This window comes from Rhinolophus sinicus, chromosome 14 (assembly GCF_057876585.1).
Source record: "Rhinolophus sinicus isolate RSI-liver-muscle chromosome 14, RSI-T2T, whole genome shotgun sequence".
In the NCBI taxonomy this organism is placed as follows: Eukaryota; Metazoa; Chordata; class Mammalia; order Chiroptera; family Rhinolophidae; genus Rhinolophus; species Rhinolophus sinicus.
This window is the reverse complement of record NC_142514.1, coordinates 47,606,308-47,738,951: the sequence shown is the minus strand read 5'-3', so window position 1 is coordinate 47,738,951 and position 132,644 is coordinate 47,606,308. Positions and strand designations below refer to the sequence as shown.

General features: G+C 41.2%; 1 protein-coding gene and 2 pseudogenes across 3 annotated transcripts; 1 reads left to right on the top strand and 2 right to left on the bottom strand.

The window, feature by feature from the left end:
• Positions 1-12,097: 12,097 nt before the first annotated feature.
• Positions 12,098-85,920, bottom strand: AK4 (adenylate kinase 4). Of its 3 annotated transcripts, none has more exons than XM_019731731.3 (6): positions 85,772-85,920; positions 85,011-85,284; positions 45,963-46,082; positions 20,310-20,482; positions 18,362-18,480; positions 12,098-17,243 (listed from the first exon to the last, which is right to left on the bottom strand). In XM_019731731.3, the coding sequence occupies exons 2-6, from the start codon at positions 85,153-85,155 to the stop codon at positions 17,129-17,131; spliced, it is 672 nt and encodes a 223-aa protein (XP_019587290.1). In that variant the 5' UTR covers positions 85,156-85,284; positions 85,772-85,920; the 3' UTR covers positions 12,098-17,128. The 3 variants fall into 3 exon arrangements, with proteins under 3 accessions (XP_019587290.1, XP_019587277.1, XP_019587298.1); XM_019731718.3 differs by having other exon boundaries at positions 85,623-85,837; XM_019731739.3 differs by lacking the exons at positions 85,011-85,284; positions 85,772-85,920 and adding an exon at positions 84,424-84,711.
• A 4,791-nt stretch (positions 85,921-90,711) lies between these two features.
• On the bottom strand, positions 90,712-90,775 carry LOC141572621 (U4 spliceosomal RNA; annotated as a pseudogene).
• A 14,579-nt stretch (positions 90,776-105,354) lies between these two features.
• Positions 105,355-105,759, top strand: LOC109447106 (gametocyte-specific factor 1 pseudogene; annotated as a pseudogene).
• Positions 105,760-132,644: the final 26,885 nt, after the last annotated feature.

The following is a 132,644-nucleotide window of genomic DNA, read 5'->3' as shown; positions in this document are numbered from 1 at the left end:
AATGGGAGAACAGGCACAGAAAGGGGGGCGATCATTCAAAGGCAAAATGATAACATCACAAGTCAAAACAATAGAAAACTTTTTTGAGCACTAACCTTCCTGAAACTAAACCTTCTGCCTCTCTCCCACTGAATGACATGAAAAGAGCACCAGGCTTAGCGTCAATGACTTGGATTGAGTCTAGTTTACTTGCCATGTTAATTAATGTGCTTGCACAAAAATCACTTAATTATCTTTCCTCATCTGTAAATCGGGAATAATATTTGCCTTACCCTGTTTACTACAGGGCGATTCCAGATACCCTGGAATGCGGGGAGATTCCAACAAAAGCACATGTGAAAGTACTCGGTTGACAATAATCCAATAAACTACAAGTACTTTATTAATAAATGAGGCACTGGCTTTTTAAAAATTATTTTTTTCGGTTACAGTTGACATTCAATATTATTTTATATTAGTTGCAGGTGTACAGCATAGTGGTTAGACGTTTGTATAATTATTGCAGGATGCACTGACTTTTAAGATCTCAGAACTTCAAAGGGAACAAAACCCCTGGACTTCACTTTCTGCCAAATTTGTGCCTGAAGCCAGCTGGTGGGGACGATGGGGGTGGATTCGATCCATCACCTGCAAGGCAGATTTGTCGTGGCAGGTGTCAGGTGCAAAGATGGGTGAGATGGGAAGATGAAAAGAAGTAGTGGAAAGCCACCCATGCAGTCTGTGTGCCTACTTCATGCATTAAAATGTGATTATAATGCACCTTGTTATGCTATTAATTCAGGCCTTCAAAAGTGTTGATTCATTTTTAAATTGACCTAAAAATGTAAAACATGTTTCTTGAGAGAGGCGGTATGGCATAGCTATTACAAGCCGATGCTGGTGCCACACTATTCCTGACTCTAAAAGTTTACAGGCACAGTAAACATTAGAAAGTTGCATTAACATCTCTGTAAATGGGGATAAGAAGTGCTCACTTCCTCTGACTGTTGGGAGGCCGGAGTTACGTGGAAACACTCAGAACAGCACCTGGCAATGAATAAGTGTGAGCTATTGTTTTGACAATACTCCCTGCTGTGCACTGTGCTAAGAACTGTACACACATGACTTATTTCTTGACAACACCCTGTGAACATCAACTAAGCACCGACCGTGTGTCAGCTACTATTGCAGGCTCTTGGGATGCATGAGGAATGAATCAGATACAGAGTCCTGTTCTGTGGCGCTCACATTCTATGGTGGGAGAGACACACAGTAAACAATAGGTCACAGAAATAAGCTGTGAAGTTTGACAGAAGCTCTAAGTGCTATGGATAAAGGAAAAAGTAGAGCAGGGCGAGGGGACAGGAATGCTGGTTAGGGGCGGAGGAAGAGGGGCAGGTTACAGTTTTAAATAGGGTGCTCATGGGAGACCTGGCTGAGAGAGAAAATTTGAGCAAAGACTTGAAAGAAGAGAAAGAAGTCAGCTCTACCCAAGGGAAGAGCATTGTAGACAGAAGGAAGAGTTGGATTCAAGGCCCTACATAGGGAGTGAGCCTGGTAGGAATGAGGAACAGCAGGGAGACAAGTGGATGGAACAGAGGGAGCCAGGAGGTCTGCTGTAGGAGAAGCAGTTGGGAGCTGGTGGTGTGGAGGGATTGAGGGAAGCCTAGGAGGCCACTGCTAGTCTGTAGCTTACCTGAATAAAATGGGAGCCACTGCTCAGTGAGGGGAACTATTACTGATCTGTTTACTAATGTAGAAACTGGGGCAGAGAGGTTAAGTAACCGCACAAAGTTATGTGACTAGTAAATGAATAGCTGGGATTCTTATCCTACATACGCTTTCCCTGTTTATGGGGCATAGAGGGATGATGTAAACAGGGGTGGGGAAAGTAAACATTGAGGAAAATGTGGTCTGCACATCCTCCTCTGTAAAATGAAGGGATTGCATCAATGATCTCAACGGTCTATACACAATGGTTTATTGTTCACTGGCCTCCAGAGAACAAGAAGACTAAACGTCATGCAAGACGTGAATGAGACGGCCACTCACGCTTCACTCTGTCATAGCTCTTTCCATATTATATTGGAAATAGGTGCTTAAAAGTCTCTTTCCTCCATAGATGAAAGCTCCCTGTTTTTGCATCTGACACCTGGCCTATTAATCACAGGATTCTCTGCACTGGGCACCGGACTTGGCAAAGAGGGGGCTCTCAATAAATATGGGCGGATTCTGTTTTCGTTTTAAAGTCAGAACAAAGGGCTTTCCTTTAGGGAAGTGGTGATCATGCGTTAGTCCAGGGAATAGCAACAATGGAAAGTCACTACCTCTCTAGGCTGGAAAGACAGAAGGAGGTGTTATAGCAGTCCAGGGGTTTGGGTCCAAGCAGAAGCTGGAGCCAAGGTGATGCTTCGGAGAAGAAACAGTCTCTGCCGGAGATGTTCAAGAAGTGGGGTCTGACCTGTATCAATGTGCAGCCCCACATAGCCCCAACACCCTCCCCTCAAGGAGCTTTTCCAGAAATCCTCCTTCCCCGTCTGCCATGTAATATCTGGATTTTAGAAGCCGTGGAGAAGAGTGATTACATGCACAGAATCAATCACTTCTTGGCAACCTTGGGCAAGTTACTAGCCTCTTTGTGCCTTAGTTTTCTCCTCTGTAAGCAGGGTTATCTGACATAAAGCAAATGTTCAAATTATACTAATCCTCACCCTCCTCTTTTAAATGACACAGAATGTGTTATAACAAAAGGTTTTTGTATTCAACTTTTGTCTATCAGAAAAGAACCTTTATGTGGATACTGGAAAATCTATCAAAGGGCAAGGGACATTTCTGGAAATTTTTATCCCGTGGCTCAGAGTGTAACTGTATGCCTTGGTGGGTGGGAAATGAAATACACGGTGAGTGATTATCTACAGACACTTAGCTGAGAGGGGCTTCAAGGTAGAGGACAAGTCTTGGGAATGGCGGGTGGAGGCTGAAGGAGGCTGAATTGGGGGTCCTCTTCTTTCTTCAATCTCCTTGTCAGAGACCTTTTTGAAAATAACCCAATTAAGTGATGATAAATGATTTTTTTTCTTCATGTTTCGTTTCTTTTTTTAGTTTTCTATGAATGAATCTTACATGTATAAAAAGAAAATTGTAAGTGTCAAATTTTAAGGCCCACTGAAAAAGACGACTCTATTGGGGGGGGGGGGTGATAGGTAGATGGAAATAAGGTGGGCTCTCCTGGGCACTGAGGGGCAGGGGCAGGGGATTACCTTGGCTGTTTCAAACCAGCCTCACTGGCTGGGTCTGCAATCCTCACACCTTTTGTCCTACTAAGGAGTGCCTTTGCAATAGTTAGGGTCATGGTATGATTCCTTCAGGGAAAGCCTGCATGCTTTTAAAACTTACAATGTGTACACACTCCCTTTCTTTGACTGAAGTATAATTATAGTTAAAATTGGAGTTTTAACCTCCCCTCTCTTCGCTGTGTGTCTTTGTTTTCATGGTACTAATTTGCTTTTGTGATAGAAATGCCTGGTGCTCAGCAATGACCATGTTTCTCTCCTTCGTGGGCGGACAGCTGACTACTTTCCCAGCCTAACTCGCAGTTTGGTCAGGGTCATGTGACTAAGGGAATGGAGGAAAATGATGTCCACAACTTAGAAGGCTGGCCTCTGAAACCTTTCCTATAACCCTCCAGTTCTCTTTCTTCACACGTCAGCTGGCTGGAGGCTGCAGGTCCAGTGGCCAACCTTGAAACCCTGAAGAATGGCAGAGCTACCAGAGGGAGGGAGCCGGGGGCCCTGAATGACCCTGTGAAACAAACCCCTCCGCCTTCTCCATCAATCACATTGGACTGCAGTGTGACCAAGAAACCCCTTGGCCATGCCAGGCTTTGAGATTCTGCAGTTGTTAGTTATAGCAGCTAGAATACTCTTTACTAATACACCTCTAGAGGCTTCATAGTAGGGGAGAAATATCTGACGGAGTGGTATCCTTGGTAACATGATGCCCAATGGACATTTCCAAGGGAAGATTAGCTGGAGCTGCATGTCAACTTCCCTCAAGGGGCCACAAAAAACAACTACGATCATTTGATGTGACTTCTGAGGACAGATTTCTCTGAATTACATTTGTTGCTTTACGTTTCCCTCTTCCATGATTAACTGCTTCTGCTTCTTATTATCAATTGTGGGTAATGGCGACGGAGAGAACTGAACAGGGTCAGATAGAGTGAAAGGTGTTACAACGTGGAGAAGGGTTTTGACAAGATGAATATTCGAGAGCTTGCTCCTGTGAACTTGGCTTGAAATATTAGGTTGCCTTCTCGTGATACTGATATGCACCATGAATCCTTTCTTTCATTAAACGACTACTTTGAACAGATACTGCACTAGTCCCTTAGGATACAGCTCTGAACAACTGAACAACGGTGGTTCCTTTATTTAAGGCGCTTGTAGTCTAATGGAGGAGAAAGACATAGAACAACCAAGCACCCAAACCGATAGTTATGCAAGTAGAATAGATGCTATGAAGGAAAAGCTCAGTGTACTAGCACTGTTAGAGCACATAATGGTGGTGGGAGAAATAACTAAGCTCACTGAGAGGGAAAAATCTCTCTGAAGAAATGACATTGATGTTGAGACCTGCAGAATGACCAGTTGTCCAAGAGGAAAATATTGAAGGTACAGGAAATGAGTCCTAAGTAGGTGGACTACTATTACTACTGCTAATAACCCACCAACACTTTTTATAATACTTAGTGTCAGGCAGTGAACAAAGTATTTTACATATATTTATGCATTTAATTCTTCCAGCAACACTATAAGGTAAGTAGTATTATTTTCATTTTACAAATGAAAAAACTGAGGCCCAAAAATGTTAGTAAGTTGCTAATAAATGGCAAGGGAAGAATTTGAACTCCAGTGATCTGGCCTCAGAGTTTGTACTTTTAATCACAATGATCTGGGATTAAGAATGCACACTTACTAGAGGGTAAGGGGGTAGCGGGTGTAGTGGAGGAGGGTAAAGGGGGTCAAGAGAACTGACTCTGGGTGGTGAGCACACAATGTGATCTATAGATGATGTATTACAGAACTGTACACTTGAAACCTATGTAACTTTACTAACCATTGTCAGTCCAATACATTTTAATAAAAAAAGAAAAAGAATGCACACTGGGACTAGGTGCATTCTCAGCAGGAACCAAGGAGACCTGCATGGCTGACGCTTGGTGAGCAATGAAGAAGGTGGCACAAGTGAAGCAGGAAAGAGGAATTTGGGATTCCTTTTATGAAGGGGTTGGGGTGAGCTATGGCATACACTAAGCCTTCTCGGGCTTTGTTTTCTCCACGTGAACTTGAGGACTCATGAACTTTGGAAGCGATGGCCACTGGGTAATAGGAAAGTGGTCCTGCCCTGGTAGCAGTTGGCACAGCTCCTCGGCCATGAGTTCTTCCCTAAGGAGTTGAGCAATTCCCCTCTGGCTGATCTGCCTGGAGGCCACTTGGGAATCCTCCCTGTCGATTCAAGGCTTCTCCTGCCCTGACAAGTGACTTGTGCTGATGCTGCCTGTGACCCCTCAGCCAGCCTGATGTACCTCCCAGATGAGCCCAGGGCAAGCCAAATACATCTACCTCTGTCCGTGCAGTCATAATCCTTGTGTCCCCTCTTAACACAATTCACCCTCCTTAAAGTCAAGTGCAGAAAATGTAAGGAAAATCAAAGCTTCTAGAGCTGCATTTTTCAATACAGTATCCACTAGACACATGGTTATTTAAATTTAATTAATACAGTTAAATAATTTAAAAATCAGTTCCTCAGTTGCACTAACTACATTTCACATGCTCACAGCCACATGTGGCAGTGGCCACTGTATTGGAAAGCATAGCTAAAGAATGTTTCTGTCATTGCAAAAAGTTCTATTGGACAGCACTGCTCTAAAAACATGCTTCATGCCTCTTGGGCTCCTCTCAAGATCTGTAACCATGGCAGAGTGCTGCGTGCATTTTATTCCAAATCCTATTCTTATTACATTATGCTTCATTCCCATTCATAGGTTATTCTTTCTCATTCAATAAATATATACTGAACATCTGTTGTTGGACTCTATGCTGGGTATTGAAATAGGCTGGACTATCATTGTGCTAAAAAGCCTTAAATGACTAGAGCGAAAAATGTTTGAAATATGGACTTACTGGACCATCCCTTTGTGGGTTTCTGGGTGGGCACTCAAACCTCAGGCAAATTACTTAAACTTGCTATTGTGTTGACAAGGATGTGAAGAAATTGGAACCCACATTCATTGCTGGTGGGAATGTAAAATGGTGCAACTACCTTGGAAAATAGTTTGGCTGTTCTTCAAAAAGTTAAACATAGGGTTACCATGAGACCCAATAATTTGACTCTCAGGTATATATCCAGGGGAATTAAAAACATGTCCACATAAAAACTTGTACACTAATGTGCACAGCAGCATGATTTATAATAGCCAAAAAGTGGAAACCCAAGTGTCCATCAATTGATGAACAAATAAACAAATTGCAGTACATCCATACAATAGAATATTATATAGCCAAAAAAGGGAAATATTGATCCACGCTACAACATGGATGAACCTTAAAAACATTATGCTAAGTGAAAAAGCAGAAGGCCACCTATATGATTCTATTTTTATAAAAAATTTATAATAAAACAGAAGGCCACCTATATGATTCTATTTATATAAAAAATTTCTATTCTGGAAATACCCAGAATAGGCAAATCTATAGACAGAAAGTAGATTAGTGGTTGCCAGGAATGGGAAGAAGGAAAAACTAAGGGATCAACAAGTAGTCAATACTTGTTTGAACTTAAAAAAAATTTTTCCCCAAAGTAGTATTTAGAAATCTTCCCATCTACAGAAAAGCTAAAAGAATACTAACCCTGGTGTTCTTCACCCAGAATCAGCAACTATAAACATATTTTTGCCACATTTGCTTAATAATTGAAGGTCAGCTTGGCTGGATATAAAAATCCTGGGTTTACACTTCCTTTTCATGAAAATGTTGTTTCATTGTTGTTTTGATTTGTACATTGAATTGCTTGGTCTTTTGCCTGGAGGCCCAAAGTTTTCTTGGACTTTTCTCAAGTCGACTTTTCTGAGTTAATTTTCACCATTTCACAGTGTATCCTTTCAACATGTAGATTCAGGATTTATTTTCTCTAAGTTTTTACTGCATTATAGCTTTTAACAGTGGTTTTGATTTAGTGTTTTGTTTTTCTTCTTTAGAGAATTCAGTTATAGGTGTGTTAGATCTTCTTTGTCTCCAATAGCTATTATTTTCTTTCTGAGGCTTTTGCTTTTCCTTTTAGTTTGCTTGTAAATTTTCAATTCACTCTTCCATATCTCCTCTGTACACTTCTTTGAATCTTCTTTAAGCATCTTGTAATATAATCCTATGTTTTGAGATCATTGTCTTTTCCTACACTTTCGTGTTCAGTCAATTCTTATTTCATGTACTTTTGTTTTGTGCCTGCTTCTCTTCTGTATTTGTGAATTTCTGATTTGTGGTGTTTTTTTCCATATCTGTCATTGCTTGTAAAACAATATTTGATTCACGCTGGAGTGTTTTGCTATAGTTTCTTCTGCTTCAAGGTCAGGTCTTGAGTGTTTTAGAGTCAGCTGAAGATGATTCTTATTTCCTTTTTAAAGTAACTTTGTTTGGATGTTGGCTTCCTTTTTGTTTATTTTCAAGACTTAGATTTTCCTGGTCCAGGTGTTTCTGCAGATGGGGTTGAAGGATTTGAGTGGTTTACTAGTTTCGTAGTTCAAGGTTGCCCTCTTCAGTTGTTACAGTGAAATGCAACTTCTTTAATGAATAGCATCTCTTGGGGGTGGAGGAGGAGGGTTAGAGTTCATAGAACTCTAATCTCTGTAGGAACTTTAATTTCCATCAACTTCTTTATTCTTCCCTCTTCATCACCAAATCTCCAAGAGATGTATATTCCTTCCAAGTTCCCTTGATCTCCCCCGAAAGCTGTGCCCTCAATACTTAACATGTTTAGATACATGTACTTTTAAGCCCCTTCCTTGCAATTCCCCATTAGCGAGTGCTGTAATCCAGCAAGGCTGTTGTCAGAATTTCCTCAGTGTGGAACTCTCTGAGATGCCATTGCACTTTCCTTTTCATAAATAATTCCTGCCTAATTCTGCACTTCTACATGGGCTTCATAGCTGATTTTAGATACTTATTTCCCCATTCAAATAAAATAGGGGTTTGCAGTACTCTATTTCCTGATTATGTGGCAGATATAATTGTGTTGTGTGGTGAGTTAATTGTGATTTTTATGAGCTGTCCTTGATTTGTATGGTTTTCCAAGATATGTAGAGAGATTCAGATTAGGCATCTGTCATCTTCAAAGAGTCCTCACTATCTAGCGTCAAGTGATAAATTACAAATTTTTAATAAGACTTTCATATGAGCATTACATAAGTGGGCTGTTTTATTGGCTTCATTGGGGGAAGCACAGCAGTTTTTTATATGGATAAAATATAAGATGGTTTATTCAGATCTCTAAGCAAATGTAGCCTACACTTCCTTCTCCCTGACCCTGTTAGACTGATAGAAACTATCCACATTGTGGCAGGTGACACATATGATCAATAAGTCCAGGGTAGTTGGTATATCCTGGTGGTCAGTATGTCCGGAGCTCTCTGAGATGGTCAGTGCACCCAGTATGGTTGATGTACAGGGTCGGACAATTAAGTTCACAAACTTTTTGCAATGATGTTTTTAACCTTTTTGGTATCAGAGGGATTATTCATTATGAATTTGTACAAACTGGACAGTTAACCAAGTTTACTATTTGGAGGTACTGAAAAAGCTGTGTGAAAAGTTAGACGACCTGAACTTTTCACCAACAATTTATGGTTCTTGCATCACGACAATGCACCAGCTCACACGGCAGTATCTGTGAGGGAGTTTTTAGCCAGTAAACAAATAACTGTATTGGAACACCGGCCCTACTCACCTGATCTGGCCCCCAATGACTTCTTTCTTTACCCGAAGATAAAGGAAATATTGAAAGGAGGACATATTGATGACATTCAGGACTTCAAGGGTAATATGACAGCTCTGATGGCCATTCCAGAAACAGAGTTCCCAAATTGCTTTGAAGGGTGGACTAGGCGCTGGCATTAGTGCATAGCTTCCCAAGGGCAGTACTTTGAAGGTGACCGTAGTGACATTCAGTAATGAGGTGCGTAGCACTTTCTCCAGGATGAGTTTGCGAACTTAACTGTCAGACCTTGTATATGACAGTGGATCCGGAGTGGTCAGTGCATGTGGGTCACTACTGTGAAGACACTGGCTGGTCTGTCCTGACTGATCCAGGTAGGGACCATTCATTTTTGTATCCTTGATTCTTCCTTGTCAGGAAATCGTTTCCTTTTCTCAGGGCATATGGTCCTTGAATGAGGGAGTGGAAGGCATCAAGGCCCAGTGAGACATGAGATCTAATCTCTCCACAGGCCTTCTAGGCTTGTTAGAGGAACTCGCCCGAGGATCCTGGATGGAAAGCTGGCCACAGGAGACTCAAAACTGCCAAGTCCTAATCACCTCCAAGTGACAGGGCTCCCCACCCCTTCTGCTCAGGGCCAAGGGTTATCTTGAGTGTAGCACTCTTACTTGTGGTCCCTCTAGGTCTGCGGGTAGTGAGAGGCAGCAGGAGAAAGGCCAGCGGACTAATCATGTAAGTGAGCGCTGACTGGAGGTGAGGTCTTCAGTCCACCACTTACTGGCCAGGTGTCTTGCACAAATAACTCAGTTTCTCTGAGTGGGAGTTTCTTCATCTGTAGCTGGTGTACAAATGCTGGCCTCTTGCCTGGCTCCACAGAGTGAAACGTCAATAAATTTTAAGTTGTTTTCTTTGACATATGCCTATATATACACACATATATAATTCTATTTACACACATTTATACATACACACACACACGTATGTATATAAAACACATACACACATACACATATAGTTTAGGTAGGTTTCCCTAAGTATGGGTATGGTTTTCATTTAATTATTATATCCTTACATATTAACTGGCTGAAATGAATATGGGAAAATTCCCACTCAGTTGAACTTGGGGTAAAAAACTCAAGTTGATTTATATGAATAGGTGGTATTCTCTGATAAAGCAGAATTCTATATAATTATGCATTTTTATTGTCTTTAAAGTTAAAAAAAACCTCCCTTCATACCCTTCTGCTCTTATATATCCTACCTCTTTACTTCATAGATAACTATCTAGCCATGAAGATCTTCATTCCTACCTCCTATGTCTCTAATCCAGAAATCCCAAATTCGCTTAAACAGATATGCTCTTTGGCCTGTGCAACATTTTATCAAAATTTAAATTGCAAATATTTAAACTTAAGATTTCACACGAGAACGGATTTCTGGATTCTCTTCACAAACAGAATGCCTGGGCAGCACTCCTAAGGTTGTAATAGTCGTTCCAGGCTGAGCCGGGACTCCCCGTTTAGGAAAAGCCATGCGCTCCACGTCCTCCCAGGCCCTGCTGCTTCCTACTGCCTCACACCCTCATTTTGCTCACTTTGTTCCTGACTTCTCCCCTGGAAGGATTTAATTCGTTTTCACTCCTGTTCCAACCATCCCTTCATGCTGACCTCTACCATATCTTAATCCAGACCTGTAGTACAATTACATCGGGCAAATCTGTGACTCACTTTCTGGCAGCCTGTACTGTCTACTGTGAATACAGTTAAGACCACGTCCATACAACTCTATCTTATTTCCCAGTCCTGCCTTACACCGCTCTGGCCTCCACCTGGCACACACATACCATGCCCTCTGCTTGGGTTCCCTTTTCTTTGTATCACTCAACTATTAGCTCTTCCTTGTTCTCTACTTGGTCAGACAAGAGTCACTCCCTGTAGGTTATCTCAAGTACAATCCAGTTATTAATTCCACCAGTTATGTAATCACCTGTCCATCCGCTCCAGGAGACTGTGAGGAAATGAAGGGCAAAAACCAGTCTTACTCATCTTTCTATCCCCAGCTTTCTATCTAATAGTGCTTGATAAAAGAATCAAAATTATAACTGGATGGCAGGATATATACTAGGCCCATTTCTATCAGGCAGCTTGGGCTAAATTATACTGTGGTACCCAACTCAGCCAAATCTCAGTGGCTTATAAAAGTTTTTTTTTTTTCATGCACGCTACTCATCCATCGTGGATTGGCTACATCCCTGCTCCACGTCTTCACTTTAGGATCCAGGTTGAAAGAAAAGCCCCATGAGACCAGCCTCATTACAGCGGGAGAGATTGGTCCCATACTCTGGCTCCTAAGGCTTAATGCTCAGAAGTGGCAGACTTCATTTCTTCTCACATTCCATTGGCTAAAGCAAATCATATGACCCAGCATGAAGCCAATGGGGCAGAGATGTAAAATCCTCCTAAAAGGCTTGAACTTTAATATAATTTACCACATTGCCATCGTACCCAGCTCACCTTTCGATGGGCACAGAAACCTGTAGAACATGTTTCTCAGGCTCTACTGTCAGCTGGCTTCTGGCTGGATTCAGCCAATGGGAAGCCCACATAGGAGACTGGAGAGTGTGACACTGGGAGAAGCCAGAGCATTTGCTCCGCTCCTTATCACAAGGGGCCTCTCCTGCAGAGGCTATGTTTCCTTCGTGGCTTGCTGGGTTTCTGCTTCTGCTGAGTAGTCCTGGATGCTCTGAATTTAGAATCACATACTCTGATCCATCTCCTAATCTGTAGTATGTGACCTGCTCACATGATCCAATTGTTTCACAAATAAAGACTGTCCATGAAAATATGTGCAGAATAAAGTGCTGAACAAATAAGCTGCTTCAGGGTACACAAAGTGAGACAACATGGTGTAGAAGAAAATGAGGCTGGGGATCCTAACTCTTGGGTTCAGGATCTTGCTCTGCCACCAACTGTCACCTTATCCAGGCAACACCACGTGCCCTATTTTCCTCGTCTGGAAATTGGAGATAACGCTGTCGGTGGTTGCAGAGTGGCACAAATAAGAATATCTGTGCAGATGTATATTGTCAAGTGGAAAAAGCTGTACAAATGGTAAATGAATTCACTAGTGATGAGCAGGAAAAAAACTTTATTTCTATCAAATTAAAAAGTATGAATAATCGTCAAGCAAGATAATCAAAATCATCAATAACACAGTTAACAGTTAGGAGAGCATTTACAGTTTAGGTTTAGATACTTTGAATTAATAAGCACATACACCCAAATCAAGAGAGCTGACGGACTTTCACACTGAAAAAAAGCACTGACTCATCGTAAACACACAACTTCTGGGCAAGTCGAGCTGACATTTCACAGGACAGTAAACCAAAGAGACAAGTTGTCATTAGGTTAGAAAATTGATTTGAGCTTGAGAGGAATCACAGTGAAATGCCATTGTAACTCAACAATTCCCCCAGAGAGCTAGCTGTTCATCTCAAAAACAAGAATATATAAAAATCAGTAGTACAAATTCTCATAAAACTAGACAAGCCCTCGCAGCCCTGACACCCTGGAGCTTACATGAAGACTGAATTTTCGTTTTTCTTCCCTTTTCTCTAAATTAAATACAAATCAGTTTTTGTTTAGTACATTTTTGACTCTGTGGCCAAAGTGTTCAAGTGAAGAAAAGAAAAGTTTAATGAAATGGAGTTAGACACACACTAACCCCAGGGAGCATCTAGGTGTACGGTTCCTTTGCCAAGTTTTCAACAGGAAATCTTGTCTTTCGACACTGTACTTCCTGAAATAGCCTGGTTATCACCAGGGAAGGAAGGAATAGCCATGCCATACAAGAGCTTTCTCCCTTTTGGAAATGTTTCACCATCTCCATCTCTTTTTCTTATACACACACTAATCAAATTGGGGACTTCCCTGAAGCATACAGATAATGGCATTTATTTTGGCAAGAATTGTGCAATTTGTTAAAAGAAAGATAAGGTATGGCATTTCTAAACAATTGTAATTATACTACGTCTCAACAGATGCAGGAAGCAGATTTTTCTTCATAGTTGAAATATGGCTTCATGATTTCCCGCCATCTGGGTCTTGCACAGTTGTCGTCTGGAAAACAGACTGGGTCAGTTATAAACGGAAAGGGATGATAACTGACCCCATGACCAGGCCACATTCCCATGCTAAAAGAAGTATCCATTCCTGGGTTCTTCTTCTGACACATCAAATAGACAAGGGAGTTACTAAAAATGGAGGGGAATGGAGAGAAAGCAATTCATACCGTGAACATGACTGCCTTATGAATTGTCTCTCTGGCATAATTAACTGTAGTGAGAAAACATACTGTCTGTTAAATGAAAGATAATAAATGAAATTCATCAGGTAGATACGGCTGCCTCCCGAGCTCCTGTCACCCAGCAGAGTACAGATGAGACATATGCCTTCTAGATATACAGTGTGCACCTACCACTAGAACCCACTGAGTGCCCATTTCCTGTCTCAGCATGAGAGCGCCAAAAGCAGATTCCAGGTGGGAGCAAATATATGGTTTTACCTGTTAATGAGAAGGGAGAGTCAAACTAAAGAAAGGAACCAAAAATGCCCTGTTGAATTTCCTGATTCATCCCTATGGGTACATGAAAACACAAGTTCACGTGAACAGGGTTATTTCAGTGTTTAAATACAAGGCGGCAAGATAATTGAATACTTATTACCTAGAGTAATTGTGGAAGATTTACACAATGCAGGTAACGAGCTTAGCATGAAGTTCCAATAAACAGTAACTAGGAAGAATGCATTTACTGTAACACATTTGGAAATTTGTAATCTTTATGATTTGAGCAAAGACACCCCCCCACCAGCAGGCTGGTAAACTGTTTAGACAAACAGCGAAAGTCAAATATTGAACTTAAACCCTATTTATGGGTTTGCACGGGCATCTTTCTATCTAACATTATCACGTCTCAACAGCATTTTAAGAGGCAGGAAAAGCCAGGGAAGCACCTCTCACCCATGGCTCTTCTTACCTTTTCCCTTCCCTACCAAAGAGAGGGGCACACTCTGAGTGAAGCTGGAACTCATCTGAGCTGGGCTGCCAGAGGGTGACGGGGAGTGACCCTGGGGAAGGAGAAGACAGGAAGCCAATCTCCTCTGGTTTTGCCAGGATTGTGCATGACAAGCAATGCCACCACGTCAGATGGTGGGCAAAGGTGTGAATGTGGCATTCAGAATATCACGTTAATGTGTAATATAATATAGGACGATGGTAGAAAGTCAAGGGTTACCCTGTGTTAGATGCTCAATCACATTGAGAATTCACCTGCTAGGACCTAGGAAGGATGAGTTTATTATCAGGGCCTGGATTGGGAGTGGGAGCAAGGGACTGATTTGTTCTGATCTCAGGCAAAAAAAGTGAGTAGTATCTGGCTAGCTCCCAGGAGCCCAGACCGATGTGCGAGCACCATGGTGGAGTGTGGCTCAAGGGTAAAGGTCCCTGGAGGGGCACAAGAACACAGACCCCAAAGGGTAGGTGAGGAACATGAGCTCACCTCCTCCACAGATTAGCCTGGACCCTACACCAGCCTACTTTGACAGCCTTTCATTTTATTTATAAACAAGTAGTTACAGAGGAGTATCAAGTGCTCAGACTTTCCACTAGCAGCTTCCTTTGCTTAAGCACGGGGGGGGGGGGGGGGGGGGGGGGGGGGGGGGCGCAAAGCAAAACAAACAGTCTTATTCACAGCTGAATGTCACCCTAGGGAACTCTGCTGTTTTAATGAGAGGCCACTCATAAATACAAGCAAAAGTACACAGGCCCACGCCCTGGGTTGCGTGGGACAGGACACAGCAGGTTAACTAACATTCAGGAGCGAGCTCAGGCTGCAGTCAGGAAAACCTGGGTGTGGTTTACTGACAGCAGGAGCGTGGGGAGGACACTGCCCATCTCTGACCTGGCCTTCCTTCTTTATACAAATGGAATCGTACCTAGCTCATTGGGATGCTTGAAAGATGAAATGAGATGTTTGCCAAGGTCCTGAAACTGCACATATCACTCAGTAGGCCTTTGATAAAGGGTACCTCTTTTGTGTTTGCCTTAGTGTGAAAGGGTATTAACACAGCCACGTTTTCAAGTTCTAAGAAAGTAGGAAGCCTGTCAGGAGAATGGAAAGCAAAATGAATTCAGAGCTGGTTGCAATCACAGATTGTGAGGACAGGTAGGGATCTTAGAGACCATCCAAACTACTCTTTCCATGTAAGAATGAAGGACCTATGCGTGTGGCAGTAGAAAGAAAACCAAGAAGAGCTGTCCCTTGAATTTTACGTTTGTCAAAATATTTTCAAGAAAACTTGAATTTTTTACAAAATCATTGAGGGACACATTGGTTTGTTGAAAAAAATCAGAAATCGATTTTTTCAGGCCACTGAGCATGAAACAAGCATCATCTTTCAAAGACCACAGAAAAGGTCTTTTATTGGTGTCACCTAGGAAAGGCTCTCTGTGCTGGGCCATCTCAGAAACAGCAAACGTGGTTGAGACATACCGAGTGACCTGATGCTGCTGTAACTGTCTATTTTGCTGGAAGGGAGAGAAAAGGCTGGAAGAATAGAGTATGGAACCACGGATCAGACCATTTTCCACTTCCTATAACCTCTCCCCAAAACTCCAAAGGCAATGACGACACTGAAGTCACTCCCAGGAATAGTAAAGGACCCTCCCTGGGGATAATCATGATGCATGAAGAGGGGTATTCATTTTTAAGGCAACAGGAATAGATTTCATTGTCCTTCCCAGAGGAGAGCAAGAATTATACAAGGTGGCCGCCAAGTCTGGAAACCAAGCAAATCCTTAATAAATGGTTTATTGATATTACATTACAAAGGGACAAAATAGTATTATCCATATTTCTAGACTTAATGGCCACCCTATAGAAAGAATCTTTGGAATAGGGAAAAAATAAAGGAAGATTTTGTTTTCTCATAATTGTAAAGCTGTCGTACTTAATCCAGGCACAGCTAGTGCAACATGTTTCCTCAACCTCCCAGGCTCCATGGCCTTCACCAGCTATTTATAATATGCTTGGGTCAGTCACAGGAGAAACACACTCTCAGCATCAACATTTAGCAGCACTTTCAAAATACAGTTTTTCTGTCTTGAATAAAAAGCTACACTATTCTTTTAGTCCAGTAATTCCCTATGGTCTTATTAAACCTATACATAAGATATTATCTTTTAACACTTCTGTAGGTGAACATTCCTTCTTTTTTTGGAGGATTTCCCAAAGACTCTGAGAATTTTATTTTTCCACAATAAAAGAAAGGAGCAGTGTCCACCCATGAGAGTCTGACCGGCACTTTACGTAGACGCTCTGCATAGGTCAGTTCCTGGTGCGTGAAGTGATTTAACATCGTCCTCTAACTCTCAGCTCTTAGAAAGGCATTTCAGAGGGATGAAAACAGTAACTATCCATATCACTTACTAGCCTAGGAAGAGAGAAAACAGATGTCAAAAAATACAGTTTAATAAAAATAGCAGAAGCCAAGTCTGTTCAATCCAGGATGTCTGAAAAGGAAAGTCTATGGAATGTGTTTGCAGAAAAGGTGTCACTGCAAACAGGAAAAGTGAATTGTGGACATAGTCCAAGTCAAAGAAGCGACCACTGAGAGCAACTGGCTTCAATCCCGTTGTCACCAAGGGGACACATCCCAGAGAACATGGGACAAAGCCCAGGCGACAGCCCTTGGCATTCTCAGGCCTGCTGGGGCTATGGTTCAACAGCCTTTAGGGAATGGAGAGAACCAGAGACCACCACCATCACTGTAAAAAGGCTACTATGGCAACAACAGGACTGTCAAAAATCAGCTAGAGCTGGGGTTAGACACCGCTGAAGTCCAGCCTGTACTTGCTTTCTTGTGAAGGGCTTGAGACAGGTGCAGAGACATCTTAAACGTGTGTAGGTAACCCTTCTTTTGAAAGGCAGAGAAGAGCCTCTTCATCAACTCTTTCTACTCATTAGTTTTCATATCAGTTCATCATTTAAACTAGAAAAGATGTTGCAAACTAGCTCCGCTAGCTTCTAATTGGGCACAGCACCAATACTACACATACAATTGAAAGAATGACCACATCTTCCTAGTTCTTCCACTGGGCGGGCTCAGTATGCTTCTTTGGACTGAATAGGTGTGATCTTGTTCGAGAAAAGCGTGTAAACATAAGGCCAGATTTTGTTAGTCTCCGTTCCAGAAAATTGGTGGAGCACTCCTCGGCTCCTGAAAAACAGAGTCCAACACAAAAGGCATTTTAGATTTCCTTTTAACATAATATCAGGGTGGATAAAGATCCTAGGTATAATGCAAGCATGATCTCATGGTCTCTATTACACAACGCTACGTGCCAAACAGTCCCTTCAAATGTATTAACACCCCCGCCGCCCCACTGGGGACAGCTAAATAAATCATAGCTTTTGCAATTCTGGCAAACTTGTCATGATGCCACCTTTTCTTCGACATCACTCTTTGGGGACAATCACAAATCTGCCTCACTACACACTTGAAAATCCAATCATTGACAAAATTTGGTGCTGTAAAACCTTTATGACTTGCCATGATCATGAAATACGGATGAATCATAATAATCTGATTAGGAACCTCTGATTGAAAGGCTTGCTCAACTATTTGGGGGCTACAGGTCAGCAAGTGGATCATAGCAGAGGCTGCAAACTGCTGTCCTGAGTGCCGTCTGCATGTGGGTTTGGTTTGGCTTGCATGCTGCTAAAAGTTTTTTAATTTGTTGCCAATATAAAAATTGGGATTTATTTTTTTTTTTTTTCCTGCACAGAGAGCCAGATTTCTGCTTCTCTTGAAAAACAGAGCTCACTGGTCATATTGTGCCTGACTGCCCTGTGTTGATAATTGACAGGAGCAGCAGAAGTGGTCATTTGCAACACCTACCTGGCCCTTCCCAGCCATCTGAATTTGCAATCTGCAGCTTACAGTGCTAGCTTTTGTTAAACTCCTAGACACATGTAGGCCAAAAAGTCCCTTCTAATATACTATCCAAATAAGACATGTGGGAAAATGTCAAAATGTAAACAATTATTTCGGCCACTTAAAAAGCAAAATGAAAGTAAGTCTAGGTGCAATTTACTACCAAACAGACAGAGACAATCAGGACTCAGAGCTTATAAGGTTTTAGCATGAAAGTATGGGGTCTTATCCCCTACAAACAACTGGAGCATTTCATCTGACCTCTGGGGCTGTGCTGGGCCTTTGGGGCTTATCTGGCTGACAGAAACACTACCTACCCTACGTCAGCCCAAGGCCCTGCCCATGAGTCTCCACACCTTGCTTGTGGGCCAGCTGCCATGAAAACGCTGACACACACTCACTTGTATAGTTCGATGACTGGCTTTGCCACATCCTTGTACTGTCGTAGCCTGGCGGCAACTGCTTCAGGTTTATCATCCTCCTGCTGGACTAATGGTTCACCCGTGACATCATCAATCCCCTACAAATACCAGAGAAACCAGTTAATACGGGCAACCGTTGGGCCACTCCACAGGTAAAAACGTTCCTGTGCAAAAGCACGTGTTCACCTTTGATTCCTACCACACAATGAGTTAGGCCTGGGTAACAATGGTGATGGTGAAGGTACTTGAAAAAAACATAGCACTCTTCACAGCATATTCACCTCATTTCACATGAACAGACATTAAACCTTTATGAACTTCTCGCGCCTTTCCAAACATGCTCCAGTGCTATTAATCAATGATACCTTCAACACACAGCTTCAGTCCCAATGCAGCCTCCCCCAACAAGCAACCTTTAAACGATGTCACTCTGGCCCTCGGCATATTTCTAAAACTGAAGCCTGAGTTCTTCATATAGAAAACAAAATGTCTCAAAGAACCAACTGGCATACTCAGGAAAACACTAATCTAGGAGAAGGTGTTTCAGTCCTGTCTCTGCTCAAATTCTATCATGTAGCTTTTCTGAGATTAATCTACTCAGGTTATTTTACTAAATCGAATAGTAAGTTATGTAAGGGTGAATTAAAAGAGGCATGAATCATAGATACACAATAATCAGGAACAAACAATCTGAGAACTGAAAAACTGCAATTGAAAAAAAAGACAAAACAGATTTTCAATGTATTTCAGTCTCCTCAGGAACCATACTTCTAAATAGCAAATTGGATGGATCAGAATTTTGCCTTCCATGTCCATGGTTATTACCGACCACAGGAGATAGTCAAGAGAAATAAATCTGTCAAAAGGCAGGCTAGAGCAGAACCAAAGTCCCAGTCAACTCAATTGAAAAATCAGAAACTGGCTATAAATTTGAAATGCACTAAAATTCCATTACAGCTCAGGGCTTTGGGTACATAACTTACACGTACGATTTATTGGTGAGCCACACAATTATCACATGTGCATCCCATGGCTGTTACCCTGACATAATAGGAGAGATGGGGATGAGAGAGGCTGTTCATCACCCACTCCCCTCTTTTATTTTACTTATGGCTGCAAAGCTCAGAAGCCATCTTCAGGACTTGAGAGGACCATCAAATACAGCTGCTTCCAGAAAGAGCAGAAGGATGCTAGGGCAAGAGCATCGTCTTTCCAGGGAGCTGGGCCACTGCGGCTGGTGGAGTTGGCCCAGACAAGCACTTTCACTGCTGCCTTTGGAAATAGCATAAGTAGCATTATAACTGCAGGTGTTTTTAGGAAACCCCCATCTTTGGAAACCAAGTCGGTGTTAAAGCTTCTCAAACTTTATGAGAATCTTTGCAAAAGCAGGTCTAGGCACACCACAATGTGAAGCATTTGTGCTGGACATCAGTGCATATGCAGAACTCTTTTTATCCCCATTCATTTTTTTTTTTCTTTTTTCCTGTACTAGCTTCTTGGGATGGAAAAGAGGAAAGATCTAATTAAAGGGACTCAAGAACCACTTACATTTTAAAAGGAAGACTTGAAAAGGCATTTAGTGCTCAGCCAAAATGAAAAAAACATTGAAACTTAACTGAACCTATGGCACCCAGGAGCTGGGAAGGCATCCTTAATGGTGGCTGCCAGGTTGCTTTTTAAAAAGACTTAATATTGCATATACATAATAAAGATGAGAGTACCATTTTTCCCAGATCCCAACCAGCAATCAATGTCATAAACTTTAATTTGCATTCCCTGACTACTAGTGAATGAAAATTTTAAATATTTGCTGGCTAAGTACATTTGCTTTTTTTTTTGAACAGTCTTCATATCTGTTACCCACTTGTCCATGGAAATATTTTGCCTCTTTCTGGTCAGTCTGTGAGAGTATGTTGTACATTCTTACTTGTACATGAGGCGGATTGAAGTCCAGGTTATAGACCCTCCCACTAGGCGGGTGGATCCAACGTCGGCTGAGCCGATCTTTGAGCGTTTCAAATGGAATGTTCAGAGTGATCACTAGATCCAGGTCACAGATTCTGTCCAGGGCTTCCGCCTGCACTAATGTCCTCGGAAAACCTAAATGCCAAAAATAAAACATATCAAATGCAACGCATTTCTCAGTTGCCATTAGTTGTTGAAATATTATCTACCTCCAAAATTGAATATTAGAAGAAAATATGCTACTTTATCATGTGGTTCCAGCATTTGTAATATTCAAAGAGTAAACAGTTACATAATAAAAGGAGAGTGCACGAACTAAAGATTGCTGGACTAGTCCCAGCTCCAGCCTCGGCTCTGCTCTTAACTACCTGTGCGACCTTGGGCAAGGGACAGCACCTCCATGTCCTCTTCTGTTCAAGAAGCAAAGGGTCAGAATTTGTGTCCTTTCTGCTCTAAAACTTTATATTATTCTTAGGTTACTACACGTACATGCAACACACACACACACACACACACACACACACGTAGGTCTGACAGTTAAGTTCGCAAACTTGTTGCAAGGATGTTGCTAACCTTTTTTGATATCAGAGGGATTATTCATTATGAATTTGTAAGAACTGGACAAACAGTTAACCAAGTTTACTATTTGGAAGTGCTGAAAACGCTACGTGAAAAAGTTAGATGACCTGAACTTTTCGCCAACAACTCATGGCTCTTGCATCACGACAGTGCACCAGCTCACACAGCACTGTCTATGAGGGAGTTTTTAGCCAGTAAACAAATAACTGTATTGGAACACCCTCCCTACTCACCTGATCTGGCCCCCAGTGACTTCTTTCTTTACCCGAAGATAAAGGAAATATTGAAAGGAAGACATTTTGATGACTTTCAGGACATCAAGTGTAATATGCCGACAGCGCTGATGGCCATTCCAGAAAAAGAGTTCCCAAATTGCTTTGAAGGGTGGACTAGGCACTGGAGTCAGTGCATAGCTTCCCAGGGGGAGTACTTTGAAGGTGACCATAGTGATATTCAGCAATGAGGTATGCAGCACTTTTTTCTAGGATGAGTTTGCAAACTTAATTGTCCAACCTCGTGTGTGTGTGTGTGTGTGTGTGTGTGTGTGTGTGTGTGTATTCTTTTTAAGAGTCAAAAATAAAGTAGTATCCTTCACTCAGGTTTCAGCTGAGCCTGCACCTTAAGGTGAGCAAAAGTCCACTCTCAAAAAGAAATGGTGCTTTTAAAACTATTTGAATACTGAAAAACTTACAAATTCAGCCTGGTTTTCTACATGTGGGAAAATAAGTATGAAAATTGAAATTTGTGTTCATAGGCATCACTTCCTTTTTTTCTTTAAGCACAAAATCTCAGTAACTTCAGGAGTTAGGTGACTCCAAATTAAAATATTTTCTCCCACGGATTGACCTGTTTTAAATGTATGTCCATGTGTGGCTGAAGCATCTTTTTCCTCAATAGATCACTTCAGGTTGCCTGCTGTTGAAAACCTTACTGTTTCTAATATCACTTTAAAAAAAAAAAAAAAAGTCCTTTAAATTTAGGTAAAAGAGCCAGGTGGATGGAGACCTGGGTGGAAAGTATAATAGAAAGTGCAACATTCAGAAGAGAAATTTTAAATCACTTTAGATAAGGACAACAGCCTATCTCCACCCCTCCATCATGGGAAGTATCAAGATGGCACTTAACATTTGAAGGATTCCTTTTCATACGGCAGGAAGCTCAGTTGTTCAAACATAAATGTCCATGACTGTGCTGCACTCTGTTGAAATCCTAAAGTGGTGTGAATGGCAAGTTGATTTCAGAGTGCTTGTTGAGTTAAATGTGACAAATGCACCCGCAGGTTGTCTCTAGGCCCCGCTTCAGGTACCAACTGCTACTGAAAACTCCCTCCAATACACCTTTAAAAGCCTTCCTTGTTGCCGATCCATGAGGCCAGGCCCCTCTCTCCAAACCCATCCCTCCCAGGCTCCTCATCTAGCATTTTTCCCCTAAAGAAACAGGCCTCCTTTGCCCTCCTCTCCACACAGCAGGACTCTGGGCTAAGACATGGATGAGATTCCTGATTTTCTTGGGTCCTATGTATTTCCCAGTTGCAACCCAACTCAACTGTTCCCACAGTTTCACCTTTTTCCTTATCTACACTTCCCTAATTTAGTCTTTTATCCAGTATCAACCGACATGAAGCCCAAAGATAACTTTGGCCACATCAACTTACTTTCAATTCGGCTCTCTGTAGGTCTCACTAACACTTCTGTCTTTGAATGTGTCAAAGATACCTCTACCCCAGGGCCTTTGCACTTGCTGTCCTCTGCCCAGAATGTTCTTCCTGCAGATCTCTGAATATCTGACTATTCATAATTTGGGATATGTACATATATGAAACTTCTCAGTGAGACTACTTGAACTAGTATGTTTAAAATAGCCCATTCTCCTCCCATTTTCTATCTTATTACTCTTTATTTTCCATTTATCACTATAAACAATTTATTAGTATTTATTTATTTTCTATCCCTACCTCACTCCCTGAGAAAAGAGACTTTTGGATGCAACCTTGCATCCAAGGTTGCAAGTCCATCAGAAATTATCCGTTCCCTACACCTTAGAAAATTCAACATGTGGTCTAAGGTACAGTGCAAATCTGGGTCACAGTTAAGCATAGAAACCAGAAAAAGCACTTAGGAATTGTATTGCAATGCCACAGAGTACTTTTAAGTCTGTTGAATCCAAAATTTGGGCTTGAATTTGGGTTTTTCCTTTTAATTTTTCTAATAATTTGTTTTTATTGAATCTGACAAAAGGATTGCTCTGCAATGGATTAGAAAAAATTAACACTGACTTTCAGTACAGATGGTTTGTTCTAGGCTTTCCTTGGAGCTTACTTTCTAATTTTTCCATTCAGGTAAACTAACCAATGGCCCTGGTGTGTAACTTTTGATGTTGTGTATTACAGAAGGGATACAAATTAAGTTGCATCTCTTCCCAAAGGGACCTGAGAAAAGAGAGAAGCAAACCTGGGGCACGTTTCAGCTCTATCCTTAAGACAAGATAGAACAAGTTCAAACAGATGTGGAGAAAGGCTTATCTTGCAGGTTATATCTCAGTTCGCTAGCTATCATGTGCCTAACCCAAGGTAGCACATGTGCCCACTAGGCAAAAGGATTGTTCCAACATTACAAGATAGCATCAGAAGAAACTGCTTTCATATTCTCCTAGGTGTCCTCTTGTGATCCATCTTGCATTCAGGCTGGTTTCAACAGAGAAATTGGTATTTCTGATCCTGCCCAGGCTCATGTGCCAACAGCCGCCCAGCCATCCGTCCTCCCACAATGGCTCTGACTAAGCGTCCTCTTCACAAAAAGGCACCCACATGTTGGGAAATTATGCTGGAAAGTATGTTCGTGGTGATTTTCTTTTGCAGTGAGAAGACAGGATTGTTTTCTGCTCTTCTACCATTTCTAATTCTTTTCTAATTGAGCATACAGGATTTTCAGAATGAAAACAAGTGTTGCCTTTAAATAAAGTATCGCTAACTACTCGATTTTTTTTTTTTCAAATCTCAACATAATTTCTGTTAGATCAGGTTATGCCTACTTGACATTTGGGGAAGTGAAAGGTCAAATTGTATTTGCCTGAGATCAAGTATACCATGGAAACCTTAGCCTTAGCCTTGGGGGGGAGCAATGCCTGGCACAGGGGGCAAACATTTAAGTGGAACACTAGGGTAGTTGTCTTCTAGTTTTCCATTCCATGACCATACTTATTTGATCCGTCTGCCTTATTTTAAAATCCCAATTTAATTCCATAAAATCATATGTCTCGGGACGGCCGGATGGCTCAGTTGGTTAGAGCACGAGCTCTGAACAACAGGGTTGCCAGTTCCGACATGGGCCAGTGAGCTGCGCCCTCCACAACTAGATTGAAGACAACAAGCTGCCACTGAGCTGCCAGAGGGGCAGCCGGATGGCTCAGTTGGTTAGAGCCCCGATTCTCAACAACAAGGTTGCTGGTTCAATTCCCACATGGGATGGTGGGCAACTAAAGACTGAAAACGGCGACTGGACTTGGAGCTGAGCTGCGCCCTCCACAACTAGACTGAAGGGTAAGTCTCTGGAGAAACACACTGTCCCCCAGTATTCCCCCAAATGAAAAAAAAAATTATATGACTCTTTTGAGCTCTGTAAACTCAATATGTAACCTTCCTTCTATTATGGAATGGTCTGATTGCTTTAATATCAATTTATTAAGCAACTTCTCTCTTGATTATTAAGTTCAAAAACAAACTGAATTTTAGAATTTGGGCTTTATAGCACCTGGGTGTATTCTTGAGCCCCAAAGATATGACAGCTACCAGACAGATAACAATGTGATGCTATCTGAGTCACCAAGGAGCAAGATTTGGTCCCTCAAGGCTCAATTCAATCTATGGCTACATAGAGTGAAGGGTGGGGAAGGAGTCTCAGAAGAGTTCAGATAAAACCATGCCTCCTTTATCTTTCCCATCAAATACCTTTTTAGTATTACACACACCCTCAACTGCTGTGTTTCCCCGAAAATAAGACCTAGCCAGCCAATCAGCTCTAATGCGTCTTTTGGAGCAAAAATTAATATATGACCCAGTATATTATATTACATTATATTATATTTCCGATCTTATATTACAGTAAAATAAGACCAGGTCTTATATTAATTTTTGCTCCAAAAGACGCAGTAGAGCTGATTATCCAGCTCAGTCTGATTTTCGGGGAAACAGGGTAGAACCTTTTCTCTGCCTCCCTTCCCCCAACAGATCACTATCGCTCAGACTGCGCAGGCTGGAGAACACAGTGAAGGCCTGGGCACTATGCTAAGTCTATTAGTCAACTTTAGTCTAACTTCCCCTACACTGTCCACTAGACCCTGGCCCTAATGAGCTTCTTGAAATGGAGATTTAAGACTTGTCTTACTCCTGTTTTTATCCTCTGGTACTATGCCTGGCACATTCTACCCTGAAATTCCAGCAATGAGAGGGCACTGAACCTTCCACATAAAGGCAATCTCTCTCACTGATTGCCAGGTCCTGCCTTTCCCTGTATAAACACACTCTTCACTAAAGCTACAAGACAACAACGGGAATTAGAAAGATGCCTGCAGCCAAAACAACCCCAAGATCAATCTCTATGCTCTTTCCCCAAGTCCCTGTCCAAAAAACGTCATTTTCTAAAGCAGCAGCTTCCAAAGTGACCCTCACTGGAGCACAGAAAGAAGATCATAGAACTGCTACTGTATTTTTTTGCTCATTCTTTTTAAGTTTCTATTTGAGGGCACATTTTATAAGGTATATACTAATAAAATTGTACAACACGTAATTTGTACATAAATATCTATATATTGAAGACGTGAACTAAACATTTTTACTGACAAGTGTACACAAAGACTTTTAGAGATCCCTGTTGTTAAAAGACCTGAGTTCTTAGCTACATCTCTGGCCTTGTATTCTAGCATCACTAGCCACTACCCTGACGAGAACACATTGTTCTGTATCCTTTGGCTAGAGGTTGAGAGCTGAGAACAGCAGTAGGAAAGAACAGGGACTCTAAAAGAGAACATAACAGTTCTTCCAACAAGTATTATAAAACCTCAAATCCTATTGGCTAATGTTTCCCTAACTGATGAGGCTACAAGCCAGTCTGGTCAGCTTCCCAGCTGATCCTGAATTCTGGGGCCATCTGGAGGAAAGGGTGGAAAATGCAACTGTGTACAAAATAAGCTGACCTCAGAAGGAACAGATTTCAAAAAGATATTGGGTTGTGCCTACCTATTGTGGGCTTACATTTAGATCTACTAACGACCACACAGAATAATTAATTCTGTTGGCTTAGAGGTCTTCTGTTAGGACAATGGCTCTTATCATGTCCTCCCAACCTCAAAATATGCTAAAGTTGAAAGAACCATGGAAAATACAGAAGTCTATGAGTAAATAAGGGAAGTTAAAATGGAAGAGTTTTATGATGTTAATATTATTGGAATGCAACCATTTCAATAGTTTTAGAAGCACCAACAGAAATGAGTCATTCCACAATTTCATGGGTTCCCCATCTGATGGGGTACATCAAAATTACCAGGGAAGATTTAAAAGGAGGGAAAACGGTTATGGGTGCCCAGATTTCCGCCCCCCCCCCACACACACAGGCTTCCTAAAATGGAACGTCTAGGATCAGGACTTGGGTATTTTTTTTTAATTACCCAGGTGATTTTATTATTTCCCCCTGATTAGGAGCCACCAAATTTCTCAGCAACGGTGGAAGTGTTATATTAAGTACCTGTTATCTGCCCATTTTGGGGATAAGTTCCACATACTTCCAAGCAGGTACAAACCACTTCGAAGAACGCCTCTCCATCATCTCTGTTCATGGGAGAACTGAGAAGGGACGTCCCAGAGGCCAATCTTCCATATTCACTGAACCCCTAACTCAAGTCACCTGTTTACACCATTCCTGTCCAGGATCTCACCTCTAAAGAAAAGTGTGGCAGGGGAGAAAGTACGAAATATTACTGAGAACAGTGGACCTGAAGTCAAAGATCTAGGTGCCAGGTGTGATTTCAAAAGTGAGGAGAAGCCGCCTTACGCCAAACAAACCCAGGACTCAGTATAACCTGTTCATTGTGGGCACAAGGTTTGGAATCAGACACAGATAGATTTCATTCCCAGGTCAATCCAGCCATCACTGTGAGAACTTCTGTAAGTTGTGTCATCTCTCTATCCTCAGTTTTCTCAGATGTAAAACAAGGGTATATTAATTTGCTAGGGCTCCCATAGCAAAGTACCACAGAACAGGTGGCTTAAAGAACAGAAATTTACTTTCTCACAGTCCTAGAGGCTGGAAATCTGAGATCAAGACGTTAGCAGGGTTAGTTTTTTCTGAGGCGTTTTCTCTTCGCCTTGCAGACGGCCATCTTCTCCCTTTGTCTTCATAGGGTCTTTCCTGTTTGTATCCAAATTTCCTCTTCTCATAAGGGTACCAGTCCTATTAACTATGTTCACACTCTGATGACTTTATTTACATTTAATTACCTCTTTAAAGACCATAAATCCCAATAGAGTCATATTCTGAGGTCCTAGGGGTTAAAATGCCAACACATGACTTTGGGGGAAACACAGCTCACCTCATAACAAATGGTAATGTCTACTGCATAGGGCAGTTGAGGATTGAAAGAGACAATCTCTATAAAATGTTTAAGATGCAAAGTGTTAAGCACATAGTGAGTGCTCAATAAATAGCTGTGGTTGCTCTTGGTAGAGGCTCCTAGAGCTCAGCTGGTTTCCCAGTTCACCTCAAAAGGCAGCTGGAAGGCGAGGCCCCAATCCACCTGCCCATACTGAATTACTTATCTGAGATTTTTAAGAACTTGGGAGTTGCTGGGGCTCTGTGCTCTCTGCCACAATTACAGCTCATCACTTCTGTCACAGACTCCACATTCTGGTCCCCACCCACTCGCAAGGGAGCTAAACACAGCTGAGACCCTGGGCACAGCACAGCTTCCCACTCTGTGGGTTATCTGCTTGCCTCTCCAGTCACCTACCTCATTGTTTAGGAGTAAAAGCTCCTTAAACCCACTTTCCTGTTCCAGTTCAATACCTTATCAGGACAAGCTTTAATTTGGGTTCAAGTTAAATAGACTTGTAAATCAGCACAGAAATTGAGGCAACAACGGGACACGCTTCCAAGGAGCTAATCCACACGCGGGCTTCCTTCACTGGAACACAGAATCCAAGTCAAGAAAGGCAGAGCCGTGCAGTCTTTTCTCCTCGTGAGCGCCCCCCCTCCTAGAAGCACTCACACAGACGAGGCAACTCCGCTTGGGACAAGCTGGACTAGATGGCTCCAAGTCCACGGTTCAACGATAATTCAGCAAACAGTCTTTATGCTTCATACATATTGGAGTTTACTATTTACAAAGCATTTATCTACTTTACTTATCTCTTCATCTTCAGTTCATCCCCATGGGCAAGGCAGGAATCACCACCCTCAGTTTAACAGATGAGTAAGTTTGGATTCAGTGAGGTTCAACGGCTGAACTTGGATTTAATATCAGTATCAGGTCTCTGGTGGTTTAAGTGCTCTTTCTATTCTCTGCTGCTGTTCCAGGGATATAAAAAAATAATTCAAAGAATCCAAAAGACCACTCCACCTTTCTTCTGCCGAAAGAGCAGAGTATCATGGTAGCATCCTCATCGTCACAGGTACTATTTGTTGAGCATCCCCAACGTGCCAGATGTATTATACGCAGAAGAAAAGCCAACCCTTGGCAGTGGCCTCTGAAGGCCTGCCTTGCTCCGGGAGCTCTCTCACCTCGGCTCCCTCTCCATCACTGCACCAGCCCCACCGACATCCTTGCTGTTTGAAATAGGCAGGCCCACTCCCACCTCGGACATTTGCAGTTCGTGTTCCCTCTGCTTGGAACACTCTTGCTCCAGATTTCCACGTATGCCCTCAGCTCCCAGGCATCATGGCTCAAACTGTGTCTCATCAGGGAGGACGTCTCTTAACATCCTGTTAAATGGAGCCTCCACCTTGCTCCCAGCACCCCTCTGGACTTTATTGTTGAGTGCTTCCATTCCCACCAGAATGTAAGCTGAATGAGGGCAGATCTTTTAAAGTTGTTTACAACTACTATCCTTAGTGCCTAGAACAGTGTTGGGCACAGAGTAGGCAGCAAATAAATATTTGTGAAATGAATTGATATTATCTCAAAAGTCACACTAATTCGGCAATGGTGGCATCATCCCCATTTTAAAGTTGTAAAAACTGAGGCTCAGAACAGTTAAGTGACTTGCCCAAGACCACACGTTTAATAACTTAGGAATCTAGATGTGAACCAAGTGTTATCTGACTCCAGAATCGCAAACCATGCTGTCTTCCTCCTGAGTAGAAAACTGAAGAATGCGAGAAGCAACTTCTCAGATGGGGAGAACTACCTGCCCCTGGTGACTACAGCAGTCAGCTTACAGAATGACCTGAGAAACCCCAATCCTAGTGGCTTCAGGGAGTCCACCTGAAGGCATGGACATGCCAGATTCTCTCCCCACAGATGCTCTGTACCTTGCTTTTTTCTTTTAATATATCTTGGAGATTTTTTCTGTACACAGTATATACTGCTTTCTCACTCTAATAACTGCAGAGTACTCTATGGTCTGGATGTACCATAATTTAACCAATCCCCTACTGATGGACATCTATGTTGTTTGCAATCAGACTATAATGAATATCATTGCACATGACTTGAAACAAATGACTAGGGAAAAATAGCTTAGCAGGTAGGAATACAAGAGATTCTAGAGGCAAACTGTCTGGATTTGAGGTCCAGCTATGCTGCTGACTCACTCTGTGACCCTGGGGACCCAACCACTGTGCATGTAAAATGAGGGCGATAATATCTAATCCAAAAAGTTGTTGTGAGGAATAAGCATATTACTACATGTAAATCCCAGAATGGTGGCTGGCACAGGGTAAACTGCAGGGTGAGAGGCTTGGCAAGACGAGCAAAGAGAGAAAGGAAGGCAACATGGGACTGGAGGTAAAAGGACAAATCGCAAGTCTGATCACAAAAACATGAAGGACAAAGATATGTTTGAGCTTTTATAAAAGTAGGAAAGAGAGTGGGGAGACAGAATCATGCCACCACCGTCACCCAATATGATGTTTTCATGTGGGAGAATGCGTCTCCTTGACAACAGAAGAGACGAGAAAGAAAGGAGCATCCTAAGGGGAGGACAGGTTTCCTTTAAGGCTGAAAAAGGTAGAGCATTCTGCAAAGGGCTAGAGTGTGTGGAAAGCAGGGTGGAGAAAAGTACAAGGAAAGAAGATTCCAGAGGGGACAGTGAAAAAGTCAAGAATAAGGGAGAAGGAGGGGGTAATCCGTAAGAGAGAAAGAGAAGAGGATAAAAAAGAAAAAAGGACATTGAGGGATGATTCACTTCCATTAATAACCAAGCATCACAGAGATGAAAGACACAGTTGAAAGTGATTAACTTGGAATAATATAATTTTCAGGGCAGATGTGGTGTCCTAATCTCTGGAGTGGCCACAAAGTCCCTGGGGATGGGCTAGGGATCCCACTGAAGTTTGGGGTGCAGTGTCACAGGCCTGGAGACAGGCTCTCTGTCATACGTGTTAGGCATATGGGCAAAGGCTCCCTAAAGTGAGTAGCAGTATTTATTTGTCTTCAAAACGCTCAAAATGTGGCTATTCTTTAGCCACCAGATCCTATCTTAAAGGCTTCAGGGCACACAATATGAAAGGGTGTCCTAAAAGGCAGGCATGGTAGCTCCAGCATCCCTTGAATTGAGTTACATCAGTGTCTCAAATTGGGTTGAGCAAATCACGAAAGTAATTCAGGTGTAATTTTCACATCAATCAGCTGCCAAGAGCAGAATGTGAGATAAGGTGCAATCTGACCAACGCATTTTACACCATTTTCAGCAGAGTGTCATTATCCAGCCATACATAGTTTTAAAAATGAACATACTGTCAGAGGAGCACAGTATGAAGACTCGTGGAAACCTATCAAGCAAGAACGTCTCTTTATCAGGACCTGAGATGTTCATAGTCACTCGGGGACAGGGATATGAGTAGTTTGCTCTCTAATACACTGAAGTTATCGTTTGCCACCCACTTATCCAAGTTCTCTTCTAGAGAACTACTCCTAGTATGAGACTGAATTCCTTGGTCCTTTGAGTTCCTAGGATATTGGGATTTGAAAGGAAACAACTAATTAGCAGATGCATGGAATGTTAAAATATGATCTGTGGAAATCTTCTAACAGAAAATCTGTGTCTAAATCAGAATGGCCATTTGGAACATGAAAGTATTCCAATGCATTTATAAAGTATTTAAATGTATTCTAAGAGATTATCTTCTCTTAGGTACGTGATTTAGACTAGGCAGGCTTTGATTACATTGGTGGGCCCAAGGAGAATTTGCCACTCTAGCTGGGGGTGTGTCTTCTTTACATACGCTTGCTTGTAGTCTCTATTAAAATGAGGAGCTCCTTGAGGGCTGGCGCTGTGTTTATTCCTGAAGTGCCCAGGATACAGGCTCCATGTGGACATTGGATTCCTGCTGGGCAGGGATTATTGACCAAGTGGGCCAGACGCACAACCAAATCCTGTCAACAGGTGGCAGCATTCCTAATTTTTCCTTTCAGAACTGTGACAAAGTTGTGGTATGCTTTCATTCTTACTAAAAGTAAGCCTCAAAGACATGCTTTCTAAATGACTAGCATAGTCCAGCTTCCTTCGATAGCGTATTCCAAGTGACTATATTCCATTAATTGTTGAGGAAACCAGAAAACCCAGAAGGCAAAGTAAAATGAAGATCTCATGTTAAGCAGAGAAACCTTGCTTTCCTCCCTTTAACTACACACGAGACTGTTCCGTCACAGGATTTCTCACCAGGTATATGGGAAACCTACCTCATACTTCCATACTAGGCTATCTTTATCCCTCGCCCCTAACCCAGCCCAGAAAAGCTGCTCTGTCCTGTTGAATCAAACAGCCAATACACATTGAAAACTAAAATTTTATGTAGTTTAACTTCTCCCCAAATCTGTCATGCTGTATCACTAATTATGGTGCCTGAGGTTGTTTTTTAGATTGCTCCCCCTCACCACCACCACCCCCACACACACACACATACAGATTCACCAGGTGCAGAGAGATGTCACTAAATTCCTGACTGGCATTGTGTACCCAGCAGCTCTGGCCACTGGGCCTTGGCACCTGCTCTTCTCAGCCATGCCAAGAGCCTCAGGGAGGTGAAGCAGCTGAAGCAAGAGGTGCCCCAGCAACAAGCTGCAGCAGTAGAGGGGGATAGGGAACTAGGTCACTTCTGTTTTTCTAATTTGGAGTGCATTCACTCCAAAGGAAGGGCGCAGAGCCAGAGTCCACCGCCACATTCCCAAGCAGAAAAGCAAGCCCTCCGTTTGATGGAAATAAAAGAGCAGTTCCGAAGGGCAACATCTGCCTATGATGGGCAGCCTGTGAAAAGGCAACACAACATCAAGTGTTCTTTCCACCTCCACTAAGAACTGGGGCCAACATGGAAGAGACCACGTCTCTTCTCAGTTTGTTGAGAAAGCAAGAACCAAATTACAAAGGCAAGCCATTGCTCATCACAATACATCACTGACTGATTAACTAAAGCCAAAGCAGGCACCTATTCTTCCACAGTCTTCCCTAACCCAGAGGCATTCAAACCATTCATGCCACCAACCAGAAACCTTAATAGCAAGTTAAAATTAATCACCATCAAAACCTGTTTCATGAAGGCCTTTTCTCATCTTATAATTACCTTATCTGTTTACATAAAATTTATTTGTACATGTATCTAAGACCTCCACATTCCACTTCATCTAGTTTTCATGAACAGATGGTGAAAAAAGAATGCAGCAGCAGCTGTGCTCCAGATGTCAGCAAATGGAGCTGAAGCTACATTGTATCACTTTGTGAGTTCCACATTTCCCATTGTGCTGAGAGCCCTAGGACCCATTTCCTGTTCCATGAAACCTTCCTGGGACACTTGGAACCCAGCAATTGTATATCCTAGAGTTTTACAATCCTAGAGACTTACAAGTGGGTCCTGCTCTGGAGAAACTTGTAGATTAGTAATAAATCATTTAAAAACCTAGATATGTTATAGTCACTCCTTCCTGATCCACTGATAAAGAGAAGATAGATATTCCAGAAAATTTGGTTTTAAACCGTAACTCTGCCTCTTCAAAGTGGCTTAGTGAAATAAAAGGTGAAACCCTATTAGGCAGGCATTCTTTGGGAAATTCCCAAATGGCACCAAGATCCCCCGGCATCAGCATGATGATTTTTCCTGTTTAAGGACACAGATAAATACTAGCTTATAACCTTTGTTTTTATACTAAAATCATTGAGCCCTTTCCCAGTAAAGGAGAAGGCATACTGAATTAAGGAATGATCTGTCATCTGCAAATTCCTTGCTTAAAAGCTCCTCTGTTTAAGAATTCTGCTTTTTTCTCTAAACAAATTAGAAGACTGCTCCCATTGTATCTCAATTAAGACAAAAGGAATTTATAAATAATTTCATCATAGGTCCATAGTCTCACCCCAAGGTAAAATACAGAGGCTGAGTATCCCCCCACATCGGTCCAGCGACAGTCTGCAGGACATATATTTATCAGCCTTTTCTACGTGTCCAACACAGTTGTAGGTAGTGGCAATAAAGCCATGAACAAAACAGACATAATCTGCTTTCTGAGGGCTACACTGGGGGGAGGGGGGGATGAGCATATAAGGAAGATGAGAAACATCAAATATGCAGATAAACGTGTAATGTCATGTGATTATAAGGTAAGACGAAAGAGCAACGTGAGTACACAGGATGGTACAGGAAGGATTCTCTCAGGAGGTACATTTGAGTAGAGATCTGAATGCAGCAATCCACGTGGACATCTGGAGACAGAGCATTACACAGAGCATAGTACGTGCAAAGGCTTTTCAGCAGGAGTGTACATGGTACATACAGGCAGAGAAATTACAAAGTAGTTACAGAACATAAGCAAAGCTGTGCACTCCCCTGCCTTCAATTAAAAGGTCTGAACATGTTTGAGGCCAAAAGGAAACACAGAAAAAAATTTAAACAAAATAGGACAAAGACAGAAAACGTTCAATCGAGTATCCAATATAACCGGAATTCTTGAAATAGAAAAACTGACAAATGGACGAAAAAGATGTAATACAGGTGATTTTCCCTAAAGGGAAAAAAATGAATTGCAGATCAAAAGAATACCCTACATAAAGATAGGGCGGAAAAAACCCAACCTTGAGATGTTCTATTTACGTCAAATATGAAGAAACAATTCTTCAGGAACTCTATATAGAAAAATAAATAGTCATGGGATACGGAGTATAACATAGGGAATAGAGTCAATGGAATTGTAATAGATATGTACGATGTCAGAGGGGCAAAAAAGATTGGGGAAGGGAGGTTATCACTTTGTGAGGGGGAGGGGGGATATCACTTTCACTAGTTTGAAATGTCAAACTAGGGCATTGTTTTGTACACGTGAAACTAATAAAAAAAGAAAGAAATTATTAGTATAGCTCTCAAGTTAGTTAGGCATTAAGCTCAGATCTTTTCAAAGTTACTATCCGTTCTCTATTTACAAAGGTTAATTATTACTTGGACAACAGCAAGGAGATGTTTCCCTATCAGCGACTTATTTGCCAAATTACTAACTCCAAGTTTGCTTTGGTGGCCAGCAGTTTGTTGATGTGGAGGAATTTTTCCAGGACCTAAAGACTTAAAATAAGTTGTACCTTTTTAAAATGTTTAAGTTTTCTTATATTAAATAGTAGCAATGCAATTTAAAAAAAATCATATTCAAAAGGGGTGGAAAGTCAGACTGGCCTTAGGCTTGTACAGAGCAATAATCTAGGCCAGAAGAAGACAAGAAGATAAGGCCTGCAAAATTCTGAAGGACACAGGACCGCTCCCAATCAGCTGAATTATTCAACAAGAAGGAGACATTCTCACACTTGGAAACTCATGTCCCACAGCACCCCAGGTGCCCTTCTGCAAGGAGGGAGAGAAGGAGGGAGAAAAGGGAGCAAGGAAAGAAGGAAGGAAAAACTAACAAAATCCAGTCAACCAAGTGATGAATGGAAAAGTCGTGTTAAAAAAACAGTGCATCTCATCGCTATGTTAGACACCTGAAACTAACATAATATCGTATGTCACCTGTAATTGAAAAATAATAAAACTTGTCAAAAAAAGAATACCTTATTAAAAGCAGGCTAGTAAGACATTATGATTATTGTTTTGCAATGGGTTAGAATACATGCTGGAATGTTTGAAAATCTTTTTTTAAAAAATGCACCTTCTTTACAAAATGCCAGAATTATTAATCAATGAGAAAAAAAAAATGGTTGCAGATCATTTGGCTGCTTTCACCGGCCTACATAACAATGTTTCTCTCATAAAAATTTGGAAAAAGTTATGAGCTGATGGGCATTCCATATAAGCAACAAACTATGAAGAATGAACATGTATGAATACTTTAGTTTCATTATCAAATAAAGCTCACAACCAGGTTAATCTAACACCTCCCCCCACCAAAAAAAGCAGTGCTTTATTCAGATATAATTCATATATCATATAACTCACACATTTAAAGTTTACAATCCAATGATTTATATAGTATATTCACCAAGATATTAATCAAAATAAAATGAACAGATAAGTCGTAGTGGGTTAAAAAAACCAGAGCACAGAATTCATCTAAATTTTTTAAATGTGAGACCAAAAAACGGGTAAAGATACAGAAGAAAATTTACAATAAATCTTAACAAAAGCCAATGAAAATTGGGAGGAAGGGGAGAAGAGGTAGGAGGAAGTATATTGAGTAAACATATAAGTAAGAGGTTACGGTTCACTGTCGAGAGACAATATCTGCTGTCTACATTTGAAATGTGAAGGTTTTTAGAAAAACAAAAAACAACAACAAAAAAAAATGTAAATCTCCTACCGGCTTTCATATCTTAAAGAGCTCCCATAGGAATTCATATCCCTGGTGATGACGAAAGGTTTATTTGAAATTCAGTTATAAGTCCTTCAGGGTCACTTTAGCTTTTGTTATTGTTAAATTTGAGGAAAATTAAATACTTTTAAAAAGTGTGTAAAGTATGATGCCATTCTTACACATTTCTATCTGTACATGTGCATGGAGAGGTGTCTAGAATGATGCTTTTCAATTGTTAACCCTGGTTATTTTTGGTTAGTTGGATTTTAGGTGATTTGCTGCTTTTCTTTTAATTTGTCCATATGGTTTGAATGTTTTATAATGATCCTGTATCACTTTTATAAAAACAGTGTAAAAAGATAAAAATTAAATTCTCTGCATTTTTTTCAACATCACATTCTACTTTTAACCCTAATTAACTTGTTCATCTTTCCAAAGTCTGGGTTTTCTTATTAGTGATAGGGCAATGAACAGAATTATATATATATATTGTTTTGTTTTTTTATATTATTAGGTAAGGTTTAAGGAAGATGAGTCGTTTTAGTTATGCATTTCCCAAGTATACTTAATGAGGGATGAATATGGTGATCCTTATTTATTAGAATGACATTTTTAAGTTCTCAGCAGTTTATTATTGAAACATTAAGTTCTAACATCTATATCAGTACGTACACACACACACACACACACACACACACACACTTCTATATACACAAGAGCTTAACATTGATAGTAACAACACATATCTACCATTTGACCACCTAGTATGTTTCAGAACTCCACTAAGAGTTTTACATTTGCATTTATTAGTCAATCCGTGCAAACTAATGCCATACATACTCCTATTTTATGGATGAGAAAAAAAGAATACAAGAACTTTGCTTCCCAAGACTATACAGCTAATAAATTATTCATGTCTGACTCATAAGTCCATGCTTTCCCTACCACATTACCGTTTTCTTAGTATGGTGCTTTCTGCATACTTAGTGCATAATCATTGTTTAATTTTAAACTAGCAAAGTATACCTCTGATGCTTTGGATGAAACTCTTCAATTTTCTTCCTTTACCCAATTCCCAAGATACCTGTTTCATAAATTGGGGAAGTAGGCTCTCCTAACATCTAAAATTAAGATTTGAAGACAGTTTCATCCTTTGCCTTACTTTATAGACTCACAATTAACTATTAATAGCAATAACAAATGCGCTAAGTGCATCTGAAAGTGTACGACGAGACATGCCACAAATACAGAGAAACCATAATTTAATGTCTAGTGTACCTAAATTTAAAAGTTTTTATATCTAGTTGTTTTTTTAAATGTTAGTTGGTAAGAAAGTTAAAAAAGTAGTCATTCACTCTTTCAAACTAGAAGTTTGAAAGTTTATTTTAACTTCCTTCTAGCCATTTTTAGTATTAACTTTGATGCTTACTCAATTCGCTGTTTTTGAATTTCATGCAGTGTTAAACTTTTGCCCTGACCCACTTTTCCAGCCTCATCTGCTCCTATTTTCAGCTCTAGGATTATCCAGTGACTTGTGGTTTCCAGAACACTCCATGTTGTTTCATGCCTCTGTACCATTTGCACATGATGTTCTTACCTCTCTGTCTAGAATGTGCTTTATTCCCACTTTCAAAATTCAGCTCTTGGTGTAATCTACTCCAGGAAGCCTTCCTAATAGCTGCCTCCCTCATCCCCAAAAGAGGGTCAGGCATTTTCTTCTCTGGGCTACCTCTCGACCTTTCACCCCCTTCACTTGGTACTCCCAAGATTCTATATTGCAATTGTTTATGCAGCGTTTGCTCCTCCTGGCCTATGAGGTCAGAAAGTGGGCTATTCCCTCCTCACATGAATCAATGCCAAGCACATCAGGACACACAAAAAATGTACACTTGATTCCTTCTTTCATCTCTGAACCAAATTTTTCTAGGGTGTGCTCAAATATCTGTATACATGTTTTCCAATGGCCCTTAATGCATACATATTAAAATCTAGTCATTTTGCTGAAAACTCAGGATGGCCTACTATATTAAGATTGTTCCTCATCCCAAGGCAGCAGTCAGATCAATCAGAAGAAAGCCACCCAGAAAAAGACATGAGGACAAGGTCTCAGGAGAGAATCCAACCAAATGAGGAAGAGACTCAAGACTACCGTTTTTCACTTAGATACTCTTGAGCTCATATTGACAAAACTGGTGAAAACCAACTTCTGATAGTTTGGATTTAAATCAAAGATGACCCTCACTGGCTAGGGTAGCACAAAGGCTGAATCAACACTAGGTTCAGATTCCAAGAGGGCTAGGTCCTGCCCACTCTTTTCGTTGCTCCACTGTGATGTCTGGGCAGTGACTTGCACAGAATTGGTGCTCAATAAATACTTAGCTGTAGGAAAAATTATGAATACTTAGAACCAAACGAAATTTGTACAATCACTTGTGACCATTAACAAGGGGTTGCAATAGCTTTAATGCAATCAACAGCTATATCTAAAATCTGAACAAACTATGCACTTTAGATAAGGTGTATCATAAGATGAAAAATGTCCAAAATTTCAAGTCAGGTGTCATCAGAATGACTTCATGACCCAACTCCACTGAGTAATTGTCTTTCCTGTGCAACTCAACCAATATTGTTCTGTTTAGAAAACTGTTATCTAGTCTTACTTAAAGTAGATACAGATACTATTTCTTCTTTTTGCCTACCTTCCCCTGAAGTCATGTGTCCTTCCTCAGCATACTATTTAACCTGAAATTAATTATGTGTCTACAAATCCTTTCATTTAAGAATACCCAAATACTTAATCATATTAGGAAATATAATCAAACACAGATCTAGGGTTTTATAATCCCTTCTTCTAAGAATATGACTAAAAATGACAAGTCTGTTTTAAAACACAAATGTAAAGATGCACAGTTTTGGAGAAGACTATTATTGCTTTATAGCTATAATAACCATTTTGAAATCAACCAAATCCAACAAACAGAGGTCAATGCTTCAAGAAACTCAAACATACAATAAACAGATACCTGATCAAACTCTACCTTCAAAGCACTAAAATAATAATTAAAAATGTGCCTACAGAAGGTAAAATGGAACAGCTACAATGGAAAACAGTGTGCAGGTTCTTCAATAAATTTGAAATAAAACCATCATGTGATCTAGCAATCCCACATCTGGGTATATATCCAAATTAATTGAAATCATATTTTCTCCTGTGTTTTCCTCTAGAAGTTTTTCATTGTAGCCCTTATAGTTAGGTCTCTCATCAATTTGGGGTTGATTTTTGTGTATGACACAAGGTGTCAAATTTCAGGGGTTGTTTTGCATATGTATACCCAAATAAAACTGTCAACTTATGAAAGACAAAAAATGTGTGCCCACAAAGAAAATGAGCAAAACAACATTCTTTTAAGGGCTACTGCCCAAATTGTCCCTCAAATGAGAATTTTGGATGCAGGAAAAAAACAAAAAACATTTGTCAGACATATTTACACTGTTTGGGGGCATAAATGGGTCTTCAGGAATGTGGCACTAAGACTAATTATACACACACCCATCTTTGTTCATGCTGTCGTTTTCACTGAGAATAGCATTCCTTATTCATCAAAATCTTTCCACTTCCTCCCAGAACACAGACGCCATTTCACCTGTACCATGGTGCACTGAATATATGTTTTCATCAGGAACTCCCTGACATGCTTACTCTACTTCTACTCTCTCTCTCCGGTGATTTTTTCTCCTTTTTTCTTTACTGCCATTATCCCAGTGCAAAGTCATACCTATACTTCATTCACTTTAGAAATACCCAGGATTACTGCAAGCAAAGAAGGAAGCCCCTGCCCTGCCCTCCCAAAGCGGAAACCAAAGCAGAGGACTTGAAGGCAAAGAAAGCTGAGTGAAAGGCGTCCACAGCCACAAAAAGATCCGCACGTCACCCACGTTCCAATGGCCCAAGACACTGCAGCTCCAAAGGCAGCCCAGTATCCTCAGAAAAGCAGCCCCAGGAGAAACAAGCTTGACCACTATGCCATCACCAACTTCCCCTAACTACTGAGTCGGCCATGAAGAAGAGAGAAGACAACCACATTGTTCATTGTAGATGTCAAGGCCAGCAAGCACCAGATCAAACAGGCTGTGAAGAGGCTCTGTGACACTGGCGTGGCCAAGGTCAACACCCTGATCAGGCCTGATGGAGAGATGCAGGCATATGTTCCACTGGCTCCTGACTAAGATGCTTTGGATGTTGCCAACAAAATTGGCATCACCTAAACTGAGTCCAGCTGGCTAGTTCTAAATATACAAATTTTTCACTGTAAAAAATAAAACGAAAAGAAATACCCAGGATCTAACAGGTATTTCAACCCATTTCGGTATGTACAACAAATGTCTGTTGAACAAACAGTTACAATGAGGGGCACGTCATGAGTATGTCAGGAAGGGTAAGCCTGATGAGGCACCAAGAATTTGATTCTTCGGTCTATGTTTGGCAGGCATAGTAACTGCCACAGTACCTTAGGAGCGTCCCATCCATTCCGACTATTCTCCATTCCTGAGGAACCATTCCCATTGCTTCAGATCTTCCATTCAAGGTATGAGAGTACGCATCTTCGCCTTAACAATGATCTAAGATACAAAGCTTATCTGATAATATTTTTCAGGACTGACTACGTATCTGAAGGTAAATGAGGAAGATAGTCTATTACCTTCTTACACATATATGCACACACAGAGTGAGAGAGAGAGAAAGTTTGATTCTTTTCTTTTTTTTTCCCAAAGAGAATGTCTTCGGTGACCTTCAAACAAACCTATTATACATTTTATTCTTGAAACATACCCTGTGTTCACAAGGGCAACAGAAAAACAAAATTGCCCTTGGCATTTCTTTAAAAATGTGATTCAGAAGATATGTGATTATTGGCTTTTTGCTGTAGACATATGTTGCCCAGTAGGATCTAACACTCTTCAGAGTGTCTGATTCAGAGAGAAAAATATGGAAGGGACAAGGTTAGAGCAGTTATGTACCAGTACAATGTGATAAACCATATCTGCAAAAGTAGGACAAAATATTCTAGTTCCAGCATCTGTAGCTTGGTTTCCCAGCATCTACCTTTTATTTGGAAACCAAGGGCTCTGGGCGAGCATGTACGCTGGAATACCCTGGTCTGAGATCATTTAACTCTCAGGGAAAACAAACATACACAAAACATTGCACACATTCAAGCAGCTCCCATTTCTGCTATAAAAAAATATACCAGAATTACCTACAGAAAGCACCAGTTCGTCAGTGTGCAGCACTGCTCAGAACGAAATAAATGAAACATACGACCATAGACCAAATGACGACTCTCATTCTACAAGTATCTTTATCTCCAATGAAAAGGCTTAAATTATATTGTACTTACAATTCCAAATCTTAAGGCTGCTTTCTGTGAAACCAAACTTTTGACAACAAATTTAAAATATTTTGATACCTACACCTAAAATCATCTGGCAGACAACTCTGTTACATCTTGCTACTTAGAGATAAACTAGGATTCAGTTTAAGAATATATAGGTTACTCTCTAAAATGCATAGGCTGGCAGCCAAGTTCAGAAATGAAAAAAAAAAAAAAATCTATTACACACTCCCCCCACTGGCCCCAACACATTGCCAGCCCTCTTTTAAAAAGTGAAGAATTTGTATTTGTTTTAAAAAGCTGGTTATTATTCCTTGACTGCTATTTCACCTTAAGATCACCTAGTAAGCAGTAAATACCTTTTCTATGAAGCTAAAAAACATGGTTTTATAACAAAATTAGAAGGCTTGTGCATTCCATTCCTCTGGTGGAATATCTATCTTAAAATTAAAGAAAACTATTTTTAAAACACTGTTCCATACATTAAATTTCCAAGGCAATTAAAGAGAAAAAAAGGGGGGAAAACCCACACGTATATACACATATTAACACATAAAAGAGTGTTTCTCACCCAACTGGAAAGTACACTGTGAAGGTAAAGTGGTGCTGAACTTTTCTTAGCAAGGACGGAGCTGACTGAACCACACAGCATTCACCACCCCCCTTGGTGTACCCTTGGCTTGCATCCACTCAACTCATTTCCACCCACCATTTGCAGGATGCCTCTCCACAGCCATATGGACCAAGATGATGAGTCATCTGTCATCAAGAATTCTTCTTGTCCTGTCCACTCAATCACCTTTAGCACACTCAACGGGCACATGCTCCGCAGAGCACGCGCCTTCCACCCTAAGAAGTTTAAGGCTGAACACAGAACTCAGCATTCCTGACACTCCTCACTTCGCCAGATGGATTTAGTCCAGAACGTTCAAGAAAAATCACAACTGCAAAAGTGACCAGATGGTTGTTCAAGGAGAAAGATACAGACTACCTCGGTTAGGAGACTGGCGTGCTTGACTAAAAACAGGCCTACGATATAAAAGAACTTCACCCCGAGAAGAAAAGTTATGGCAAAAGCAAAGCATTGGAAAGAGAGACAAAACATTCCATCACTGAAACCGACTTTTCAACTTCTCCTAGCTAAATATTTTTAAAACTACTTTTGAACTTAACACTTTAGGCAGTCACCAAAAGAAAAAAAGACCAGCATATCAAGTACAACAAATAACATTAACAAAATCTCAGACTTATATAGCACTTACTATATGGCATGCATTCTTCTAAGCACTTTGCATATATTCACTTCATTCTTACAAACTCTTTCCTAATCCCTGTTTTCCATGAGGAATAAGACGTACAGAGGCCCGAGGTATCTCGCCCAAGGTCACACACACTGCCAGTAAGTGGCCGAGCTGGGATGCAAAATGGGCAGTCTGTGCTAATGGGTACAGGTTTCTTTTTGGGGTGGTGAAAGTGTTCTAAAGTGAGATAGTGGTAATGTTTGCAGAACCTTGTGAACACATGAAAAAGCGTTGACTTGTACACTTTAAGTGGGTGAATTTTACGGTATGTGAATTACATCTCAATAAAAACATTATGTTAAACATTCTGTTTAAAAAGGGGGCAGTCTGGCACTAACGGGGTTAGTTGTTATTACACTAACCACCTTCCCAAAAAAGTGTGACATAGGTGATCCCTTTTTAAAACAGATTTTTAAGTTTGCTAAAAAAGTTCACTTTATGAGGTGACAAGCCTTACAATTAAAGAATTTAAACTCAAGAAATTACTGTTAGGTGGTGCAAAGCCGAAGTATATCACTCATGGCAATCACCTACATAAGAAGTACTGGAGAGCTAGCTTTCGTGAGTGAAATGTGTAGAGTCTGGAGAAATAAACCTGGCTGGAGAAGTGAAGGGAAGGTGATGATAGCTAAAAAACCAAAAAACAAAAACTCAAAAAGCTCAGAAGGCAATAAAAGAAAACCCAGGGCTGTAGTTGTAGTACCTAAATCAGTCACAACTCCTGTCAATTCTTCTGCCTCAACCCATTCTCTCCTCAATGGTGCCCCCTTTCCATTCCATTGCTATTGCTTAAATTCAGGTTTTCGACATCCCTTGGTGCAACTATTGTACCAATCTTCTAGTCACCACCACCTCCTTGCCCCAGCACCTACTCTCTCCTCTGCTGCTAAGCAAACAGTTTTGCTGAGACACAAATCTAATCACGTTACATCACTACTTAACAACTCTCCAATGGCCCACACAGGCAACAGTTTCCAGTTCCATCTCTGTATGGAATCGAACACGATCCATCCACCCAAGGATTTCCCTTGCTGCCTCCAGCTTGTAGGCGCAGGAAAATACTAGGCCAAGTCATTCCTCTCACCCAGTTCACACTGCCCCTCGGCTGAAAAAATCTGCCTTCCCAACCCCCATCCATCAATCTGTACAGTATCTCTCATTCGTCTCTTTTTCCATAAAGTTGTTCCAATCCCTCCTCCCACCAATAGAACATAATTTTCTCCTGTGAGTCCTCAGGGCACTAAATATATATGCTATATATGCTTCTACTGCACTGTCAGTAATTAATGTTTTACACACCTGACCACCCTAATGTGATATAAGCCCCTTAAAAAGTAGGGACAATGTCTTACCATTTTATCAACAGCACTGAATAGTGTCTGACACACAGTAGGAGCTTTTTTCATTATTGCCTAATGAATAAACACATTCCTTCCACAAGCCATTATAGCCTTTCTCTTAACAAAAATATTCAGTTCATTGGTTTTCTTCATACCCATGAGGACATAGTTTCAGACTTTTTTTAAGGAAGGTATTACAGAAACATATGATCTACTTCATAATCAACTTTTTAGAACACCTACAAAGTGAGGAATATATTGAATAGTAGTTCACAAAAAATGTTCCACAGAACAAACCCTGGAGGTTCTCAGGGGGTGTTGGGAATGAGGTAGAAGATTCTATAGCCAAATAAATTCAGAAAATACCTCATGATATCTCCTTCTGTTAAGAATTAAATCATATTATCATATTAAAGGTTCGATAAAGTCCTGAAGTAAAGGAAACTGGTTAATTTTGGCACTTTAACTTTGGGCAGGTAACGGAATCCTACTTGGTCTCAGTTTTCTCATCTAGTAAATGTGGATAATAATATCTACCTCATACAGTTATTGTAGGGATTGAATGAGATAATATCAAGTGTTCAGAATAATGCTAGGTATACAGTAAGTGCTCAATAAATGCTAGCAAGTTTTAATATTGAAAATGCCATTTTCTAAACATATTTGGCCATAAACTGTCTTCTTGTCTAGAAGTTACAAACATTGCAGGCTACACACCGAGAAACACTGATGTAGGATACTTTACCATATTAGTCATTTGGAGATTCGGGGCTCTAAACTTCAGGAAACACATAGGCACTCTGATACTTTAAATGTAGGACAATGCCTCTGGTTTCTCTGTGGCTGGCAAACCTCAAGATTTGAACTGTTACAACTCTCCCCAGGCTTCAGTTTCACCAAGTTAAGATAGAAATGAGTGCATTGTGTGAACTGAAGAAAAATTGCTCTGTACTGGAAAGAAGTTTATTACAGCTAAATCTCACTATCCACATTTTGTGTTCAGAGAGCACAGTATGCCTATCAAGGTTCTATTTTCTATGCACCAAGGAATCTCGCTATTTAGTAAGACAATCCACCCAGTCCATCGTTTTCCTTTAATAAATCAAAAGATTTATACTGGGCAAACTTAAAGTAGAAGATTCTGCATTCCAGCTTGCTGGAGTAAAAAACTGCAATATTCTGTGCATGAGCTTCTGCGTGCATTTTCTTGGGTGAAATAGCAAGTTGTCATCAAGCGATCCATCATGCCTAAGAAGTTTAGGAACCACTGAGTTTTTAAATCAGGCCCATGTGTTGTTTAAATACATATTAAACATCAAGCAGTATCAAAGGGTATATACAGTGAAAGGTAAGTCTCTCTCCCCAACCTTAATCCTTATCCAGAGCCAATCACTGTTATCAATTTTTATATCCTTCCAAAGATAGCTTATGTGAATGTTTGTAAGTATATATAGTAATATTATACCATCCCTTCATTTTTTCATAAATAAAAATACACACTCCATTGCAGCTAGCTTTTTTCACTTGGCAATTTATCTTAGAGATCGATCCATGTCAACACATAGGTAGATTATTTGGGTAATAAACGTACCAAAATTTAACGTATCCCTACGACAGATACTTAGGTTATTACCAATGTCTTGTTATAATATTTACAAAAAATGATGAAAATAAACATCCTTGAAGATTCATCTTTAGGCAAGAAATCTAGCACAGAATTGCTGAATCAAAAAGTATAAAGATTGCTGAACTGCCCTCCAAAGGTTGCCCATTTTATACTCTCAACCATACTCAATAAAAGATTTTCAGATTTTCCCCTCTTTTGTTAATCCGACAGGTGAAAAATGATAACTCATGGCTTTAATGTGTGTGGCCTGTTATGAATGAAAGAACTTCTGATTTCAGATGAGTTACACTTAATGAGGATTTATTTAGTCATGGAAACAAAAGGCATCTTCAAAACTGGAACAATCACGGAATTCAACAGAGGACCAACTATTCAGAGAAACCCAGCTTACCCACAGGTGCAACTCACCATCGAGCAGCCAGTGCTGGTCACGCCTGTTCTCCAGCTCCGACATCATTAGGCGTGTGATCACATGATCCGGAACCAAAAGACCTTTCTCTATGTACTGCTTTGCCATATCGCCAACTTCTATTAAAAGAGACAGGAAAAAGAGATACTCAAAAAAGCTTCAAAAAAATAAAAAAGCTTACAAACTCTTTCCTAACAGTTTAGCCTTCTCCCCCCTTCCTCCCTGTTGGTAATGGGAGGTAAAGTTATAGGTAGATGTTTTCACAGTCATGCTTTAAATATTGGCTTCACTAATGGTGGCACTGTCTCCCATTTGTCTCCCAAAGAATTTTTAAAAAGCAGCCCTTGAAAATATACAGAGACAGAAATAAAAATAAAATATAAATTAGGCAAAGAGAAAATAACAGTAGGAAACAAAGTGTGAGTCTGGTGGGAGGGTGGTACAAAAAGGCAGGGAACGAAGTCCCAGAGGTGAGCTAAATGGGATACTGAGCCTTCCAACAGTTTATGATAACAAGGAAATGCGGTCAACTACCGTGTTTCCCCCAAAATAAGACCTAGCCAGACCATCAGCTCTAATGCATCTTTTGGAGCAAAAATTAATGTAAGGCCTGGTCTCATATTAATATAAGAGTGGGTATAATATAATATAAAATAATACCGGGTCTTTATAATATTATAATATAACACCAGGTCTTATATTAATTTTTGCTCCAAAAGACGCATTAGAGCTGATGGTCCGGCTAGGTCTTACTTTTGCGGAAACACAGTATATGGTTCATGATATACAGAAAACTAAAGGAAGCTGAGAAGCACAATCATTACTTAGAGCCCAAAGTAAAAAATTTCCACTGGTCTTCTTGAAAGAATGCTGGGTAATACAGACAACAGGTTTTCTATGTTTCCATGCGCCTCAATATAAGCACCACATATTTGTAAAAGCAACTCGGTGTCATCAGTGGAATGCTAAGCTCATAAAAGGATGAGAATTTTTAAGAAGTTATTTTCAGAGGGGGAAAAAATGCTTCTATCTTAATTTAAAATAACAAATTCGTATCTGTGGAAGTTGTGAGTTGGATTCAACAGAACAAATTATCAGATTAAAGCGGTTAAATACCTAGGAACTGAATTTTTTTGAATCCTCTGTTCTCCAGGGAACTGATCATGAACCTGTAAGAACCACATTCTCAACAGGCCAATGACTCCACCACGACTGCTGGACGAGGAGCTCCGCCTTAGGCCCAGAGACACAGAGTCAGTAAGATGCTGCAGCCGCACAACACCAGAGACGAGCACATGCCTGAATGTGGCTGAACGTGATTGTGAACAAAACACGCTCATTCAACAAGGATTCACTGATGGCGTACTATGTGACCGGTAATAGTCTACAAATACAGCAGTGCCGGAAAGTTGCAGCTTCCTGATATTCAAGCAGTATTACTTTCCTTCAGAGAAATAATAACAATCACTAACTGAGTACATACTATGTCCCAAGCACTGTGCTTTAGGCACTTAGTGTTATTTCATTTAATCCTCACCTTCAGAGAGGAGTCAACACCCATTTTTTTCCTAATGACAGTTTTACTGAGATACAACACATGGCATAACATTCAGTGGTGTTTAATTCATTCTCAACGTTGTGCAAACATTACCACTACCTAATTTCAAAACATTTTTATCACCCCAGAAAGAGACCCTGTGCCCATGAGCAGTCACTCCCCATTTCCTACTCCCTCTAGCCTCTGGCAACTACAACCTACTTTCTGTCTTTATAGACTTGCCTGTTCTGCAAGTCTCGTATAAACGGAATCATACACTATGTGGTCTTTTGTGTCTGGTTTCTTTTACTTAGCAGAATGATTTCAAGGTTCATTCACGTTGTACTGTATATCAATACTTCACTCATTTTCATGGCTGAATATCATTATTCCACCGTATTGATATACCATATTTTGTATATACATACATCACTTAACAGGCATTTGGGGCTATTATAAACAATGGTGCAATGAACATTCATGTACCAGTTTTTATATGAACATATGCTTTCGGGTCTCTTGGGTAATACCTGGGTGGTATGTAAGTTTTGTACCTGAAAAATCGCTGGCAGATAAGGTAGTATGCTTGGAGTAACGGACAAGCATTGGTGCTGTCCTGCTCGGCCATGCGCAGGCTGACCAGCCCCAGAGACCCGTTCTTAGTCCCACCCATAAAAGAGGAGGAAATGTGGAAAGGAGAAGACTCAGAGGACATAATTCATTCATAACCTAATACGTGACACATGAAAAAGGTATTATTTTATTCAGTCCCCAGGGCATAGAATTAGGTCTAGTAGTGAGAATTACAGATGGGTAGAAAAAGTTGCCTCAGGAAATGTCTGAATGGCAACTCAAAGACTGCCTAGGAAAGGACTGCAGAGGGATTCTGACAACTGGGCTAGGGACTGGGCTACCTGAATGTTTCGGGTCCCTGCAGATGGGGGGGATTTATGGACAGGGGTACAATTGTATTCAGTAATTTAATGAAGAACAATATCCAAAATGATGCCCCTCAGCCCTGTGAATATCTGCTAAACAGCTCCATATGTGCCTCCCACTGACACCTCACACTTATGTCCAAAATCACACTTCCCCTCCCACTCTGTTCTTGTCCTAGCGTTCCGGTCTCAATCAATGGCATTGCTCTTTAACACCAGTTGTGTTGATTTTTTTTTTTTTTTACTTCTCCCATTCTTTATATCTAATTGAACATTAAGTTCTTGAAATTCTACTTCCAGAGTGTCCCAAGACAACGGATTAAACCGTAATAGTGCAACAGTGACTGCTGTGAACAAACAAGAGCAAATTGTGAGGATGGTTGCCCAAGAAGCAATGTCACTGTGAGGTGAGAAAAGCATAATGTTGGTCTTGGACCCCCTGGGTAGTTAACATCAGTGCACGGCTCATCACAAACCAGAGTCAAAGTGCAGAAGCAGTGAGTTAAGCTCCAAGCCTAATTTACAAATCTTTACATAGTAAAGAGGCGGTGATGGGCCCAAGAATCAACAGACTGATAAAGGATCCCACAGCTAAGACCAAAGTGGTCCTTGACCCACATCAATCCTTGACCTGCTACAAAAATCAAAAGATTGCTTTTGGGATCTTCTGCACATCAGTCAACCAAAAGAATCACAATACCTAAAAAGTCGATTCTCAATTCTTAGCTTACTTCATCTCTCCATGGCACTTGAGGTGGCTCCTTTGCATAAATACAACAGGTAGAATGAGCCTTTTAAAATGTCAGCTAACTGTAAACCTCCAATGGCTTCCCATCTCACTCAGTATAAACCCAAGTCCTCACCTTGGTCTACAAGATGTGGACAGGCCCTGTTCTCTAACCCCATCTCCCACTTCTCTCTTCATTTCCCACTCTATTCCACTAGCCTCCTTGTAGTTTCCTGAAGATCGCAAGCATATGCCCACTTCAGGGACTTTTCACTTGTTGTCCCCTCTGCCAGGAATACTCTTTCTCCCAGAATTCCACATGGGTCAAGCCCTCATTTCACTCAGGTGTCTGATTAAGTAGCACCGCAAATAGGCCTTCCCCAATCTAAACAGCACACACACACACACACACCCATCACCCACTAGTCTCTTATCCTTCTCTAGACCTTACATGTTATATATTGATGCATTTGTTAATTTACTTTCTGCCTCTCCTAACTAGATTATTAATTAATTGAGAAAAAGTGAAGTATTTTGTTCAGTGCCATATCCTCAGTGCTGAGACTATAGCCAGCATATATTAGATGCTCCATAAAAATTTGGTGCATGCATGAATGAATAAATAAAACACACTGAAGATGACAGAAAAAAATTTTTCTCTGATAAAAATCCATTTGATCATCCTGCACAGCTGTTATAGAACCATGATCCCAAGATCAAACTTGGCCCTACATGCCAGATGCCAGTTTTCAAGGGAAGTAGAAGACGAAGAATGATCAGCAATAGCTGAGTTGGCCATGTTAGGTTTCACAGCTGAGTCTCACTTTTTCAGCGTTTCAAACCATGAATAGAGATGAACCAGGTCATGGAAGGGGAAATGAAGAGCAGGAAACACCACGGGCCAATGTTTCAGAGGCACGGGGCTGCTTGGCATAACCGGAGGAACTGCATGCAAGTAGTGACAGCTGAAGAAAAGCACACCATGAGAGATAGAGCTAGATAAGTAGGAGGAGGAGCATGAACTTTTACAGATTAAAAAAAAAAAAGAAAAAAAAAGGTAGTTTCAGAAATGCCATTCTCACAGCCAAAACCAGCTAGTTAATTTGCAGGGCCCATGCAAAATGAAAATATGGAGCCTCCTTGTTCAAAAATTAAAAATGGCATGGTGGAAGCAAAGGAGGCTTTGAGAGTATTCAAAACATAAGGTGAAGGCCTGCACTAAAGCAGAAGCAACGTTAGAAAACCTTCTGCCCTTGAGCTAACCCAATGTAGACTGCACATCTCCAAGTTTAAGATAACTCTGTGGGAAACATCCACAACCATCTTAATTCAACTGATAGTTAAGAGAAAGATCTATGCGCAACATACTTTTCCCACTATTTCTGGCAGCTTGGCTTTTCTCTGGAGCAGGACAGACAGCATGTCCTCAATCTGATACAAAACCAAACTCCTGCCACATCTCTCAGTTCCCACCATGAAAACCTGGAAAAGTCAACAGTCACAGTAAAATAGATTGTCATTATTTAACAATGTATCTGCATCTGAATGAAGACCTCACTACAACAGCAACAGAAATAAAACATTGGTCAGAAGATAGAGGCCCATTCCAGAAAACAAGACCTTCATCTGCCCTTGTCAGTTTGATTGGAAGAGAAAGCAGCCTCATGAAACGCTACTGCTAGCATGTTGGGATAAAACACATACCTGCTCTGATTTCTCAAGAAGAATTCCAAAGAAAGGCTAGAGACACACATATACCTTGTCTTTTGTTCTCATTACCTATAAAGCCCTTTGAGAGCAAACTGGATCCAGAAGACAAGAGTTGGACAACTGTCCACAAAACAGCAAATTCCCCAAGATGCCCAGCTAAATCACCAGAAACAGGTAACTACTCAATGTCGTTTTCATTGTGCGTGCAAGAAAATGCTCAGAGCGAAAGACCCCTGTACACAAGCTTGATTCCATCCTAAGGCTGCCTAGAATTAGGAGAAACCATTGCCACTCCCAGTATCTTCCCTTTTCCAGAAGGTCACTGAAAATGTCCCCCCACCCCCAAATGCACATGCACACACAGGCACACACACCCTCGTACAAGGCATGGTCAAAATGAACCACAGCTTTGTGATTCTTCAAACTACAACTTCTTGATCCTCCACACGTAAGAATGTTTCGGCACTGAAGTAGTTACTTGAAAAAAATAAATAAGGCCGGCCCGGTGGCTCAGGCGGTTAGAGCTCCGTGCTCCTAACTCTGAAGGCTGCTGGTTCAATTCCCACATGGGCCAGTGGGCTCCCAACCACAAGGTTGCCAGTTCAATTCCTCGAGTCCCGCAAGGGATGGTGGGCAGCGCCCCCTGCAACTAAGATTGAACACAGCACCTTGAGCTGAGCTGCCGCTGAGCTCCCAGATGGCTCAGTTGGTTGGAGTATGTCCTCTCAACCACAAGGTTGCTGGTTCGACTCCCGCAAGGGATGGTGGGCTGTGCCCCCTGCAACTAGCAAAGGCAACTGGACCTGGAGCTGAGCTGCGCCCTCCACAACTAAGACTGAAAGAACAACAACTTGAAGCTGAACAGAACCCTCCACAACTAAGATTGAAAGAACAACAATTTGACTTGGAGAAAAGTCCTGAAAGTGCACACTGTTCCCCAATAAAGTCCTGTTCCCCTTCCCCAATAAAATCTTAAAAAATAAATAAATAAATAATAAATAATAAAAAGAAAGAAAGAAAAACTTCATTCTATAAACTGTTTATACTCGATATCACTTTGATTAATCCCTTCTAGTTAAGAAAATAAGCTTTAAAAAAATATTGGTTCAGAAATAGGTACCAAAGACCTTTAGAGGGAGAAGTTATGGAAGAAACTCCTAAATTTAAGGCACTTTATTCAAATGACTCATTTCAGATGTCCAGTATCCACCCTTCAATCAGTCTTGCTCAAAGCCAGTCTTTCTTTTCCTTCACACCAAACAGACATGGTTTGAAACCACTCCATGACACTTGTGCTTGGTAATTATGAAGAAAAATCTGAATCTAGTGTAATGGTCAAGAGCATATACTTTAGAGCTATACTTCCTGAGTTCAAATCCTGACACCACCACTTAGAGGCTTTTAGGACTTTAGTCACATTGTGTGGTTTTGCCTCAGTTTCTTCATCTCTAAAATGGGAACGATACAACCTAGGGTTGTTTTGCAAGTTGTATGTGATTAACACATGTAAAGGACTTAGAATAACGACTCTGCAAATTTCATTCAAGGACATGGATATAGTATTTGCTGCTCTACGCCAGATGTGGTTCTAAGCAGTTGATAAAGATGAACCCACTTAATCCTCATAAACACCTATGAGGTCAGTGCTATTATTTTCCCCATTTCATAAGTAAGTCAACTGAAACACAGAGAAGTTAAGTAACTTGCCCAAAGTAACTCAGCTAGTAAGTGGTGGAGCTGGGACTCGAACTCGAGCAGACTGGCACCACAGTACCAGAGTTCATTTTCGTAACCACTCACTATAGTAGATGATACTGTCTCACAATGTTGTGGGCATTTCCTTGAACAGGAGCACTTCGAATGTTAGCACACATGTGCAATATGGTGACTTATAAGAAATACATACTTGGTCCAAAGTGGAGCTCACAGCTCCCAAAACCCTGGGAATTTCCTAAGTGAGAAGAGCAATGAGAGGATCTTTTGTTATGATACTTGGTCTTTTGTCCTCAGTTCCTGAAAATGTTCCAGAGCCCTAAAGGTAGAATGGGTGTCTTGTTCTTCGCAATAAGCTCCTTTCCACAAATGGGTTGATAGTAATGAGGTGACTTTTGGGAAGCACGTAAGGGTGGGCACCGGTTGCCAAGGGAACGAACTATATAAATAGAGGGGGGCACTTTCACTCCTGCCCCGATTTCCTGAAGGAGGGGCTGGAAGGTGACTCAGTCACAAATGGCCAATGATTTAATCAGCCATGCCTATGCAATGAAGCCCCCATAAAAACCCAAAAGGAGAGGGTTCCGAGAGCTTGCAGGCTGGGGAACCAGAACACTTCAACGTGCTAGACCCCAAACTCCACAAGGACACGAGCTCCTTTGCTTGGGACCTCACTCTCTGCATCTCTTCATCTGGCTGTTGATTCAAATCCTTTAATATCCATTGTAATAAACTGGCAACCTAGTGAGCAGATGGGTTTCCTGAATTCTGTGAGCTGCTCTAGCCAATTAATTAAAGCCAAGGAGGGAGTTGTGGAAACCTCTGACCTATAGTCAGTAGGTCAGAAGCACCGGTGACAACGTGGGCTGACAGCTGGCATCTGACACGGAGGGCCGTCTTGTAGGACCGAGCCCTTACCCTGTGGGATCTGACCCCATCTCCAGATACACAGTGTCTGAATTGAGCTCAATTGTGAAACACCCGCTGGTACTGGAGAACTGCTTGGTGGTGGTGTGCAAACTCCTCCCCCCACACGCCAGCGCTGGAAATTGGGTGCAGAACCTTTTAACTTTCTTCCAGAATGGCAAAGCCCATGTAAAGGGACAAGAACATGGTAAGCATTGAGTTTCTTTGCGAACTCTAGCAAGCTCTGCCTACCTGGTGATAGTATGCCCTGTGGGGAAATACCTGGTCCTGGTCTGTGTATCCACTTGGCTTCCATTAGGCGCTGTTATCTTCAACTAACTAAACAGAAAAACTACAGCAAGTGTTTCTGAGCAGCTGCTTCCTCCCAAACTCTAAGAATGCTGCAACCCCTAACTCGTCTAACTCGTTGGCCACTCCTCTGCCTAAGGCCCTCTCCCTCCTCTGACCCATTCTGCACACCGCGCCCAGAGGCACTTTCCCCACACATGTGTTGGCATAGTCACTTCCTCCTCCAACACCAACAGTGCACATCCTGTCCTCCAGGGTGACATGGAAACTCCTTAGGATGGCATTTAGGGTCACTCTGATCTGGCCCAGAACTACTCGAACCTTACCTCCCACTAGTCCTTTACTGCCCGCCTCTGATCCCTTCGCTATGCCAGGCACAAGTTGAGTGAGGCTGTGGTCCCTTCCCTCATGCAGTGTACAGACCCATGGAGGAAAAGCGGGTCAGGAGAGGGACAGTGCTCTTACACAGACATGCCCAGGGCACAGACACAGAGGTGGACACCTCAAAGCGACCTCAGACCCAAGGAAAGCTTCCAGACCTGGAGCTGGCCTTTGCAAACGTGGGCTGGAAGAACCACCCTTCAAGGTCGATGTATAACAGCCACCTCACAGCCATGCATTTTCTGCTACCTTCAGAGTAAAAATCCTCTCTTCTGTATACACCAGCACCTGGGCTGAAGCTAATTCATACAGTACCTCTGTGTAGGTTAGAAAAAAGATGTCCCCTTTGGAAGATGCCTATTCCTCCAGACGGAGTCAGCTGTATGCCAGGGAACACAGGTTGGTGGACAGAACCAAGGGTGGAGTGCAGCCCCATATACACTCAGCCAAGTGCCCTGTCCCCCTCCCACAGCTCGTGCAGGTCAGTCTCTACCACCATATGTGATGGCACCTCTACCTACATCTCACTCTTCACTGTCGAATGGAGGTTGTTTGCATATCCTCCACACCAAATTATAATCCCCTTGAAGCCAGATCAGTAAGAGCCACGCTACTTGACATACTATCTACTCAAGAAGCATGAGATACACTCTATTAAAGATGCTATCTTATCTTTAGACTCTCCATCTTCGTGTCCCCAAAATCCTTCAAATTATTAGATGAACTTTCTTCTCACTACACTTCTGTCATATCTTGTATCTGTTGTATTGTTGAACGGTCCTGATAACCACAGTTATGACTGTAAGGCAATTAAAACTCAAAAAGACATTCTCGATCACACTGTAAGGATTATGAGCAGCAATGCTTCCTTTAAATGTTATTATACTGTCTAATTCTTTGGCAAGCCTGGAATAGCTGAGTAAAGCAAGTTAATCGAATTAAGCAACATTCTGCTATCTGATTAGTCTACACAAATGGACATTTTGTACTTTTTGTCAATGGTTCTCACAATTATCACTTCAGTCCATTCAAGCTGGTGCAGAAAGATCATTACCACAGGTTGCATGCAGATCTCAAGCCTCTGAACAAGACGTGATCTGTTCCTACAAGTGGATGCTGGCTGCTCCTCAAGCTATGACATTCTTACACACCCGCAAAATATGGATGAGTCAACTCTTAAAAGATTTCTGAGACTAAGATTCCAAAATATTCTCTAACAGAAGCAGCAGAAAGTTTGGCAGGAAGGAAACAACTTATTTTCAAACTAACATGTAGGTACGTAGAAGTCACCCCAAGTGAGAGGTTATACTAGACTAAACCACCAAAATTCTGCCTCCTCTCTTGGGACTGTCCCTTCTGGGTGTCTGTGTGACACAGATAATCTTTACCCTAAAGGTTTCCTGATAAATCACAAAACATTAGAGATTATAATCTATTTCTGAAGAAGGTAAGAAAGATAGCTTTATAACTTATTTAATACAAAATAATACAAAACTTTGAAACTATCAAGTAAGACATTAATCCGATTTGTTCCTTTGAATCCCTGTGGAATCAAGTCACTGACATGTCTCTCCGGAGGAACAGTGACTTCACACAGAGTACACCCATCTTACAAACCTTTTTCTTTTGCCATTCATCTTAGGGTACAATGTTTAGCTCATCATAGGGACAATTATTATTGGTGTTTGAACCAAAGGAAATTGTAACTAAAAGTATTTGAATCTCTGACCTATATAATTGATCATTCCCTTGGTCAAAAGAAAATTAATAGGAAATTTTTTTTTTCTTTTAACTTAGACTGGAACCCAAATTTATGTAAAGTACAAATGTGCATCTCTTTACCACTAATTGTGATATTAAAAATGAAAGAATTTGTAGTGCAATTTCTTTTCTTATTGAGATATAATTGACAGATAACATTAAATTAGTTTCAGGCATACAACATGATTTGGTATTTGTGTACAGTGTGAAATGTTCACCACAGTAAGTCTAGTTCACATCTGTCTCCGTACACAGTTACAAATTCTTTTTTCTGGTGATAGAACTTTTAAGCTCTACTCTTAGGAACTTTCAAATTTGCAACACAGTATTATTAACTATAGTCACATTGCTGTACATGATAGCCCCATGACTTATTTATTTTATAACTGGAAATTTGTACCTTTTAAACCCCTTCATCCATTTTGCCCGCCCCACCCCCATCCCCATCCCCACCCCCAACGTCTGGCAACCACCAATCTGTTCTCTGTATCTATGACATTTGGTTTCTTGTTTTTGTTTTAGATGCCACATCTAAATGAGATCATACAGTTGATTTATTCTTAATACCTGCATTTTTATCAAAGGAAAATACCCTTTTAAAAACACTGGAATGGTTTCATAATGAGACAGAGTCTATACGGTACAAGCAATCCCCACCAGGCTGAGAATCTGGAGTCTGGGCTCTTTGTTCTGCTTCCAAGTGATTGTCCCCAGGACTGAACACATCAATGTACTTCAGTGCGGCCTCAAGTTTCCTCATCTGCATGAGAGAGTTGGGCCATTCTACCTCTTGTCATCTCAGAGGTAGGATTTCAATTCCCTGTATCTGACTTTGTGGCCATGTGTGATGGTGAGAGGACTGGCTTTCCTAGTATGCCTCAATCCACCAGTGTTTCCACCACCGAGATTCCACTTCTGCAGTGAGGTGAGGGACCTCAGAGATGAAGGAGTCTCCCTCCTTTCATGGGCAGCCAAGTCACGGATCATTATACCTACTCGAGATGTGAGGAGTGGAGTCCAAACCAAAACTCCAGCCCAACTGCCTGTTAGTGTCCTATCATACTTTCCCTGGAAGACTTCCTGGGACGAAGGGTCAATGCTTTTGTTAGGCCTCTTTGCTCTTTTCTCTCTAGCCAGACTGGATGTTTACATTCACTTAGTCCAATTTCGTAACTCTGGGTCCAGAAATGTGTTGGCAGTGGGTCTGTTTCTTCAATAGCCAAGATAAAAATATTCACGGATAAAAGCCAAGGCTTTGGGTAGGGGAGGGGCTAGCATCACTGATAAAAGAAAGTGATCCAATATCGAAGCACAAAGGCTACCAAGCAGATTCTTTATCCCACCAGCAGATCAATTCCTATTTGACCCTCCATACTGATTCCAAGAATAAGATAGTGCAGTAACCTCATTTTAAGACTTGAAATAAATCACAAAATAAAAAGATGCTGGGGTTTCATAAGCCAAAAAATCTTGGATGTCCTATGTCAGGAGTATTTTCTTGGCCCAGAATAGGAGTACATGCACTTAGAAACACACCAGGAGCGTCTGGCATAGTACCATGTGCTGCCTTATGTAAGCAGCAGAGGAGAAAACGCAGATTGAGATGGAGGCAACAGAAGTTGGGCAAGGGGACAAGTGGGGAATGGCAAGTAATCTGAAAGTTTTGCCAGAATCATAGATGAGTGTCAGACCCAGAGTGTTTAACCATCTCCTCAAGCTCGCGTTCTGTAAGTCTGCTCTGGTATCGACTACACCACGCACGTTCAGCCCCGAGGAGTAGGATTACTCTTCAAATCTCTTAAGCTCTCTAGATTTTCTCTGCCTCCCCTGTAACCTAATCACAACCCAATGACTAGCGCCATTCAGAGGCAAAGGAGGAATTTCACTTGTCAAGCAACATAAGAAGGAATTCCTTCCCATTGCAGAAGGCCCGGGATATGGCTCTAGCTGTGCCAGGCACCTTTTCAGCTGCCTCTCTGTGCAGAATCTTGGCTGTCGATCAGCACGAGGGAAGCTGCTGTTTCCTCCAGTGCCATCTGCTCACACAGGATGGATTGCTACTGGTGCGCAGAGAGATTCTTCTCCCTCCCGCCCTCCCAGCTCTCTGGCCGTGCTCTGGTGGAGAACTACAGCAAGGACACCAAAGATGTGCCGTGCTCAGCAGCCGCCGAGAGCTGGCAGCAGACAGTCCTGCAAACAAAGGGAAAGAGAAGGAGAGACACAGCTGATGCTAACACTGTTTTCTGACAGGGCTGCCAGTGGGGTCCTGAGGTCCACTGGGTAGGCAGACATGCAACACAATCATCCTTTAACACCCAGCAAGAACAACAATAATACCAGAAGATAGCCATTATGGAAATCAGCATAAACTTTCCTCAAAAAAGTGAAAATCGGGGGCCAGCCTGGTGGCTCAGCTCAGGTGGTTGGAGCTCCATGCTCCTAACTCCAAAGGCTGCCAGTTCAATTCCCACATGGGCCAGTGGGCTCTCAACCACAAGATGGCCAGTTCGGTTCCTCAAGTCCCGCAAGAGATGGTGGGCAGCGCCCCCTGCAACTAAGATTGAACACGGCACCTTGAGCTGATCTGCCTCCCGGATGGCTCAGTTGGTTGGAGTGCGGGCTCTCAAACACAAGGGTGCCAGTTTGATTCCTCGAGTCCCACAAGGGATGGTGGGCAGCACCCCCTGCAACTAGCAACGGCAACTGGACCTGGAGCTGAGCTGCGCCCTCCACAACTAAGACTGAAAGGACAACAACTTGACTTGGAAAAAAGCCTGGAAGTACACACTGTTCCCCAAAGAGTCCTGTTCCCCTGCCCCAATAAAATCTTAAAAAAAAAAAAGGAAAAATGGAACTACCATATATGATCCAGCAAGTCCACTTCTGGGTATTTGTCCAAAGAAAATGAAAACACTAACTCAAAAAGATAATATGCACCCCCACGTTCATAGCAGCATTATTTACAATAGCCAAGATATGGAAACAACCTATGTGTCCATGGATGAATGGGTAAAGAAAAGATGGGACATACAAAATGGAATGGTCTTCAACCATAAAAAAGAATGAAATCTTGCCATTTGTGATAACAGTGTTGAACCTTGAGGGCATCATGTTAAGTGAAATAAGTCAGACAAAGAAAAATACCATCATATAATCTCACTTACATGTGGAATCTAAAAAAAAAACCCACTAAGCTCATAAATACAGAGAAAAGATTGGTGATTGCTAGAGGCAGGGGGGCAAAATGCATAAAGGTACTAGAAAGGTACAAACTTTCAGATATAAAATAAATAAGTCACAGGGATGTAATATAAAGCATGGCGACTATAGTTAATAATGTATTGCATATTTGAAAGTTGCTATGAGAGTAATTTTAAAAGTTCTCATCACACAAAAAAAATTCTGTAACTGTGTATGGTGATGGATATTAACTAGACTTATTGTGATCATTTTGCAATGTATACATATATCAAATCATTATGTTGCACACCTGCTACTAATATAATATTCAAGTGAATTACAGGCATGTTACAGTCGCGTGTTGCTTCACAATGGGGATCTGTGCTATGAAATGTGTTGTTTGGCCATTTCATCGTTGCGTGAACATCATAGAGTGCACGTACACAAACCTAGATGGTGTAGCCAACTACACACCTAGGCTGTATGGTATAGCCTAGTGCTTGTAGGCTACCAGCCTGTAAGCACATTACTGTACAAAATTAGATCAAGCACAAGAGAAAAGGATGCAATCAAGAGATGTGGTCAGCACCAAATGGAGGAGGCTGCTGCAGGCGTGAGCATACTGCTACTGCTGTACAGTAAGAAAGAGCACACTCTAAAATAACAGTAAAAAGTATAGCAAATAACATAAACCAGTAACATAGTTGTTCATTATCATTAGCAAGAATTACGTCCTATATATAATTGTGCTTTAAGTGCTGGACCAGTGGTTGTCGAACTACCGTCAAGATCACTACATAATTTGTTTATGTGAAACTGAAAAATATTTTATACAGAAAAAAGCGAGAATGTTGTAAATTGTAAAATATGTGGTCAGTTTTATGTATTGGTATGTATATACTTAATTGTAAGGTTAAATTCCTACTGTTAACAAAATGATTAAAGACCGCGTAGGCGATACAAAGTTTATTTAACACTTCACAAAGTGAGCAGTCTCCTTCAGGAGAACTGCAAAAACACAGTAGATGGCAAGAAGCTTTTATAAAATTAAGAACAAAACCAAAGAAAACATCTCATTGGCTGGGGCCACACACTCAACCTTGTTTAGGGTGAGAAGGCCCCGGGCTGGCATGTCATTGAGGGATTGGCTGCCTGGATGTACTGCGTTTCTGGTCAAGGGAGCATATACGGGACATGACAGTTACCTATGTTTCAGTTAAGGTTTCCAGGAGAGAATTCCCGCCCGTTCTCAGGAATTTTTTTCGCTTTCCAGTTCCCAAATCCCGAAGAAAGTTGGTCGGGAAATCAGGGAAATCGGCTCCTTGAACCCAGGTGGTTGGCAGTATCGGCCATCACTTTGTGGAAACAATTCATCATCGAGAACAGAACACAGTTTATATCTCAGGATTCGGGAACGGGAAAGCAAAAAAGATTCCTGGGAACGGGAGGAATTCCCGCCTGGAAACCCTAGTTTGCAGTACGCTGACATGGCACCCGCAGGCAGAGTGGTTCTATCGTGTGCCTAGAAATTTATTTCAACATTATTATGGGTCACATTTTTAAAAATTAAACATTATATTAGCATAAGCCCAGCCTTACTCTGATGCCTTACATGCATTATCTCATTTAATTCTTACCACAACACTAAGAGGCACTACCATTATTATTCTTGGTTTGTAATGGGAGAAATGGAGATACCAAGTGCTTGAGCAACTTGCTGGCTGGCTGGCTGGCTTCCCAGGCAGTGTGATCCCAGAGGCTGCAGTCTTAACACATGTCCCACAGTGGGTGGCTTCCCAGGGCAGGCCTCCAAAGCCTGCCTCCACTTCCTCAAGCAATTAGTCTCTTCCTCCCAGTTCCTGCCACACTGGAATCCTTTGTTCAACCATCTGCCCTCTCCCCTTCTGAACACCTCAGGAGCAGGTCTTAATCAACTGAGTGACTTAAACTAAGCCTCAGGGAGCAAAGGATTCATTCAACAGTTTTTAAGGTGAGTAAGTGAATAAATAAAGATGGGATTAAAAAAGGAAATAAAGCAAAATAAAATGTAGCAAGAAAATAATAATAAACCCTGACACTTCAGGGTCGATCCTAAACGAAGGGAAACTAAGTCTTAATAGCCCTCCTTTCTTTCTTAGATACTCGAGGGGAAATAAGACACGTTATCTAAAAATTTAATCAGGTTAAAAAAACACACACACTAAAGTTTTAAAGCATCTGCCTATGCTTTGTTCCAGGTCCTTTGTTCATGGAAAGCAATTTTTTAATCAGCAAAGGCAAGGGTAGGATTTATTTGGAGGGTTGAATGTGCCTGGATCAGAAAGTGACAGGTACTGAAATCTGGGAGACAGAAAAACCAATTCTACAGAAGAGAAAAGAGCACGAAGAAATTGAAGTCTAAGCTAGGAGAGAGTCTGGCTGGGCAGAGGGAATGCCTGACAGGTGTTAGGGCAGTGACTGATGTCTAAGGTGCCATGCCAAGATGCTGCCTCTGCCAGGCTCTAATCCTTATCACCCCCAAACCCTCAATACAATCACCTTATATTAAGGGTCCTTTAGGAGAGGACTATAAAGGTAAAGGTAGTGTCCAACATAGGGTGAAGGAATGCAGGAAAGGGCAGCCCTTACAAGAAGAGCCCGGAAAGCTTAAGTGAAGAATTCCAGAGATTCATGAAATCTGAGAAAGACAATGATTAGGGAGAGTGGCCAGTCCTGCAGACAGTGGAGTGGAGTAGAATGCTAGGGACCCATCGAGTGGGTAATGAGGGCCCACGTCTTTCTAATCCAACAGATAATGCTGGAGGACCAGCCAAGTGCCACAGACTGTAATACCGTGTCACCAACCAACTCCACTGTGGGAGCACATGTCTCCCTGCGCCGTGCCCTCATTCCCATGCCTCCTGTCGTAATGACTCAACACTAACAACCAGGATTTGTGGTTCACAAATCTCTAAAACTCAGTCCAAGCTGGCCCAAAATAGAAGTAGTAAGAAGGAACAACGCATTGGATTTCACATTGCTATTCGGGAAGTCCTACCTTACTAATGAATCTAAAGATTACCCAATAGGAAACATTAAACCCCGCCCATTAAACCAAGGATCGCTTTCTGGGTAAGACAATCTATTCCCACAGTTGCCTCTATTCAATACGAGTTCCTAGACCGCTGAGGCTATTTCCCTCATAAATCAAACTGCTGCTAATGTACTGGCTTCTCGACTTCAACCTTTAAGCTTATTCTCTACTCAAGTCTCTACATCTTCTTCTGCTATCTATATATTGCTATTCTAAATAGCATATACATGAAATTGAATGCTCCCCTAGACACATTAATTTTAGACTCATTTTAAAACTTTCACTCTTTCGCCACCTGCCAAGTGAAAGAAGGAAAACAAAGCAGGCATATATAGTTCAGCTGCCGCAGCTGCTCTCAAAAAACTGGTACAAAGAAGGTGACATACATTCTTTTTGAGATAAGAATTTCCCATTCCTGTTGGATTTTGTGGTAGTGGTTTTCTTTTTCAATGCCAAGCCAGAAAAAGAGACCTGGAGTCTCTAAAAATGTGCAGTTAAGCTACCCCATCACAGAAGGCAGCCAACAAAATAGTTACGTTTTAAGCTCATTCCACTTCTCAAGTACATACTTGGATTCCACTACTTTGCAACCTAAAAACAAAATGATAAAATCTTCAGATAAATGTAAACCTAATCAATACCAATGATAACTGCTAAGGCGATTACTAGTTTATTCAGCTCCACCTATTGTATGCAACGCATCAACAACATCCAGTTTCTGTAACCTTTTAAGAGACCGATTTCTACTACTTTGTGCAGAAAGCAACATAGACTAAATCTGTATTAAAAAGACCCAAGAGAGGAAAAAAGAAAGGGAAGGAGGAGAGGAAAGGGGAGGGAGAGTGGGAAAGAGGGAGGAAAAAGAAAAGAGAGGAAAAGAAAGTGTCATTACAATAAGGATGATGTTCTAACAGACAGCAGCTGCCTTGGACTGCCACGAAGAAAGCTTTAAAAATTGATTCTGTAACGTTTTTTCTGCCATTCACGGGCCACTGACTATGAAACAGATTCCCAAGATGTTTATGATCAGGTTGATATAACTAAAAGCAAACTGGAGCAGAACCAGAATGACAGAAAGATGCCATCATCGTAATTTAGCTTCTGCAACACCAGATCCCACTCCACAGTGGGTTCCTGGCTTCTGCCTCTTAGAACATCCCGAGCCGACTCGCAGTAGTTCCAGTGATGGCTCAGCCACCATCTGTGGCTCTTTCACAGTCCTGGCCATCAAGGACAAGCAAGCAATGGCTCTGTGCTGTTTGGCTTGGCTGCATTTTTCTAGACATAAGCTAAGTGTTCACATTTTTTATTCTCTGGGGTTTGAGCTCCAGCAGTGTTTGAAACAGGGCATTCAATACCTAAAACTAACCATGATTATCAGATTTGGACTGGCACTCTGAGACGACCTAACAGAAATATCAATGCTGGAAATAAATCCTTCCACGGGGCTCTTAAAATTCACTTCCTCTTCAAAACATCATTGTAATTGAGGTGAAGCCAAGTCTGTCACCCCAAAATATGCCTTTCGGGATACTGACTATTTTAAGCTGGTTATTTTCGAGAAATGAACACCTCGGGAAAAACCGTTGACCTTCCCTCTAACTGCCTAAAAGGAATTTTGACAGAGGACCAGCTCCAGGAAGGAAGGGAGTTATTATAGATAACTAGAGTTTAGTATGACCTAAGTGTGACAGACTGGAGGAAACTGGCAAGTCCTCCTGTGTCCCATTGTAAAGATGGCCCAGCAAACCTTTATTTACCAAACATTAGCTTTTCAATCTCCCTGAGTTGCCATCTGGCCCTTTGAAGTCCCAAACCACAACCCTTCACCCCTTCTGCTTAGTGGCATGTGCGCCTTAACTGTCCCATCCGTCCTTGGGTCCCCTATCCATAGGGAACCCCTGTATGTATATATGTAATAAATTTGGTCATTTTCTCCTGTTAGTCTCTCACGTTAATTTGATTAGTTAAGCCAGAAGAGCGTGGAAGGGAAGAAGGAAATTTATTTTTTCTTCCCCACCCTACAAACACCATCAACACAATGGTCTGCAAGATGGATGAGCGAGGCACTCACCTGGGGCAAAAAAAAACAACAACAAAAAAAACACAACAACAACAACAAAAACACCTCTAGTAATCAAGATAAATAATATTTTAATGCAATATTTTGAAAATATCAACATTAATGCAAAAAATACATGATGAAAACTTTAAATAAAGACAGGATACAACCCTGCTCTTGTACAACTCACTCTCATTCACTTCACCCGAATCTCAATCCCGTCGGATCTGGTCTTCATTTAAAATTTCGGTATTTTGTTCATTTTATTGCATTAAACTACTATTTTTATCTAGATTGTTGTTGTTTGGTTGTTGTTTTGGTTTGGTTTTTTTGTTTGTTTGTTTGTTTTTGGTTGTTTTCATGCTTCCTGAAATTTTTCACTCAAGCAAAGTGCCTCACACTAGCCTCCGCCCTGCCAACACTATTAACTTAAGACTCACAGGAAATCTATGAGGTAGCGCTACAGTTACTCTCATTTGTAAGTGAATACACAAAAAAGGTTGGCTACTTTGCCTAAGATCATAGAGCTAGGGGGGCCCAGTCAGATTCCAAACCCAGCTATGTGGTTCAGAGCCCACATTCTTATTGAAAGACACCAAACTGTCTCTCAGAGATTTGCATCACTAAGGCATTCAGCATAAAGCTCTATAGCCCTGGATTTTAGAAAATAATACGTGGAGGATAATCCAAATAAACTATTATTAATGACAACTTGGGCAGATTTAGTCATGACCTGTTGGCTGATCAATGTTCTGCTGTGTTTAGGCTAAGTGTTAATTCCACCAAACTCCTGGAATATTTCTAATTATTTGTCGCTAATTCTTTAGCCATCCTCACCCTCAGAATGAGCCAAGGGAGAGAGAGTATATCTGGCTCCTCACTCAAAGGACAGGACTATAGATTTGAGTAGCCTGAAGTCGCTGGTGCCAATCCAGTCTGAGCTGACCCTGATATAGACCCTCAAATACGGTCAGTTTTCCAAGGCTAACTGAGCTACAGTGTGCATTGCGGGACAATGTTCAGAAGTACGTACTCCCAAATAACATGTTCATTTACAGAGAGTCGATTTTAGAAACAAATTCACTACAGCAACAATGGTCTCACCACATTCAACCAGTTCTTAGTGGTGGTGGACATTTCAGTTAAAAAGGGTCATAGTGAAACAGGCTGAAAAAGAATCTAGAAATGACATATCATGGCAAGAATGGTGAGGGAACGAGGGCTGTTTTTCTTGGAGGGAAAAAAAAAAGACAACTTAAAAGTCGGCGAAGTGGTGCCTAGCAACTATTTTCAATTATCTGAAGAGCTGGTGGATTTAATTTATGTGACACCAAAAGACTGAAGTTGGACAAATGGATGACAGTTTATGGGTAACAGTTTCAAGGAGTTGGCTTTCATCTCAGTATAAGGGGGAAAAAATCTTCTAACAATTAGACCTGTCCAGCAATGAAAGAGCCTGCCTCCAGAGGAGGCAAGTTGGCTGTCAGCTGCCACAGAAGGGATCCGGCACAGAATGGCCACTTGGACAGAAGGACTCAAAATCCCTTCCAGCTCTAAGACATAAAGCAATGGAACAAATAATTAAACTTAACACAGTCATTGTTATGCAGAGTGTTTAGTTCCTAAAAACCCTAGAAAACTAAAACAAAACCATGAGCTTAATGGAAAGTAGGTCTTACACTTTCATTTTATTCCAAGCCAGAGTCTTGATTTTTAAAATACTAAGCCACTGAAGTAATGCCAGTTAAAAATCAATCTCCCTTCTGGAAAAACTAAATTGTGTCCTGAGATGGTATTTATAGTTTCCATTTAAGAATACTGGGAAACTACTCATATATACAATCAATATTTTATAGCTCTCCTGCAAACTACATTGGCTATTCTGATCAAGATCCACTGCATTATGTAGACGAAAAAAAAAAAAAAAAAACAGAAGCACTTGAGTTAGAATTTAGGAAAACAAAGCAAAGCAAAAGTCAAATCAGATGTATCAGCAGCCCAGCACATTAAAAGACCTTGGGAAAATCTATCCAATCAGGCAAACAGGGACAGGTCAAAAACTGTCCATCTTAATGACGACACAACTTTTAGAAAGCAATTTTGCGTTCAGGGAGTCTTCCAAGAGATTCACACCTAACTTTAACGTAAGCATTTTGTTTGGACAAGACTAGAAACAAGACACATTCAAGGGAAAATAGGAGAACAACACAATAAAGAGTTTTTAAACAGTGAACAAGTGCCTGTAGTCTTTTGCTGAATGGTTGTGTGTACACACACACACACACACACACACACACACACAGCCTAAACCCCCCTGGATTGTGCCAGTGATTCCATTCAATGCACCATATTCACTAGGGAAGATTTTAAATGAAATCAAAGCCTTATGACTCCAGGGAAGAAGGGAACAAACTACAGAAAGAAGGCTCCTACTTGCCAGGCATTTTACAGAGATGACCCTATCTGACCCTCTCAATAGCCCTGTGAGGCAGGGATTCCTACAAAGCAGGAAATTAAATTAAGTAACGTCCCCTCAGCCCCCGCCACCACCACAAATTTACAAAGCCAGTAAGAGGTTGAGTCAGAGGTATGTCTGATTCCAAAGTCCACCTATATTTCCTCTATGCCATAGAGCCAACTCCTGTGCCCACTTGCTATGCCCAAACCCACTGGATACTTCCACCTGGAACTTCCTGCAGGTATGCACATGTGTTAAAGTTGTTATCCTGCCCAACCCTGGACTGCCCTCCTTCTGCTAAGTGGGACCACTTTTCCCCACGATCACTGGAATTCAGCCGTTCCAAGGGCTGCAGTGGGCTGTGCTCTTCCACCATCCCCACACAATCATACTAAGGCTGCCATCACTACCTCAACTTCTCCCAAATCCCCCGTTAGCCATCACTTTTACACACTACCCGATCTAAACTGTTCTTGGCACTGTGTTAGCTGTGCTCCACTTTCTCTCTACTACGATTCACACTTTGCTATGAAAAACAACAATCGTGCCACTAAAAGAGTTTGAGGAAGGCACTGACTCCCCACAGCCTTCCTATTTATCAACTCAATCTGGAATTATAGGTAAGCCTCAAGGGACATTTCCAGCTTCCTTGCCTATTAATTCCTCCAACTCTAGGTTTCAATCAAAACACCCTTAATTTTAATCACCTACTCCCAGACATGATATGATTCCTCCATCAAAAACACCCTGCTCCCACTTTTCCACCTGCCAGTACCCTACCTATCTTCCAAGGCTCAGTTTTAATACCATCTCTCCTATAGCTTTCATTTACTCTTTCATACGGAAGTATAACAAACAACTATTAAAAATGAACTCAGTAAGAGTTTATACAAGTAACTTCTCTCTTCGTTGTTCTTATTATTAAATTTTTCGTTCCTTTTTTATAACACTCAGTGCAATCTGCCTTATAAAACAATTGGGCTTATGTTTTACCTGTCAACTCCTTAAAGGTGAAGACTATTTTTTATTCCCATTAACAGGATGCTATTGGAATACATTGATTTAACAAGTACTTACTGACGTTTAATGTCTACCAATTTGTCTGTGGATACTGTAACAACCTCTTAACTGTTCTCCCTAGTTTCATTCTAGAATCTTCCAATCCAGTTTCCAAATAGCCTGAGTGATCTACGAAAAATGTAAAACAGACTGTCAGTCCCATATTTAAAAACGATGGCTTCATCTTGGATTTGGCAATGGTTTATTATCCATGACACCAAAAGCACAAGCAACAAAAGAAAAAGATAGATAAACCAGACTTCATCAAGAAAAATAAAAAGACAACCCACAGAATGGGAGAAAATATATACAAATCATATATCTAATAAGGGACTTGTATCCAGAATATGTAAAGAACTCAACAAGACAAGGACATTTAAAAATGGGCGAAGAATTTGAACAGACATTTCTCCAAAGACGATACACAAATGGTCAATAGCATATGTAAAGACATTAAGCACCATTAGTCCTTAGGGAAACGCAAACCAAAAATCACAATGAGATACCACTGCACAACCACTATGGTGGCTAACGGACAAATAACAAGTATTGAGAAAGGTGTGAAGTGGATTGGAACCTTATTCATTGCTGGTGGGGATGTAAAATGGTACAGCTGCTTTGGAAAACACTTGACAGTTCCTCAAGATGTTAAATACAGTATTTCCATATAACTCAGCAATTCCACTCCTAGATATACCCAAGAGAGATGGAAATACATATATCCACACAAAAACTTGTATATTAATGTTCATAGCAAGAAACAACCCAGGTGTCCATCAACTAATGAATGAATAAACAAAATATGGTATATCCATATAATAGAATATTATGTGGCAATAAAAAGGAATTAAGTATAGATATATACTACAACATAACTGAAACTTGAAAATATGCTAAAAGAAGCCAGACACAAAAAGTCATATATTATGTGAGACCATTTATATTACATATCCAGAATAGGCAAAACCATATAAACAGGAAGTAGATTAGTGGTCGCCAAGGGGTGGGAAGGAGCAGGGAAGGGAGAATGATTGCTAATGGGTACAGGGCTTCTTTCTGGGGTAATGAAAACATTCTGAAATTAGATAGTGGAGATGGTCACACAACTCTATAAAATACACTAAAAACACTGACTTATACACTTTAAAGGGATTTTATTGTATGCAAGTTATGTCTCAGTAAAGCCATTATACACACACACAAAAAAAAAATTAACAAAAATAACACCACCACCAAAAAAACCCCAATCACCTCCCATCCAATTTTGCAGAAGCTCAAACCCCTGTTTATGCCTCAAGGGCGACCTTTATGGTCTCTTCTTCTACCATCTCCTTCTTACTAACGGTGCTCTGGAGACACCTGACACCTCTCCTCTCCACTTACGGAAAGCTCACTCCTACATCAGGGTCTTCCACAGGCTGTCCCCTCTGTCCCCAAATCTTCACTCATTTGGCTCCTACCCTCCATTCAGAGCTCAGCTTCGACATCATCTCAGAGCAGCCTTCTCCGCCATCACTATCTAAAGTCGTCTTCCCAGTCACTTTCCTTCATTGCACTGTCATATTTCCTTCATAGTACTTACACAAAATTTAAGTTATCAGACCAAAGGTACACCAGGGGATCTTGATGATTTCCCCCTTGTTTATCACATGTCGTCCCTCCTGCCATAAGAGGCTATCAAAACATGTATTGAACTGAACGGCCATGAATTCAGATGGCAAAAGGCTATAATTAAAGTTATGCAATAAATCATCTTACAGGGAGGTGATAATGAATACCTTATGTACAGATTAGAAATAAGAGGAATTTCAGAGAAGAAAATGACGGGTAGCTGCAACAGCCATGGAAAAGCTTCACAGAAGCAATGAAACTGAAAAGTAGACTTGGCGAGATGAACAGAAGTGTGAAAGGCATTTACAGGAGAAAGGCGCGTCTGAACAATGCCCTCCCACTCTTTGTCCACGACCTCAACACGTCACCCACACACACACAGCCCACTGTGACTCATGAGAACATAATGCAGAATCTAGAACTTGAACCGCAGACTGTAAGTGCCTCACAGGTACAGACCATGTTTTATTTTTGCATGCCTCCCTATGCCTCCATCTGTCACAAGACTAATGAGATACCAAGTTCAGGTATCATTCCAGAACTCTTACCATTATGATAAGCAATTTCTACCTCCTCACCATTACATATGATTTCTATTTTAGACCTTCTTTTGGTCCCTTTTGGGAGAGGGAGGAGGAAGTCAGTGTTTCCTTTTTTAGATTTTTTTGTGTGTATGTTTTAGGGACACAACAACACCAACAAACCATAAACCTCTAGCCTCCGCTTAAAGAACGTACTGAAGCTCAGTGTACTTGTGGAGAACTAAGCTGCAGTAATTCCCTGCCATCTACTGTCCCAGTGTGGCATTTATAAGACATGACGTACATTGCACTAGTTACTGGAGTACCTGAACGGCACAATGACATCACGGGAAGTTTCACCCTAGTTATGGTGTCCCAAGTTTGAATGCTAGCATCTCTGTTTAACTAGTTATTTCACCTAAAGCAAGTAACTCAACCTCTCTGAGACCATTTCTTTATTTGTAAAATGACAGAACAACTGCTCTGCAGATCTGTGGGTGAACTAAAGGATAATATGCATACATTAGCCCATGCAAGGCCTAGCACAGGCTTGACCCACTGCACATGTTAGTTATGATGACCAGGTCACAAGAATTACAAAGTGCCAGGGTCACAGGTTGCTGGTCAAGAAGAAACTGCTGAAAAGGAGGAAATCACTGATTTCTAGCTTCTTGACAATTTGCAGAGCTGGAGTGACTCTGCATTATTTCAGTATTATCACTCTCTCTGGCTAAGTAATGTAAGCCTGACCTGTTACTTAGTACAAGAACTCTCGGAATTTGGAAGTGAGACTTAAAACCTAACATCCGCTCTCTACTTGGACTTTGTGAAGCTGTACAAATGAGACCTTTGTACTACGTCTTAAAGGCCAACCTGAGAACTAAACATCAAGTGATGGGGCGGAAAGGCACAGAGTAATCCAAAGCCTCTATTACCGTGTTTCCCCGAAAATAAGACCGGGTCTTTTATGAATTTTTGCTCCAAAAGATGCATTAGGGCTCATGTTCAGGGGATGTCATCCTGAAAAATCATGCTAGGGCTTATTTTCCAGTTAGGTCTTATTTTGGGGGAAACACAGTACCTACTCATGCTTTCAAAAAAATCTTGTTTGCTAAAAGATAAAAGATAATACATGGTTGACATATCTAACCCAATGTGAAAGCATACTGTCTAAAACTTTACAAGAAAAACTTAATTTCCAAGTCCTTAAACCTTCTCACGACATGGACCAGACAGAGTGCTAAAGAGCAGACTAGCATAATATAATACCCTTTAACAATTTCCTTGGTAGATTTTCAAGGAAACAGGCAATTCCGTATGTCCTCTATAAGTGGTGGATCTATAGCTCAATAGTCTGGCACCCAATTTACTTATTTCATGATCAGTCGCCATCACTTGAGTTCGAGGAAGTTTGAAGCAGAAGTTTTAAGTTTCATAAACTATGATGGCACAGTAGGTGTATGTACCTTAAAGATAAGCACGAGTAATGGAAGATGGAAAAGGTGACATAGAGAAGGTATTGAATAATCCTTTCCTTTGATGGCATAATTAAGAGACGAATAAGGACTAAAATAATAAACAAGGTGTGATCAAGCCGCCAAAGCAACAGTCTCTCGTGGACCACAAACAAGCTCCAGAAAAGGAGATCCAGGATGACTGGGAAACGACCACCCCACTTTCTCCCCTGGTAGCTGGATCCAATTGTCAGCACTCCACTCACGAATCCTCTCCTCTATGAAGCCCTCCCTAATCCCACGTCCCCCTAAATGCTGGGTACACCTTGCTTCCTGATGGCTCACAGGACTACACATGCACAACTGGCAGCCTCCACTACTGTATACTTGTCTGCCTGCCTGCCTCTCCCAGTAAACTTGGTAGCCCTTCAGGGAATAGAACTGGTCTCACTTCTTCGTATCCCACAAGCCCACACTGTCTGGCACTCAAGCATCTGTTGAAAGGCATCTACCAGGGCATTCAGTTCAGCATGCTTTGTACACCAAAGGACTGTAAATAATCTAATTTCCCATCTATAGGAGAATGATTAAATAAGCTGTTCGCAAAGTGTGGTTAGAAGACTCCTGAGGGTCCATGAGATCTTCTCAGGCATCTAAGAGCTCCCCCATTCTCTAGCTGCATATCTATGGGGAGCCAGATAGTCTTCCAAAACTTTAACCCAAACAACATAGTATACAGACTGAATGAAGAATCAGATATAAGAATCCAGCCTTCTTGTACTAAGTCAAACATTATGGAAACTTGCAAATATATGAAAACAACATTACTCTTATCATTAGATTTGTTTTGGCAAATAGTTCTTTTTCACTGAAATATGTTACGTTAACACGTAATGGATTTATTATTATTATTTTAATGAATTAATATTTTTTTTTAATTTCTCAGTTTTAATTTCTAGTACAGTAAATATCTATAGGTATAGACTGCATAAAAAGGCCCTTTGGGGTTCTCAATAATTTTTAAATGTGCTAAAAGACCCTGCGACCAAGACATCTGAGAATGGCTGGTTAAAGAAATTATGATACAGCTGTATAATAAAAGAGCATACAGCCAGTTTTTTAAAAGATTGAGGTAGATTGGTATACTAATAGAAACCAATGTCTAAGTTTTTAGAAAGTGCAAAACAAAGAATATCTGCATGTATTACCTTTTTAAAAAATTAAAAAATGGAATAAAACATTGAAATACGTAGTACAAGGGCATTAAACTCACCTTAAAGAACAGAATGTAATGGCACTGGAAAATGTTCAGTGATACACTGTGAAATAAAGCAAGCGATTTTCAAAATAGTAGTACATAATATATTCCTGAAAAACAGTCTGGAAGGATAAACTGTATATGAAACTATTAACAGAATTTTTCCTTGCAGTTAGTGGGATTAAATGACTGCCTTCTTTCTTGGCTTTCTAAACTTTTGATAACTTACACATGCTATTTCTATAATCAGAAAAACAAAGAAAAACTTTAAATATACATGCACAAATGTATATGTATGTCTATACTTCAAATATTCAATAAGTCAAAAAGTACACAAATAAAGTAATGCCTATTAGCTACTTTCACACCAAGACCTTGATCAGGTATTTGTAAACTAAATTTAAAACTTCCTTCTTCCCCTAAACTTTTAAAGACTATCCTGGTCCTGTCGTTTTATTGCTAGTAACCTAGGAGAGTTCATTGCTAGTAACCCAAGGATAGTGTATTTGCCCAAAGATTTACATGTGATGACATTCATTAAGAGTATTATTGAACAGCAAAGAACCCAAATATTCCACACCAGATTGGTTAGACACGTTCTCCCCGGCGCTCAGGTCCGTATCGTACGTAGGACTCACTGTGGACTTCTTTCACTCCTTCACCCTTCGCGATCATCTCATTCTGTCCGGTCAGCTCTGCCTTCATTTCTCTCTTCCTTCATCACTACCACCCAGTCCAAGCCATGGTCCACTCTCCTCATCCACACTGTCTCCCTGGTACCACTTTTAATCACCTGGAGTCACTTCACACAGCATCCCAAAGGTCAACTTTTACAAGGTAAATCCACATGTCACTGCCTTCTTTAAAACCCATCAGTAGGTTCTTAGGGCCATTAAATAAAATCCAGTCCTTTGCAGGCCCCTCAAAGGCTCATCTCTCTCAACTGACCTTCCATGTCCCCTGCTCAGTAGGCTCTATACTTTTTGTTCCTCAAACAAGCAGTGCTTGTTCTCACCTTAGGGCCGTGGCACTTGCTTCTCCCTGGAACAGGGCTCCTAGATCATTACATGCTCTTTGTGGCTATTCACCTCCCAGAGACCTGCCCTAATCACACCAGCTAAGTAGCCACCTCAGCCCTCATCACTAATGCATCACCATTTCACTGCCTTCATGACAGCTACCTCTTTCTAATACTATCCCGTTTATTCTGTAAAAGCTTGTCTTCTGTGTCTCAACCTCATCCCCTCACCTCTCTCTGTGGCCTCACACCTCTAAGAACAAAGGGATATTTGAGTAGGTAGTCAAAAAATATCTGCTGAATGAATGGAATATTATGCAGGAATTTAAAATGTTTTTTTAAGTAGCTTTAAGGAAACAGAAAAATGCTCCCAACACATATATAATAGTGGAAGGGGGAAAGTTATTAATATAACCCCAAGTTAGTTTGCTGGAGTTAGTGGGGCAAAAGAAAAAAACAACTTAGTTAGATTTTTTAAATGTCAAGAGTGCTATTATGGGTAATTTTTTATTGCGTCTTCAGTTTCGTCCAGTTTCACATTTTCCAAATTTTCTACACGGCATGACTTTGATCAGAAAAAAGCTACTTTCAAAAAATGACCACACTGAAAGAATGCTGAGATTCAGCAGTGGATGTGGCTGAGGCAGACTTACTGTCATGGGACACCTATTCAAGTCACAAACAGTTCTCTACAAATACGAGTGAAAACCCTCGGACAAAGCAACCAGGAAAGGAAGAAAGGAAGGAAGGAAGGAAGGAAGGAAGGGAGGGAGGGAGGGAGGGAGGGAGGGAGGGAGGGAGGGAGGGAGGGAAGGGACCTGTGGAAGAAAGATGCTTTAAAACTGGTCAGACCCCAAGTCTCACTAAAATGGAATATAGCATATTCTAGAAATCCTGTAGTAAGCCAAGACCCTATGTGAGCTACACAAAGGTTAACTATTTAAAGTTGTTTTAGATACACTGAACTCTGTCTCTCAAGTCTGTCTAATACAACTTCATCCTCCAATTCCCAGAAGTTTTCATTCTTACAGAAGAAAAGACACATTTATACCTAATGAGTTCCCCCACCAAAAAAAAACAAAACCCGAGCCCTCTGAACTAGGTCACCTTCTCAAAGAGAGGCTCAGCCCAGAGTCTAATTCAAAATGCTAGTCCTATCTGCAAACCCCAACAGGAACTGCAGTTAATATTAATTAAGAGCAGAAACAGGTTTGCTCTTGAACATCTCTTCTCTCAGTCAAGTCCAGGAAGCCTCCAAATGGAAATCTGCCAACTTTTGTGCACTTGAGATAGACCCAGTACAGAATAATGTGATTTAAAAAAACACACACAAAAAACACTATTTGTCCAACCCTTAATACAGGATTCTCACATCTTTCAAAGGAAGGTTTCAATCACCCATGACTCAACAAAAGAAGCTATCACTAAATAAAAGTTTTACGGAACATACAACTGACTCCGTGTGTGCATGCACTCATACATATATATGCACAGGCACACACGTACACACGCTAATATTCCTTATGACAGGACCCAGGTCCTGTCAATCTAAGAGCATTCCCCCGTCTACTCCTCATGCAATGTGCTCAAGAAAATGCACACCAAAGATTTGGGGGAAGGTCCTCAAATGAGGTATTTGATAAATCTCAGCCTGCTCTGCTCCAGGCCAACTAGGCAGAGCCACTGGATGACAGTTATTGTGAGGCTCTCTGGGATACTGATTATTTTAGGCTGGTTAATTTGAAGAAACAGACATGGAAGAAGCTCTGAAAAGTAGAAGTTACCCTTTGTAAAAGGACATTTACATTTGTAAGGGAAATCTCCATTTATAGGGGCATTTTCCTCACTGTTCCAGGTCTGCCTTCACTACCAATGGTGAGCGCATGGACTTAAACCCGCAGAGCCACCTTGCCCAGCTTACTGTGCTTTTCCTGGTAACCTCCAAAAACTGCCTCTCCACTCCCAACATCTACTCCCGTCTTTAGCTGAAAGTGATATTTAAGGTGATGACTTCCGCCATTTTGGCCAGCTGCTCAGTTTTCCTGGATCGCCCCCATGTCTACAGGAGGTATCCGTGTTACATAACTTTTGTTTTTCTCCTGCTCAAGTGTCTCATATCAATTTGATTATTAGACCAGCCAGAAAAACTTTGAAGGGTAGAGGAAAATTCTTCCTCCCTGAAAGATGGCAAGCCAGGCAAGAAGTAAACATTTTTGCTCTATCAGTCTCCCTCAACTCTGTCTGCGGGGTTGAGTGGAAGTTAGACATGGTAAGCTAAATTTAGATTGGCAGGAGAAAATATTGGTGAAATTAGTTTCTTGGGCAAATGGGATTCCGGTACAATTTCGTTTGAATACTCTTGTTTTCTGTTGATCTTGTTCTTCCCAGAGACTGTAAAAACAGGCCCCTGATGGTTCTAGTTTTCTGCCAGCTAGAGCATGCACATTTATCTGGTAGGCAAGGAACAAAATTTTAAAAATGGGTGAGGTTACCCTACTCTGTTCAAAGCAGGGAAAATACATGGTTCCCTGTGTTTTGGAATGACTGTTTCTAACTCTGGGAGTGAACTTTTGGGATCTTGTGAGGGCTGCAGCCTTTGCACTCTCTTGTTGGCGCCTCTTGCATCCTTACTTAAGCCATAAAAGGCGTAATGGTTTGAGTCACTACTGAGATCACTAGATCCTACCGTTGGCCAGACAATGAATCATTGAACTGGAAAACCTTCAAAATTGGAAATTTTTTAGAGAGCTCTCATCCTACACAGGTGTTTCATTGGTACCTATGGAAAGAGCAAATTAAAAAGTGGATACAAAGAAACATAATGGCTAGCCTCCTTGATTTGAGTACTCATTCTAGTAGTCCTTTTTATAAGTGGATCAATCTCTGTGGCAACAGGACCAGAAAACATTCAAAGCCCACCAAACCTTCCCTATTCATCTCAAAAGGCTTGTAAATACCAGCCTAAGGAAACTAAAGTACGTCTGGGAGGAGCTTCCATTTCTTTCCCTGCATATTTGAGATGAAAATACCTGGTCTTCTCCAAGAAGTCCCTTAGGCCATCTTTTTTAAATGCACATTTCAGGAAGATAATTCTTATCTAAAGAAAAAAAAGGGGATGGGAGCAAGATCATTTGAATAGATCCCACTTCTTTTATGGAAGCCATGAGGTCTCTCTCTGCCTCAGTTTGTATGTCGTGTGTGGATATACTCGTGTACCTGTTGTAGATGTGTGGTATTTTCTACCTCCAGATGGTACTGCTAATTTGTAAAACAGCTCTATTTAGTTGGCTTAAAGACAAACAAGTGCTTATATAAATATTAGGTACTCTAAAATTCCCAATATAGAAACTAACCCACATGCTTTTCAGATTCATGTGATTTGGGAAAAATATTCAGAATTAAAGCTAATTTAAGTTTGTTGTCTTCATTAAAACAGATGTACTTAGAATTATCAGCAACATAATACTTTCATTCTACCTAGGCTTATAAACTTGTCAGCAAAAATAATAACTTAGAATGCTGGCTGACTTGATCTAACATTTCATGAAATTTTTGTGGGTAACCTAATTACTGAGAACAAGTAAAATAAATAGATGTAGGTGGGATGAAATTTGTAGATGAACTTTTCAACAATATTTATGTTTTATCATATGTCTACTTAAGTTTTCCAAAATCTTTTGGTAACTTGAAACCTCAAGTTTTACCAAATTGAATTAAATGGTGGAAATTATTGACTGTCTAGATCATTTCCAAATAAGATAAAATATTGAAATATTAATTGTTAAATAAGTCTACCTACTTTTGGCTCTTATTACAGAGAAACTAAAAGATAATTTTGGGTTTGCTACTAAATGTCTTGTGTCACACTGAAAGAGTATACTATTAAAAATAGCGGGCTGGCCCAGTGGCTCAGGCAGTTGGAGCTCCATGCTCCTAACTCTGAAGGCTGCCGGTTCGATTCCCACATGGGCCAGTGGGCTCTCAACCACAAGGTTGCTGGTTCAACTCCTCGAGTCCCACAAGGGATGGTGGGCTCCCCCCCTTGCAACTAAGATTGAACACGGCACCTTGAGCTGAGCTGCCTCCCGGATGGCTCAGTTGGTTGGAGTGCGTCCTCTCAACCACAAGGTTGCCAGTTCGATTCCTCGACTCCCGCAAGGGATGGTGCGCAGTGCCCCCTACAACTAGCAACAGCAACTGGACCTGGAGCTGAGCTGCGCCCTCCACAACTAAGATTGAAAGGACAACTTGACTTGGAAAGCCCCAGAAATACACACTGTTCCCTAAAAAAGTCCTGTTCCCCTTCCCTAATAAAATCTTTTTTTAAAAAGCACGTTTCTTGAAATTATGAAATATATTTGCCAGTAAAAGAGTCTATGTTTCCAGAAGTTATGAAATGCATTCATAAATTTGCCAATCTAAAGAAAGCTAATTGCTTAGTTTTCATTCGAAATTAAGATTTGTAAGGATTTAAAATTCCAATAAATATAACTGAAACCACCAGAAATAACAGAAACAACTTTGAATGTAAGGAAAGCAGGATATATGTTTCTAAAAAAAGGAAATGAGGTACAGAGATACATTTTTGGTAAGAGAAATGAGAGTAATTTTCTCTAAGCTAGAACTTGTGGTTATGAACGGCAAAACTAAGCGTAAAAAAAAAGTTGAAGAGAAAGAAAATTTTATCTTGTGTAATTTGACTACAGTTGAACTGCTGTTATAACAGTTTTAAAAATTGAGCTTTACTATCAATAGTATACTTATGTAAAGCTAAAACTTAATTTTCTTTCATCTGCTAAAAGAACAAAGTTTGCTTGGACGGTCAGTCTCCTCCTTACAAGAGATTGTAAAAGGTTTTTCTTTTCAAGTAATCTGTTGAGAAAGAAAATATTGTTTTATCAAATTAATTTTCTGTGTTTTATGTTGTCTGAATCACATTCTTGAATACTTAAGAAAACAATCTTCTCAATAGCAAGAGCTAGGTTTTGCTAACAATTATGTAACCCTCTATGTTTGTCTTTGAAATGTTATTGTTACTTAGTTAAATGAATAATTAATTATTGTTTCATTATGACCTACATGACTATTTAGTCAAGTGTTTTAAAACCTTTTGATACTTTTTGACAAACTTCCCAAAATTCAAATTTTAAATACTCTTTCCTAACCTAAAAACAACTTTGAGATTTTTCCACAAGGGCCCTTAAAACATTTCAAAGGATATCTCTCTCCTCATAAAAGGGAAATATTAAACTAATTAGGCTTATTTGATGTGTTGAATTCCATGGGAACCATTGTGAAATAAATGATGATAAACTTCTAGGGAACACTGTACGGGTATAAAATGTCTGTAAATGAAATGAATAGCTGGGGCTGTGGGAAACCCAAGATGGCCACTTGGTTGTCCAGGCTCCCGGACTAACCCCATTTTTAAGTTTTTGCATTCCTTCATGCATCGCAGTACAATTAAGTTGGACTTCATTCAACTGGCACTTAGTACAGGTTATCAATACGTTCTTGCTGTTGCATGTTTTCCAAATGGGTTGAAGCGTGCTCCTGCTGCAAGGCTGATGCCCTCACAGTGGCAAAGAAACTGTTAGAAAATGTGTTTTCCACTTGGGGTATACCTTCCACAGTCTAGTGAACAACTCAGTTCACTGGGCAAATCCTATGAGCTTTGATGAGGCCTTGCAAACTTGGAATTACCATTCTCACCCTTAGTCATCAGGCATGGTAGAGAGAACTGATGGAAAAACTGGATTCAAGCAGAACAAGTCTTAATTATGTGGGAACTGATAAGGAAGAATACAATTTCCATGACTTGTTGTTTGAAATATTAGTGACTTTTACAATCTTTTGTTTTTGTTTTTCATTTTATTGGGAATATTGGGGAACAGTGTGTTTCTCCAAGGCCCGTCAGCTCCAAGTTGTTGTCCTTCAGTCTAATTGTGGAAGGCACAGCTCAGCTCCAAGTCTGGTCACGGTTTTCAGTCTTAGTTGCAGGAGAACCACAATAAAAGAGAAATCCTCCCAAATCTATAGGTACTCTAGGCGAAGTCTAATGGCAAGTCCCTGGCTTGGCTCTTCTGGACTCGAGAGGCTTAAAAGGTCAATCTGGAGATTCCTCATGAAAAATTCTAGCAAAGCAGATTTAAAAGAGCCTATACGGTTATTTCCTGTTCTTTTCGTTTTACACAAATAATTAGGGCAAATGTATTGAAACTGTTAGGTAGAAGTTAGAAAATATAGGAGGAAGAGGAGTGGGTGGGGGTCCATAGTGCCAACAGAAAAAGCTATAACTAGCTTTGATTAACCGCCTCCAGTCACATGCCTGTTTACAACAACAGATGACAAGAGGGGGTCTGGAGAAAGATAAGGATCTGAGGCAACAGACCTCCACCCATCTTAGGAGGTCACGCCCTCCCATGGAAGAGCATGTACCACCTTTTCCCACCAAATCAAAATCTAACTCCATCAGCCACCCAACAAATTATAAGTCCTCAGGACAAGGGTGTGGGCTCCCTCGTGTTCTCTCTCTCTCTCCCCCCACCATGAGCGGCTAGGCACATTCTCTTCCCTGAGAATGTATCACTAATAAACCCTACTTGCATATCAAGCAGCTTGCTGACCTTTGATTCCTCACTGCATCTGCAAGAACCGAGGTCCCATAACAAAAATAGACTTATTTTGCAAATAAATTAGCCTTAATTTGGCTACCTTTGGTAACAATGAGGTTAATTTTGGAGGGAAACATTATGTTTCAGTAACACACCTTTGTGGATATTAGATTCTAGCACTGTTCATTGTCTTTTTAGGTTCTGCTCTTATCTGGTACTTGGACCAGATCCCAAATTCTTTTAATTTCCTCAAATATTTGGCTGATCTCTCCAAACTAACATTTCCAATTTTCTCCCATCCTTTGACTTGGAACCACTAAGAACTGAAACAGCCCTTTCTCCTGAAGCCCTACAAACTGCAACTAGATGACTTGATATAGACTTAAGAGAAAGTGACACAATAGCTCCTGTTTAGACACTCTCCATGACTGATATAAGCCTCTAAAAAAGTTTGCCTGAACACCTGATGACATCATCAGAGACATTTCAAACTCTAAAAGAAGCTGAGCTTGACATCCAGAAATCTTCTTGACTGTCTCCTTGGCTCAGAAACTGACTGATAATTTGCTCCAATCATTAACCTTTGCTTTTCTTTTGTTTTCTTGGAGGTGCCTCTTAATTACCTGATTGTTTGCACAATATAGGCCTAACCTTAACAGCCCACCTGCAAGACCACCTCCTAAAATGAGATACAGCTGTTTAACTGAACTGACCTTTCTCAAGACTGAGGCTAGTTTAATAAGATATGGAACAATCTATCATTACTTCTGGAATGTGAAACTTCTTACTTGAAGTTTCAAAGGCAAGACTGAAGGGAGCAGAGTTTGCCACCCCAAACATGCCTCTTTGGGACTGATTATTTTAGGTTGATTAACTTGAAGTAACAGCAGACCTGGAAGAAACTCTGGAAACCAAGTAGAAGTTACCCTTTGTAAAAGGATATTTACATTTGTAAGGGAAATCTCCATTTGTAGGGGAGTTTTCCTCACTGTATCAGGCCTGCCTTCACTATCAATGGAGAAGGTATGGACTTAAATCTGCATAACAAATTTATCCTTGTTTATTGTGCTTTTCCTGGTAACCTCCCATGATTGACTCTCCATCCTCAACACCTTCATTTGTCTTTAGCTGAAGATGGTATTTAAGGAGTTGACTTCTGCCATTTTGGCCAGTTACTCATCTTTCCTGGGTCTCTTCCATGTATACGGGAGGTATACATACATGTTTCTAAACTTTTCATTTGTTTTTCTCCTTGTAATCTGTCTCATGTCAATTTGATTATTAGATTAGACAAGCCATAAGTACCTTAAAGGTGTTAAAGAGAAAACCACAAGCCCAAAATGGCATCACTAGTGCAAAAAGCCCATGATCCCAAACCTAGATTGAATACCAGATCTAACTGCAGTTTCAGCCTCTCCTAGAAACATAATCTTAATCAAACAGTCTGGATTTTTCTGGTCAACACCAATGAGGTAATCTCTCAGGTGGGCCCTCGCTATCCTCCATAGAAAGAAGAGGCAATCTTAGTTACAAAACTAGTCATAGGGATAAGGTACAGCATAGGAAATATAGTCAATAATATCGTAATAAATATGTATGGTGTCAGATGGGTACCAGACTTATCAAGTGATCAGTTCGTAGATATATAAATATTTAACCACTATTTTGTACACCTGAAACTAATATAATATTGTTAGGTCAACTATAATTGAAAAATAAATTTTAAAAAATCATTATCTTTATAATATAGTAATAAAGAGAGGCAATCTGCAAGATAAAAACCCTTTCAATTCTCCTCCCCACTACCAAAGATGTCTAGGCCCCAAATAATCTTTTTATTGTTGTTAATAGCTCCCTTGCCCCACCCTTCTTCCTGTAAAAAATCTTCCATTTTGTACAACTCCTCAGAGCACCCTTCTTTCTAATTGCTAGAAGGGATGCTGTCCAATTTATGAATCACTTCATACAGCCAATTAGATATTCAAATTTACTTGGTTGAATTTTGTTTAATCAAAGATAAAGGAAAATGTTCCCTCCCCAAAAATAGTACAAACTTTTACCATAAATCAGAGCTAATTAAACAGAATGGATTTGGTCACTGGAGGCTGGCTGACTTCTGGGGCAGATGCAGATATTATAGAATTCCTGACCCATGCCTTCAACACAAGACTAGTTGAACTCCTTTTATGCATTACTTTGCCAGCTCCCTGTCCTTTAAATCTCAGTGGAAACTGGAATGTGGTGAAAGCAGAAGGGACAGAGTCATAGGGGTCATCTTAAATATTGCTATAGCCCCCGGCAACTAGAATACTGCCTGACACATAGCAGATACTCAGTAACTACCTATTGGATGACTCAGACAGACATCTGCTGCACCACCTTAAAACTGTATGTGACAGCGGCAACAGAATTAACAAGCTATATGCTGGGGAAAGAGATGAATTCTGCCGGGGCAGGTGAGGGAAGACTTCCCAGAAGCAATGCGTATCCCATGCCTGGAGAAGCAGCTTTTCACCAGGCAGTGGCTGCAGGAAAGCCATGTGAACAGAAGTATGCCCTAATGGAGGCTGGAGCAGATGGCCTGAGCTACTTTCCAATTCAAATTCCTACCAAGGTTTTATTTCCTGGGGTTTTGTTGTGCTTCGTCGTCTCCTTCAAACCGTCAACATTTATAAAGGGGTACATACACAGGGGTTGTTGTGCTTCTCCACCAGGAAACCAGCTAAAAGCAAAACAGCAGGTAACAGAAAAATAAATACTGTGGAATGTTTTCTTATTTACAAGGTGGTGAGCCTATAAGACTCTTAGACTTTCTGAGAGAAAAATAATCCGAGAACACCCTCCAAATCCACTACAAACAAGCCACTTTAAAAACAAATTATTGTCCTTTATTTTTCTTCTTTTTCCCCTGATAAACAGTTTGTAAGTGGGTCCATGCAATAACTACGAGATTCCCTACAGAAAAAAAACAAAGATAATCTCAACATTTCATTTCATAGTCACTTCTTACTCCAGGGAGAAACACTGAGGCGATAGGGGGGGCGGCACTTGAAAGAGAATGGAAACTAAAATTCTGAACAAAGGAAAGTTAAAATGAAAAAAATGAGAATAAGGGAAAAGAGCAAATGGAATATTTTCAAAGCCTCTAAGAACAAGCAGAAACACGCCACTTCCCATCACATTCTCTTTAAAAATGGAAAGGGCCACTAATCCAGTCCGGGAATGGATGGTGTGAAGCCCTTCGTGCCACAAGGAAACAAATCACCAAGTCAGGTACAGAGAATGCTAAGAAATGGGCTCAACCCCACTCTAGCGTTTCCTCCCCTCACTGTGCCTCCCTCTCCCTCCCATGGACAAGCCCTACCTCATCACAACACTCTCAGGTTGAGAGCCAGCCTTCCCTCTCACGCTGCTCTCCCAGCAAACTGCAAACCAAACACTGAAAGCATAAGATACATTTGAATTCGGTATTAAAATTAAAATAGACCTAATTGAGTCCTCAATTAGAAGTGCCAGAGAAAATTCAAGCTGTGACCTGGTACAAAGAACTCTTCCTTAAGAGAGAGGCGTGGCGAGGAGAGTAGTCTTGAAAATCAAAGTTAAAACTTGGCGATTACACCGTGCTTAAGAGATCATGAATAAAACCCTGCCTTTGAGGTACTGAATTCCTAGCTTTTGAGCCTCCTGTTTTCCAGCACCGTCCTCCTCCCACCTCTTCAAATGAATCTGCGCTTTTGTAATGAAGATCCCTGGATAAGTAGCCCACAACGGCCAGTGATCACCTTGGATACTGAGAACAGGAGAGATCCTGAAGCACCCCGTTTGCAAGAAGTTTTCATAAAAAGGAGCTGCTAATTATGAGCATCTGCATCACGAGGGGTATGTCCCTCGAAGCAACACAACAGCTACTTCTTGCTTTTTAACGCCAGTTCATTAGGAACTGGTGTGAACGTGAGGTGGAAGGAGAGGGAGAAGGGCCATCCTGAGAGACTCAGCGATCAGGCTACCTATGTCCCCAAAGTCGCCACGCAAGCCCAGGGAGGCATAATCAAGAAGCCATTTCCAGGGAAGCAGGGTTCAAAACGTAATTTATCAGATCAAGTCTCCTGTTAGGCTCTAACAGCCAGGCCTCGGCTTGGGGAGGAGGGGAAGTTCGTAGTGAGAGTTTACCTTAGAAGGAGGCAGCGAACAGACAGGCCTTTCAGAGCCACCCAGGGCTCTGCCCGGAGGCCTGCGGCGGCGCGGAGGGGCTGGAACAGCGCGCGACTGCGAGCCCCGCGGCGCCACAGGTTCCCCCGCGCGCAGCCGGGCCGGACTCCCACAGGTGGGCGGCGCGCGGGGGAGAGAAGAGGGGGCGCTGGGGTTGGCCGGAGGCACGGAGGAGGGGGGTGCTTTGCCTTAAGGAAGCAGGGCGAGAGCGGAGCTCGGCGTTGTCAGCTGCCTAGTTCTCACTCAGCTGGGTGGTTACGGCTTTTCCCCAACGCAGGAGGAGCCCGGGCGGAGAGAGGAGCCGCGTGCCTCGCCCACCCTCCTCCCAGGAAGCGTCGGCCTCCTCCCCGGGCGCGGTTAAGCCGCACGGCTGCGGGTCACCGACTGCATGCGCCCCGGCACGTAGGAGCCTGCACAACCACACGCGGGCGGGGGAAGGGCGCCCGGGGGCCGAAGAGACCCGGCCCCTCTCCGTTCTTTCGTCTCCCCGGCCTAACCGGATCCCGCGTGGATTCACCCCAGCCCCTCGCCCCCCACATCCCCCTCACCCGTGTTGGCTTTGATGTTCTCCCGCAAGAAGTGGCCGCTGGAGAGATGCTGGAGGCCAAAGTTCTGGGCGATCCTCTGGCACACGGTGCCCTTGCCCGAGCCGGGCGGCCCAAGGATGACCGCCCGCAGGAGTTTGGAAGCCATTGCCTTCGCGAGGAGTGGGGCGGCCACCCGGGCAACCTGGACAACGGCCTCGGAGAAGCCCCGGGAACTTTGTTTCCTCTGCCCCTGCTTCTGACACCCTCCGCTCGCGCGGGCACTCGCTGGCCGCCCCTGCAGGGGAAGGAGAGACTTTTGAGACAGCCCCTCCCCTCAGCCCCGCAGCTGGGCGGCTAGAAGGCGGAGTAAGGCGCCACGCTACACCTCCCCGCCTTCCTCGCACCCACGCCGCTAGCCTGGAGAAGTTCCACGCCCCCGCCCCTGGCGTGGTCAGCCCTCGCGGCTCAGAGGTCGGCCCGGCCAGTCCCACCTCGATCTTGCCCTCTATCTTGCTCCCCATGCTGCATCTGAGGAGGGGACCGGGCGGCCCGACATTCCCACGCCAGTCCCCACCAAGAGAAGAAGCCGGATCCGCGGTGACTCCAAGCGCAACCCCCCATCACCCCACGCACCGAGCGGCCTGGGGTCAGAGCCCCTACTCGGGTTCTCACACGTAGGCAACGTTTAGTAGGCGCCTCGGCCCCTCCCCGGCGGCTGTCACATCCCCGGGAGTCGCAGCGGCAGCCGCTGCCCGCCGCCCGCGCGGCAGCCCAGCTCCCACCTCCGCGGAGGATTGACGGATGCGCTCCCCCGCCGTGAGGAGTCGGAGTCCGGCGCTTCTCGACCCAAAGCAGTCACATGAACACACACCTCGGCTGGTAACGCGGCTCCCCGACAGGATTCCAGCCCAGATCCCGCTGGGCGGCGCCGACTCCGCCCGCCCCCACACCCCTCCGGGGCCGGCACGCGGGACTAGTGCCTTACGTAAGCCCGGGAGTGCGGCTCCGCGCGAGGGGCCGGGAGGCGCCCTCTGCCCTGCCCGCCCCCCTGCTCCCACGCCGCCTTCCCTAGCCCACGTGCTCCCCAAGACCCTGCGGGGGCGAAGGAAGGTGAAGAAGACACAAGGGTCAGAAACCCCTTTTTTGTGGTCGCTCTACTGTAAGGGGAAGGAAAAATACAACATGTTGAGTGCCTACTGTGCGTCAGGTTCCGGACTGGGTGATTTCCTTAAGCAACGGGCGTTCCTCTTAGGTATATTCACAGATGAAGAAAGTAGGCTTGGAATATGGCCATTCATTCATTGAACATTTATTGAGCGCCTACTATGTGCCAGATACTGTTTTAGGCACTTGGTATATAGCTGTGAACCAGAGATGGAATCCTGCCCTCCTGGAAGTCACATTCCAGAGGGAGTTTTGAACCCTCACCTGCCGGACTCCAAAGCCCAGGCTCCTTGGGGAAGAAGGACAGAGCGGATGGTTGATCACTCACCTGATCTTATATCCAACTGATTCCAGGACTTCACGCTCCAGCTGTTGGCACTACACTTGAACTCACCAAGTCCAATTGGTGTTTATCTCCTTCCTTCCCTCCCATAGACATCCCAATTCATGTGATCTTAAATCTGTTTCCACCCCACACACAGCCTAAGACTAATGTGGTAACCATCCGCCCATAAGTCTCTGGCTCCTGCCCATCCATCCTCCATGCAGCTCCCAGAGATACCGCTAAAATGTAAATCAATTTCCATTATTTTCCCACCTCAGATATTATTGTCCCTTCTGAATACAGTAAAAAAATCTTCAGCAGGGGCACACAGCCTTCCACATAACTTTCCACCCATTCCCCTTCTCTGCCTTGGGAAATCCATTGCATGGTTCTGAGAGCCACCACCCATGGCTCACAGATGAGGAAGGACAGTGTGGAGAAGAGCCTCTTCTAAATTCCTGGCGCACAGCCCTTGTCCTCCACTTCCTCCTCCACACACACAGACAGTCAGTACATAGGCTCTGGCTACCTGGAAGCACACCTGGGCCACCAATGCCTGGGCAGCATTTGTTCCACAGGCCCATCCACTGTCTGAAATATGAGTGTGCTGTAGACCTCAGGAGATCGTTGCACTGAGCCCCTTCAAGCCTCCACCCAGGAACAAAGAGAAGAGGTTGAGGGGGTGGGGGCTGAGATCTCTCCCTCTTCTTCCTGACACATGCCCTATAATATATAGCAGTTACTTTGTGCTGGTTCTCCAACCTGAGCATGCCTCAGAATCATCACTCCGAGGGCTTGTTAGAACAAGCACCATCCCCATAGTTTCTGATTCCGTGGGTCTGACATGGGCATTTCTAACAAGTTACCAGGTAATGCTGAGGCTGCTGATCTGGAGACCCCTCTTTGAAAACTGCTGCTCCAGTAAAATGAGCATTGAGACACAGATGTGTGGTCTCTTAATTCCTCTGCCTGCTGTGGGACCTTAGACCCCTAACCTCTTCTCTTTCTAAAATAAGGAGATTGAATTTAGTACATCCCACAGTTCCCTTTGTATCTACCAAGAAGTGATTCTGTAAGTTCCCACAGGAAATACAGCCTCCAAAAAATTAGATGAACTTTATCCAACTTTGCTCTATCACCCGGTCTGTTTGCCTACTTTTGAAGTCTTTACCTTATAGTATCAGGGAGCAGTGTTGGCCACTCACATGGTCCTAGGACTTTGTGCTTTAGGAGTGTAGGAGCTTTTATTATGAAACAGAAAGAGGAGTTGTGCCATAGGTAAACGTATTAGAAACCCAGCGGAGAATGGAACCCAGCATTTCCCAAAAGAGGGACCTTCCCAGTGCACAGCCACATCAGGGTCCCACAGTTCAGCTGCTGGGTTGGAAGCAGTAGAAGTGGAAGAAATGGGTTTTGGCATCAAACACCCCTGGGATTAAACTGTAACAGTACCACTCGCTAAATTTACACACCTCTTGACCTCTGTGAGCCTTAGTTTGCTTATCTATAAAAGGGAGATAATACTTATCTCATAGACCTGTGGTGAGGCTGAAATGAGATAAGACATATAAAGAATTTACCAAGGTGCTGGGCATATATGTATTTCATCATGAACATCATCACCATTATTAACCATGGGACAATTATTTAGCCTCTCTGATCTCAGTTCCCAAATGAGCTAATGTGACAAAGAACCTAGCAGGCTCCCTGGCTGTTGGAAGATACTCTGTAAATGTAGCTATTCTTTTGACATACACTCATGTAATCAATCCTTCCTATTTCCTTTACCCCATTCTTAATAATTATCACAGTCTACAAAAGAATAGACATCTATGTGCTTGTCTCCCCTGTAGACAAACTAAGCTCTGAGGGCAGAGGCCAAATTTTATTCATCTTTCTATCCTCAAAAATACACAGCACTTTGCCTGTAATAAGTACTCTGTTAAGCTTGCAGAGAAGGTAATGTTCTCATTCCTATCTTACAGATGAGAAAACTAAGGTTCTGAAAGGTTAGGTGGACTGCCCAAGGTCACAGAGTTAGCAAGTGGTGCAGCATGGACTTAAACACAGATTTTCTCCTTCTGAGCACGTGCTTTTGTTGATTAAATTTCAGTCATTTCCCTACTACTTTCACAATTTTGCCATAACCTTGTCTCACCTGGGCTCTTAACTGCTTATCATGTTTCTTTATATTGATTCAATTTGTTTAAATAATTCATTTGAAAAAGAAACTATGTATAACTCACTAACCACAAATAACAGGATACACTAAAATGAATATGAAAAAAATAAAATAAGGTTACCATATTGCAGCTGGAATCTACTGACTTTCTACCCATTGAGTTTCTGAGTTTAAAATGTGTTTAAAACAAAAGTTAAGGGGGTAGTAGACTGGCAGGGGGTGGTGATCACTTTGTGAGAGATGTAAACGTCTAAGTGTTACGATGCTTTGCACACATGAAACTCATTAAAAAAAATGTAAAAAAAACCACAAAAGTTAGGGGGATTGTTTATCAAGTGTTAGAGTGGTGTTTAAGGCATACAACATCTAACTGAGACTTTCTGTTCATCTGTAATTGCATAGCTCAAAATAAATGAGAAAGGGTATACTTTTTTAATATTCAGTTTAATATTATCTAAAGCCAGGTCCATGTACCTCCTAGAATCATCTCTAGCACCCCATCAAATTATCTCTTGCATCATCAGTGATGCATGTCACATACTCTAATATATCTCAAAGTGTACCTTTGAAATGTAATTTAACTCACAGCATTTTTTTTTAATGATGTGATCACCCCATCCACAGGCCACAGATATGACACTGACCACACTTCAAAAGTGAAACCCCCATTCTTCTAACTATCACCTCTTGGTCACTGGCTTTCTATGTATTTTTAGGCTTACTTCTGTAGCATTTGATGGAAAAGGTAGCGTCTTTGAACATAGTGGCTTTATCTTTTTTATCATGGCCTCTATTCAGCTAGGTACAGCCAGACACGGAGAGCAAATATTATTGAATGACTGACTCTGCTGAACAAACGAGTAGAAAAGTTATTTCTCTCTTTGCCCTCTGTGAAGCGTCTCTGGATAGACAGAAGAAAGGCTAGGGACTTGGACATGCCAAGATTCAGAAAAGAAAGCTGGAAAATAATGGGAAGAAGAAACAAGGTATCTGTTCCAGTGTGCCGAGCTCCTTTCTCCCTGTAGGCACTCACTAAATACTCAAGAAACCAAAAGATTTCATTGAAAGAAGAACAAATGGTAGGGGCGACCGGCTCAGTTGGTTAGAGCACGGTACTCTTAACAATAAAGTTGCCAGTTCGATCCCCACATGGGCCACTGTGAGCTGTGCCCTCCACAACTAGATTGAAACAACTACTTGACTTGGAGCTGATGGATCCTGGAAAAACACACTTAAACAATTTTTTTTTAAAAAAAGAACAAATGGTAAAGGAATAACATGGCATTATTTGTGACAATAGCGTGTTTTTATAAGTGAAAGAATCATCTTATCCCTAAATTTTACTAGCCCACCTGATTATTAACCTATAACATCTTAACAGTTATTGAAGAGGCAACAGCATTTATTTTACAAGCCTCCTCTCTCAGACAAAAAAAAATTTCCCCAAGCAGTTAAAAAGAGAACCGGGAGGAAAGGAATCAACATTCTTTGTGTTTACCTGGTATAACCCATTATTCTCCAGGAGCAACAGACTACAAAACACTGCTGGAAAAATAGTCTAAGATAGAGGTGCTCTCTCAGGAGATGAAGACATTGAACTCCCACCCTCGATCTTTTCACCAGGAAACACTAGAAAGCAAAGTAACAATTTGTTATGCTCTCCCCTCCAAATGTGATGGTAGAATGATATCTTGCTTGGAACTTTGCTCTGATTTGTGCAACTCTTAGTGGGGATGGACAAGACTGTACACCCTTCCCCTCACCTTCCTAACCACAATCAATACAGAATTCCTTCTAGAAGTTGCCTTGAGTCAATAGGCATGTCTGGAGATCAGGTGTCTTTGGGTGTGTCTTTCCCAACGCAAAATTAACTGCCAGGGAAAGTGCAGCTTTCTTCCTGCTCCAACTGGATGAAGGGACTAAAACTGAACTGAGTTTCTTCTGCTCAAGACTAGCTCATCAAGGCTGGGTGGGTAAAGGAAGTTGAGTGGGTAAAGGGGAAGTCTTGTGGGAGTCTTCTAAGTTTGGTCGTCTGATAAAGGCAGCAAAAATTATTAGCAATAATCGCGCCTCAGATAAACCTCATTGGCTACGATACGGTCACTGCGCAAAGCTAGCAGCAAAGATTATAGTTAACATTTATTGAGTGTCTGCTATGTGCAGGCCAGTTCTCTCTCTCTCTCTCTCTCTCTCTCTCTCTCTCTCTCTATATATATATATATATATATATATATATATATATATATATATATATATATACATATATGTGAATATATATAATTTATTATTGTAATGTTAGATTAGATTATTATATGTAATATTAGTTCTTATTTTATAGACCTTAAAATTGAAGCAAGACATCTTGTAACTTGCCTGAGGTCCCATAGACATAAGTAGAAGATTAAGGACATAAATTAAGCATCCTGATTCTGGAGCCCATTTTCTTCCCCCCCCCCCCCTTCTTCCACCTTCCCCACCTACTCAGGTTCAAGCCGTTGTTTCTCAGCCTAGTTGTGTAGGACACAGCTCCCTGGCCCATGCTGGTGTTATGAGCCTTGCAGTCCCCTCCTCTCCAGCTGAGGCAGTCAGTCGGTAGCTGGCCACTGACCGCTCCTAGCAGCACACGGTAGGCAGCTCAAGCCAACCTCTGGCTGCTCACGGCAGCCCAGCTCCAGGGAGAGCCCTTGTTCACAATCGTAGCTGTAGAGGGCGCAGCTCACTGGCCCACGTGGGAATCAAACCGGGCGACCTTGGCATTAAGAGCATGGCGCTCCAACCACCTGAGCCACCGGGCTGGCCCAGAGCCCATTTTCTTTAATCCCTGTGCTATGCTGATTCAGAGACCTCTGGAGTAACACTGTTGTTATCTTTTTTATTTTACAGATGAAGAAACTAAGATACTAAGAGGTTGGGTAATTTATCACCCAGTGTGATTGAGCCAGTAAGTAGCAGGGCTGGGATTTAATCCCAGGCATCAGGGTCAAAGCACATAACACTAAACTCTCCCCAGTCTCCCCAGTACTTGAGTAAAGAAGGTTTTAAGCCTGTCAGGAAGGTTCTGCATCAGATTGCTGGTGTACAGAGAAATACTAACAGGAAGGAAAAGGTTACTCATGTCCAGACTGGCTTAGCTACCTCAGCAGCCAGGTGAGACAACCAGGGTCCTATGAGAGGTTCTTTCTACTCAGCCCTCCCTCTCAGGCATCTCCACAGGTTATAACTTCCGTCTTCCCTCCTGAACCTGCCAGGTCATCTGTCAGCCAGGTCATCCTGCTGCCAAATTATTGCTGTGTCCCAGGTGTTGGTCTTGCTGCCAGACCCCTTTGATGTGAGGCTCGGCTCACTGTTGACCTGGCTCTCAAATGGCGTTCCCACTTTGTTCTTCACCCCGTGACCACAGGCCAGCCTACCACCGCCAGGGTCAAGGTCCAGCTATCCTCCCCCGCCACCACCACCACCTCTCTATAACACCAGTTCCAAACTTGGCTCCAGATCCCCAGCCCAGGTCATAGATCTTATTGGCCTGAGGGTTCATTACAGACAAGTCATTCTCAGAGACAAACCAAAAGTGTACACAGCGAGTATAATTTAAAAGGTGTGTCTTGTTGGAGAGTGGCACAGAAGACCCACAGCAGGATCAAGATCAGAAATGCACTGAACAGTTGTAAAGCAAACTGACTAAATAAGTGAATCCCAACTATAGAGAGGCACTTTAGCACAAGGGTTAAGAAGATGAAGTCTAGAGACAGATTCACAAATTCAACTCTTGGCTTTACCACTTACGAGATGCGTGTGACTTTAGCAGTTCCTTAATCTGTGTGCTTCATTTTTTCTACCTGAAAAACGGAGAATAGTAGTAGTTTCTACCTCATAGAGTTGTTGCAAACTTAAGTGAATTAGCATACATAAAGGGTTGGAACAATGCCTGGCATGTAATAAGCACTATATAATCGTAAATTTCGTTATTATTGGGTCTTCAACAAAGGTCATGTACTTCAGGGCACTAAAGACAGATTCTTGGGAGAATTAAGCCATGCCAGACAAATGTATTATTCTACTACCAAAGTTGTCTTCTGAGCGTGCTCACGTTATTGGTTTGTGTAATTTGTTTTCATATAAAGACTTTTGTATATTTGGAAACACCCATCTTGTCCCACTGGAAGCTTCTCTTCTTTGTGCTAAATATTCTGAATTAGCTGTTCTTTGGGTATCATGGTATCCTGCTGGAGATTAGGACAGCAATGTATCTTCTGCTGCTTAAATAAGAAATACCAGAAAGTTCATCCTCAAAAGATTTGTAGGTAGGTAACATATAGAAAGAATTCTCCCTTTTTAATAAGATACAATAATAGCTAATGTGTATCAAATATTACTATGCTATCAACAAGACTTCATTTTGAACTATGCAAACCCTTGGGGGTTCTTAGATGATCCACAGAGGATCGCTAAAGAGGATGGTACAGAATTTCTGCCCATGAAATATTCGGAGTTCCCTTCATGAAATAGCCCTCCTCACCCTATTATCTCAGGAGTAGCCATGTGACTAACATTGGCAAATGAAAACAGAAGCTTTAAGAGCAAGGGCTGCCCTTGTCGCTTTCTTTTTTGCCACAATGGTCTTGAGTTCCAAAATAAAAATGTCTTAAGTCCCAAAATAAAAATGACTCTATCTCCATAGAAGAGACCAAACCATGATAGACATGTAACATGAGCAAGAAATATATTTTTATTGTTGTAAGCCACCACGATTTTTTGAGGTCATTTGTTATCACAGCATACGCTAGCCTATCTGTCTGTTATAGCCTCAGTGTTAGATGCTGAATGATATACAGAACTCTTATTGATTATAATCATATAATGTGATTCAAAATCCTTTCATCCTCTGAGTCTCCTTTGGATGAATATGTTCCTTCTCAGATGAGATACACAGCAACACATAAGACATTCCTAATGTAGTCTGATGAGCAGTTTCCTGATTATATTTATCCTATAACAGGATAATACCTCTCCATATTTCAACCCATGGTTCTTCTCCCTCTTCCTTCCAGTTAAGGAATTTTATGCCCATTGCCTTATGAAGAAATAATGCAGCAAAAGAGAGAAACCAAGAGTCTTTTCTTGGCTTTGAGTTTTGGGCTGGGCTCCTAGAAGTGGAAAAAATGCCTGTGCTTGGATAATATAATTGATTTGGGAGTCTGCAAATTGTTGAAGGCTTTTTACACCCCATACCCTAGACTAGGAAAAGTCCCCTGGGATAGGGAGAGGGGAAATACAAGGAGAATTTAACTGGAAATTGTTCCTTGGAAAAAAAAAGGGACCTGCACTCCCGTTTACTTCCCACAACTGATCCCCCGCATGGAAGATGAAAGACACAGAAGATAGGTTGGAAAGACCGAAATGCGGGGAAATGCGGGGGGCTTGTGTCCTCTTTCCCAGGTAGCATCTAGAGAAGTGGCCAGACCCCAGAGTGAAGTACATTACAGACTGAATCTGGTCTACAAGCAGGTCTTGTTTGGCGATCACAGGATTCGTAAACAATCTGATTTTGAATAACTTTGAGCAGAGGTTCTCTAGGTTCTCCAGCCTTCACTCCCTGTTATCTTACACCTGGTCTACTATATTGACTTGCCTCTAAAGGCATTTGAGTTTAAAATCCCTGACCAGACAGGTAGACATGATAAAACTTCACATCGTTCCCCATATACCTCAGCAGAGTAATTCCATTTACTCAAGAGAGTGGTGCAAGAGAAAGGAGAGAGAATCAGAACAAGAGGATCCCAGTAGTCAGGTACAGTGACAAGTCACCTGTGACTAAAAACCAAATGTAAACAACAGTGTCTCAGTGAATGCTAATGTGGATGGGTGACAACCAGACTGGGATGCGTCCTCAATGTTACGGCACTTCCAAAATCCTACTCGCCACCAAATCTGGGGTAAAGCAGAGACGCTGAATTGATTGTGATTAAGTTTTTACTCACTTAGCAAAATAAACATTTTTAGTTGGACATTGTGATTAATCCCCCTGAATCTATTCCTTCACTCTCGGCCATTGAGTACCAGCAATGAATCTTGGGTAACTGGCCTTGACTTAATTGATACCTGATTGGTCCAAGAGTATTTTAATTATCCCTTACCCTAATTAATTCAAGAATAGATCAGTGACCAAATTCTGAGGGATTATGAGTAAAAGCAATTTTATGGAAGTTTCTGGGAAGGTTCATCCTAATCAATGGAAGCCAATCAATCTTTCTTTTAAACAAGATGTTGTTGGAGTCCAACCATTGTTGATCACCACCCTACAGTTATGAGGGGGACCAGCACTAGTTTGAAGCCAGTGGTGTGGGTGACAGAGCAGAAAGATAAAAAGAACTTAGTTCTGGATGACATAATGCAGCCTCTAAACCAACCCTGAATTCTTCCCTACTTTTGGACTTCCTCTTACATTAGCCAATAAATTCTTTATTGTTTAAGTCAGTTTGAGTTGGATATTCTGTTGCCCACAGTAGGCTCATAATAAATACTAATTTTATTTATAGAAAAATTGAAAAGTTATGCTTTTCCACATCGTGGTTGAAGGACTAACATTCTTTTTGCTAAAATTTCATATAACCTAAAATTGAAGTTCCTTTTTTGGCAAACACAGTAAGTATTCACTCATACTGATATAAAACCCCAAAGACAGTTTTTATAGTCTTTCATGGATAATCACTGGAAACTAGACAATTCCAACTCTATAGTTCTTCATTTATTCAGTAACAATAATTATTGAGTACCTCCTGAATACCAGGCAGAGTCAGAGCTGAGGACACAATGATGGTCAAAAAAGTCCCTGTTTTCATTGACTTACAAATTATCAGGTACAAGGAATTCAGGTCAGAAGTGGTTTAAATGCCTCTGCCAGGAACACTTTAAATGAAAGAAAAAGCTATGGGTTAAGTTCTTAGATGGAAAAAGAATTCAGCAAGGAAGGCAGCTCCAATGCTAGCCAAATGGAATCCAGGTTGAGTTGGTTGTCAAAACTGTCAGGAGAGTTAAATGGGAGCCTCCCAAGGATGCCTTGTCTTAAAGGAGACAATATGTTGGGCTATAGTCAAGGCTTTTCTCCTAATGGCTCCAGAAAACATCACTTTCCTTTCTTCCTCAACGTAAGTATGTATAAATAAGCCACTTTTCATTTTATTCATTCAACAAAAATTACTGAGTTCCTACTATATTTCAGGTTGTAAGCTAGGTATAGGGGATGCAAAAATGTAATGTGGGAGTCAGACATATAACAACAACAAAAATAAGACAAAACAAAAAATTTGAAAGAATGGGTTCTAGTGTCAAAGGGAACTTAATCTGAAATAGGTCCACCATTTACAAACTGGGTGATTTGAATCCATTGGTTAACGCTAATTCCCACACATCTGTAAGGAGAACAATAATAATACCTATTTCATATGTTTTTTTTGATGATTAAATGCTTTCTGAAAAAATCATACATCAAGCACATAGTAAGCACTCAATAAATGTTAACTATTACTGCTGTTCATTCAACACTCTCATTCAAGCACTGTTCTAGATGCTTGTGATCCTTCTGTAGCTTACATTACTATTTGCATGCAATATAATAAATATAATGAAGGTTTATATGAAACTCATCATTATATCGCCAGAATCTGACTTTCCTAGCTTGGGATTCTCCCAGATCCTGAGAAAAGGATTAGGGTACAAGTTGTTTCTTTGAGAGGTGATCCTGGAGAGCATGGTGAGGGAGAGGAAAAGTAAAAAAGGAAAGGGAAGGAAGCCAACACACTACACGTGAGTTAGAGGGTCACCTCTGTGGGCAATTGGGGCTCATTCTTACAAGGACCCTCTGAATGATGATGTAGAACACACCTCAGCATTGTCCCAGGATATTAGTCCACCAGCTTGTTCTTCATTGGTAGTAGGCTGCTACTGAGGCACCCCTCAAACAGAAAGACACAGGAAGCCATTCTCATGCATAGGAACTATCTGCTGGTGACCTCACAGGAGGGGTCAAGGGATATGGATGAAGAACTAACAGCTCAGCTAGACTAGCAGAGTGCCAGGGATGTGGTAAGCACTGCATAAATGCGTAAGAGAAAAAGAAAAGGGGAAATCACTTACATCTGTCTGAAGGAGACAAAGGAGCCTTTCCAGAGAAACTCATAATTCCTGAGGTTAGATTTTGAAGACGTGTCTGGTAAGGGGACAAAAGCACACACACACACACACACACACACATATATATATATATATGTATCAGGCAAAGGGATTAGCATCAAGGATGTGGGGTATCGAGGAAGAAAAAGGCTTTGAGTTACTACTAGAGGTTAAAGAGTAAAGGAGTAAGGATAGAAAAAGCAGGAGCCGGATCACAAAAACATTTTTATATAGTCCTAACTATTTAGATTTTATTTTAAGGGAATGGAGAATCATTGAGTTATACAACTACAGAAGTGTTGTGATTGATTCTGAATTTTAGAGAGATAAATTTGTCCTCCTTGCAGGCACTAGAGTAGAATGGATTGAGTCTAATATCGGGTAAACTAATGAAAAATATGTTAACAATACTCTAGGTGAGACAGTGGCAGGGGAGAAAGAGAGAAGAGATGAATATAAGAATTACCTAAGAAATAGTATAAATTCATTAGATGTAGGGGAAGAAAAAGAAGTAAGGATGATGTTCAGGTTTCTGGCTTTCATGACTAAGGGAAAATGGCACCCCTCACTGAGCCAGGAAACACAGGAGGAAAAGGAATGGGTGGAGCGGGCGAGGAATTCTTTTCACATATACGAGGTGTGATAAAAAAATGCAGTGAATGTTTAAATAAAAAAAATTATTTCAGTAAAATACACATTGTCATTAATCCCCCTCAAAATACTCCCCCTTGCTTCGAACACACTTATCACATTGTTCTTGCCACTTTCTGAAGCAGTTCTGGAAGCCCTCTTTCGTGAATGTCTGTAGTTGCACTGTTGTGGCTGCTTCACATTTTGACTTTGGGGAAGAGCCAGAAATTACACGGTGCCAGATCCAGTGAATAAGGTGGATGAGGACACACTGCAATGTTTGTATTTGACAGAAATTGCCCTGTGCCAGAAGGGATGAGTGACACGGAGCGTTGTCACGATGGAGGTGGAAGTAAAGACACTCACGAAACAGGACTTCCAGAACTGCTTCAGAAAGTGGTAAGAACGATGGGATAAGTGTGTTTGAAGTGAGGGGGGAATATTCGAGGAGAATACATGGCAATGTGTCTTTTACTGTAATAATTTTTTTATTTAGACATTCACTGTATTGTTTGATCACACCTTGTATATATATATATATATATATATATATATATATACACACACACACATATAAATTTTTGTAATTTCCTGTGACTTTAAACTTTTCTTTGTTAATAACTCAATTTTACAATAGCAAAAAAATCTGATTAAAAAATGGGCAGAGGATCTGAATAGACATTTTTCCAAAGAAAATATACAGATGGAAAACAGACACATGAAAAGGTGCTCAACATCACTAATCATCAGAGAAATGCAAATCAAAAGCACAATGAGACATCACCTCACACCTGTTACAATTGTTCAAAAAAAACCCTCAATTCTAGGAATTATCATTATAATTGTTAGTCATACACTAATGATCAAAATGAATAATGCATTACTTTTTTATCAAAATTATTAAATAAAATAGTATTATAAATGCCTCTTTTACTAAGATAAATTATAATTTGAAAAATTGGTTCATGTGAATGTTATTGCTAGACTGAGATAGAGTTCCGCATTAATTCCACTGTATTTTCTGTTTTTGTAGATATAAGTGTTGAGAAAACTTGTTCACATAAGTCAGAAGTTGGGAATAGAAGGAGTTTTGTTGCAGCAATATCATTTAATTCTTTGAACTCCTTCCAAGGTATATTCCAAAAATCATGGAGTGATCTGTCATTAAAATCTACTTTTTAGTCATCTGTTAGCTGAAACTTGATTCTTCCCTCCATTCTGTTGCAAGCAGAGAATTATAAGCACCTAACTTACAAAAGGGTTTGCTATCTAGTCGTGAGAGTCATTCGCTTTCTGGATATCTGGGAAGTTTATCAAAAAGGCTTTCTCAATAATTTTCAAATGATTGTTAAATCATGCCTATTACTTTTCCCCCTAGAGGTATTTTGATTAACCTGATATGTTCAAAAAGGATTAGCAAATGAAAACATTATTAATTTCAAAATACCTTGGGTAATAAAAGTTTTGGCAAGGAATTTTTCTCTCTTAAATCAAGTGATTTAAATGCATTTTATTCAAAAATCTTAGTCCTGTATTTTTAGTTCATTTGAGTTATGGGAAATATCTACCTAACATCTAACTGGCAAAGTCAGCCATCCCTGTCAAACCAGCCGACCAAATCAGATTTTTTCTGTGTCAGGAAAGATCTGACTACATTTTTCTATTCAAATAAACATGTTAAGACACATCCCCATGACAACCATCTCACTTCTGAATTCAAAGAGAGAGAGAGAGAAGAACCTTACTGAGAATTTGTTCCTGAATGAAAAGAAATATATAAAATGCCATTGTATTTGATTTTTTTTTTTTTTTTTTTATCAATACCCTCCTTTTGTTTGGGAAGGTTTGTTGGTGTGTGTGTTTTTGCTCTTATGAGACTCTTATGAGAGAAGTGATAGACTCTTTGACAACGTTCAAGAGATGGAAAGGCTGCGGTGGTGAAATAAAAAGTCATTGTGTCCATCTTCTATAGTATAACCGGATTCAAAACATCCCAACAGGGGCAAAAACAGTCCATTTCAGCTGCCACCTTTCATGCCACCTTCAGCTGCATCAGGGAAAAACACAAGCCCTGCTTTGGGTGCATGCTGCCTGGATGAGGAAAACGTTAGCCTACCTCAGTATTTTGAATGCTCTCTTTGGCGCTCCAGAGGTGTTTACACCCTGTGCAAGGTACAAAATAACATGGGGACAAGTAAACCTTTTTTATTTTATCAAATGGGACATGGCTGGTTATGGGAGTTGAGAAAGGAAAAACTGCATAACACCTCAACACACAGCGTTTTCTCTGAGAAATCTTTTCTAGCAAAATTACATGGAAATCAGGATCCAGGAACCGATTCCCTTAAAACTATCTCTGCCATCATACCTCTTGGAAAGTCTTTGAAAACCGTTTGATTCATACCCTTTACACCATTTGATCCTCACAACATCTCTGTGAGTTCTGTGCTTAAAACAGTTATTAACATAACTCTCGTTTAACTGATAAAGAAACTAAGGTGCAGAGACGTTACACCAATTCTCCACCATCACTTGAACCCAGTTTAATCAACCTCCTGGGTTCTTTCAGCAGAGCCACCTGCTTCTGCTCCAGCAGGATAACACCCCCTCCCGCCACCCCACTACCCCAACACTGTTAACCTTTCGACCTGGAAGTCCTTTGCTGCTCCTCTCTGCCTCCTCATAGAAAGTAGGACTAAAATCACGTTCAGGTTTCTATCAATTTCTCACTGAGACTCAAATAGTGTTTTATCCCTGGCTCAAGCTAATTTTTTATTAAGAAAAAGAAATTTAAATACATCTGAAATGAAAAAATATTTTATAAACCCACTTCTATACCCATCCCCTAGATTCTACCATTAATATTTTACCCTACCTGTCAGGCTTGTTTTCAAACAAATCTTTGGCAGTTTACATTTCCCGCTGCTCTAAAACAGGAAAATCCCATTGTACCTTCATCCGAGGTGTTTTCAAAGAGTTAGGCTTCTGACCCACAGAAAACCATATATATAAGTTTTCTCCTCTCCAATGGTATCCAACCTAAAAGTACATCAGAGTCACTTAGGGAATATTTTTTTTTTTGAAGATTTTTTTTTTTTTTTTTTTTTTTTGTATTGGGGAAGGTGAACAGGACTTTATTGGGGAACAGTGTGTACTTTCAGGACTTTTTTCCAAGTCAAATTGTTGTCATTTCAATCTTAGTTGTGGAGGGTGCCGTTCAGCTTCAAGCTATTGTCCTTTCAATCATAGTTGTGGAGGGCGCAGCTCAGCTCCAGGTCCAGTTGCCGTTGCTAGTTGCAGGGGGCACAGCCCACCATACCATGCAGGAGTCGAACCGGCAACCTTGTGGTTGAGAGGATGCGCTCCAATCAACTGAGCCATCTGGGAGCTCAGCGGCAGCTCAGCTCAAGGTGCCGTGTTCAATTTTAGTTGCAGGGGGCGCTGCCCACCATCCCTTGCGGGACTGGAGGAATTGAACTGGCAACCTTGTGGTTGAGAGCCCACTGGCCTATGTGGGAATCGAACCGGCAGCCTTCGGAGTTAGGAGCGTGGAGCTCCAACCACCTGAGCCACCAGGCCGGCCCACTTAGGGAATTTTTAAAACATGCCAGCGCCCCAGCCCTATCCCAGATCAACTGAATCAATGTCTCTGGGAGTAGATACAGGATTTTAGCACTCAATTAGCCTACGAGTAATTAATGCGTACCAACTAAGTGGCGGGCACCACTGTAGGCATCAGAGTGAATGAGGAAAGTCCCTTCTTTCACGGAGCTCCATCCTCTTGTCTCAATACAGAATTTTTTCCTGCACAGCATGTTCCAGCCCTTTCTACCTAACTCTCCTTCCCTCTCAGACTTCCTGACTTTTGTTTAGGACCCAGAATATTCTTCCCCTTCTCTGACTGGAGAGTGCCGACCCATGCCTCAAGGTCCAGTTTACATGGAGCCTCCTCTGGATTCTGGCCTGGCCCCCGTACCTCAGTTCATCACGTTCTTCCAGGAGTCCTAGAGCTGGTTTTTCATATCAAAGTTAAGATATAGCACATTGTGCTAGGGTTTCTAGTTTCGTGTGTGGGATTCCACTAATTATGAAGAGGCAGAGATTTTTATGTTTGACCTGATAACCTCATCATGTAGGAAAAAGTACGCAGAATATGGCACAATATCAAACAAAAGAACAAAAGGACAGTTGATATTATATTGACTCTAAGGTCGTCACCACCTCTGTGCATGACATGCTTCCTGTGCCTCATTCTGAATTCCTTCCAGATGATTTGTTTCATGGTTTGGGGGATGCTCTGTCTTACCCAAAGGGACAGAAGCTAGACTTTGCAGTGGACAGACCCGAAATAATGAAGGGGTCTGGAAGCTTACCAATTGTTTTCTTGGGTTTTCCTAAGTCCTCCACTGAAAACTCTTCTTTGATAACAAAACCAATAAAATCTGTAGTGAGGAAATGTCCTAGAGAAGACATGCCATGAAAGAGTCCACTGGGCTTGACTGAGATAGTGTAGGCTTTGAAGTCTCATCTCCACCCCTATTATCTATTTGACCTAGGCAGGTTACTTAACCTCTCTGAACTTTAGTTTCTTTACTTGTAAAATCAGACAAATATTCTTACCTCCTTCTCTCTACATTCGACTGTACACTACATGAAGAATTATGTTAATAGCTAACATTTACTGAATGCTTACCACATGCCAAGCACATTCTTAACTCCTTTACAATTCAACACACAGACTCTTCATGGTACTATTATCATCCCTGTTTTATAGGTCATGAAACTGAGACACATTAAATGAGTTGTCAGTGATTACAGAGCTAGTGAAGAGTAGATTCAAATCCAGACAATCTGGCTCCAAGATCTCGCTCTTATCCACGACCTAGTGACCTTGTTTGCTTTATTCATCCTGTATTTCTAGGTCCTAGAATAGAAACTAACACATGGGTGCTAAAAATGCTGTTGAATGGATCAATCAATACCTTCTTGCTGCATTGTTTTAAGCAGAAAGGGAGTACTATTTATTATTTACCAGTTTCAGGCTCTTTTAAGTGTCTTATCTGACTTAATGCTCGTGTGCTGTTATTACATCAATTTTAGTGATAACGTACACAGAGGAGGAAACCTAACTGAGAGAGGTAAATCAACTTGCCCAAGGCCACACAACTGACAAATAGCATCTAAGCCTCCTTACTCCAAAGCCTGAGTTGCTTCCTCTATACCTGTGGTCCTTAAACATTTTTGCTCACCTATTTATGTTGACATCTAGAATTTTTTTAAATCATTGGTTTAAGTAATTGCAAAGGCTGTAATTTCTTGGGTGTCATAAATATTGACGTTTTAAAACCATTGCATCCCCTTTTTTGAGGTGGGTGAGAATAAAAACCCCTTACTTTTTTATCCTTGGCACCCCTACCACAATTTACAAATTGTGCCAAAAAAGGAAAAGAAAAAGCGACAACCAATAAAAGACTTCAGGAATGTACATCGAATTCACACTACATTGCATTACTCACTAACTGCACTTTTTGCAAACTGTGGCTATGACAGTTGAGCAAGAAGGGTTTCCTGTTTCAGCTGCAGTAACTTTTCTAGCTATGGATGATCATCATTCCACTTCTTTTGTGGCAGATTTTTGTAGTTCCTCTAATGTATGTGAGATGACTGTCTCAAAGTAACCTGCAACATTCCTGACAACTCCTTCTTCTCCCTCCTGCTAAGAACTGTAGCCCTTTCCTGCTGAGTTTTTAGAACCCTCTACTACCATATCTACCACCAGATTCATAATAACCACCATAGGGACTGCCCCCTTTATTGGTCTATTACTTGATAGCTGTTGTCCACTATAATTTTCAAAATCTTTATAATTCCCACCACCACCATAGTTCCACTGCCAAAGTTTTCTCCTTCTTTGTAACCATTATATCCTGCAGCATCATGACCACCATATCCTCCATCTTGGTTTCCACATTGTGATCCATCCCCCCCTTCACCACCATAACCAGAACTGTATCTACTGTAGTTGCCACCATCACCTGCAAATCTACTATAGCTGCCATTATGTCCTTCATAACTTTCCATGCTGCCATCACCTCCATAGCTGACTCCAGCGAAATTACCACTGTGGCAGAAGTTTCCTCTGTGACCCATAATATTGCCAGATCCCCTCCATGATGTTTGTGATCCAGCAGACTGCACTTCTATTTTATAAAGAGCTTTTTATCACTTTGCAATTATGTCCATTAATAGTGTAGCATTTCTGAACAATTTTGTTAACTGTATCGTGATCACCAAAAACTACAAAAGCAAATTCTCTTTCTTCCATTCTGCTTGTCTTCTATAATGTCTACGGTGTCGGTCTTACCGTACTTTTCTAAATAGTCTCTCAAATTACATTCTTCAGGGCCGGCCCGGTGGCGCAGGCAGTTAGAGCTCCATGCTCCTAATTCCGAAGGCTGCCGGTTCTATTCCCACATGGTCCAGTGGGCTCTCAACCACAAGGTTGCCAGTTCGATTCCTCGACTCCCACAGGGGATGGTGGGCTGCGCCCCCTGCAACTAGTAAAATGGCAACTGGACCTGGAGCTGAGCTGCGCCCTCCACAACAAAGACTGAAAGGACAACAACTTGACTTGGAAAAAAGTCCTGGACCTGTTCCCCTTCCCCAATAAAAAAAAAAAATCTTAAAAAAAAAAAATACATTCTTCTGTATCTTCCTTAAGGCCACCAACAAAAATTTTTCTTCACTGTTAGATGGGCACCAGGCTTTAGGGAGTCCTCTCTAGAAACAGACTCTTTAGTTCCATTGCATGCTCATCAGCCTGCTCTAGACACATTGCTGCATCCACCTCTTCAATGTTAGAGTAAGTTACAAAATCAAGCTCCTGGAACATCTTGTTTGGGGGTCTCATCTGAGTCCCATCCTCTCAGTTATCTCCTCTTTTGTATTTTCCACCTCTCCCTCTCTACTGGTTCCCAGTCTGATTATACATTTCCGCTCAAGTCTCCCAGATATTGAGCCCTCTCTCCTTTCCAAGCTCTTTCTCCTTCCCTTCTAGAATGAATTGTTTTCACTCCATATCTCCTCTTATCTGCCATTCATGCCTTAGCCTATTGCAGTCTGACTTCTGCTCCAACCACCGCACTGAAATACCTCTTATCAAGATGACCATTCAGTCACTTTTTCAGCTATATTTATCGAAGGCCTACTTTATGCCAGGCACTGGGAATACAGCCACAAATAAAACAAAATAGCCATACTTACAGACTTCCCATTCTAGTAGGGGTAACAGACTCCTAACTAATAAATATCCTAATGTCAAGCAGAAATACATGCCATCATGAGAAACTCATCGGTTAAGGGGCTCGAGTGAGACAGGGGTGCTATATAAAATAAAGTGGTCAAAGAAGGCCTCTTTGAAATGATGGCATTTGAGGCAGAGGTCTGTCCAAAGTTAGGGTGTAAGACATGCAAACATCTGGGGGCAGGGGGGTGGGTACGAGGAGTTTAAGAAGGGAGGGCAGCAAGTGCAAAGATCCTGAGGTAAAGAGACAAATGAGAAGGGAGAATGGACTCCTACTTCCTAAATCCAGTCAAAGGGCATTTCTCAATATTAACCTTATTTGACTCTACAACAGTCACCAACTATTGATTTCTCCCTCCATCTTGAAAATCCTTTTGCTATTTTCTTCTACCATGCCATTCTCCTCTAGTTTTTCTGCTTTTTCTCTGTCCATCCCACTTCACTTTTGTTCTTGAGAGCCTCAACCTCTACCTAATTGTTTAAAACTTCCTTGGGGAATAATTGACAAGTGTGATTGTATATATTTAAAGTGTACAACGTTGGAGGAGCTTCTCTTGACCAAGTACTTAGATTCAGCTCCTTCTTTTCCAACATGGAAGAAAGTTACATTCATTCCCTGGGCCCTAAATAGCTATTACAATGCCCCTATGATAAAACAAAAAACAAAACAACAAAAAAAACCCACCAGATCAGAACCTGCAGATTTCCTTATCATCTTATCAAGTATAGAAAGAATTATCCTGATGCCACCAATTGGTTATTTGTCCTTCCAATGTTTGCCACCAAGTTCCTCAGGCCTAAATCACTCATCATATCTCAAGTTGTGCTGACAAAAGTTGTATAGAGTAAGACGTTTCCAACCAAACCAGGAACCTTGGACAAGAGACTGGCTAAGAGCACGGTGCCCTCTTTGCGATGAAGACTAGCTTCAGGCAAGTGCATTCCCAAGTCTCTGCCATTTGTTCTGCCATGAAAAAACAATGGAAATGCACAGTAACTGAATATCTACCTCATCAAAAGCCTGACCATAAAATACTCTTGCTTCTTCCTGCTACCGGTGAGGTCTTCCTTTTTCATCTAATCTAATTATAGAAAGATAAACTCTCTGTGACTTTCAAAAAAATAATAAAGTACATAATGTGATAATTTGATACACATTGTAGAATGGTTATCAAGATCAAGATAATTAACATATCCATCAGCTCATATAGTTAACTCTTTCATTGTGTGTATGCTGAGAATGCTTAAGATCTATTATAGTCTGAGCAACTCTTTCATTGTGTGTATGCTGAGAATGCTTAAGATCTATTATAGTCTGAGCAACTTTCAAGTACACATTCCCATATTACTAAAAGGTCACCATGCTGTGTATAATAAGCTCCTCAGAACTTATTCTTCTTGTAACTGAAAATTTGTACTCTTTGACCTGCACATCCCATCCCCCCACCCCCTACTCTCCCGCAACCACCATTCTATTCTTTGTTTCTAGGAAATTAGCCCCCGCCCTTTTTTTAAAGATTCCACATATAAGTGATATCATATATTTTTTGTCTGGCTCTGTCTAACTTATTTCACTTAGCATAATACCCTCCATGTTCATCGATGGTGTCCCGAATGGCACCTCATTCTTAAACATGGGTAGTATTTTCCTATGGCTTTGTCTCTGACTTGCTTTTCTATTACTCTGTATTCACTTGCTAAGTGATCTCAGTCATGATTTTGGCTTCAACTACCACTCACAGGTTGATGAAACCAAAGTTTATATTTCTAATCCATACTTCTTTTCTGAACTCTGGACTGATATATCTAACAATTATGCGTCCCTCTATTTGGATATATGCCAGGAACTTCAAAGTCATTCTGTCTAAAAATGAGCTCATCATTTTCCTTCTTAAAGCAAACTCTTGCATACTATTCCCTATCTAAATTGGTAAGAGGTACCCTCAACCTAGTTGCCTAAGCCAGAAACCTAAATGTCTCTGAGATTCCTCCCACTTCCTTTCCCTCCATGTTTGAAGAGTCACAGGTCCAGTCTCTACTATCTACTATTTCCATGCCCAAAGTCACTGCCTAATGCAGACCCACCTCCACCATTACCTGCCATTTTTTCATTGACTTGCCAGCTTCCCCACTGGTCTCCCTGAGTCCAGTCTCTTACTCCTGATCCTATATTTTTTTTCATTCTCCTCTAGGTTATTAATTCCTATGCCTAAAATTCCCAAATTCTATATTGATTTCTACCTGTGAACCTCAGGTTTCTATGTTCAATGTTCATCCAAGACTGAAATTCAGTGTCCTTATATGAACCAGAACTATGAGTCTCATTCTTGATATTTAATTCTTTATTGTAGCCTGTACACAATTAATCATAGGTCCACCTTACCTCCAAATCTGCTCATTTCTCTCTTAACCAACCTCCCTTAACCTAGCAAACCTTTTTTCATGTTTCCTGACCTTATTTTCTGCACTGACTCTGGAAAGATCTTATGAAGTGCATATCCAATTTTGTCACTTCTATAATTAAGAGTCTCCCCATTTCCATTAGTATAAATCACGAATTTTTTAGTGAGGAACATTTGGCTTTTCAAGATCTGGTCCCTACCTACCTCTCCAAGCTCATATTCCATTAGTCAACACAGGCACCCTATACTTCTGCTACTCTAAATCAGTTACAATCACAAGTTTAATATATCATGTTCTCACTGATCTCCAGTCTGTTGTATATACTGTACCTTCTGTACAGTCAGTGCCGGCAAAATTCTATTCAATCTTGAAGTCATAGCTTAATCTCACTAGCCTCTTCTCATGGTCCATAATCACAGCTGTCACTATGTTAGGTGCTTCCCCTCTGTGTTCTGGGTTGCCTGAGTAATTGCAGACATCTCTGTCCTGCACCTAGAATTTTAAGTCCACTGATTTCTCTTCCCCTCATGTGTAAGCTCTTTGAGGCCAGGGTCTGTGATTTACCTCTTCACCCTCAGACCCTAGCTTTGGTCTAACACACAGAAAGCATTCAATAAATGTTCTTTCAGAGGTATGGAGGGAAGAAAAAAATAACCAAACAGAACAGTGCTTAGGAAGAATGCAGAAAGTAGGAACAAGATGAGTCCACACATAATGAGGAGAACAAACCAGATGTCCCAAGGTCACTTCCAGCCTTGAGCTGTGATGAATGTCTGGGACAGGAAAACTTGAAAATCATATTGAGAGAAGACTTTTGTTGTGATTCATCTCATTCATCTCACTCCCTCTTTCCTCTGATCTACAAAAAGAAAGATATATTTAGACCCTGAATGAGGAATAAGCCAATGGTTTTTCAGGTGCCATTATTTAACTATTTGCCTATTAGAGCTAAGCAATGCACAATCTATCTTTCTTTTCCTCTTCATCTGTATTATCTGCCTTTTCATGAAGGAAGAAAAAGCAACAAAAGTACAGTAAGAATATGTGGTTGTTTAATTTGGGCCTTTTTTGTATCCTCTAATAACCCAGAAAACTGGTGATTCTTAGTCCTTGCTGAATTATACAGGATATATTATCCTTGCCCGTTCCACTGCAGGAGAATAATGGTGTGGGGAAGGAAGAGAAAGGGACAGTATTTTTCCAGGCTTTTTTCCCAAACAAAAAGGAAAAAGCTACTGCCAAAGGGCTATGTGTTTTGCTAGGCACTGAATCTTTCTCTCTGGCAATATCTAAAATCCTCAGGAGAACACAGAAATTTGACTTTTGGAAATCGCTCTACTAAACTAAAATTATGAATAAATGGGAACCTATACCCATGACTCTTTTAGGCACTATTATTTGAAGTGGCAAAAGACAAAAACACTAGAAACTACTGGAATATTTGTTATAGGGGAATATATAAATAAAATATGGTGTATACAAACTATGGATATTATGGATAAAATAAGTTAAATCTAAATGTATTTACCTGAAGGGGTTTGAATGAAATATAGGTGAAAAAAGCAACTTATTTTTATGAGTTTATAAGTCTTGTTTCAAAAAAGTATGACAAAAATCTCTAAATATGTGACTATATATACATATATACACACATACGCGTATGTACGTTGTATGTGTATATAGATACACACACACACACACACACACACACACACACACACACACACACTTTAACAGTAAAAGTCCTCAACTCTTGCTTTAAGTCTAAACACCATTCTCACAAGTAGAATCCCTTTGACTCCTACAGGCTCCCCTCGTGAGCTTGTTATGATAGCACACCTGGAGAAAGAAAGGGGAAAATGGAGACTATAACTCTCTCACTGGGCTGCATAACTCTTTCCTTAAATTGACCAGCCTGCTGACTGACAGCACAGTGGGCTGTGGAAGCCCAAGCTCTGGAATGGTCCATCAGCACTCTGTGTTCTAGGGAAGGAGAAAAAGAAAAATGCAGCCTGATTGTCTCTTGGCTCTTAGCCAAAGGAGTTGCTAGTGGTGGGAGTGGAATTTTTCCATGGCAAAGGAAGAGGAAAAATCAGATCACATTTCCTACAGGCAGAGCCTATTTATTCAGGAAGATCTTGGGGGCCCTTGCTGTTCGTAGCAGGAGCGTGCTCATTGGGTCATGCCTTGCTTTTCACCATTAGAAATCTTTTCTTCCTTCCTTCCTTCCTTCCTTCCTTCCTTCCTTCCTTCCTTCCTTCCTTCCTCCCTTCATCTCTCCCTTCTTTCCTCCCTTCCTCCCTTCCTCCCTCCCTCCCTTCTCTCTCTCTCTCTCTCTCTCTCTCTCTCTCTCTCTCTCTCTCTCTCTCTCAATCTCACTCTCTCTCACCTTCAGGTTTGAAGGTGTTTCTCCCTAAAATGCAAACGTCCTAGAGAAGCACCACGTGTGACCATTACCAGATTAAGAGCACAAGGAAGTCAGAACAAACAACCATGAAGAACTATTCGTTCAGCAAGGAAAGTGACATCCTCCAAAAGAATCCAACTTTGCTCTCTTTTACCTCACAAAAAAACTGCATCAGTAGCTTTGGGGCCACTTGAGAGCCCACAAGTGGGGGTTCCTTTCTTTTACCTCTTCTCCCCCTCTCTCCCAGCCAGGGTGTTTGGATAGGATTCATGGACATTCAGAAACCATTTTTGTAAAATTTCACTTCGGAGCAAATTCTATGATAAATGTGGCACCACAGAATTGTGTACTTGGAAGGGACTTAATAGCATCTACTCCCACCTCTACTGATACTAATAATATTTGACACCATTTTCTGAAAGCTCACTATCAGCTATGTGCTTTGCCACTTGATATAACCACCATAACATTCGTAGGAGGTAAAGGCTTCCTTTTCCCAGTTCAGATGAAGAAACAGGCTAAGTAACTTTCTGAAGTCACACAGGCAGTAAATTATTATGACCAGGCAATCAACCTCCAGATTCCACCCTCTTTGCCCAAGGTATACTGCCTCTCTTTATGATGCCCCTGAAAAGTGATTACAGTCTCTGCTTGGACACCTCCTGTAATGGAAGGCTCACTATTTTTAGAGGCAGTCCATTGCTAAGCATGAGAAAATTCTTTTTTGTTGTTTTATACTGGCTGTCTTCTTTTCAGCCATATTAATCAGAACATATCAAATCTCTGTTATCTGTTCTTAGTTCTTTCAACTGTTCCTTCCTGTTTCTCACCATGTTGGTCTGACTTCTCGATACACTTTCCTGTTTCTCAATTTCCCAACTTAATTGTCATGGCCAGAACTGAAACATTACCCAATTGTAAACTCCGTGATGGAAGAGAATGTATCTGTCTTGTTCCCCAAACAAAGCCAGACTCTTGCCTCATTCTGGATGCGTTCAAATTTGGCTAACGCAGTCTAGCTCACTGCTAGCTTTATCGGCAGTCCCCCCCACCTCAACACTGAAAACCCACCCAGAGTTTGCTGTCACTCAAATGGCACTAAGACTTTCTGAAAAACACTGGCACATAGCCAAGCAGGTCTTCCCCAAACTGTTTTTGTAAAACAGGTTTGTTTTAATTTTTTGCTTCTGAAGACAATGTGTATAGTGCAAAGAGCATAATCTTTGGCGACATACAGGTATGTCTGGGCTTTACCATTTACTGGATGCGTAACTTTGGATCAATCACTGAGCCCCTCTGAGGCTCCATTTTCAGCATCTGTAAAATGGGAAGAATAATATCTCTTTCACAAAAATGTTCTGAGGATTAAATGAGATAATGGATGCAAGGAAACTAATGCATAAAAGAATGCTTGACAAATTGTTAATTTATTCAATACAAATTTCTATCTTAAATCCTTACACTATATGTATGTGCAGCTTAATCACTTAAGGACATTGCATTCAGTCTGAAAAGCAGAGACAAAGAAGAATATATGAAACTCCAAGTACTTATATGAAGAAAACAAGACCTAGGCACTGAAACAACTGGCAAAAACAGAAGAAGATCAAGGTTGCTCTGCAGAAGACCACTCAGTCTTATATCTCACTAGCAATGTGCCGAGCCCAGAACAAGCAATACACAGCCTACAATTATGAAACACTAATGGCTCAGAGAGCCCTCAGGTAGGACGGGTGACATCGTGATGCCTCCTGACCAGGCTTCCACAGCATCAGAAAGATAAATCCAAGGCAACAAAGCACCAGCAGTCAAGAAAGAATTAAGGTGAGTTTTTTTTGGGATTTAATCCATTCACTTATTCAATAAACATCGTAGAGTGCCTAGTATATGCCAGGTGCTGTGCTATGCTGAGCTGCTGCCCACAATGAAAGGAGAAAGACGTGACTGCTACCCATGAGCAGCTCCAAGTCTAGTCAGGAAGACAAGAATACAAGTATTCGAAGAACAGTGGGGTAAGTGCACAAACGATATGTGCAAAGTCTAGTGGAGGCACAAAGGACCCTCTTGTCTCTCAAATCTTACATTTGAGCAAGAGACAAGATGCCCCTTAAAAAGCAGTGAGCTGAGACACAGGAGACAGGGGTTCTAATCCCTCCTGCTTCTCTTTGGCTCTGCACAAAAATGTCCACTCCTTTGGGCTTCAGTGTCCCACCTGAACAACATGTTTGTTAAGGTTCGCACAGTGACCAAAGCAATGTGTCTAAGTTTCCTCATCTGTAGAATGGGGATAGCAATAAAATCTATCTCATAGGAGTCAGTGGCTTAATATTTGTACTTTCAGGACAATACCTGACTCCCTATAAACACTGCACACCTGTTAAATAAAATAAATGTAACTATCCCAATTGTTGGTCACCGGGTCCCTATTTTAAACATCTTAGTGAAAGGAGTGAAAGGACTTCTCAAGGATCCTACAAGCCCCAGCAGGGAATCTCATGTGATCCGACCATGCTGCCCACCACCCTCCTTTTTGCAGTCACCTCCCAACACTTGGTCCCTGATTTAGCTCCTGGTTCGCTATGACTCTCCCAACACTATTCCCATCATAATTCTGTGATTTCTTGAGCCGCGTAGACAATCCTGCTGGTGTCCTGGCCTCTGCATCCCTAAGGTCTCAGGTCTGTTCTCCTACCTGGGGAGCACGTGTGCCTGGGTCAAACTCTAAACACCGTCATTGTAACTTTTGACAGAGTACAGTTTATTTTTATGTTTACTGAGGGAGTTCCCACGTATTCTTAGTTTGTACAGAGCTGTGCCTAAAATATAGACTTTTAAAATATGTCTCCAGTTTTTCTGGTAAAGGGACTCAATGAGTCGTAGTGTAGTGAGTTGGGATCACAGAGCTACTTACAAATTAAGTGAATCAATTCCGTTCCTAAAGCAAACATTTGATTTTAGATTTTTCTTAGTTGAACGTTGCAGTCCTTGGAGCTTACACAGGTAGTCTCTATTTAACATTCAACGAATGGATGAGGGTGGGGAGAGCCTTTGCATTGAGTAGCTCAAAGAGAATCTATGTATGCCTCAAGAAGGGTATGCTCTTATTTTTATTATGGCAAGAGACAGGAAATCTTAACATTTAAGTAAGGCTTTCTTCATTTCTAGATTCTCCTATCCTGTGATTGCCAGTTAATAAAATATCCCTCCACTCCCTCTCCCTCATCTTCACCAGGCCTTTTCACACTCCATCACGGGAGGCTGCTTCTCCTGTTGGTTTCACCATGGAGTCCTCTCGCCATCTGGACAGAAGTGGCTCCTCTAATCCCAGCCCTTGCTTTGCTGGAGTCTGGGAATCTGGGATCGGACTGCTCCCTGAATCTGCTAGGAGCCCTGGGCCCCCACTCTACCCCAAGCTCCGATTCCAGTTTTCCAGAATGCTGATCGGCTGACTCAGTCTCTGCAACTGCAGGAGGCACCGAATGTCTCACTTACACTTGAATTCCCCACTGGGCTGAGAGCTCTTCTCTGACTCTCCCTCTATTTATCCGGGTCCTCAGACCTACTTAGCCCTTGCTGGAATCGCAATTCTGTCACTAGTTGTGAGTCCCGGGACAAGTAACGTATGCTTTCTGAATCTTCATTTTCTTTTTTAAAATGTTGAGTTCAAAATATTTTACTTATTTTCAAGAACAGTGTGTAGATTTATGCTTCTTTCTCTGTGATCAATGGCATAAATTAAGACAACAGAGGAGTGTTCTTCTATGTAACTTTCAATAGGGATTGAATTTGCAGCCTACAGCTCATTCAGAGAATGATGCCGTAGCGAACTAAGCAACTTAAAAACAAGCAAAGAAAGAGCAGTAAAACAAAGTAAAAAAGCAAAGAGGAGAGAGAGAGAGTGGGAGAACGGGAGAGAGGGGAGGAGAGGGAGAGGAAGGAAGGTTGGAAGCAAAGAAGGAAGGAAGGAAGGAAGGAAGGAAGGAAGGAAGGAAGGAAGGAAGGAAAGAAAGAAAGAAGGAAGAGAAGGATGGAGGGAGGGAGGAAAGGAGGAAAGAGAAGAATCTCCATTTTCTAAATCTCCTCAGGGCTGTTATTAGGACAAAACAAGTGTGATAGACACGGGTATGAATATAGCTTAGGCTATAGATAGAGACACATAGATATTTAAGAAACGTTAGTTTTCTTCTCTTCCGGCCTTTACTCATCTCAGCTTCGGGTGCCATGTTCATTGCTTCGGGCCTCCGTCAGGCTCCATGAAAGCCCGAGTTTCCCATACCCTCAGAGACAGTCCTACGTGTCTGCCAGCCTGTGCCATGCCGTCTCCCTTCATCTTCCTCCTCAGCCTGTGTCACTGAGATCCCTGTGTGCACTAGGGTTGAGCCATCATGGTCCCCAACAGGCCAGCTGTTTACACCATCTCCCTATGCTCATACTCCCCAACTATCGTTGGTACTGGGAGTTCAGTCTGCGAGCCAGGGGCAGCGGTACCACCTGGAGCTTGTGAGGAAGGCAGGATGTGCTGCTCCACCCCAGACCTACTGAATTAGCTCCCCAGGTGATTTGTGAGTGTACTACAACTTCAAAAACACTGCACTAGATTATTCTTTAGGGCTCAACTCAAAGTCATCACCTCTATGAAAGTGTCATGATCCTCCTATCCAGCTTGTCCACTTACCTCCATTCGGGCACTGTTATTTACTTTCTTCTCTGCTCCCAGGCACCCAACCACTCATCCATCCATCCATCCATCCATCCATCCATCCATCCATCCATCCATGCCTTATTTACTTTCTTCTCTGCTCCCGGTGACCCAACCACTCATCCATCCATCCATCCATCATCCATCCATCCATCCATCCATCCATCCATCCATCCATCCATCCATCCATCAATCCATGCCTTATTTACTTTCTTCTCTGCTCCTGGTGACCCAACCACTCATCCATCTATCCATCCACTCATCCATCCATCCATCCATCCATCCATCCATCCATCCATCCATCCATGCCTTATTTACTTTCTTCTCTGCTCCCGGTGACCCAACCACTCATCCATCCATCCATCCATCCATCATCCATCCATCCATCCATCCATCCATCCATCCATCCATCCATCAATCCATCCATCCATCCATCCATGCCTTATTTACTTTCTTCTCTGCTCCCGGTGACCCAACCACCCATCCATCCATCCATCCATCCATCCATCCATCCATCCATCCATCCATCATCCATCCATGTCTTCATCTAGCCATTCCTTCATCCATCCTCTGCAAACACTAATTGAGGGCTTATGTTGGCAAGACACTCTCCTTTACTGATGAAGATAAACGATAAACCCTATACACCCCTTTCTCCCCGAGAGCTCTCAGTCTTGTGGAGAAGGGAGCTAGTTATAGACAATGACAAGATATTGATGAGTGCTATTTATTCAGCAATCACAAATATTTACTTTTTCCTAAGAGGCTAGGGAGCAGAAAGAGGCACACACCACTCAGCCAATGGGGTCAGGAAGACTAACCAAAGACACCGACATCCAAGGTGAATGCTAATCCTTTTAAGTCTCAGCCTACACATTCCTCCTCCAGGGAGCCTTCCCTGATGTTTCTCTACTAGGTTCAGGACTCTTGCTCTCTGTGCTATCCCACAGGAACCAGGCTGCCAAAATGCCACAAAAACACATTCGCAGCCTAGGGAACAGAGTGTGCAATAGTCTGCAGGCTAAAAATATCACTGAGCATGTGGTGTATATATGTTAATATATCCCCTGCATTGCAATGATTTCTGTCCATATCTGTCTCCCCTGCTCATCTATGAGTTCCTAAAGGACAAGAGCTACAACTTGTTGGTCTCTGCCTTTCCAGCACTTAGTCCCAAGCATGGCATGTGGTAGATGTTCAATAATTATACACACAGGACAGCAACAAGAAAACGTATGTTTAAAGAGGGATTTCTTCTGTGTTTAGTTCATTGTCCTTGAACTGGTATCTTGAACTCCCTTCTAGAGCAGTAGTATAAGACCTCCAAGGGAAAAATTACAGATTATGGCAGGTATATGAGTCCTGTGTAAGCAAAAATTGTTTTTTAAAAAATTTATCTCATTCATTGGTAACAGGCGAAAGGGTGAGGAAGGAAAAGTTCAGAGGTGGCTGAATAGTAAAGCGTGAGCATATGTTTTTGGTTTCACTGCCTCTCCAGTTTCAAGTCCAGGGGCACATACGTTCTTCACTGGAGACTCATACATGTGACTTAGTTACAGACCCTGTGTTACATTTCTTGTGCTTATAGCACCAAGGTGGGTGCCTCTTCTGCTCTTTGCTGAGCAGGGAGCCTGGGCTCAGCTAACTTACTCCGGTTACATGACCTAAAGTTAAGCGAGCCATAACTCCTATGCCTCTTTAAAAATTCTATTGGAAATATTAACTTTAGAGTCAAACAGATATTTAAAAAAAATTCTAGTTCACCAGTTTTTGACTTGCAGCCCTTGACTCCTTTTGAGTTATTGCTAGAAGTCCATGAATCTATTTGGCATCCCAAACTGGGTGCAAAATGAATTATGGTAACCCCTTGCACAAATAGGTTCCATTTTTCAATGCATGTAGTGTAGTGGTTTAGAGCACTGATTCTGAAGGCAGACTGCCTGGATTTGAATCTCCGCTCCACCATTACAAGCCTTATGCCTTTAGGTATGCCTCAATTTCCCCATCTGCAAAATGGGTAATAATTAACCATATCTGTCTTAAAGGAGCTAATATTTGTATAGTGCTTAACATAGCATCTGGAACACAACAAACACTATATAAATGTTGGTTAAACAAAACAGAAAATAAAGCTGGTTGAAGTATTTATTACAATGATAATAAATAATTATTTGTACATATATTTATCATTTCCTGTCTCTCCTTAGCCTGTAAAGGCATGAAGAGGGCTGTGGCCTTTTTCTTAATGATATTGACAGTGCTGGCAGTGTAGCTGGCACATAGTGTTTGATGGGTACTATTATATGGGATAGGCACTTCACCTCTTTCCTCACTGCATCCTTCTGCTCAAGAACCTACTATGGCTCCCTATTGATTAAGGTAACAAGTTCAGCTTCTCTGCCTGCATTTCAAGGCCTCGGTAACCTGGCCACATTTGGTCTCTGTCCCATTCATTCTCAACAAGGGCAATATCGCCCCCAAGGGGCAAATATTGGTTCTTGGAGGTTGAAAACAATCTTACTCATTTTATGTATATAGCACATAAACGGATGTATAGCACATAACAAATATACAAAATATCTGTGATATTAGGATTTCATTAGAGGGGGGTCATTAGCGAAAATGTCTTAAAAGATTCCTGGGTAATAATGACCAAAAGGTTAAGAAACTTTGATCTAGCCTCATTTCCCTCAAGAGAAGAAGCACTGGCAGCATCAAGGGTCATGGAAACCACTTTGTCTTTTCTCTGGTTGTCAGTTTCCTCGGGAGTAACATGAAGGAGATCTGCCTGTCACCTCTCAGGCCCTTTTCAGCTCTGACAGTTGATGGCCCCAAGAGTCCAGTGCTCACCGCGATGACACATATGTATGCACCCAACGCCTTTGTCCCTTTCATAAGTGCATTTCATTCCCACCTACTGCTTTTATTTACTCTTGTTGTTCCCCTCCCACATACGCCCAGAACTTCCGTCTTCTCCTCCTCCTCCCCTTTCTGAGGCCCTACCTCCTTCACATGAAGCCTCCTCTCATGACAATCCCTCCCTTCCACCTCCAATCCAGGTAGTGCTGGCTAGGGGGCGGAGCTAGGATTTGAGTGTGGGCGGTTCCTCACAGCCCTAGGAGGTGAGACTTCTAGCTGGTGCTCAGCATGGTCTTTGGCCTAAGTATGTGCTGAGTGAAGAATGAATGAATGAATGAATGAATGAATGAACGAACGAACGAACTACATTTATGTGTCTCTCTCCTTTCTCCTCTGCAGCCCTTTTCACAATGTCCAAAGCAGTGAAAAAAAAAAAAAGCTCATCGGACAGGGAGGGTTGCCCTAATTTGGGTTTCTCCAAACTAGTGGAAGCAAACCATGAGACAAGGATGGGAGTGCAAATCGTCTATTTGGGAGGTGACTCCAGGAAACACTGGTAGAGGAGTGGAGAGGTGAGTTAGGGAAGTAACAGATACAAATAAAAGTTGGGCTATTAAGCAAGTCACTACTATAGACAAGCAGAGCTTAATCAGCCTGGAGGATTCTAGGTGCCAGTGCAGTCACCTCACAAGAGAAGGAGCTGGGGTACTTACTTGTCCACCAAACTCAGTAGACAGTGATTGAGAGTAGTTTCCAGGGGGCATTAACTCCATGGTAGTTCCAGCCCGCAGCAGGTGAGAGCATAGTGGTCACTGGCGTCTAGAGAATGTCCTCTGGCAAAGAGACCTACGCACTGGCTGTTGATATTCACGTCCAAAACCAGGGGAGCCGCTAAGGCCAAGAGATACGGGCAGACACGTACAGAATCTGCTACAGGGATACAGGAGAGGAGTGAGGGAGAAAGGACTGCCGGAACCTTTTCCTCTCTGCCTTCCCCATGTCCTAAACACAATTCACCCCAGACAGATAAAAGGACTGTTTTGCATTTGTAAAACACCTTGCATTTTTTTAATTAAAAAAAAATGTATTTTTCAATTACCGTTGACATACAACACTAGTTTCAGACGTACAAAAACAACATACTGATTAGACATTTATATACCTCACAAAGTGATGAGTTTATTACTCATCTGACACCGTACATAGTTATTTCAGTATTATTGACTATATTCCCTATGCTATGCATCCCCTTGACTATTTGTTTTTTCAATTATAGTTGACATTCAATATTATTTTATATTAGTTTCAGGTGTATAGCATAGCGGGTAGACATTTATATAATTTATGAAGTGATCTCCCCGATAAGTCTAGTACACTACCACCTGAAACTATTCATACCATGTTTCCCTGAAAATAAAACCGGGTTTTATACCATATTTCCCCCAAAATAAGACCGAGTCTTATATTAATTTTTGCTCCAAAAGACGCATTAGGGCATGTTTTCAGGGGATATCTTATTTTTTTCATGTACAACAATCTACATTTATTCAAATACAGTCATGTCATCTTCTTCTGGAACATCGTCATAACGTACTATATGTGTCCATCTGGCTGATGATCTTAACTGGGGTTTATTTTCAGGGTAGGTCTTATTTTCAGGGAAACACGGTAATTTTTACATTATTGACAGTATTCCCCATACTGTACTTTACATCCCCATGACTGTTTTGTAACTATCAATTTGTGCTTTGTAATCTCTTTACCTTTTTTACCCAGCCCCTCAACCTTCCTTCCATCTAGTAACCATCAGTTTGTTCTCTGTATCTATGAGTCTGTTTCTGTTTCTTTGTTTATTTTGTTCTTTAGATTCCACATATAAGTGAGATCATATGGTATTTGTCTTTCTCAGTCTACTTATATCACTTAGCATAATACTCTAGGTCCATACATGTTGTTGCAAATGGTAAGATTTCATTCTTTTTTATGGCAGAGTAATATTCATTGCATGTATGTACCACATTTCTTTATCCAATCATCTATTGACGGGCATTTCAGATGCTTCCATATCTTGGTTATTGTGAATAGCACTACAGTAAACATAGGGATGCATATATCTTTTCAAATTAGTGTTTTGGATTTCTTTGGATAAATACCCAGAAGTGGAATTGCGGGGTCATATGCTAGTTCTATTTTTAATTTTTTGAGGAACCTCCATACTGTTTTCCATAGTGGCTGCACCAATTTGCAATCCCACCAACAGTGCACAAGCATTCCTTTTTCTCTACATCCTCACCAACTCTTGCTGTTTTTTGATTTATTGATGATAGCAATTCTGACAGATGTGAAGTGGTATCTCATTGTGGTTTTAATTTGCATTTCTCTGATGATTGGTGATGCTGGGCATCTTTTCATATGCCTGCTGGCCATTTGAATGTCCTCTTTGGAGAAATGTCAATTCAGGTCCTCTGCCCATTTTTTAATTGGGTTATTTGTTTTTTTGATGTTGAGTTGTATGAGTTCTTTATAAATTTTGGATATTAAGTGGTTATCAGCTATATCACTGCCGAATATTTTCTTCCATTTAGCAGGATGTCTTTTTGTTTTGCTTAAGGTTTCCTTTGCTGAAAACACCTTGCCTTTTTTAAAAGTTATTTTTTCATCTTTCTGTCACATCAACCCTGAGGGGATACCCCTTTGATGTTGCACAACCTGAGGGTGGGGCCCAATGTCCATTCCTAGAGTTATGAAATGTTCTGCCTGAGAGATAGGAGGGCAGGAGTGCTTGGGCGGTGGTAGTATTACTCTGTCTCCCTTTGACAGATAAAGCGACCGTAAACACCCTTTAATCAGGGATAGAATGAATGAGAAGATAAGCACTCGTGCAGAGGCCAGAGCTCTTTTCGCCGCTCCAGGAGGTGGTGTGTTTAGGATGTTGTGGGCTAGTTACCGGTCTGTTCGCTACTCCTCTGGCTCCTTTCTGTCTGGTAGGACTGACCACACCTGAATCACTCCTGTCCCCAGGCTGCCCCTTGTGCAACTCCATGAACACAGGCAGAGGCAAGGAAACAGCTGTGCTTGGCAAAGGGCCCTGTGACACTCCATCCCACTTGGAATTAGGAAGAAAAGACCCTGAGCTTTAGACTACTCTGCCACCAACTTCCTGTAAAGCTGTGGCCAAGTTATTTAGCCTCTCGACCCTCATTTGCCTTGTACATGAAATGGTTCAATTCTGTTGTTGACACTGAGAGATAAGCTAGGAGAAAGTGTTTTGTCAGACTGTAAAGGGCTGTAAAAATATAAGATAATATCACTATTGTCATTAATAATATCTCCTTTCTCTGAACTCCTAATGTGTTTGTGTCAGAACCATACAAATAGCACTTAAACTTTCTCCCATCATTGCATTTCAAACAGCATGCCGTTCCCTGCAGGTGTCGTGTTCTTTCTTATCTCCATGCCTCTGTGTCTCTGCCTCCGCTCATGCTGATTCCTGCTCACTCCTACTCACGCTTCAGGACCCTGCGGGGTACCCATGGTTCCCTGGGTTTCTCTCTGTTGCTTGCTGCCTTCTTCGTCTCACCCAACAAGGTGGAAATTCTGGCAAAGCAGGGGAACTGTATTAATCTGCTAAGGATGCCATAACAAAATACTGAGTGGGTTAAACTACAGAAATTTACTTTCTCAAAATTCTGGAGGATGGAAATCCAAGATCAAGGTGTCAGTAGAGCTGGTTTCTTCTGAGGCTTCTCACCTTGGCTTGCAAATGGCCACCTCTTGTGTCTTCACATGGTCGTCCCTCTGTTTATTATGTCTGGGTCCTAATTTCTTCTTTGTAGAAGGACCCCAGTCATATTGGATTAGGGCATACCCCAAGGACCCCATTTTAATTTAATTACCTCTTTAAAGACCCTATCTCCAAATACGGTTACATTCTGAGGTACTAGGGGTTAGGCTTTCAACATATGAATTTGGGGGGACACAATCCAACCCATAACGGCTACCTTGTTTTTATGTCCATATAGCTCTGGACTGACACATAGAACGTGTGCAATAAGTGCTTGCTGAGTCAATGAACAAAGACCAGATATGACTTACATATGCTTTCTCAACCAGAGCAGAAGCTACTTGAGGACAATGAAAGCACAATAGACTTGGAATTGGGGGACCTGGGTTACTCTTATTTGCTTCCAGTTAGTCTAGGAGGAGAATCTTTTAGCAACAACATTGAAAGATGCCCCTTAACCTAGATTTAACATGCCTGTTCCTCTCCTGAAGCCATTAGAGATTCAGAGCATTTATTTTTCACAACGCCTAGAGCACTTGCCAAATTCCAGGCTCCTACAGTTTCAACCTAAGAAAATGCCATTTGCTGCTCAAAAATTTATTGTTGGCCTCCCTTTGCCTGCTACATTCTCTTCAAGTGAGAAACCATATTTCCTTGCAGGGTAAGTAGTTCTTCCATACCCACTTAGTAATCACTGGAAAATCTATTTTTTTTTTTTTTTTTTACTATTGTAGCTTGATTTAGTCGTTAGTGTTGATTCAGCCTAAATGTTTCAAACATTTTGCAATGGGAAGGAGCCTTAGAAATCATGGACTTTGGGGCTTTGGAGCTAAGTCTGAATCCTGCCTCCTTGGACAACCTAAGCTTTCCTCATCTGTCAGAAGAGAAGAGTAATATTTCACAGACTTATTCTGAGTACTAACTAGGATAACAAGGGTCTTGGACATAAGAGAACTGAAATATTGTTAGTTTTCTTCCTCTCTTCATTTTATAGATGAGCAAATCAATGCCCAGATGAGTAGAAAGCTCTGAGCAATATCAAATCACCAGTCTTTGAACACTGAGTTTGAACCCTGATGTCTTTTAAAATAATAATAATAATAATAATAATAATTTTATTGTGGTGAGAACACTTCACATGAGATCTAAGGGGACAATATATCACTGGTGACTATAGACACAGCAGATCTCTGGAACTTATTCGTCCTGCTTACCTGAAACTTTATGCTTGTTAATTAGCAACATCTTACTCACCTCTCCCCCTGCCCCTGGCAACCATCATGCTACTCGTTGATGCTATGGATTTGACTATTTGAGATCTCCCATATAAATGGAATCATGCAGTATTTGTCTTTCTGTAATGGACTGATTTCACTTAGCATAACATCCTCATGATTCATCCATGTTGTCACATATTACAGGATTTCCTTCTTTTTAAAAGCTGAATAGTATTCCATTGTATGTATCCCCGATGTCTTGATTTCCAGCCCAAAACTATTTATTTTGCCTCCATGCTGGATGTATAAAATCTCTTAACTACCCACTAAGGAAGTAATTATTTTTAGGCAACGAGCCGTTATCTCACCTGGTGAGTCACCAAGTAAAAAACAGCAAACATTTGACAAAGAAATGCACCAGCTTTTTATAAGAGACTTGCATCCAACATTAATTTTAGGGATCTCACGGACAAGTAAAGACAGCTTCCCCTGGAATCCTCTGCCACGCAGGCTAGTCTGGCCAGTGATGGAAGTTGAAAAGTAAGGCCTATGGGTGAAATAATGCAAAGCACGTTTCCCCATAGTACACTCACTTATTCACTCCTGCCCTCAGCATTATGCTCTAGATGTTTCTGGAACTGTAGGCAGAGGATTAGTGCCTCCACTTGTGGACAGCAGCCTCCTCACGAGATTTCTAGCCTCTTTTCAATTCATCCTGTTGACATCAGAGTTCTCTTTCTAGAACACAGATCTGATCTTGTCACTGCTCTGCTCAAAAACTCTACACGGTTCCTGATTTCTACAGGATGAAGTACAGACTTTTTAACACAGGAAAAACAAGAGTATATTTTAAAATAAATGCATGTACACATCTGGCCAGATCATATGTGTACGAGTTTACAAGAGCTGCTGTAACAAAATGCCACAGACCGGGTTGCTTCAACAACAGAAATTTATTTTCTCATGGTTCTGGAGGCTGGAAATCCAAGGTGTGGGCAGGGTCCATTTTTCCTGAGATCTCTCTCCTTGGCTTACAGGTAGCTGTCTTCTAGTTATGTCCTCACAGGGTCCTTCTCCTGTGCATGCCTGCCCCTGGTATCTCTGTGTGTGTTCAATGTCCTCTTCTTATAAGGACACCAGTCAGATTGGATTAGGGCTCACTCCAGTGGCCTGTTTTAAATTAATCAACCTTTTAAAGGCCCTAGCTCCAATTACAGTCACAGTCTGAGGTACTCGGGGTTAGGGCTCCAATATATGAATTTTAGAGGGACACAATTCAACCCATACAATATGTGGGCATTAGATGTACTTTAGAACTACACATTCTAGAGAGAGTTTGTTGAAGAGATATTATAAATTAAATTATTTGGTTAATTTTATATTTCAGATGCAAGTTCTCTTTGATGGGAAGACCAAGAATTTGGAATTACTAAAAGTATAACTGACTTGAGATGGACACCAAGAACTACCACAGTAGAACTCCCAGAATTATGGCTGCTGCTAGGTCTGAAGCAATATTTCCAGGTTCATTCTCAACAAGATTGTCATCTCAATTTCCATCTTATTTAACTTAGTACCCCCAGCCCGACAGCTAACAAGCATTCCATCATGGCATTTTTTTTTTAATGCAATGAAATCAATTACTCCAAAGCCCTACCCCTTCCACACCCTAGTTTTCAGTCTCAATAAGCATCATTCTCTTTCCCAAGCGTATCTCTCACTCTTGCATCTTTACACATGGTGTTGTCTCATCCTTGGCTGCCAGTATAGTCATTGAATCCTGGTGTATATATCGCAGATATTCATGCCCTCCTTTATTCTCCCATTGCACCATGCACGTCTTACTACTTAGTAGATATCAAATGTATTTTAAAGGTCAGTTTTCCTGTCTCCCTCACTAGACTTTATACTCCTTGAGGGCAAGAAAAAGTTCAGTCACACAGTAGGTACTTAGTAACTGTTAGCTAGATTAGTTGGTCTGCAATTCTGCTTGGTGGCACAAGTGGTGGTAATACACCTGGATGGACCCAAGGATTGAGTTTGCCTTAGCCCTGTGGTTTTTTCTAGAACTTCCGCAAGCCCAGCCTGACTCCAAGCCAAATAGAGGAAAGAGATCCTTCCATGATGAAGCTCCAGGACCCTCAGGTCTACCCTCAAAGGGAACCCAAAACAAAACCCAGCCTTGGAAGTTGAATACTCCAGTTCTCCAGCCCACTCTCCTTTCTCTAAGCCACTTTGCCATCTGGCCCCAGCGCTGGGAACCTCCCAGTCCAGGTCGTGGGCTGCAATAAAGAATGAACAAGAATAATCTGGCTTTGAGAAATGTACATGACATTTGGTAAATGAGATGGTCAAAGGAAGACATGTTGATATGTACGCGACAGGAAGAGAAAACACAAAATTGCTAATAATGGCCTCTGGGAGGTAATATTATGAATGATTTTTCCTTTATTCTGTAGAATACATTGCATTGTCTAAATTTTCTGCAAAGAGCATGTGTGACTGGTAGAATTGAAAATAAAGATATCCATTATGACTAGAATAAAGCCTCATCATAGCATCCTAGGTGGGGTCCATAAAATTCAACTGTGTTAGATGTGGGGTCTTGGTATTTTGAGGTTACTGAAATGACCAGGGCAAACCAGAGTAACCAGCAGGAGGTATGTGGGGTCAGCTGATGGCATCCAAATCTGTCCATGTCCTGGCTGTGGTTTGGCACTTCCTTCTGGGTGGTACACAACAGCAGCAATTCACAAATTATTCTAATGAGCTGACCCTCATATCGTCAACCCAATATTGGGGACAGTGGGCACTCTTTGCAAAATGGAGCTTTCTGCCTTTCTATACACACCCGCCTCAGAGAAAAGATGGGGAGATGTTTTAGGAAGTGGCAGGTAGGGTCAATCGCCTCATGTCTGAATTTGTGTTATGGGGAACGGTCATTACCTTGGGAGTTGTGGTTACCACAAAGTGGTATCACTCAGATCTCCCTGCAAGGAAAAACTTGCTGCCCCTCTTCAAAGAGTGCTGTTGGCTGACAGCTTCCAGTTCTTAGCACCTTCAGGATCTTTTTTCAGGAGCCCGTAGCAAATGACTAAGCATGGTGAAGAAAGTAGGGCCTGGCTGTTTTTCCCAAATGGGAACTCTCCTAATGGACAATCTTCATTCTGGAGCTTTCCAGTGGGTCATCCAAGAATTTTTAAGGTCTGTATCACTGTCTGAGGCTCTTCCTGCACAATCCCGCTTCTTTCCCTTTTATCTTTTATAGGTATTTTCTCCAACAAACCTATTACACTTGTAACTCTGGCTTACTGGACCCTACTGACAGAGTTTTACACACACACACACACACATTCATGGGGTAAAGGACCCATGAGCATGACTAAGCCATCCAAGCAGCATGGAAAGACCTACTCATTTAGCTAATATATGCTAAGTACCTACTCTGTGCAGAAATATTGTTTGTGCACTTAGCAAAGCCCTGTCTAATAAGGAAACAGGAAAATAGATGAGCAAAACATATTGTGATATCTTTGTGCACACAAGCATGGCTCTAATTGTTTAAGTAAATGAACATCTCTAATGAGCTCCCAATGTTCTCACCCTACTACTGTTGTCTTTAGCTGAGTAAACATTCCTCTTGCAATCTTGTTTATCATTTTGCTTTGCAAAGTCTTTTGCTACTGACATAACACAGTTATACTCGAATATACATCCAATTGGGAAATTCCAATAAATTCTAAATTCGGGATTTGAATTAATGAGTTCCTAAATAACAGTTGATTATTATATTGTCCTTAGTATCCCAGTTGCTGGTGTTTTGTTGGTTTGGGGCCCTGAAATGACTGATGATCAGCAGATCTAATAATGACAGTAATAACTGAAGTACAAAAATCATAAGACTGAAGCCATAGTCACATTAAAGCCGATAATAATAAGCCACTACCCATACATTAAAGCCTTAGATCACTAATTGTAGCTGTAACCTGAGAACCCACAGCAAGCAACTGCTGAGAGTAGAACCAACAACACGACAAGAGGAGCCGATATTCTGTAGCATCACAGTGGGATTTTCTCTGTTCAAAGAAACTCCAAAAGGATTTATTGCCCACTCTCAGGGAGTTCACAGCAAGGTAGAAGTTGGGCCACGTGATAGTTTTCTGAGTCAATCACTTATAATAGGGCCTGAATTTTAGCTTTGACACAGAATTATCCACGTATACCAGCTTCTGGCAGCACTATATATATATATATATATATATATATATATATATATATATATATATATATATGTATATATACAGTTATATGTATATATATCTGGGTCCTTGTTCTCAGGACTGTGTGGAAGTCCAGCAGCCCAAGATTTCTGGGGACTCTTCCTAAGAGGGTGTCTGGAAGTCCCCTTCCGTGGCTCACTCAGCCGCCCTGCTACCAGCTTGATTCCTCTTGACCGTGCTGTACACCATCAAGCCTCCTGAGACTGCTCTCCTTTGTGCCCCTCTGCTCGCCTGTACGTCCATGTTCTCCACCTCCTTCATTCGCCGTAGCAGGACCACATACTAGGCTGTTGTGATTTACAAACTCTTACTGATTGTATAAGAATAACAAAAGCAGGTACAGGGCACAAACAGCAGTCAACTAAAGAATGCCTCTAAATCAATAATAAAAAAGACAACCCAGTTTTTAAAAACGGAAGTATTGATTTCAAAACAGAAATTTCAAAAAAGATGAGGAATCACTAGTAAGCACACAAAACAGTATTCATCAGTGTTCATGTAAATACCATGTAAACCCATGTGAACCCCTCATGATTCACTAGGGAAATTCAAATGAAAACCATGAGACCCATGAGACCCCATTTCTCACCCACCAGGAGGCCTACAGTTTAAAGGAATGACAAATACCAAGGGCTCACAATGTTGTGGAGTAGCAGGAACTTACATACACTGCTCCTGGGAGTATAAGATGGCAAATCACTCGGTAAATTGGCAGCTGTGGTAAAGAATATACCCACCTTAGAACCCAGGAATTCCACTTCTAAGCATGTACCCAAGGGAAATGAAAATATAGGTACACAAAAGACGTGTACAAGGGTGTTCATAGCATCTTTATTGCTAATAGTGAAACCTGGAAACAAACTAGATGTCTGCCAGCAGGAGGATGGATAAACACATTGCGATATTTTTGTCTATAAAAACATAATAAGAGTAAGAAGAACCTACTGATATACATATCAACGTTGATGAATCTCAAAAATATATTGAGCAGTACACAAGTGAGTAAATACCGTTTGATTCCACTTATAAATTTCCTATGAAAAACAGAACTACCGGTAATCTACAGTGATTAGAACATCTGTTACCTAGGGTAGGGTGGGACAAATTGACAAGAAAGGAACACTTTCTGGTAATGGAAAAGTCCTCTATCTTAATTAGGGTGATGGCTATAAGAAGATAAACAATTGTCAAAACTCATTGAACTGTACACATAAGATCTGTATGATTCATTATATGTAGATTATACTTTTTAAAAATCCTAATGCTTAGGCCACAATATAGTCCAATTAAACCAGAGTCTCTGGGGTAGAACCGAGGCACCAATAATTTTTAAAAGCTCCCCCGCAGGGGTTTCACCTTCCATAACTAAAAACACGACCATGGTGATTCCATTAAAAAAAGAAAAAAACAAGACAATAAACTTTCTTCCTGTATCTTTTAAAGGAACCAAGTCAAACCAGAGCTAAGTTAAAATAATTACTTTTTCTCCCACTCCATTCATATTTTTTAATGAAAAAATCATTGACAATGAAAAAAGAAGGGAACTAACATTTATTCAGCACCCACCATATGCCAGGCACTATACTCTGCCTTTATACACATTATCTAATCTTTGGAACAATCCTTTTGGTAATTATTATCTCCATTTTAGAAAAGATATCCTGAGAGTCCAAGAAAATAGGAAATATGCCCCAATTTTTTGAAAAATGCACAACAGAGGATAAACTCAAGTTCATTTGACTTGCAAGGCTTTATATTATGCTCACACAGCCACTTTTTAGAAAATCTGACACAGTAATTTGGAAAACTACATTGAAAAATAAAGCCTCGGTTCTTAGTTGCTATAGGACATTAGCTTTTGAATTGTTTATTCGGTGAAAATCATACCTTTAAGATTTGGTATTTCTTTTCCTACCACACATAAAGAGTGTTGTGATTTGGCAAGCAGTATGTGGCTTTCACCACACTGAGTCCTAGATTTCATATCTCAACTGACCATTGTGGGGCAGACTATTTTCTCATAGAAACAGCATTATCATTGGTGGTTGCATTCCCGAGCTATGTTCTCAGCACCAAATAAAAGGAAAAAGCAGTGATAAAAACAAATATATACCTTCACAATCCTTTTGGACAATCAAACTTTGCTTTCTGTCGTATAAAAGGATCACAATCTTTCCAAAGAACCTAGAATAGCAAAACAATTTTGAAAAATAAATGCAAAGTCAGAGGACTTTACTTGCTTTTCAAACTTACTGCAAAGCTACAATCATCAAGAGACAACAGACATTTAGATAAATGGAAGAGACTAAGGAGTCCAGTAATACACTGTCATATACTTGGTCAATTGATTTTCAAAAAAGGTGCCAAGTAATTCAATGGGGAAAGAACAGTCCTTTCAACAATAGGTGCTTGGACAATTGGATAAACAACAAAAAGATGAAACTCGACCCTGACCTTACACCATATGCATACATAACAACTTAAAGAAAACATAGGATGAAATCTTTGCAGCCTGGGATTAGACAAGGGATACTTATATATGACACAAAAAGTATGAACAATCAAAAACAAAATCAACAAATTGAACTTTATCAAAATGAAAAATTTTGCTCTTCAAAAAACACAAATAAGAAAATGAAAATATTTACAAACCATATATCTGATAAAGCACTTGAATCCAGAATATATAAAGAAATTTTATAATTCAACAATACAAGACACAACTCTATAGTTGAATAATCACTGCATCAAAGAAGATATATAAATGGCAAATAAGAACATGAAAAGATGCTTAATATCATCAGTTATCAGAGAAATGCGAATTAAAACCAAAATGAGATAATACTACACACTTACTAGAATGGCTAAAGCAAAAAGACTAAATGTTGGTGAGGACATGGAGAAACACGTACATTGCTAATGGAAATGTAAAATGGGACCGCCATTCTGGAAAATTCTTTGGCATTTTTAGAAAAGTTAAACATACACTTATCAATTGACTTAGTAATCAAACCTCTAGGTATCTACCCAAGAGAAATGAAAATGCCCATCTACACAAAGACTTGTACACAAATATTCATAATAGTATTCATAATAGCCCCCAAATTGGAAACAGTGTCTATCAACTGTGAATCAATAAACAAAATGTTGTGTATCTATAGAGTAGAATATTACTCACAATAAAAGCATTATACTAAATGGAAGGAAGCTGACACAAAAGACTAGATATTGTATGATCCCATTTATACAAAAATTCTACAAAAGGCAAAGCTGTAGCAACAGAAATACCAGTGGTTGCCTAGGGCTGGGGGTGGGAACAGAGATGGATTGCAAACGGGCATAAGGGAACATTTTGTAGTGATGAAAATGTTCTAAAACTGAATTATGTTGATGATTGTATAATGGTACAAACTCACCAAAATTCAACAAAGCTTACACTTAAAGTGGGTGAATTTGATGGTATCTAAATTAAACCTCAACAAAGATATTTTAAACAAAACAAAACAGAAAGCTATTTTGTCTTCCTGGCACCCTTTTGGGCTCCCCTTTGAAATATCTGGTGCCGGCATAACTCTGGTAAAACTTTCCTGGAGATCTCCTCTCCTCACCCTCATAGGAGACCCGAAGTGGATGGTTTAGCCAGCAGCTCGAACCTTGGGGGAGGGATCTTCTTTCTCCTGGTAGAGGTTAGAAGGAGAAAACCCACAAACAGGATCACATATAGAAGAGAATGATCAGGATGGTGAGACCTTAAAATCATATCCTAGTCATTCATCAAGACATTCTAGCAAATGGTTTTTTTTGGTTGTTCCTGTTGCCAAATAAGTGCTGTGGCTAATGAATATTATGTCAAGATTGTTGCTCTCATGGAGCTTATATTCTAGTAGTGTGAAACTGGTGGTGGATGGATGGGTATATGGACCGATGCAGAGATAGACAGATAGATGGATGGATGGATGGATGGATGGATGGATGGATGGGTGGGTGGGTGGGTGGGTGGGTGGGTGGGTGGGTGGGTGGATGGATGGATGGATGGATGGATGGATGGATGGATGGATGGATGGATAGATAGATAGATAGATAGATAGATAGATAGATAGATAGATAGATAGATAGATATAAAAGAAAGTAATAGGAAAACACCTTAAGTACTCTGAAGAGAGTTAAGAGTGTGGTATCAGAGAATGACTGAACCAGAAGAGGGAGCCAGTCGTGCAAAGAACAGGGAGAGGAGCATTCTAGGCACGAATTTTTGTTTTTTGTTTTTTACTGTTCCTCATCCCTAAAGGCCTTCTATCCCTCCTTACTCAGCTAAAAACTCAGGATCAGTAAATGTAATCACTTACAGTGAACTCCCTTGATCACCTTGGTTAAATCCAACTTCCCACCTACACTGGTCTCACTTTACACTTGTCACCAGGAACCTAAAGAGGCCCTCACTGTTTCCCAGCTAACATCCTGTATCTTCCCGATCCCAGGACTGTTTTACACATATTCTTCTCTTCTCACTCGCAGCTGGTAATGACGCTTCTTTCCTCACTGAGAAAACTAAAGAACCAAAAGAGAACTTCCAGTCACTCTTCCCACATCTACATGTGCAGACAGGTGTACCCCTTAGACGCTGCTTTACTTTCTGTCAGTCAGGCTGCACTCTCAGCGCCCCTCTGTAAAAACTTCCCCTTGTGTATTGTATCCCACCCTCTTGCAGACTCTCAAAGACACAAGACCAGCCAATCCTTCCTATCCATCATCATGAATTTTTCCTCTACTGGATCATTTCCATTAATATAAGAACAAATCATTTCAAGCACTTTAAAGACAAACAAAATTCTCCCCTTGACTCTCTTTCCCGCATTTGGTTGCCCTCTTAATTTTCTGTAATTCTTTGTAGCCAAACAGTTATGTATACTATCTGCCTTGAATTCTTCCTCTCCTGTTCTCTCTCAAATTCTCTCCAATCTAGGTTTTGTGCCACTACTGATCTGAAACTGGTCTTTTCAAGGCCAACAAAATAAACAAAACTAGAAACCTACCATAAAGGAAAATGAATGAAGCAGCCTTGAGTGAAAGAAAAGGTGTGTGTATATGGGGGACCCTGAATTCTAGCAGCTGGCTTGACTACCTGTATCATATGAATTCCTTAGATAATTTGACTTCTTTCCCTCCATTTGGGCCATACATTCTTTCCATATATTTTCCTTATTTTCTCTGGAATCTACTGTTGCCCATCTTCTTAAAGTAGTCTAAATATCACATTAACTGTTCACCATCTAGAGGAAAAGAAAGTAAAACAAAATCATGACAGTGAGAAAGAAAGCTTTCATTTACGTTTTATCTCTGCAATCAGTGTGAAACCTCAGAAATCTAAGTCTCTTTAACTCAACCAGGAATAATGTTAAAAGTCTGAGAAAGAATTGCCCCCCCGAACAATATCCCTATTCTAAGATGAATATAGCTGCCATTTGTGGTAAATCTGCAGCTAGCCTTCTTCATAAATGGCCTTGTCAGGAATTTTTACATATTAACCTCAGGCAACTTCGAAAGTCTCTGGCTGCAATGCTCTGCTTGCTGATCTTATCAGCAGGGACAACCCTGACTTAACCCACTGAGGTGGCTTCAACAACTTTTGTGAGCAGGGTGGGTCCTACTGGAGACAGCACCAAATGAGGGAGACATTTGCCAATTGTCCTGGTCAGATAGTTAATACAAGAAATCTCAGGAAAAATACTCCAGATCAGTGCTTACTTAGCAAAATGCAAGTCACAACCCATTAGTGGGTTGTGACATTAGTTTGGTGGGTTGACAAATTTTTAAAAGATGAACTAGAAGAGAAAATATCAGAGGTTATTACACAGACTCAGGGTTTACATAATTTGTGAGACTTTGATTTTAGTTATGAAGAGGTATGTCCTGGATCATAAAATTAAAATTCTAAAAATTAAAGCCATTGGTTTAGATCCATCCATAGTGCAATAAACAGTATGACTGAATGCACTAATCAAAATTAGAGGACATTTGAAAAATTTCCACGTCATTTTATATCCCTAGACATGAGCAGAAACAAGGGAAATCCAGAGCACTTTCGAGACGGACTTCTATAAACAACACTAGGTGAAGAGCTTAAAATTCAGTCCCTAAACAAAATTACGATCTGAAAGGCTTTAGACTTGCAACTACTTTTACAAACTTGATCTCATTTGAGTCTCTCATCCATACTTTGTAATGGGCAAGAC

Coding starts and splice junctions, on each gene's coding strand:
- AK4 (XM_019731731.3), bottom strand. CDS start 85,155: ATGGCTTCCAAACTCCTGCGGGCGGTCATCCTTGGGCCGCCCGGCTCG. Junction 20,483..45,962: donor CCAGCACTGGCTGCTCGATG/GTGAGTTGCACC, acceptor TTTGGCATTTAG/GTTTTCCGAGGACATTAGTG. Junction 17,244..18,361: donor CCAGTCATCGAACTATACAA/GTGAGTGTGTGT, acceptor TCTGTTTTTCAG/GAGCCGAGGAGTGCTCCACC.